This window comes from Petaurus breviceps, unplaced genomic scaffold, assembly GCF_028583685.1.
Source record: "Petaurus breviceps papuanus isolate PSGF00001 unplaced genomic scaffold, PetGlider_PUasm1.0 183, whole genome shotgun sequence".
Classification (NCBI taxonomy): domain Eukaryota; kingdom Metazoa; phylum Chordata; class Mammalia; order Diprotodontia; family Petauridae; genus Petaurus; species Petaurus breviceps.
This window is the reverse complement of record NW_027185791.1, coordinates 19,430,225-19,574,403: the sequence shown is the minus strand read 5'-3', so window position 1 is coordinate 19,574,403 and position 144,179 is coordinate 19,430,225. Positions and strand designations below refer to the sequence as shown.

Genomic DNA, 144,179 nt, shown 5'->3' with positions numbered 1-144,179 from the left:
CACTAACCACTGCTGGGTCATAGATCTAGTGTGACCTGAGGAGACGTGAACTTAGGAGTGGCAGTCCAAGACAAGGACTGGGCTATCAGCTGTGTACTGAGTAAGGAGAAAGATCAGAAGCAAGTGTCTGCTATGTGGCTCTGACCTCAGGAGGTGGAGTGAGGGTCTCAGATCCAATCCCTAGCCTGGCCTGAAGCCTGCAGCAGAATCACCAGGGCAGGAAGTTCAGGCAGACCAAAGGGGAGCCTTCACTTCTGTCACTCTGAACTTGCAATGCTTTCCAGCAGTCTGGCAGTGGGGGAGTCCAACAGTAGTGTGCTGTAGCTCCAACCAGGGCCATGCCCACAGTTGTGCTGCCCAGACCCAAACCCAGGTTAGGAACTTGTAGAAACCAGTGCTGAGCCGGTGCTCGATTTTACCCTGGGTCACACCGCTTTCCGGTCACTTGCAAGTCTCCAACACGAGACGGCCTCCTGTTCAAAAAACAGTGACTCCCTGTGTCCTGTACAAGATGAAACTCAAACCCGACATTTAAGACCTTCCGCAGTCTGGTTCTGCCCTACTTTCCGGTTTTATTTCATGCTACTTCCCTTCACAGCCCTCACCTTTCATGTTCCAGCCAAACTCTGCTGCTTCTGCTGCTTGGGTCCTGCACTCTGCCACCTCTGTACATTTATACAGGAAGTGTCCTCTGTACCTAGAATGTCTCTCTTTTCTTGTTGAAAACCTTCTTTCACTTCGGGATTACTTCCTCCGGAAAGCCTTCACTGGTTTCTTCTGGTGTAAGTAATATCTTCCTCAAGTTTGCTCAGACCACTTTGAATTTCTTACCTATTGCAATCTACTTTGTACAGTTTCTTATTCCTGTGCATGCTATATTCTTATGTTATAAGCGCTTTGAGGGCAGATTCTGAAGTTTTTCAATTCTGTATCTTCAGTGCCTAGCATAGTGAGTGCATTGCACAGAATGAGTGCTTGTTAAATTGAATCCTATATCAAAGAGCTTGGCAATGAACAAATCCAGTGTATAGTGAAGACAAAAGAAATAGAGCTCTTAGTGCAGGGCCCCTTCTGTTTGGGCCTGTAGGTTCTCATGGACCAAGATGAAGGCCTGACCCCTAAAAGGGGAGACCAGGATCAGTTTTCTCTCTCTCTCCATCTCTGTCTTTGTCTCTTCCTTTTCCTCCTCCTCCTTCTTTCCCTTTTTTTCTTTCCCTCCTTTCCTCCCTCTATACCCTGGAGTAACTTCATAGAAATCACTGAAACAAAGATTAGGTATGGCTCATGTCTGCCATCTTCCCAAAACTGGGTCAGCAAGGTCCTTTCTAGAAAAGGCAGATATTCGATATATGATGTGTGCTTTGTATAATGACAGTCATTTTATGTAAAATACAAAAGACTCAAAGATCAAACACAGAAAGAAATGAAGCACAGCCCATTATCTGCCTACCTTTCTCTTGCTGTCTAGCTCTATTCCTGTGTCTTCTGTGGGACCACAGAAGAGGTATTTAACATTCACCTTGGGCTTGAGCTGTCTGTGCAAGGTCTAGAGCTCCTGGCCAGTCAAGGCTTGGATTTCTTTGGTCCTTCATCTACGTGGTGTTCCTGGTGGTGGTCATTCTCTCCTTTGAGAAGAATGCTGTTAAGGAAATCTCCCATTGGTCAGCCAGTACCTGACTCAAAAGCTTAGGGATTCTTGAACTTGTATGGTAGACCCCCCAAGGCTCTAAACATCCAGTTCTCAGGATCATTAGTTGCTGACCTGTGCTTCAGAAAAGAAAGAAGCAGAAGAAAGCAGCCAAGGACATAAGGTTCAATCTCAAACCTGCTTCATCAAGCACATCTTCCTATGCTGTGTGCCTGTGCTATAAGCCACCCAATGTTGTATCATTGGGAGAGAAGGGAGAGAAGACCCATTTGCTTCTTGCTAAAAATTCAAGGAGAAGAAAGAATGCATAATGGGAGAGGGGTCCAAAGGAGAAGGGCAGAGTTTTTTCCATACCTCTGATAGCACAATTAAAGCCTCTCTCCCTAACTCACAACTGACAATCTCCAGAGATGTCCTACTTATTGGGGACTGACAAGCAATTCTCTATATCATCTCAGTAAGGGACATGTGCCTCAACAAGGAGCCAGATATTCCCATGCTACATAGAAAGTGTACCCAGCCTAGCAAATTAGGAGTTTTCTCCCTTTTTTACCCCTTCCATGGAAGCATAAGTAAGAGATAACTGACTGATATCCATTTCTCTGGGAATACTTATAACTTGTGATGAAGATAGGGAAAAATTCAAATCCACTGACTTCATGGAGTCCTTTCTATACAAAGCTCTATCCCCTGGAAATATCCTCCACATATTCAATTTTCCCAGTAGACATAGTTCTCTCAACCCTGTGTTAATTTGTTTAAGTGAAGAGGAGGTCGAATGGTGGGAGATCTGGATGATAGTAATAAAATTAGAATGTTCAGGGAGCTATAGCTAAAGTGTGTGTGTGTGTTTATATTTTGAAGTGGTAATGGAGAAGCAAGAGAAAATCTGATTAGGAAAATTAGAGCAGGATCTGGTTTGGAAGGAGTGCTGCAGATACAGGAAACTAGGCATCTGGTGGGAAGGCTCCTACAGTAATAGAATCAGGAAATTACCTAATGCATGAAGTAAAGCTATTAAAGAGAGATGTCTCATTACATTAGGACTGCAGTATCATCATGCATCCTGTAAATAATGGAGGCCCCAAAAAAGATTTCCTTTTTTCCATTCCAGAATTCAACTGGTGAGCCTTCTGAGAAGGATGCTCTGCAGCCTGGCAGGAATCTAGTGGCTGCTGGATATGCCCTCTATGGCAGTGCCACCATGTTAGTGCTGGCTATGTCATGTGGAGTCAACTGCTTTATGCTGGACCCGGTGAGAATTCCTGTGGGAAAGAAAAGAGGCAACACGTTAGCAGACAGATGTGGGGATGTTAAGGGAGGCTTAGGAGAATTGAGGGGGGGATAGAGAGAGATTCACGTGCTTGTTTTTTAAAGTAAAGAATGTTACACGAACTCTGAGAGGGATTCCCATTGAAGAATAGGACGTTGTCTTTTCATCCCAAAGTTCTTTAGATTTTAATGTCCTAGGGTTCTCCATCATGTTCTTCAAAAATTTACTTCTGCCACATCCTGTAGTTCCAGATGGAAGCAGGTAAACTCTTGGACTTCTCCCAGTGCCTTCTGTTAACACCAAGAGATTTGTTGGTTATAGAACACAAAGAAATGAAAAAATGCAGTGGAACATCTCCCTTGTGGAGAAAAACAGGATTTCTAGATTAGCAAAGGCAACTGCTAAAATAGCCTGCTTCTCCAAAAATTTAGAGGTTGGACTTGAGGTTCCCAAGGTACCGTGAAAAATTTTCACTGCTATGATTTTATCTTATAAATCATCTGTAGCCTATTAGATGAATTGTCTTACATTTAGTTATTTAGTAAAAAAAAAAACACAAAACATAAGATATTTCTAGAAATTTCTTTTCTCCTGACATAATTTTATATACACAGATCATATAAATATAAAACTGATGATCTAGTTTTATTGACCCAAATTCCCTCATATAGCATTAATGAAATAAATAATAGCAAGCATTTTATGTAGCATTGATGCACATTTTATTGAGGGACCGTAAATAATTGAAAAATGCTGAATTTAATAATTTTGACTTTGAGAGGTAAACAGCATCTAGGGTAAGGTTGTTCAAAAGTATCACAAATAAGAACACAATTGTGGGCTTACCATATTTTTCACTAAATCACAGAATTTGACAGTTACTAAGCATGTCAAAGTCAACCTAGACCAAACCCTACCTGGATAAGACTGATCGGGCTGGTCTCAGGGGTTTCCAAAGCCCCTTCCTCCTCCAAATCTACGGTCTTATGATCCTTCCTATGACACGGCATCCCGCTTTGGAGGACACCCAGAGAGGAGGAGCCTGCTGCTGATGCAGCCCATTCATTGTTCCTTGGATTCTTAGAAAGCTTCCTTACAGGATACCTCTATCTGCCTCTTTGCATCTTCTTCCTGCTGCTCCTGTTTCTGGGGCCAAGCAGAGTGTCCATAAAGTTTTGCACAACTGCATTTATACCCCTTCAAAATATGGGGGTGCAACATAGGCTTATACTACCATTTGAGACCTAGATAGCTGAGATTCACTTAGAAAAACAGTGACAGAGCCAGGATTCCAATCTAGTAAAGGACTAAACCCTTGGCCAAAGCATGTGCTTCTGAAGTAATTAATCCTGTTATTTAATTTATTGCAATTCAAGATTTACTTAGGGGGCGGCTAGGTGGCTCAGTGAGTAAAGCTCTGGCGCCCGGAATCAGGAGGACCCGAGTTCGGTTCCGGCCCCAGACACTTAACACCCACACCCAAACAAAAAAAAACTAGCCGTGTAACCTTGGGCAAGTTACTTAACTCCAGTTGACCTCCAAAAGGCAAAAAAAAAAAAAAAAGATTTACTTAGATTAAATAGATGGGCATTTCAAAATAGAGTCACTCCTAAGTTTATCAGATGAAGAAAAAAAATAAACCTATTCTTCTTTCCAGATTGCAGAAGGATGTCCAAAGGTGTAAGTTTTCCTGTATTCAGTTCTCCATTTACCCTTCTGAGGCCTAACAGCCGCTACGCCATTTCAAAAAGTTAATGTAGGGCTATTTTTTTTTGGGGGGGGGGGAGGCTGCTATTACTCAAGCTGATTAAAACTGTACTAAAGTAAATAACAAATGAGTGCCTGTGGCCTGTTTATTCCTATTCTGTGAGTACAGCGACTGTATTATCTAAACTTTGTATTTCCCCTAGCACTTAGTATAGGACCTTATACACCTCAAACACTTAATAAATATTTATTATTATAAAAGTCTTTTTAAAAATCAAACAGTCCCTGCCCTCACGTAACTTACACTCTCTAGGCTGAGACAATATTTGTGCATATAAATATATGCTTGAGCAAGTCACCATAGCAGCAACAATTTGCATTTTCTTATTGCTGTTACATTCAAAAACACTTTGACATTGGTTATCTCTGACTTGTATCACGGAGATGGAGTTTGCTACCTGAGCCCTTAGATGGTACAGTCAGATACTGTATCTAGCTTTGTGACTAAGCAGCTCCTCCAATGCACTCAGAAAGCATGACTTCTTGTCTGCATGTGGCTGTTTTGCATGATGAAATTTGTATTTTCTAAATATCAGCTTAGCTTGTCATGGACAACTCTCCTTTTCCATCCTTACGTGCTGTTTCCCACTGCTTACATGGGGTTGGGCGGCTCAGCCTGAGTCCCAGACTTTCCAGTGAGGATCGATTATTTATTTACGTGGGACGATAGTTAAGTGACCTCCATGACACATGGTAGGGTGAAGGTAGGGTGGGGGGAGGTGCTGGTTTTTGTGCCGGTGTGAGTTGTCTCAACACAAAAGCTAAAAACTGATTGGGCAGATCCTCAACCATCCGCTACCAAGAAGGCAGAGCAGAAATCTGCTCTAAAGAAAAGCTTGGCTTAATTCTCGTCCCAGAGCAAAATGGGAATGTGTGATCCTTTCCCCCAATCTCCTTGGAGTTACTTCACCACATAAGCAATACCCTCCCTCATGTACCACAGACCCTGCATTGTTTGTAGAGTCTTGTCACGTCATGACTGAGTGGTAACCTCAGGCTATCCATTAATATTTGCATATTTCAAGATTTCCCAATTCTTTTTTTTAAGGCTATTGGGGAATTCATTTTGGTTGAAAAGGATGTGAAGATAAAAAAGAAAGGTAATATCTACAGTCTTAATGAGGGCTACGCCAGGGACTTTGATCCTGCAATTGCAGAGTATGTCCAGAAGAAGAAATTTCCCCAGGTGAGAATATCCATGGACCACCTCTGTAATACCCACAAGTAAAATGTATCACAGAGGTAGAATACACCTCCCAGCTGAGTGTGAGTGAAAGCTTTCAAGCATGCTAACGTTGCCATTAGGCAAGTAAGCCATGTTTCTGTTAGGCAAGAATGAACCTTGATTACTTCAACAAGATGAATACCAAGTTGGTCCCAGGGAGATAAATTTTCTCTTGCAACATGGCTAATGTGGAAATGTTTTGTATGACTGCACATGTATAATCTTTATAAAATTGCTTGCCTTCTCATGAAGAGATTAGGGAAGAGAAGGAATGAGAAAATTTGGAACCCAAAATTAAAAAAAATGAATGTTAAAATTTTCTTTCTATATAATTGAGAAAAAAAACAAAATTAAAAATTTAAATGTTAAAAAGGATTTTATTATGGGGGCAGGGGGAGTATCATTCTAAGACAGGGATTCTTAATCTTTTTTGCATCATGCATCCCTTAGGCAATCCAGTGAAGCCTATGAACTCATTCTCAGAATAATGTTTTTAAATGCATAAAATAAAATACATGGAATTACAAAGGAAACCATTTTATTGAAACCTAATTATCAAATTTTTTTAAAAAGGAGAATTTAACAAACCTCTGGCTAAGAACCTCTAAGATGATAAGCACTTACAAGGGCAAAAAGAGACCAGGATATTTGCCTTATGTTAGTTCTGTTACAAAAACTATAGATATCTGTTCTTTCCTGATTTGCCTTGTAAAAAAAAAAAGATAGATTCACATATACACACATATAAAAGTGTGCATATATACGTATAGGTATGTGTATATGTGTGTATGTATACACACTTATATACATACAAGTATAGACACAAAACACACAGATATATGTGTGTATGTATACAAGGGTGTGTGTGTGTGCATATGTACCCCCCCACACACAGATACCCAATAATGGAAGTGGGATAACTACTCTGAGTGGGTCTTGATAGAGCCCACCACACTCCTTGAGTGCCTTTTGTTAATTAACCACAAGGAACGCTGTTGTGAAACTGTAACAAGGAGAAGCAGCCCCAAAGAGCGACGCATGTTGTTCTGGTCCTTGAAGGTCCAAAGGTTCAGTTCCTGGCACTGCCCTCAGAATTCTTATCCAGGGCCGGTGGGAGGCAGAAGTGAGGGGAAACAGGAAGATAAAAGCAGCTGCCTCCTGCAAGATTAATGAGTTAATTGGTCATAAAACACTTTCAGTTCAGGGACCTGTGAGCTCAGAGTACAAGGGTTATAAATTCACGTGGGCCACAGTGGAATTAAAGCCTCCAGGATCGTTTATTCTTGATGCCATCCCTCCCAAGCTGCTTCACTTAACAATACCTTCCCCCATCGCTCCCCATTCTTCCTCCTCTTACCCCCACCCTTTAAAATGATGCTGTGAACATGGTTTTAAGGGGAAAAATATCTGTCTTTTAAGCTTTTTTTTATAGGCTTGCAGGCATATATGAACACTGTTATTTGCCCCCCTGCTTTCAATCCCAATTACCAATTATCTTGAAATTGGCAGGATAACACAGCTCCTTATGGTGCAAGATATGTGGGCTCCATGGTGGCAGATGTGCACAGAACGCTGGTGTATGGAGGAATCTTTTTGTATCCAGCCAACAAGAAAAGCCCCAAAGGAAAGGTAAACATTCCTTCTTGAGGACTGGACCGAGGAAATGGGCTCAATTGCACACAGGGCAGTTTGAGTTAGGAAGGCTGCTTCCCCAGCTCCCTCTGCCCCCCCCCCCACCCAGGGGAGATGGCCTGCTCAGAGATATTAGGGTATGTTCTTTGGTTTAGAGGTAGTTATACTTGAAGAGGCCTCTAAGTGGTGCAGTGGATAGAGTAATGGGCCTGGAACCAGGAAAACCTGAGTTCAAATTCAGCTTTAGACACTTACTAGCTATGTGATGCTGGGGAAGTCACTTAACCCTGTTTGCCTCCATTTCCTCACCTGTAAAATGAACTGGAGAAGGAAATGGCAAAGCACTCCAGTATCTTTGCCAAGAAAAACCCTGAATGGTCATGAAACGTCAGACATGACTGAAACCACAAAACCTACTTGAAGTCAGAAGTTGGGGAGGGGGCTAGAGTGTGAAGTAAGTGACCTCTGGACATCTCTTCCATGTCTGTGATCCTGTGATCACAGTACAGAATTCCCAGTGTGGGAAACGCCTCCTGCCAATGCAGATTACCAAGTAGTTTATAATTTATACTCTTAGAGAATTGCCTGGGGGCTCTGATGGGTTAAGCAAGGTGTCAGAGGTCACACAGCAATTATTTATCAGAAGCAGTACTTGAACCCAGGTCCTCTTGACTCCAAGTCTGGGCATCTACACTATTCCACTTCCTATTTGATTGTTTTCAAATGATTTATAGAGATAGACACCTCATGAGCCTATTAGCCCTTGGGAAACACTTTTGCAAGGAAAAGTATGGATCTGTTGTGACACTTGTCTCTTAGATATCTCGAACTTACTGATTAGACTGGCTTAATCTGACATGACTCATGTTTGGGCTTTTCTCAGATACTGAATATGATTTCTTATATGGTCTAAGAAACATTGTTCTACCACTTTTTCTAAGTGTGGTAAAAGAAATTGTTTCCCTTTTAAAGTACTGTCCACTTTTCTTTGTCCCCATGGTCTTAAACTTAATCTGCATGATTAACATTTTCTCCAACATTTTCTCAAGTCTGGACAATAAATGAAACAATATATCAAGCCCTGACTTTGTAATTTGCTGATTTCATAGGTGTAAATACTCACACTGAAAATTTAACAACTGGCTCTCTCCAGGTGTGAGCCGGCTCCAGGATTCCCCTGGTTTTAAATACTAAACTGAGTAGGCTGTTGTTGTGCAAAGAACACTAGATTTGGGCCCAAGTTTAAATCTTGATTCTGCTGCTTTACCACCCGAATAACTGTAGAAACGATCCTCTGAGCTGCAGTTCCCTCATTTGTAAGATGAGAAGTTTGCATCTCTCAATACCTGCCCACCATACAAGCCTGCGACTGGATTGTTCTTGTCTTTTATTTTCTAGCTGAGACTCCTGTATGAGTGTAACCCAATGGCCTTTGTCATGGAGAAAGCTGGAGGACTGGCTACCACAGGAAATACAGCTGTGTTGGACATCATTCCCACTGACATCCATGAGAGAGCACCAGTCATTCTGGGGTCCCCTGATGATGTGAATGAATTCCTAGCAATTTATAAGAAGCATGCTGCCAAGTGAAGATCTCCTCTTCCCACACGAGCTGAGACACCAGAAAGAGCAGGACCAAAGATCATAGCGCACTCTGTGAACAGACAAACGTTCATGGCAGACCAACCCCACAGCCCTTTTTTATTTCCCACAATCCTTTTGATGTACCGATTCTACATGGTGCGTTGGCCACCCTAACCAAAAGGCACATTCTATAGCACCACAAATCGTAAAGATATCGTGAGAGGTAGGGAAGCCAAAAGAGCAAATAAAATTATTCTTCCTTAAAAAAAAGCTTCGTTGATTTGTGCTGAATCTTACACTTTTCTCCTCTCACATGTACTAGTTGTTTGTGTTGAGGACATCTGCCAGCACTTTTAAAATTTCAGTGCGTAAGGCCATGGTGTCTATTTCCATTTCTTCCTAGGTACTATAACTATAATTGGAAGGTAGATGCTAGTACATGTTTTTTTTATATTCAAGGAGAGAGTTTTCCAATAAACGTGTTTAACTGGATGACAGAAACAGAGCATGATTTCACTCAGTTTTTATTTTTCTTGATGAATTTTTGACTATTAAATTTTAAAAGCACGACATTCACTAATTTTAAATTACCATACCTAAAAGTGATGCTGTAATTAATGTAAACTTTAAAGAAAAAAAATGCAACCTAGATACAATCAAACATTTTTTTGATAAGCCTGTAATTGTTAACAATTACTACTTAACCAGGGCAGCTAGGCGGCGTAGGGGATAGAGCACTGGGCCTGGAGTCAGGAAGATTTTGCGTTCAAATCTAGCCTCAGACACTTCCTAGCTGTGTGTCCCTGGGCAAGTCCCAAAACTCTGTTTGCTTCAGTTTCCTCACCTGTAAACTGATTTGGAGAAGGAAATGGCAAACCACTCCAGTATCATTGCTAAGAAAACCTCAGAAGAGTTAGACACTTTCATGACAGACCAACAACTGAACAGCAGTAACAGAAACTACTTAATCCAACCAGAATTAGGTGGGTTTTATCTCTTTTGGGCACTGAATTTGGAGTCATGAGATGTAAGTTTGAATCCTGGCTCTGCTTAGTGCTTAAAAGCAACCTTGAAAGGGCACATTGTATAATATTTCTGGGTCTTAGTTTCCTCATTTATCAAATAAAGGTACTTGACTAGATGATCACTAAAGTTTCATTCAGCCCTAAATCCTATGTTCCCATGAACTGATAGTCTTTGATTGCTATTGATATTCGAGGTAAGCTCCTGGCATGTAAGTTACTGGTATGTGTTCCTGCTATCATTCTATTTCCTCTCTTTAGAGGATATGGGTATAAATAAACACACACACACAATATGGGGATAGGGATTGGACCTGTATTTTTTTAATTAATTAATTTTAAAAATTGATTTTAAAATTAATTAATTTTGATTTTCAACATTCACCCCTGTAAGATTTTGAGTTCCTAACTTTTTTTATTCCTCCCTTCTCCTCCTCCCTCCCCAAGACAACAAGCAATCTGATATAGGTTGTACATGTACAATCATATTAAACATATTTCCACATTAGTCATGCTCTGAAAGAATCAGAACAAAAGGGAAAAACACAAGAAAGAAAAAGAGAAAAGTCTGCTTCAATCTGCATTCAGACTCCACAGTTCTTCCTCTGGATGTGGACAGCATTTTCCATCATGAGTCTTTTGGAGCTGTCTTAGATCCTTCCATTACTTCGAAGAGCCAAGTCTCTCAAAGTTGATCATAACCCAATATTGCTGTTACTGTGTACAGTGTTCTCCTGGTTCTGCTCACTTCACTCAGCATCAGTTCACACGACTCTTTCTAGGTTTTTCTGAAGTCCCTCTGCTCATAATTTCTTATGGAACAATAGTATTCCATTACATAGATATACCACAACTTGTTCAGCCATTCCCCAATTGATGGGCATCCCCTCAGTTTCCAGTTCTTGGCCACCATAAAAAGAGCTGCTACAAATATTTTTGTACACGTGGGTCCTTTTCCCATTTTTATGATCTCTTTAGGATACAGACTTAGTACTGGTATTGCTGTGGACCTGTAGTTTTATTGGTATAAGGAACTCCAGGTTAGGGGACTCCCTCTACCAATGCCTTTTAGTACCTTCTCTACAACCCATAGTGACAGAGAACTTTCTAGAACACAGGTTCTATGACTTACCCAGGGTCACACAGCCAATGTGTCCAAGGTGTAACTTGAACCCAGGTCTTCTTGACTTCGAAGTTAGCTCTCAACCAACACCACATATCTACACATTTATATATACATGCACATAAGTACATCCGTATGCACCCAGTAATGTTCCTCTTCCATAAACTCTTAGAATGAGAAGGCCTTCCTCTCATCCAGTGTCCTCATCTTTAGAAGAGGAAGCTTAGGCTCATAGAGGTAGTGACTTTAGCAAGGTTACACAACTACCTGAGTGGCAGAACCAGCTCTGTATTCCCAGACTAGTCAATAATCTTTCTACCACTCCCTTTTGCTTTAAAATGGCAACTGGAACTCTGGGCAATTATTAAGTGCTCACTAGGGGGTGCAGTGGATGCAGTGCTGTGCCTAGAGTCAGGAAGACTCATCCTCCTGAGTTCAAGTCTGGCCTCAAACGCTTTGTGGCTGTATGACCCTGGGCAAGTCACTTAACCTGTTTGCCTCAGTTTCTTCAACTATAAAATGAGTTGGAAAAGGAAATGGCAAACCCCAAATGGAGACAAAGAATCAGACACCACTTACTGAACAACAACATGTGCAGGGCAGTCTTCTAAGTACTGAGCTCCTTAAGGGAAGGGCCTTTTGCCTCCTTTTGTGTCTCCAGTGTTTAACACAGTACCTGGAACACAGTAGGTGCTTAATAAATGTTTATTGATAGATTGATTGAAATACTGGTGATACTAAGATAGGAATGACATAGCCAAGGACCTCAAACAATTTACATTCTCTGGGTGTCTGAGATGTAACAAGTATAAATACAAAGATTAAGTTCCCCCCATTCTGGACTTGTGATTTAATCTGTCATCTTATGAAAATTCCCTGCGCTGACGAACACAGGCTTCACATCTGTCACTTAGGGAATAACCTGGGGAACGGAGAGGCTGGGAGTGGCCCATCGTCATGCAAGCTATGAGGGTCAGAGGGGGAACTTGAACTCAGGTTTTTCTGACTCTGAGGCTAATCCTGTACCCACTTGGCCACACTGACTATCATAAATGTAAGTAAAGTACAAATAAATCAGAAATGTGAAAGCATGAATAATAGGGGGTGGGAGCAGAGAGACAGGTGCTGGATGGAGGAGAGGGGTTTGTAAAGGCTTCAGGGCTATGAGGATCAAATGAGATGTGTGTGTGTGTGTGTGTGTGTGTGTGTGTATGAAGCTCTGTGCAAACCTTATAAAAATACACTACATATATACATATATAAATATGTATATATATGCACTATATAAATATGTACATATATATGTAAATGGTAACTATTATTAACTTGCTTACAGTTTAGAACAGGATCTCCCAAGTTTTGGGGAGAGGAAGCCTTTTTTTTCATCTCCTCAAATCTTTGCACTTATAACTGGTACTGCTATATCCCTCTAAAGTCCGTAAAGTGCTCTACATAATCCTCTCATTTGAGCCTCGGGACACACTGGTGAGGTAGGCACTATAGGCATTTTTTTTTTACAAATGAAGAAACTGAGGCTGGGGAGGGGTTAAGCAGGCTGCTCCTCCAGCCAGCGAGGGTCAGAGTTGGGGTTTGTTTGAGCACAAGAGTTTCTAACCCGAATCCCCTGTTCTGTCCATCCTAGTATGCTGTCTAGACCCCGTCCATTATTCTATGCTGCCCCCTAGTCACTGGAGAGGGAAAAGATCAGAGAAAGATGCTAGCGCTAGAGCTCCTGATCTGGGGAGGAGGGAGGGAGGGAGGGAGGCAGCTTCCAGCTGTGCTTTTCTGCCTGCTGAGAGTCACAGTAACCACAGGGGTGGGTGCAGGGGCCGGAGGGGGCAAGCAGACTAGGAAGAGGGGATAATGGCAATCCGCTTATGAACCTACCAGGCATGGCTTTCAGATTTCCTGATAAATACTGATCTACTGATTGAGAATTCTAAAGCTCTAAGAAATATTGTCTTAAGTACCAAGTATTAGGTAAGTAAATATACGTAAGTATCAGCCAGGACAGCTCATTGGAACAGTGGATATAGTGCCAGGCCGGGAAGACCTGAGTTCAAATCTGGCCTCAGACGCTTACCAGTTCTGTAACCCTGGGAAAGTCACTTCATCTCTATCTGCCTCAGTTTCCTCATCTGTAGAATAAGGATAATAATAGCACCTACCTCAAATGAGATAATTATAAAATGCCTGGCAGGTAGAAAGCACTGAATAAATACTGTTGTTGTTGCTATTATGATTATATACCAGGGGCAGGCAGGTGGTCCAGTAGATAGAACACTGGACCTGGAGTCGGGAAGACCTGAGTTCTGACCTCAGACACTTTCTAGCACGTGACTGTGGGCAAGTCACCGAACCCATCTGCCTGACTTTTCTCATCTGTAAAATGGGGATAATACTAGTGTCTACCTCCTGACAAGGTTGTTGTGAGGATAAAATGAGATCATTGTTGTAAAGCATTTAGCACAGGATCTGGCATGTCTTAGCTATTATCATTATTAATTATACTACAACCAAGGTCTATATATGCCTTTAATTGAAGTAGCTCAAAAAAAATGTAGGGACTATTTGTGCCTGACCTGTGGTCAAGCCTGCCAAGCTTGTGTAGGTCTGGACAACCACAGCTGGACACACTGCACCTTGAACCCAACGTGGTTCTGACATTTTGGATCTGACATTTTGGTCCTCTTTGAGCACGGACAACAACCAACCAACTGTATGTGGCTTTAAGAAAATAGGCAGGGCTTCCATTCACCCTTCTATGCACCTTCATCTGTGGCTGCCGAGCACTCCCCACATTTATTCATAGCCAGCAAGAACTTTGGCATTTGGTGAAAGGTCATCAGCTACAATTACAAGACTGTGTGGGTAACTCAAACTCCTAACATTTCAGAGTAGCTGCAAGGGGGTATGATTGAGGTGGCTGGCTGTCAACTGTAGACCAGATGGTGCTAGAAATAGCCAAGCCTCCCCAGGTTCTTTTACTAGCCTAGGTTACAATTCACCCTGGGATAGAAGTTTACTTGAATAGGATCTTGACAAGATTACACACTGCCCTTCTCCCATGATTTCAATATAATTCCATATTCATTGAATATCTGATGTCATCACTACCTGTCCCCCAAATCATAGGATATTAGATCAGGAAAAGACCCTAGAGAGATTAGGTAGGCCAACACTCTCATTGTACAAAAGAAGAAAATGAGATTCAGGTCACCCAGCAAACTAGTTACCTGGCCAGGAGGAGGCTACTCATTTTCAATCTAATATCCTTTTTTTCACTGTATGACACCCTAGTTTTAAGCACATACACACACATATGTGCAAACACACACATACACACAAGTTTTATTGATACCTTTTGTTTTTACACCAATCTCGACTGGTCTCTCGCTGACGTAAGGCAAATTGTCTCCCTCCTCACTAATCAATTTCACATCCCATTAGCTATGGCAGCTGTTCTAAACCTTCTCTTTTCCCCTCAAGCCTCCTGCTCTTACCTTTTCGGCTGAGGGCCTCTTCTCATACGTCACTGAAAAAAAGTGATGGCATTTGCTGCCTTCTCTTCATCTCACATATTCTCTGACATCACCCACTACTCTCTCCTCCTTTACCCCAGGCTCTGATGAAAGAGTGGTCTTTCTTGCCAAACTCATCCTTTCTACAGACCCTAAGTCCTATGCCCTCTGGTACTATCCACAAGAGTACCCCTACTATCATTCTCACTCTCCAATTTTCAGTCTCTCTCTATTTACTGCCCCTGCTGCATATAAAGTCAAGTCAAGCCAAACCAATTCAAGTTGAGAAACATTTATGAAGAGCCTATTATGGTCCAGGCACTGTAATAAGCAAAGAAAAGGCAAAAACTCCCCCCAAAACAAAAAAAAAACCAGTCTCTGCTCTCAAGGTGTTCAAAGTTTAATGGGGGTGACATGAAAACAGCTAGGCAGAGACAACCTACGTACAAGATAAATAGAAAATAATCACAGGCAGAAGGAATTAGCATTCAGGAGAACCAAGAAAGGTTTTTTGTAGAAAGTGGAATTGTGACTGAGACTTGAAGAAAACCAGGGAAGCCAGGAGACAGATAAGGATTGAGAGAATTCCTGACATAGAGAACAGTGAAAATGTTCAGAGTTGGGAGACTGAGTGTTTTGTTCAGGGAACAGGTAGGAGGTCAGGGTCACTAGATCACAGAGTGCCTGGTAGGGATTATAGTATAAGAAGACTTGAAAGGAAGAAAGGGACTAGCTATGTAGGGTATTAAAAACCAAAGAGAGGATTTTAATACTTAATCCTAGAGGTGACAGGGAATTACTGGGACTTATCGAATGGCACATGGGTGACATAGTCAGACTGTATTTTTAAAATGATCATTTTGACAGTTGAGTAGAGAATGGACGGGAGACGGGGCAGGGAGACCAAACAGCAGCCTATTGCAATCGTCTTTGCGTGCAGTAATGAGGGTCATTGGTGCCAGGGTATTGGTAGTATCAGAGAAGGGCATGGGTCATATAGTAGAGATGCTTCAAATGTAGGGCCTCGAGGACTTGTCAAATGATTGGATATGGCGGGGGGAGGGTGAGAGAGGGTGAGGAGTCAAGGACGGCACCTACGTTATGAGCCTTGGGTGATAGGGAGGATGATGATGCCCTTCCCAGTACTAAGGAAGTTGGAAGGGGAAGGCTTTGGCAGGGGCAAGACAACGAGTCCAGTTTTGGACATATAAGTTTAAGAGATCTCTGTGACATCATTCAATATTCCAGTGTTGGAGATGTGAGATTGGAGGTCACAAGGCAAATTAGGGCTGGACAAGAAGATCTTTGGATCACATGAATGCAGATGGTAATCAAATCCTAGGGAGCTGATGAGATCAAGTGAAATGGTATAGAGGGGCAAGAGAAGAGGACCCACAGCTAGTGGGAATGACCTGGATGAAGGGCCAGCAAAGGAGACTGAGAAGGAACAGTCAGATGTAGGGGGAGAACCAGAGGAGAGCAGTGTCACAAAAGCTTAGAGAGAAGAGAGTGTCAAGAAAAAAGAAGACGGCCAGTGTCAAAGGCTCTGGGGAGGTCAAGAAGGGAGAGGACTGAGAGAAGGGGGTTAGACTTGGCAATTAAGAGGTCATAGTGATTTTGGAGAGAGCGATTTCAGTTGAATGATGAGGCCAGAAACCAGATGGCAAAGAGTTAGAAAGAGATTGAGAAGAAAGGAAATGGACTCAGCAACTGTAGATGGCCTTCTCAAGGAGTTTAGTCATGAAAGGGGAGACAGACAAAGGGGGACAGCTATTGGGATTAGACAGATAAAAAACACCCAATCTCCCCTGTGCTTAAAAAAAATCCTCAGTAGAGCCCACTATCATCACAAGGGATCATCCTATATCTCTGCTTTTCAGCTAAACTCATTGAAAAAGAGATCTACACTCAATTGTTGGAGGAGATAGAGGAGGAAAGGTGATTTAATACTGGTATACAGTGTGCTGTAGCTGCCATTCTATAAAATCATTCGGAAACTATACCCTGAAAGTCACAAAACTATACACTGCTTTTGACCTAGTAATACCATTACTAGGTATGTACCCCATAAAGTTAAAAAGGGAAAGAACCTATACACACAAAAAATTTTGTTGTTCAGTCATGTCCAATGACTAATGACCCCATTTGGGGTTGTCTTGCCAAAGATAGTGGAATGGTTTGCTATTTCCTTGTCTAGCTCACTTTACAGATGAGGAAATTGAGGTAAACAGGGTTAAGTGAGTCTAGGGTCATACAGCTAGTAAGAGTCTGAGGCCTGATTTGAACCCATGAAGATATGTCTTCCTGATTCTAAGACCTGCTGCCCTGCCCCTTCCCACCTTACACTCCTCTGAAAAAAACACACCTTGAACCTTTTCTGTCTGAGTAACACAGAAATTCTCATGAAGACTTGGCCCAGATTTCCTGGCTAGCCAGGTAATGACTTTCCTCTAGTCTTATTAGTACAGAGTGATCTTGGAAGCACTCACTCCCTTTTCACCTAAGAAGCAGGCTCTTTCAGAAATCATCACCCTCTTGTTGGATGATACCTAAAATCTGAACTCAGGAATTATCAACCCAGGTAATCACCAAGATTGGTAATGTTCCTTTCTCAGGATCACTAGAAGATGAAATGAAAAGGCAAAGAAATCAGCTAGTAGCAGGAAGTCTAAGGACAATAGTTTCAGACTGTGGGAGAGCACCTGCTTCTCATTGCCATGTGCTTCTGCTGAAAGATGCCATTGCTGTTGGGGGCAGAAGAAAAAGATCCCCTTGCTTGATGTATTTCTCTCTAGGAGGTTAAAGGAAACGGGAGAAAGGGACAGCAGGGTCATGGAGCCATTTCTTTCTTTTATAGACCCCACAGTGAGCGAATCATTCCTGATTTCATCCCCTTAACTCTTAGTCACTAATAATCAGGAAACCAAAAAGAATTCCCCATCTTCTATCAGCAAGGGGCTCACTCCTGTGCCCATACACCCACACATGTCCAGCTCAGCACTGAATGGTTAAATAACTTGTCCATGATCACACATCCAGTAAGTATCAAAAGTGGAATCTAAAGAATCTTAAAGACTATCTGGGTAAAAGAACAAATCAGAAAAACAATAGATAATTTCATCAAAGAAAATGACAACAATGAGACACCATGCCAAAACTTTTGGGATGCAGCCAAACCAATCCTTAAGGAAAAATTTATATCACAAAACATTTTCATCAATAAAAGAGATAAAGAAGAGAGAATCAATTCTGCATGCAACTAAAAAAAAACTAGGAAAGGAAAAATCAAATAAAGAACTCAACTAAACACAAGAATAGAAATGCTGAAAATAAAGTGGAGATAAAACAAAACTGAAAAAAATAACCACAATCATTCAAGTACATGAAATTAAGCTTAAAAAAATTAAACAAACTCTTAATGCATTTTAATTTTAAAAACCAAGGAAAACAAAATTGCCAAAATAAAAAAATGGAAAAAGATAATTCCTAACAGATGAAGAGAATATAAAGGAATTTTAAGAAGTTATTTATCTTAATTTTATGTCAAGAAAACTGGACACTTAAACAAATGAGTATTTAAGAATGCTAATATTGCCAGCTTGGCAGAGAAAGAAATCAATTATTTAAATGACCCAATTTCAGAAAAACAAATTGAACAAAGAAAAAAATAGGACCAGATGGATTTACAAAAGTATTTTATCAAATGTTCAAAGAACAAATTATACTAATATTATATTTTGCTTATTTTTAAAAAAAAGAAGGGGAGGGGAAGAGAAGGGATCTTACCAAACTTCTTCTATTAGATAAATTATTGTAATAAGGAAGAAAAGAAACATTTATTAAGCATCTGCTATGTGCCATATTCTGTGCTAAGTGCTTTACAAATATTATCTCATCTGAGTCTCACAACAACCTTGGAAAGAAGGTGCTATTATTATTTCCATTTTATAGTTGAGGAAATAGAGGCAAAGAGAACTTAAGTGACTGTCATGTTAATAGGGTTTAAGATCTTCCCTGCCCATTAATAGGCCTCATGTGGAGCCCATTAAGGGAAGTTTGTTTAAGGGAGGCTTGCTTGTAGGAAAGCTTTCACACCTTTTGCTAATATCTAATTAAGTATGAGTCAAGAGGGTGGTGATGACTTCTGGCTCTGAGAGGTGTGTATATTCTCTGAGTTGGTATTTTACTTTGGGGCTTGTTTATGAGAAGGATCTTGTGATACCCTGGTCAAGATTCTGAGTGGCCACATGTTCCTAGCTCCCTGACTGCTCAAATGTAAAGCCTCTCCAGATCCAGGGATGTATGGAAAGTGTATAGTTGATTCAGGCAGTCAGAGCCCTGTCTGTTGGTCTTTATTTCTCTGCTTGTATTTTCTCTGAAGTTCAAGGTGCTGACTTTAACCCTGAACTACTGAATATGATTTAAAAAGATTGTTGGCCCCTTAAACAACTATCTTTCCTAGTAAAGCAGATCTAAGAACCTGTGCTAGCAGCAATCCTGGGTATACCAGTGTGATTGCCACTACAGTGACTTGCTCAGGATCACAAAGCTAGTAAGTGCCTGAGGCCAGATTTCAACTCAGGTCTTCCTAACTGCAGGTCCAAGACTATATTGATTCTGTCACCTAGTTTTCTCAAGTCAGAGAGAGACAAAATAGAGAAAAACTATTATAGACTAATGTAAAAATATTGGAGAAAATATTAGCAAAGAGGTTACAACAACATATATTTTTTAAAGTTGTACACTTTGACCATGCTGAATTTATACCAGGAATTCAGAGTTGGTTCAATGTGAGAAAAATTATAAATATAATAAATTATATTAATTACAAAATCACATGGTTATATTAATGGATGCATAAAAAGTTTTTGACAGAATAATAGTTGTATTAAAAACATTAGAAGCATAGAAGTAAATGTAATTTGATAAATAATATCTATCTAAAAACAAAAGCTAGCATTATCTATAATAGCAAAATGCTTGAGGATTTTCCGATAAGATCAGGAATAAAGCAAAAACATTCATTATCACCACTATTATTTTATATAATTCTAGAAATGCTTGTTGTTGCTTAGTCATTTTTCAGTTGTGTCCAACTCTTTGTGACCCCACTTGGGCTTTTTTGGCAAAGATATTAAAGTGGTTTGCCATTTCCTTTTCCAACTAATTTTACAGATGAAGAAGCTAAGGCAAACAGGGTTAAGTGACTTGCCCAGGATCACACAGCTAGAAAGTGTCTGAAGCTGGATTTGACCTCAGATCCTCCTGATTCCAGGGCTGGTACTCTCTATCTACTGCACCACATAGCTGTCCCAGAACAATTTATAAAATTACTAAAACATTGTAAAGAAAAACAACTTTAAAAGACTTAAGAACTATGATCAATAATTTCAAAACACTCATCATGAAGCATGTTTTCCACCCCTTGGCACAGGTGTGGTGGACTTATTTAGTTGTTTTAATCCCATCTAACTCCTCATGACCCTATTTGGGGTTTTCTTGGCAAAAATACTGGAGTGGTTTGTCATTTCCTTCTCCAGATCATTTCACAGGTGAGGAAACTGAGGCAAACAAGGTTAAGTGACTTGCCCAGGACTGCACGGCTAGTAAGAATTTGAGGCTAGATTTAAACCCAAGATGAGTCATCCTAATTCCAAACCCAGCACTCTGTCTATTGTGCCACCTAATGTGGTAGGGCAGAGGAGTGAAATGAGACATAAGTGCCCAGATACAATCAATATATTGATTTGTTTTAGTTGGCTATACTTTTTTTTTACTTTGGAGGGTTTTTATTTTGGAGAGAAGAGTTGTCAGAAGCAAATGTGGGGGTAGTGATAGTATAGAAAAAAAGGGAGAGGAAAGAGTATTAATTAACAATTAAAAATATACAAAAGAGAAGGAAGGGAGTTCATAAGGGGATTCCAACAAGCAGGTCAGTAATGGTACTGCTGCGTTAAATTTAATATGCATTTTTAAAAAACAAGCTGTAGGTAGTACAATCACATTTTCACATACAAATTTTTTGTTGTTCTTCATATGTGAAAGAAAGATCACTTATGTGGCTAGGTGGTGCAGTGAATAGAGCACCGGCCCTGGAGTCAGGAGTCCCTGAGTTCAACTCCGGCCTCAGACACTTAACACACAAACTAGCCGTGTGACCTTGGCCAAGTCACTTAACCCCAATTGCCCTCCAAAAAGCAAAAATAATAATAATAAAAAAATTCAGATCTCCATTTATTTGGGGCAGCCAGGTGGCACACTGAGTAAGAGCATTGGCCCTGGAGTTGGGAGCCCTGGGATCGGTTCCGGCCTCAGATACTTGGCACCCACACAAAATAACTGGCCGTGTAACCTTGAGCAAGTTACTTAACCCCAACTGCTTAAAAAAAAAAAAGATCACTTATATTGTCAAGTTCATAATAAAATAAATTAAAAACCAAGGAGAGCATATACAAGAGCAATCATTTGCAATGGACAAACGCTAGAAGCTTTCTCAGTATATGAAATGTAAAAAACAAAGATGCCCCTTCCCCTATTATCTTCCCAAATCTAGAAGTGCTGACCTCTAGGTCAAATAGGAAAAGGGCACAAAATTTGAATGTACTGGGGGGCCTGTTCAGGAAGACCCCTGATCGATTTTCTGAGAACACCTGGTTCATCTGATGATTTTACCAGGCACAGACAGACTGTCCTTTTCAGGTGTCTCTTCAATTTGCGAATACAATGAAAGGGAAGCTGCCCTGTAGTCTTTGGAATCCGATAAATGGGTCAAGTGGAAAAGCTAGATAAGAAAAAGATAGATTTCCACCTCTGCCCTTTGAGAGTCCAATGTCTTCTTCCAGCAAATCTACTCTAGAGGGCCTCCTAATCATGGGATGTCCTATGCAGTCTCAAAAGCATATTGCCAGAAGGCCCCTGATCCCTATATTAATTGCCCAGCGTTAGGCGGCATTGCTTTCTATCTAATCCAGGTTACAAGTTTATCCAGATGATTTCCAAACTCCAGAATCATCCCCTATGAGGAGCAGTGGGAACAGTGAGCATAAGCCCACAGACTGTAGACGGCATTATGAGGAAGAACTGCCCTCTCCTCATGGATACTCCTGAGAGTCCAGACTATGGGCCTGTACTGGTTACAAATCTATCAGAAGAGAAATACAGGCTTATGGCAGTTTGGAGATGATGGTACCCACTTCTTACTTATCTCAGGGAGAGAGAGAGAAAGTGAGTAGAAGCTGGTTTCTTGTGAAGAAGAAACAAACCCTGCTCCGTCTTTACTGAGAACTTGGATACAGGAGGGTAGTACTTACATTATCCACGAATGACTTTTGTAGCGGTTCTAAATCCATTTTATGGCCCTCGAAGAGATCATATCAACAAACCTGAGTATCACTTAGGACCCTGGGGGTCCTTACCATTGATTTACTATGGAACAATAAGCCCCATAATCATTGTGTGAACTAAAACTAAGGCACCTAATGTATTTCTTGACAATGCTAGTGAGTGGTGTAGCCTAGGACTTTCATTTTATATTTTTTCTTACTATTTATCTAGTTTAAATATAATTCATAGAAGTTGGAGGAAAAATATGAGTATTTTTATACAATATTTTCAGTCAATTGTAAATATATACTTGGGATGGGATAACTTATAGTAAACTTTTTAAATGTTTGGGGTGGCTAGGTGGTACAGTGAATAGAGCACTAGCCCTGGAGTCAGGAGGACTTGAGTTTAAATCCAGCCTCAGACACTTAACAAAAAAACTAGCTGTGGGACATTGGACAAGTCACTTAACCCCAATTGCCCTCAAAAAAATTTTTTTAATGTTTACAAATAAATACAGAAAACTCTCAGTAAAAAAAAAGTCACTCAGTGACTGTTTGGCTTCTTGTGCTTAACTCCATTATTGCTGCTACCACTGCTACTGTTACAGACACCAAGAAAACACACACAGGTGGTCCATCAGCCACCAACAACCATCCACACATGGAACCATCAATTACAGCAAATGGAGAAGCTGGGGATGCTGGGGATGAGTGGCAGTGTGTTTTCCAGGGATGTACATACCGGTAGTGAGGTTGCTGCTGGCATTGCCACAGCTCGCTCAGTGTTTGGGAGGCTCCTAAGGAAAGCGTGGGAGAGAAGAGGTATTAGACTGACTGCCAGACTGAAGGTCTGCAGGGCCGTTGTGCTGACCTCATTGCTGTACGCCTGTGAAACCTGGACAGTCCACCAGCGCCAGGCCAGGAAACTGAATCGCTTCCTTTTGAATTGTCTTAGGAAGACTCTGAAGATCACCTGGCAGGACAAGGCACCAGGCACTGAGGTCCTTACCTGAACTAAACTTCCAAGCATTCAGACTCTGCTTCAGAGAGTGCAGCCTAGATGGACTAGCCATGTTATTCAAATGCAAACTGTACACTTGCCAAAAAGACTCTTAGGGAGAACTCACACGGGGCCAGAACTCACGTGGTGGCCAGAAAAAGTGATATAAGGGCACTCTCAAGGTCTCTCTTAAGAACTTTGGAATTGATTGTGTGACGTGGGAGACACTGGCACAGGACCCCTCAGCATGATGTGCCCACATCAGAGAAGGTGCTGTTCTCTATCAGCAAAACAGAATTGAAATAGCTCAAAAGAAATACAAGATGTGTTAGATTTGGAGAATCTCCCCCAATGTTCACCCCGACTATTTGTATCAGTCACAGTCAGCTGATGTCATTTTGGCCCTCTTCAGGAACAAGGGACTGCAACCACCAACCAACCAATCCAAACACTCTTATTTGTCAACCTTTCCATTTTAAAGTGGGGATAATTATTTCCAATATTAGGTATATCTGAAAACACATTTACAGGCTGTTGGAAATAAGACACTGCTTTGGGACTCAGTTATATTATCTGTAAAATAAGGGTATTTGATTAGATAATCTTGAAGGGGCATATGAATATAATAATAATATTAATAACAATAACAATAATATTTGCATAGTGTCTGTTGGGTAATCTCAAGTTCTAGACTTTGAGTCAGGAAAATCTCAGCTGGAATCCTGCCTCAGACACTTCCTGATGCTGCTGTTCATTTTTTGTTCGTTTCTCCCCAGAGAACCAGACATCTCACTGTATGACCTTGGGCGAATCACTTCTCTTGTCGTCTCATTTTCCTCTTCCATAAAATGAGTATGATAATAGCCTCTGCATCAGATGGTTATTTTGAAGATCAAATGAAATAATACATGTAAAGCTCTTTGTAAACCTTAAAGTGCTTTATAAATGTTGCTGTTATTATTATTTGCAGATTTGGATCTTAAGGTAGAAATGCAAGGAATGCTTAGGAATGTGCTTGTTTTTTCTCCTTGAGTAGAAACCCTCCCCTCAATACTCACCGCCCAGGTGCCACCCCATGTTAATACATTTCAGCTTCTTTGGCAAGTGGTGGTAGGGGCCAGGTGAGATGAGGCTCACCTGGAGGGCACCGTGGGAGGAAGCACACCCTAGGACATCACAAGGGTTCTGGATTTGCTTAAAGGAAGGATGCTTCCTCCTGAAGAGTTATTCACAAATAGCGCAGCCTAGAGGGAGCCTGGAAGGGAAACACAGGTACCCATAACTTCACAGGCCCCCCCCCACCCAAGATAAAGCCTAATGATTGAAATAGAGACTAATTCACTGCCCGAAGGGCCAGGGGCAGGATTATCGTTTCCCAGACCCCACTGATCCCCTCAATACTCTTGTCCCTAGAGAGAATATCCTGCAAGGCAGCCCTTGAAGGGCACCCTGGTTACTCTCCATCTATGATTTCAACATTATCCTCCTCTCCCTACCCCCTACTGGGCTACAGTAGGTAGGAAAGTCTGAGATGCCTGGGGAGGTGGGCAAAGCTATGTGATATGGGAGGCAGAGGCATTCCCAGAGGGCCAGGCAGTCCCTGGGGACTGAAGACCATAGCCCTCCTGTGACTTGCCCTACCTGAAACGCCCCACCTTTTCTCAGGTAGACCTTGCCTCTTTAGCAGATACCTTCTAATCTTCTGGTCCTGGGGTAAGGCCCTAGTCATCCCTCACTCTGTGGTTTTGTTGAATGCTCACTGTTTAGGGACAGAGAGCGGAATGGCTTAAGGAGAGTAGCTTCATCAAGAGAGACTGGGCTCTTTTGGTTAACAGATGGGCTGGGGGAGAGTACATAGCAGGTATCGAATGTTGTATGTGCTGACAGCTGTAGTTACTGTCTCAACTGATGCTGTTGAACTGTTTTGATTGTTAGAAGCAAAGATTCATCGAGTGGGGGAGGGAGTGACAAAAGACATCAATAAAAACACATTTTTAGTGCAAGTGGCAGAGATTGGGGAGTCCCTGATCAAATCTAGGAGAGGAATTAACCTTATTACAGGCAACAGAGCAATGTTTGAAGGCGAGTGACAGTGCACAGGCAGCTCCCGATTATTGTCTGATGGGGTTATACCTCCTTGTGGCCTTATGAATGTAAGGCAGTCAGTTTTTTCATGTTCCAGGACTCCCTCTTCATCTTTCCCCTTGTACTTTCTTCCATATGTAGTGAAGGGGAGAGGGGATGGGAGGGTGTGTGTGGAAGAATGTCTCCCTTTTGCTCTGTTCTCTACCAGAGCAGCAGTGACAACATGTAGCAGAAAAACATGGCAATGTCCTTCCACATAGTCTGAGAGGGGAGTTCTAAGACGTAGGCACCTGAATCATGACATCCTATGAAAGAAGGAAGAATTTTGAATTCCCTAGGCAATGTCACCCTGGAATTGACTTTATCCCAGGGGTGGAAAACCTGTGACCTTTCGGCCACATGTGGACTTCTAGGTCCTTAAGTGCAGCCTTTTGACTAAATCCAAATTTTACAGAACAATTGTGCTTAAGAACCTAGAAGGTGGACTTTCATGTGGACTGAAGGCTGCAGGCTCCCTAACCCTGGTCTAGCCAGAGAATACAGTCCTCCTGGGCAGTATCAGTTTTGGTAGTTGCCTTGCAAATGACTCCAAGTTCCAATAGTTTCTGAGTTTGAAAGTAAAAGTATCGTACTTCAGAGAGATACAAAATACTCCTTAAAGAAAGAAGTGAACAATCCACATGGTTCCAGGGCAGTGCCCTAGTTGGGAAGCAAAGCCAGTGAGCTGCTTGGACATCGGGGTGCCAGTCTGATGGGTTGGGGTCTGTTTGTTTATCAAGCTCCAAAATACAGTTACCTTCTTGGGTAAATCTATCTAGTGCTTCACAAACTGTATGTCATGGGTTGTGAAAAATTTGGCAACAGTAAACAGTTTCTGAATATGCGACAACCAGAAATTCATTAAAAACGAAACATGTAATGAATACAAGGTGTTTCTGGAAGCACTTGGCCATGTTGCACCTGCAGCCTTGGTTCAGGACACGCAGCATGTGCACTTTGCTCTGGGCATGCTCTCAGGCCATGCAATGCCAAAATGCTGCCAACATGCGAAAAGGGGCTGTGAATAGAAAAAATTTAAGAAGCCCTGATCTAGACCACAGGGTGGATATTAAAATTCTTAGGGAGACTGTTAATAATAGCAATAAAAAGTTAGCATTTATATAGTACTTTAAGGTTTATAAAACACTTTATATCAGTTGATCCTAGGAACCTGAGAGGCAGGTGCTAAGGTTACCCCCATTTTACAGGTGAGAAAACTGAGACTACACGAGGCTTAAGTGGCTTGCATAGCTAATAAGTATCTGAGACAGGACTCAAACTCAGGTCTGTCCTGACTCCAAGTCCAACACTCTATCCAACTGTACTGCTTAGCGGTACTAGTAATGCCAAGTTCAGTTCCCTTATGGAGGAAGTTGATAGGTTATTTGCAGGCTTTATTTTTCTGTATTTGTTTATAGGCTCTTTTGAATCCTTTGAATGTTATACCTTCTTTATGGGGATGAATAAAGACTGCCCCATACTCGGTATGCATATTATACATTGACTGTAGCAGTTGAAGCAAAGAGCCCGAAGAGAGAAACTCTCTCCTTGATGGTGGTGGTTGGGAGGTGAGAAGGAAAGAGAGGGGCAGGGATAGAGATAGACACTGGATAGCAGCACACTTCCTAAACCTGCTTGTGTGGCTTGGAAGACATCCAGGATTAGATTCCAAAAGGCATTTCCCTGAGGGCTATTCCAAGGCATTTACATCACTTGGCTTCTCTTGAAAACGCTGGCATGGCCAGTACATGCTTCTCCTTAGCCTTAATACAGTCAACTGGGGGACTCAGCCCTTGAAAGAACAGAAAGATTTCTTGCCCTGAGACGAGAATCATTTGATTTCTCTTGGTTCAAAATGGCAGATAGAAGCCCCTTTGAAACAGATATGATCACCCTCACCAGATTTGTTATGGAGAAGGGTCGACAAGCTAAAGGGACAGGAGAGCTAACCCAGCTGCTGAACTCCATGCTGACAGCCATCAAAGCCATCTCTTCAGCTGTGAGGAAGGCTGGCCTTGCCCATCTGTGAGTACTAATGAGAAAAGAAGGCTGGGGTGGGGTTAGACTCTGACAAGACTATAAAATAAAGGGTCTCAAAGGGAGATTTTTTTTAAAGAAATGCTTCTTTAGGCACAAAATATAAATACTTAAAATTAGTTATTAGCAAATAAAGAAACCTTTTAAAAATATTAATGTACATTAAAGCTTTCAGTTGCACTGAGACTTTTGGGACGCCCTATCTTTTACAGCAGGGTATAGTAGTGGCCTCAAAGTAAGGAGTCCAAGTCACCCCTTATATACACTGTCTGTGTGATCCTGGCCAAGTACATTAATTTCTCCATGTTATGGCCATGCTGGCAACTCACTAAGACTACCTTGCAGAAGAGTCATCAATCTACATTGGTCGTGTGATTTTTCCTACTAGGAATTCCTTAAACTAGTGGTTCTCAAAGTGTGGTCCAGGACCCTTGGTAGAATGTTCCTGAGTCCTTTTCAAGGGGTCTGTGAGGTCAAAACTATTTTCATAATAATACAATGTCCTTTTACTTTCTAAAACAATAAATATCAATAAATACAGCCTATGAAAGTTCTTGTAAGAATATAAAAGAGTCCTGAGACCAAGAAGTTTGAGAACCACTGCCTTCCACAAATGAATCACAAGTCACTTCCCAAAAAAAGCCCAAACATATATGCAAATGGACTTTTCTGTGTACTGCATAAGAACTTATCTTTCAACAAGGTAATAGGAAAGTACATGTCAACAACTACTGACTGTTATTTTATCTCTAATGTAAATGTAGCAGCTGGAATTTTTTTTAAAGTGCATTTGCACAGGTCGATTTTCAGATGGATAAAATGGGCTATGTGGTAGACGTGACTACACGTTATCCTACACAAATATGGTGCCCGTCAGTACTCTCAAAGGTTAGTAGACTTAGAGCAAAAGGAGTTTATGAAGTGATTCACATATTAAGTTTTCAATATCTCCTTCTTCTGTTATTCTTTTTAACCTGCCTTGACTCATGCCTCAAACATATTTGTAACCTGTCCCATTTCCTTCTCCAATCTCTGTCCCTTTCTTATCTTTTTATTTTCTACTGCCATGTCAGAAAGTGGAGGGTATGTGTTGAAGGGTGTGAGTGGAGTGGGATGGAATTCAAAGAGAGCCACCAATAGATCTTCCTTCTTTCTTTCCATCCCTTCTACTTTAATGTCAAATGTGGACTGTAGCAAGTTATAAAACTATGGAATGACTTCAGCTCAGGTGTTTGATTAAAAGAAAGGATAATCTTGTGTTTTCTATTTTAATTTTCTGTGTATTAATACCAATGTGCCAGCCTATAAAAAGGATCCTACTTCTGAAAGATAGCCTTCCGTTATGAAAAGAGGTCACAGTTTGGGAATCAGGGAAGCTGTGTTGTTATTTTGGCTTTGACACTTGAGTTCTCATTAACCACTTGACCCTGAGGGAGTCATTTCACTTTTCAGGCTCAATTTCACATACCTAAACAATGGGAATAACAACAATTTGAAATGCCGAGTCCTAGAGTTTTAACGAGGAAAAAACCCTTCATAAGCCTTAAAGATGAGTGATCTTCCACATTTTCACCTTTTGCCTTGCTGATTGCTTCTCTTAATTTCATTATCATTCAGTAAGTATTTATTGGGGACCCCCTCTGTGTATGGTACCACATCAGGCGCTGTTCTTTGGGTCCCCACAAAGTGCTTCCTCTTATTTGCTTTGAAGGGCTTGGCGTGGAGTTTGTGAGTGAGAGTATTCAAGTGTAAACGGGGATCTCATCTGGAATGAAGGAAATCCGCTTGTGCTCAGTTACCCAGGATGCCATCCGACCAGCAGGTGGCAGGCATAAGCCATGGAATCCAGCCTTGGGCTTTCTCAACAGTTGTGTTTCTTTGTCCTCTGCTTTTCATGTCAGCATTACCTGCCTAGAGCAAGTCAGAATATTCTGGTTTAAAATAACTTCAGGTCGCCTTTGGTTTGTAGAGCCGGGTGGCCATCGGGAGGACCAGTCCAAGTCAGGCAGCAATTATTCATTGTTCAGGTTTTGACTGATCCTAGAGGAATGGATGTTGTCATTGTCGTGCATTTGTGTCTGACTCTTCGAGTCCCCGTTTGGGGTTTTCTCGGCAAAGATACTGGAGCAGTTTGCCATTTTCTTCTCCATCTCATTTTGCAAATGAGGAAAATGGGGCAAACAGTGACTTGCCCAGGGTCACATAGCTAGTAAGCGTCTGAGGTGAAATTTGAACTTGGGTCTTCCTGACTCCAGGCCCCAGGTCTCTATCCACTGCCACCACCTAGTGGCCCCTGGCATTTATTAGGCACCTAGCATGGGCCACACATTGTACTGTGTACTGGGGATGAAAAGAAAGGTAAGGAATGAACCAATGCTCTCCAAGAGCTTATTCGAATGGAGGAGGAAGCATCAACAGCGATGTACACACGATCTGTGGGTGGCTGGGAAGTAATCTCAGAAGGCAAGCCCTAGTAGAAGCAGGGAGATGGGACGAGAAGGGGACAGGAAGAGACAGGATCTGAGCTAAGTCCTGAAGGAAATGAGGAGGTGCAGAGGAGGAGGGAGAGCTGCTGCAGGCATGGGAACAGCCAGGGAAAGCTTATGGCATTGAGAGATGGAGTGCCATGTGTGAGAAGCAGCAAGGATTGCAGGCGTGTGGTAGGGAGAAAAGTATTAGAAGGCTAGAAGGGGAGAAAGGGGACATGTTGTTAAGGGTTTCTAGAATCAAACAGATGATTTCATAATTGATCCTACAATAATGGATGTTGTTATTCAGTTGTGTCTGACTCCTCAAGACCCCATTTAGGGTTTTCTTGGCAAAGATACTGAAGTGGTTTGTCATTTCCTTCTCCATTTTACAGATGAGAAAACTGAGGCAAGCAGGTTAAGTGACTTGTCCAGGGTCACACAGCTAGTAAGTGTCTGAGGTTGGATTGGCTGTGTGCACTCTATGCATTGTGCCTCCTAGCTACCCAGGATCATAAGTAGTCACTGACTTTCATCAAGGAGGGGAGTCAGACCTGACCTTTAGCAAGATCCCTTTGGCAGATGAGGGGAGGATGGACTGGGCTGGGAAGAGACCTGAGGTGGAGAGACCGACTAGAAATCTGTTATGAAAGTCCAAATGTTAGGTGATGAGGGTTAGGTGATGAGGCAACTATGTCAGAGGTAAGGAAATATATATGAATGATCTGGAAAAGGTAGAAACAATTGGAATTGGCAAGAGATTTTATATGTGGGGTGAGGGAGAATGAAGAGTTAAGGGCAACACCTAGGTTGTAAGCCTGGATGACTAAGAGGACAGTGGTGCCCTAAATAATAACAGGAAAGTTAGGCAAAGAGGAGGGATTGGATGGATGGGGGAGAGATAATGAGTGCTGCCATTTTGTAAAGGAAAACATTTTTGCAAGACTTAAGAACACTGGTCAATGCAATGAACAATCTCTGTTCTAAATTTAGAAGCCTGATGGGTAACCATACTCCCTATGTTTTGGCAGAGAGATGATGGACTGCAGGCACATAATGAGACATACATTTTCAGACAGAGCCAATGCGTGAATTTGGTTTGCTTGACTACACTTACTGTGATAACAGAGGGCTTCAGTTTGAAGGGTATATTGGATAAGTGGCTATTGATAATGATTTTAAGAAAAGAAGAAACATGTCAATGAAATATTAAAAATACAAAGAAGAGAGAAATTCAATAGACACAAGTAGGCAAGATAGCTTTGTTATTGTCATGTTAAATTTAATGTTCTCTTAAAGCAGGAAGTCTTAGCCTTTTTTGTATCATGGGCCCCTTTGGTGATCTGGTGAAGCCTATGCTTCTCAGGATAATATTTTAAAATGCATAAAATAAAATACATAGGATTAAGAAGGAAGCCAGTTGTATTGAAATACAGTTTTCAAAAGGCATCAATAAAATTAAATATATATATATATATATATACACAAAAATGTATCCTATTCTAGTGCCTTGATGCACTGAGGAGATCACCTGGGTTTTCAGAATCTTTTATTAAATTGTAAACTCAGATCACTGGAAAGATTTCCAGACGGTGTGCAGTCATGGTGGACTATGTCTGCTAAATTTGGAAAGGCTTTATCATCAGGTATACAACAAAGGAAGGAATTTTTTCCTCTATAAAAATTCATGAAGACTATGTTATCGTGGGGGTTTCAATCTGAATTGGTGCAAGCACTCCCCGCATGGAAGAAAGTACAGATCCTTGAAAAATTGAGGTATTTAAATGTTACATTAAAAAATGTGGACAGCTGACATAGGATCTGCCCGATGGAAAGAGAACTCGCTCTAGAAGGTTCCCAGTGTCCTGAGTGGACCTCCTGGAGCAGCAGCTCTCAATACGTGCTCTGAGGACCTCCTAAGGTTCCCCAGCTCCTTTAAGGGGGACTACAAGGGCAAAGCTATTTTCATAATCATACCAAGATGCTATTTGTTTATTAAAATACTTCCTCCCTTTTCTAAATATGTATCTATGTGAGGTCTAATTTCCTTCATATACTTCAACTAAAACAACAGATAGCAACAGATTTGATACAAAAGCAGACATAAAAATTTGAGTGTCTTCTATTATATCAGACATTAAAGAGATTTGTAAAAATTACATAAAACAGGGGTGGCTAGGTGTCTCAGTGAATAGAGCACTGGCCTTGGAGTCAGGAGAACCTGAGTTCAAATATGGCCTCAGACACTTAACACACACTAGTCGTGTGACTTTGGGCAAGTCACTTAACCCCAACAGCCCTGTCTTCCCCCCTCCAAAAAAAAATTACGTAAAACAATATTATTTATTACTAAATATTTTTACTTTAGAAAATATAGTGATTTTTCATAAAATGTGGTGTTTTGTTAACATGTAACGGGTTTATTATTATTTAAAATGAATTTTGTAGATCATGGAATCAGTACTAGAGGTGGAAGGCACCTCAGAGGTCAAGTCCAACCCCGTCATTTTACAGATGATGAACCAGAGGCCCAGATCTGCCGTGGGTGAGCCTGTGCAAACTGCTGTGGCCCTGTGTCTCCAAGAGCGAGCCTAGGTCACATATGCTTTACCTTTTGCACTGATGTCATCATTTGTCTGCTGTTCTTGGCATCAATTGTAAAATCAGTGAATTTCAAAGGAAATAATAATGGTATATAAAGTTACAGCAACTATCAGCCAATATATTTCTATCTACCAAAGAAGTGCTAATTACACATCAAAAACAGAATGCAGTTACATTTAATGTAATCCTTAATAAATATATCTTTTGTTATTGTTCAGTCATTTTTCAATCATGTCTGACACTTCATGACCCCATTCGGGGTTTTCTTGGCGAAGGTACAGGAGAGGTTTGACATTTCCTTCTTCAGCTCATTTTACAGATGAGGAAACTGAGGCAAACAGAGTTAAGTGATTTGCTCAGGGTTGCTGAGGTAAAATTTGAACTCAGGAGGATAAGTCTTCCTGACTCCAGGCCCATCACTCTATCCACTTTGCCATCTAGCTGCCCCATGAGATACACACACACACACACGTGTGTGTGTCAATTATTTACATGTAAATGAGTGTATTATATAAATGTGTATATATGAAATATGTGTCTCTCTTTTTTAAAAAAATTTTTTTTCTTTGTGTTTTAAATGGGGAAGGGTAGGGCAGTTGCAGCTAAGTGACTTGCCCAAGGTCACATGGCTAGTAAGTGTTAATGTGCCTGAGGCTGGATTTGAACTCAGGTCCTCCTGACTCCAAGTCCAGTGCTCTATTCACTGTGCCACCTAGCCACCCCATCTCTTTCTCTTTATACATACAAAAAGATGGATAGTTGGATACACTCATATATCTAATACCTGGACTGTAACTGGTCCCCCTTTCAAGGTTCTAGTGCTGCCCCTAAGGGGCAATAGGGTCTTTCAATGCTATCAACTTGAGCTCCCCATTCCAGGGTGTTCTTTCCAAAATCCCTAATATAACTGATGCCTGTTAACATCAATTAACTTTTGCAAAGATCTTTACTGGAAAAATTCAGCAAGAACCAAAGGTATAAACCCTCCTGAGCTGGGGCACATTGCCATCTTGGTCTCTAGGAGAGCTGACTCAAACTTAACACAATTGTTTTAAGCATTTCTACCACCAGTCCACTTCCAGGGGTAGCTATGGTGAGTCGCTGCCAAGGCTGAAGGATCCAATGTCTTGACTGCCAGGTCAATATGCTTCTGGAATAGATCCCACAGGTGTTCCTTGACGCTGTATTCCTCACTGGGCTTTACTGCATAAACCCGATTATGGATTTGAGTTCCTGCAACTCGGGTGGTTCTTCTGAACTTTTAAAACTCAGTCTTGCTTGGTCCATTCCATCTCCTACATTCATTTACCTAAGAGTAGAAAAAAATGAAACACAACAGAGCCAGAAAACCAACACTGTGTGTTCAAGGCTCCCTAGAAGCCTCAGTTGGGAGATGAGGGATGGAAACCTCTTTCTCCTCTCCAGAAGACTTGCCCATCATTCCCCCCCCCCCCCGCCATAATTGCCACCATGAAAATGGATCCTGACCTGGCTTGTTTGGTGCTTTCTGTATTCACACTCAGTTCTGGTTCAGCAGCCAGTCAAAAGGGTAAGTAGGTATGAAACAGTCGCAGAACACTCTGAGCCAAGAGCAGAGATCTCCATTGTGTTGTTGTTCAATGGTTCAGTCATGTCCCACTCTTCATGGCCCATGGATCATAGCACTCCAGGCCCTTCTATCCTCCTCCGTCTCTCAAAGTTCATCCAAGTTCATATTCATTGTTTCCATTCTCATATCTATTCTTCTCATCCTCTGTCATCCCCCTTTCCTTTTTCCTTCAAACTTTCCCAACATCAGGGTCTTTTCCAATGAGTCCTTTCATTATGTGACCAAAGTATTTAAGTTTCACCTTCAGTGTTTGACCTTCCAGTGAATAGCCTGAATTAATTTCTTGAAGTGTTGACTGATTGATCTCCCTTTTGTCCAAGGGAATCTCAAAAGTCTTCTCTAGCACCACAATTCAAAAGGTGATCTTACTTGTGTCTTGAGGAATCTGTCAACAGGCCAAGAAGCAACAGTTAAAATGAACATGGAACAGCCTATTGGTTTAAGATTGGAGGAGTATGACAAGATTGTATATTGTCACCTTATTTAACTTATATGCAGAGGACATCATGTAAAATGCTGCACTGGATGAATCAAAAGCTGGAATTAAGGCTGCCAGGAGAAAGATCCGCAATCTCATATATTCAGACCGCTACTGCATATACTCCTAGCAGCAGGTTCATCAAAACCACCACGTAGGCTGGCCACAGGTAGAAGCTATTGCACATACTCTCAGCCTGGACTCCCATTGGCTAGTTTCCCATTTACACAGGTAGCTATGTATGTCTATGTGTTTATATATTATACATATGTATGAATGTACATGGACATGTATGTATGTAACATATATAATTTTCCACCTGAACATTTCTGAATACTTTTGACTCTATGGACATTTACTTTGGAGGTATGTCTATATGGCCTCCTGTGCAGTTGCAACTTTATTGAATCAAATTTTTTTTTAATTAAGCTTTTTATAAATAAAGTTAAAACCTGGGGGTTTGTGGTACAAAAATTTTAATCATTCTGTAATTACAAGAGGTTAAATGGCCTACATCTACATGTTTTATAAAAAAAAGTTTTCTTTTAAAATATTTCTTTTTTTTCTTAATTTTCAGATAAAAAACTTTGTGCCAAAATTCTAAAAATTTTAAAATTTGACATTTTAGCGAAAAACAAAATGTAGCAAGTATTTTGTGAAAAGTCAATTCTAAAAAGGTTGCATTATAGGAGCATTGCAATTAGGAAAAGGTGCAATTGACTGGTATTTATTGCCATGTAGATTTTAAAAAATTTATTTATTTACTTTTAGTTTACAACATTCAGTTCCATAATCCCTTGAATTCCAAATTTTCTACCCCTCCCTCTCCTGCCCCTCCCCCCACAATCAGATATAGGTTCTACAAATACCTTCACATTAAATGTTAGCCAAGTTGTAAAGAAAAAATATAACCAATGAAATGAACCACGAGAAAGAAGGAACGAGACAAAACAAAACAAAAAGAGAGAGAGAGCAGGTAGTTTGCTTTAATCTGCATTCAGACTCTGCAGTTCTCTCTCTGGATGTGGACAGCTCTCTCCATCATGAGTCTTTTGGAGTTGTCTTCTAACCCTGCATTGCTGAGAGGAGCCTGGTATATCACAGTCAGTTGTCACAGACACAATGTGTCTGTAATTGTGTACAAAGTTCTCCTGGTTCTGTTCTTCTCACTCAGCATCAGTTCATATATGCCTCCCTAGGTAAATATGAAGTCCATCTGCTCCTCATTTCTTATAGCACAATAGTATTCCATTACATGCATATACCACATGTTCAGCCATTCCCCAATTGATGGGCACCCCCTTAATTTCCAATTCTTTGCCACCACAAGAAGAGCTGCTATAAATATTTTTGTACCTATGGATTCTTTTCCCGCTTGTTATGATCTCTTTGGGATACAGCCCACAATGTAGATTTTTTTTTTTTTAAGCAACCAGGGTTAAGTAACTTGCTCAAGGTTACATGGGCAATTATTTCTGGGTGTGGTGCTAAGTATCTGAGTCCGGATTTGATCTCCAGGTCATCCCGACACTGGGGCTGGTGCTCTTACTCACTGAGCCACCTGGCCACCCCTCACAATGTAGATTTTTAATAATATGATATATAATGTGTGATTTTGATTTAAATATTATGTTACTTAAATTTATACTTTAATACGTTCTTTCAAAGTAACTTTTTATTCTCCTAATTTCTATTCCATTTGCATACCACCTGGGGCACATTTGTTTTTTGTTTTTCTATATTAGTGGAAATGTCATGCAAAGATTTTTATCCCTTCTTTTATCTCCTCCCTTCCCTTTTCTCCTCTCCCTAGTTTTCTGCCCTTGCGAGGGGGTTCAAACTTTTCCTTTTTAATTCCAGCGGAGCCCAGAAAGATTAAACACCACAACAATAGGAAGCATCAGGGCCAGGATTTGAGCTGGAGACTAGTCCTGTGATTTCACGACGCTGCGCACTGAATCCTTGTATTACTTACGTGTTTCCCGTCTTCTTAGGTACGGGATTGCAGGAACTCTGAATGTGACCGGTGATGAAGTCAAGAAGTTAGATGTATTGTCCAACTCCCTGGTTATCAACATGCTCCAGTCTTCCTACAGTACCTGCGTCCTGGTCTCGGAAGAGAATAAAGAAGCCATCATCACGGACAAAGAGAAGAGGGTCTGTATGTGCCTTCTCCCAAGTCTTTCCCGGTCTGGCTTTGGGGGTGGTGTTGTCCAGTTGAACAGTAGATGGCGGCATTGCACCATCTTAGTGGTCTCTGCGTTGGCTGTCTCACGCTTTTAATTGGTGCTTTACCAATGAGTTCATGGTGTTGGGTAATTGGACAAACCATAGCTGGAGAACGACTCATCCAGGAATTAAGGGGGTGATTTACTGAAACTCATTACTCACTGAGTGGCAAAGGAACCAGTAAAGCAGGACTCTATATGCGCCTCTGTGGCCCTGCCATGGACAGGCATCTGGGGATACTGGGGCAGAGGAGCTGAGCTAGAGAGCCTGGCAGAGGGGGTGGGATACGGGCACACGTGGGAAAGTTGGGTTCCCTCTCCCCCTTCCCCGCAGAACACGCTGCAGGGAGGTGTTTCCCGAGGTCTGAGACTCTTTAGGGGGTGCAGGGGGAGGGGAGGGCTGTCACAGACCCTTCTGGCAGTCTGGTGAATCCTAGGGTCCCCTTCTCAGAATAACCACTTGTTGTGTGGATTCATAACTGGAGGAAATGCTGAGTGACAATCAGAGGCCACCGAAAGAGGGGTGCATTTTAAAAAATCATCCAAGTTCACAGACCCCCTATAAGGAAGCTTTTGGAGTCCGAAATTGATTCCTCATTTTTGTAAGCCAGAAAGTTTTCCTTAACAAAAAGCGATCGGAGGCAGATTTCCCCAGGTTGTAGATTCATTTTGCCTCGTTCTTTCCTCTTTCTTCCTCCGGCTTTTGGCCCTTTTACTGCGAGTTAAGCTTTGGCTTCTCCTTCTGCCCCAGCCGAGAGGGGCTAGGGTAAAGGAAGGAGGTGGTTAGCAGCGTGGATGGCGGTGTCCAGCTCAAAAAGGATCTCTAAACATCAGATCAGTGGGCTAAGTCTAAGATGAGATTTAACAGAGACAAATGCAAATCCCTACACTTGGATTAAAAAAAATAAGCTTTGAATGCACAAAATAGGAGAGGAGAGCAAAATAACCATTTGCATGAAAAAAAAAATGGGTTGGAGATGGCTGACTGCAGCCTCCATATGAATCTCTAGAAACTAGGGAGGAATTATCGTTTATTCATTTATTATGTGTCAGATGCTGTGCTAAGTGATTTAAAAATATTATCTCATTGGATCTTCACAACAGCCCTCTGAGGCAGGTGCTGGTGTCACGTGACACAAGGGTGATGTCATAGTTAAAGCTGATTCAACCTTAGGTTGTATTGTCCTGAAAATGGAAGGTGATGGTTCTACTGGCCCAGGCCAGTGTCCTGTGTATGGATACTTCATCTTGCCACAGCCTTGCAGAAGCATATCCCATTCCTGCTTAATGCTCTCACAGGACATTAGCTCTAGTTAAATTAACACCTTATGTCCGTGAATCACGATGCTTAGTCCTGGAGGCTGAATATGATACATGTGTATCTCCGTGCAAAAAATATACCAGGAAAAAGTTGTGTCCATTTGGCCAGCATTTTTGTAAAACCTGCTGTGTGCCAGGCACCATGATGAGTGTTGGGGATACAAGGAAAGTCAAAGGCCACCTCTGCTCTTGAAGAACTCGGTCTTTTAGGGGAGACGATACCCAAGCAATCACGAATGAACAAGGTATAGAAAGAATACATTGGGCGACAGTCTTAGATGGAAGGTACTAGGAGTTAGGAGGACGGTGAATAAAACTGTCGAAAAAATAAAAAGAATTACATGTCTCACCAGTTTATTTAGCTGTTCTGATAGATATTTAACAACTTTGGTTTATTAAAAATCTTGTTCTGCATTCCAAAGTTTTCTTTATGGAAAAATTGATGAATTTGTTTTATTTCTTCTATGCATATGCTTGGCAAACTCTAGAGTTAATTTCCTTTCACATTGAATGGGAGAACGTGAAGGTTTTCTGAAATCTAGGGGATGTGGAGACCAAAAAAGTTTGGGCGTCCCTGTTGAAGGGATCTTAACTCAGACACTAGTTGGACTAGGCCACCTCTAGGTGTTCCACAGCTCTGAGATTCTGCAACTTTTGTCAGCAAGACAACAGCAGATGGAAGGCATCATGGTGTAGCGGAAGGAAGGCCGGATCTGAGATTGGAGAGATCCAGGTTTTAGCTCCGCCTTTCTGCTCCGTGCCCCCAGACAAGTCACTTCCCCTTTTGAGGCCTCTATTACCATATCTGTAAGATGAAGAGGTTGGACTAGAGTGGGCTCTAAGGTTCTGCCTAATTATGTAGCTGTATGGTTCTGAGAAATATCAGAGAGAAATCTCTGATCTTTAAATGGGCTTCTAGCTTTGACACACTGTGCTATGTCATGCTGTACCACGATATTCTGTTACATATTGGGAAGATCACTGGACAAAGAACCAAGAGACCTGAGTTCTAGCTCTTCCTTTACCATTTACTTGACGTGTGACCTTGGGCAAGTCATTTAATTTCTTTGGGCTTCAGTTTTCTCTTCTGTCAAATAAGGGATTCTGAATTAAGGATCTCTCAACGTTCCTTCTAGATCTAAGACCCTGACTCCTGTCCATATTAGAAGGATGGTCTCCGTATAAGTTGTAGAGTAGATACAGCTTTTCTTTGGCAACCTCTTCCTACAGTCTGCCCCTCCTCCTTCACATACACTTCCCTTGACTCGTTTCAGCTATCCTGTGGAGGGACTACTTATCTATTCTTGACCCAATGCTGCTACCCCACCTTTCAGGCTCCCAGTTGATCAGGGTTCTCCTCTAGGGAATTCTACTCTGGTTGATCTACCTCAAGCAAAGGGTCCCACACTCCCATAGCAATGGGTTCAGTTGCTGCTGTGTTCTATTCTTCCATTGAAAACCACCTTCCAGTAACTCATCCCTAAGTCCAAGTTTCTTAAGCCTTCCCGGGTAAGAGTTAAGTAATCTGAAAAAAACCAAAAATCTTCTCATCTATGGTAGCCTCCTAATGAGAAAGAACTAGACCTTAGGTGCTTACACATGTATTTGATAATCATGGCATAACACTTTTAGGCATAACACTCCCACCTCTTTTTGTCTGACCCAAAAGAGTGACTCTGAGGGTAGGAGGAGAAAGAATGGTGCAACCGTGCCCTGGTGGGGGTAGATATTTTGATGCAGGAAGGGCCTTGCCCCTTTGTGGGCAGCCACCTACACTGCTTATAGGTAGGGCTGGCCCTGGGTACCAAGATTCAAATACACCAGCTCCACACCCTCGTTATGTAACTGAATATCTTTGATAATGAAATTCTTTTGATTTAAGTCATTTTTTGGAAGGAAGATTGTCTGGCAGAATTAAAACCAGGTGCAAGTTCAGCAGGCAGATTTCTGTTCTCCTCACATAGGAATCCCCTCTAAAATCTCCTCACCGGGGTTAAAACAGGAATTGAGTGAACAGAGATGTTGAAGAGGAGATTTTTATGTGGGTAGGTAGACTCAGTGACCTATGGGATCCTTTCCAGTCCTAATAGTCTATGATGTTACTATAGACGTCAGCGATGTAGTGTTTTAATTGTTTTGTGTGTGTAAGTATATGCTTAATTGGATGTTATTATGTCTACTCATTCAGGGTAAATATGTGGTCTGCTTTGATCCACTAGATGGCTCCTCCAACATTGACTGTTTGGCATCCATAGGAACTATATTTGCCATCTACAGAAAGGTAGGTATCTCTCTGTTCTTAGATCTTTGAGATCTAGTAGGAAACATCTGTGACTACTTGTTAGGAGACCTAGATTCTTCTTCCAGATCAGTACTTTCCAAGTGGAAATTGTCTCATTTGAAGAAAAAAAAAAAGACTGGATTGAAATTCAGTATTTTAATACTTGATTTTAGTGGCTCTCATAGTTAAAAAAAAAAAAAAGGTACCTCTCAAAGATGCCTAACTCCAAATGGAAGAAATGAACTTGCTATGTCATGATGCTCATTATTCCTCAATTATGCAATTAAATTTTAGTTAGACAATAAGCCTCTCTCTCTCCATGTCAATCTGTTGTTCTTGCAAAGGAATTAGAATGTGTTATGTTTTTAGAAAATGGTTTCAAAACCCACTGAAACACTTTGTTTCTGTTTCCAAGTTTTCCATGTGCGCAGATAAGAGTCTTTATAGATAGTAGCAGCATTTTGGGCAAAAAAAAAATGCTTAGTTTTATAAAATGTGTTGCTCAAGGCTTCCTACTATCATTAGCTAATATTTCAATGCACAATAAATCTGTATTTCCAACAGTCCTGATAATTCTGAATTTTTTGATGGACTTCTTGTTAGATTGGGTTCTATTATTACTTTTATTTGGTTATATGATAGAAGAGGAACTCATATTAGAAGGGTCAGTTCTGTTCCTTTCTAGATTGCCTGTACTCACTTTTTTAGTACTGTCTTCGATCTGTGGTTGTTATGTAAAATCTCTAAAATCCAGTTGTCTATTTTGTTAATAGTTTACATAATCCATAAATCCACTTAACCTGGTACAAGAAAAATATGAGTCCTAATATGCTTAATGTAGTAATGTAGTGGGCCATGATTCACCCCTCTGCAGCAAGGAGCTCCCACTTGAGTCCCACTTGTTTATGGAACGTGCTCTGTGACTTTCTGATATAGAAACTGAGTGATGGAGCCACAGCAATCCAGATAGTAAATTAAATAGCTTAATTCCATTCCCTTCTATAGCCAAACAGGGACTTATGAAAAAGAAAATGTAAAAAGAAAATAATTTTCAAAAACATAATGCTTCCAAATTTCGGTCATAGGATTCAAGTAAAATTCCTAGAAAATGTAATTGTCTAAGTATCAAGTAATTATAGGAACCTAGCTATCTCCAGCCTTCCCACATTTTGCTAGAGAATCAGCAAGATCCACCCCCCACCTCCAAAATAAAAATATAAATCAAAACAAAGTGTTGTCCTAATACAAAAGTGACCAAAGTTCAAGCAATAATTTTTAAAAATGGAGTCTAGCAATGACTGTAACACAAAAATGTGTATGTGAGGCCAACTCCATTTTTGTAAGAAGGGAAATGGAGAAAGGGAGCCTGGAGAAGGAGCTGTCTACCCTAAGGCAAAAGGAGAATAATGCTGAGGGGAAGGGACTTTGAGGAGCTCACCCTCGGGGTGTGGCTTTTAAAAAGGATCTGCACCCATAGCATCCCTCTCCTGGGAACTTTGTTTTTTCTATATCTAGAAGCATCTGCCCCAGCCACCATAGCTAGCGCTTGACTGTGATTCTGGCCATTGCAGCCGCTGCTGCATGAAAAGCCCCTGCTTTTCATGGATCTGTGAAAGATCAGAGCTCGCTGTAGATGTCAGAGCCTTTGTATCTATTGCTTATAATTGTTGCCAAAGAACTGGTAGCTCCCATCACTGCTTTGCTCTTTTAATCCCCATAGTAATTATTCATATAATGTTAATTTAATTTATCATGAATTACTAATGTTAATTGTCAGTTTCTTTGGAGAAAACATTCTGTCTTGGCCACTGCCATGTCAGACTGGGATGTCCTAGACTCATTGCTATCGTCACCACTAAGGTGTGTATTTTCGTTAGACACACAGTACCTCTGAATGGGATGAAACTCGACAACATGTCCTGTCTGTGATGGGATCCCCCTTCATGAACTTCAAAGAGATTTGTTAATGTTTTTTGGGAGAGGGAGGATTCCGTGTCTTTGTCAGCTACATTTCCTTTCAAACCTCTGACAAATAGCTTCCTCACCTTGGGCATGAGTACCAGGGTGGACAGAGTCCTTCTTGGTCATGCTTTAGCTTCATTGTGTAGCTTGCCTAAGGAATGCCATAAGGCAGCCCTGGAACACTGGCCTTCTCCACACTGGAGCAGGTCTTGGCGCTGAATCATTAGGATCCCCTGCACTACATAAGTCATCAGCATCCTGAAGGGCCTTCCCTAAGCTAGACCTGCCCATTTTTATGTTGAAGTCACTGATAAACACTTTGCCCACTGGTGAGGATTTCCTCTGTCCAGCCTTGGCTTTCTTATTACATTCATAATTTTGTCTTCCTACTTGCATATAGTTAAATTTCAAGGGTTGTACTAAGGTATTTCAGGCAGTCAGGCAGGCAGTCAGCAATCATTTATTAAATGCCTACTATGTACCAAGCACTAGGAATAGAACATAAGGTAAAAAAAAAAATCCAGGCTCTGCTTTCAAGAAGCTCATAGTCTAATGGGTAAACAGCATGCAAACAACTATGTATAAGCAAGCTATATACAGGATAAACTGGAGGCAATCTTAGAGAAAAGGGTTTTCTCTAAGGGGAATTGGGAAATGCTCCTTGTAGAAGGTGGTGTTTTAGCTGAGACTTGAAGGAAGCTAGGGAAGGCAGGAGACGAGATGCAGAGGAGAGAATTCCAGGTATGAGGGCAGCCAGCAAAATGCCCAAAGTTAGAGGGAAGAGGATAGAACCTACTATGTGCCCATCACCGTGCTAGGTTCTTTTTTTACAAATATTATTTCATTTGATCCTGTGGTAAGGGCTATTGTTGTCTCCATTTTATAGTTTAAGGGACGAGAATCTTGTGCAAAGAATAGCAAGGAGGCTGGAAAATATAGGAGGGGGTTAGGTTTCCAAAGGCTTTGGATGACAGAGAATTTTATATTTGATCCTGCAAGTGACAGATAGCTCCTTAAGTTTATTGAATTGGGTGTGGAGGGTGGGCAGGAGACGTGATCAAACTTGTGCTTTGGGCAGATCAGTTTGACCACTGAGTAGATGGTGACCTGGATTGCAGACAGACCTGAGGGGGATAGATATAACAAAAGATTGTTGCAGAAGTCTAGGTTTAAGGTGATTTCTTTATCCTTATTCTAACTGGGACTTAGTAAAACAAGAACATCCCAAGTAAACTTGGTGGGGCGTGGGGGTGGGGCAGCAAAGTGGAAGGCAGCTGCTAGATGTGCATGAAGACCAAGAGAAATGGTTGGAATGGGTAGCGCCCCAGGAAGCAGTGGAGGCAAGACGGAGACAGAGCAGAAAAGTCATCATCTAAGCCGGAGTAGAGTGGAAGAGATGAGATCCCCAGTACAGACTCTGGCATCCTTAGGAATGCATGGAAGGACCCTATTTCCTGCACTCACTCAGAGGGAAAGACCCAAGGCTGGTGAACCCTCACTTCCTTCTCTCTTCCTCTTGCTTTCTTTCTGGGAGAGCTGTGACTATAGGCAAGAATGAGTCAGCTGCTTTCAAAATGGAGCTGGCATGAGACACATGGCAGATCAGGCATTTTCCTTTTCCTCTGTCTTTGGGAACATGGGTTGGAAGGAAAACAAGGCTTTTGGAGGGACAGAATAGAAAGAAGGAAAGATGGAGGAAGGAATACGACCACCCTTGTAAAGGTGGGACTGAAGGAAGGGGAGACAGCCCTCCTACCAACAAGACAACTCTCCTTCTTCCCATTGCTACACCATACTACTTCAAATCTGTCAAACGAGGTAATTCGTACCTAGCCTACTGACCTTACATGGATTATGCTCTATGCAAGAGTCTTGACAAGTAATAAAACATTACATAAATTCAAGGAGCAAATTCTGTTATTTTACTTTAAGTATTGTCTTACAGGACAGAATTTAACCCATTTACAAACTGTGTTATAACTGTGCTGTCTTTCATAATTTTTAGAATATATATGCAATTTAATTTTAAAAATATTTTTAATCCACTTCCATTGCTGTAAGTTTTCTCTATAATTTTCTGCCAAATAGGGAGAATATCTGAAAGCTGAAAGGTACATGGACAATAGAGTATGTCAAATTAAATAACAGTAAGTTATGATGGAATAGTTAGGTTATGATTTATGTAAAATTTAATTTAGGGGGAACTTTTAAAATGATACCAGGCCACATTTACTGTGAGCTAGCTGAGGGTTGGGGCAGTCGGGGGGCACCGTAAATAGTGTGCTGGGCCTGATGTTGGGAACTTTGCTCTTTTTCCTGAATTCAAATCTGTCTGTGTGACACTCCAGCTGTGTGACCCTGGGCAAATTACTTAACACTGTTTGCCTCAGTTCCTCATCTAGAAAATGAGTTGGAGAAGGAAATGGCAAACCATACTGGTATCTTTGCCAGGAAAACCTCAGAAGGGGTTACAAAGAGTTGGACACAATTGAAATGACTGAACAACAAGCTGAGGGTTTTAATAAGCTACTGCGTCCTCGATCGGCACTTGCTTACGGATCTGACGCGCTGCTGTGTATATTTTTACCAATAGTTAAGAGCCCTTAACCAAATGGACAAATGGAGTAATCCTTCAGATGGAAATACTCCAGTGCAAAAAGGGAGAGGCTTGTCATTACATTAGAACAAAAATTTGATTTCATACAGGCAATCACAATATCACAAAACTTATGTGAAAACCAGATTTATTACAAGAGAAATGAAGGTACATGTGGGACCTGAAGAGTTCACAATGCATACAGAAGTTTGCACATTGACGATGCAGGACAAAGGAAGGAGGAGATACCAGGAAGGGACATAGCATGGGAGGGGGAAAGGGGCAGTAAAAGTGGGGAAAGGGAAGAACCATACAGAAGGAGAGGAGCAAGGTGAATGGCAAAAGCTGCATTCTTCTCCCTTGGGAACTGCTAGATCGGGGTGGGGACCCTACAGCCTCAAATTCCCTCAATAAAAGAATTTGTTCTGTAAAACCTGGACTTAGTCAGAAGGCTGCACCCAAGGACCTAGAAGGTCACATGATCCTCAAGGTCGCAGGCTCCCCACCCCCCATCCCGTGTTAGACTTGAAGATAGGATAGTCTGCATATTTTCAGGACCCCAGCTGCATGAGCAGTTTCCCAGCCTGAAACAGATTGGCTGGAGCTTGTCTTGCCTCTCAAGGACATGGAGGGAATCCAGCTTAAGGTTCAAACAATAAATGATGTTAGCTCAGAGTGGGGGACATTTTGTCCTCGACACATTCAGGGCCTCCAGCGTGCTCTGGGTCCAGTGTTTCTTGAAAATATGGTGACTCAAAAAGACATGTTCAGGGAACCCCTTAATACACTCAAAGTTGACCTCTGGGTACACTGATAACCACAGAGAGCACACTGGGTAGAACAGTACCATGGATGCTATCTGGGACAGTCCCAATTACAAAGTGAAATGAAACTATTAACCGAGCCCAATACCTGCCATAGTAATAATGACCAAAATTAGGGACTAATTCAAATGGGGAAAAATCAAACAACAAGGAAATAATCAAGAGAACTTAGTATACAGATACAAAAAATCAAAGCCATCATAGACATTGGGTCTCTCCTCAGCTTAGTAGACCTTTTCTAGATTCACTCAATCAACACAATTCATCCTGGATCTCAGATGTACTGTGCAGTGTTCTGGGTTGTGGCACAGCTTTCCTTGGGGCAGCCTGGAAAATATCGACCCTCAAGGGCCCCCCCCCCCATTGGCTTTTCCATTTTGGTTCCAAGTTATTTGTAGAAGCTCCTCAGATGCTCCTGCTAGAAGCCCTTACAAAGCAGTGTTAACGTGAGTTGTCACCGACTCTCAGAATTCGCTTCTCCATTGGCCAGTTCATATTGTGAAAACCAGCTCAAAACCTGCGGTTCTGATCTACTCAATAACAAAGCTAAAAGGGAGAACACCAAAGTAGGAACCCAGAGTTCACCTGAAACTTTAGAGAGTTTGAACAGCAAATACCTCGTGCTGTTTCTAACTTAATCTAAGCCCTGTACCAGACATAAACACTGTTCACAACAAGCTAAAGGCTTACTGATACATTGATATATGTAATACATCCAAATACAAACTAAGCATTTTAAATACCTCAGAAGGCAGAACTCTCAAAACTTTCTAACCTACAAACATATTTATTTGATCTTGTTAGTTCCTTAAAATTCTTACTCAAATATTTTTAATTTCATAATATTTACCAAATTATTAATTATTTTAGAACTCCAAGTTAAATATCATTCGATTTAAATTAATTCAGATCCAAGTCAAATATCCAATATTCCCCCATTTGGGAGGAACAGGGACAGATAAGGATTTTAATCCTCATAGAAAAACATAGGTCACAGTGATGAGGGATGGCTATTGGGTTCAGCAGGAACTCTGATCTTATCTAAGACCAGAGCCTGCGATTCAGTCTGGAAAGAATTCAGCTCATCCTTCCTTGGAGTCAGAGTTGAAAAAATTTATTATTCGCTTTACAGAGGGCAAGGATCCTTAGGGGACCTGCAAGTGAAAGGGGCACTGGCTTTTACTTTTAAAAGGTAGGGCTGCCATTGTCAGGGCTGACCTCAGGATGGATGTAAGGGATTTCAGTGCATAGATAAAAGTTAGTGCTGACTGAGAGGAGCTTGTGACTTCAGTGCATAGATAAAAGTTTGAGGAGTTTAATTTGGGGATAAATTTGGGCCAGACAGGAGGAGACATGAGGAGATTAAGCAAGAACAAACGAGTCACAAGTTGTTGCTTAGGCAGAGTGTGGATAGGGGGAAGGGGCAGAGTTTGAGTCTGGGAAAGGGATTTTACAGACTGGTTTTACAAATTGATGTTACAAAGTTTTACAGACTGATGTTACAAATATAGATCCCAAGCACCCCATCATTACTGATGTTACAAATTGAGTTTACAAATAGATTTTACAAACATAGATCCCAAGCAACCCATCAATAGGATACTTTTACAAGATGACCCATGATACATGAATGAAGTCCCAGAAAGTCACCATGCTAACTTCAATTATAGAAAATTGGGATGACCCTCAAGTAATCAAATTCAAAACAGTGCATATCAAATTAGTAGTTTATAACAATACATGTTTGTACTGTAGGCCATGCATTGCAAACAAGTGTTATTTCCACATGAATAATAAATGAATACAATTGACTTTTTCATTGTTGTAACACAAAATATTCCATAAGTTACTCCCCTCCAACAAAAGTGATCACATTAAAATTTCCTTCTTCAAACCAAACCAAAGATATTTCTGATTCAGTTTTAATAGTTAATAGAATAAGATCTTGGTGCCACAAACAGCTGTATCAATACCCCATTTTTCTTATGTCATTTAGAAACATTTCAGGACTATACGCATACATACATAGATACATACATACGGTAAGAGGCAGATGACTAGGCCAAATATTAATTTACAAATTTCTTTAGGATGTAGAAAGGACCAAAATTGTAGACTGAGTTGTTCAGATTGTACACATATGCATTTCGTTTTAGTAGCTCAGATATACCCCAGCCTTAGTCCATGGGAAAATGAAATAACATCGTGTTTGCATCTCTGTTTCACAAACTTCTTTTCTTCATCTAATTATTCCCATGTTATTCAGAAATTATGAGCTATCTCAGAGATTTAATCTTATATATGATTATGTAAAAATTACCAGGCAGATGACGAGCCTGAGTATTAATTTACCTAGTTGTTTGGGATATAGAATGACTACACATTCAGACTGAAAACAGCAACATCTTAAGTACTTACATTGTGCTCATGTTTTCTACTGACTACTTGGTCAGATTATAGAAATTTGCTATAAAAGCCAAAGCAATAAATTATTATGATAGCATCAAACTGATCCTTGATGACTCAACACATGTATGGCAGGAGAAAGCATCCATAGCTCTGTTTGATTTCAGGTGAGAGTAATAGTTAACAACCAATCATGCAGTAAGCAATTCCACCTCATAGCCAGACTCAGGAATAGCCAGGTGGGAAACATTCCTGTTCAAAAGGAAGTAATACAATGGGGAGACTGAGCCAGAAAGATCCTGCCTTAGGCTACACCAAAGTTGTCCTCTAGGCTTTTCCCCAGAGGTAGACCTCTACCTGTAATAGCTCAGGATCACATTCCCATTGAGTAGTGTATAGCATTTCTCTCAAATGGTCATTATTGACTTAATGATCCATCAGACAACTATACCTGAATTCAAAACTCAAAGCACTATCAGTTACATTCTGAAGAATTTTACCTCAAACGGCAAGTTTCACCAGTCACACACAGCATAGGGTTGGATATCGTTATTTTTCCTCTCATGGGGTTGCAACGAACAATAAAAGTTCACCAGGACTCATACATAAAAATTTTTACTTAATATTCTTTACTTTTCTTTTCCTCTTTTTAAGTTTAAACTCATCTTGATATAAATATCGATCATTAGAAATCATTTCTAAATCATACACAAACTTGCAAATTCTCAGTAAGCCAATTTCATTATTTAGGAACTCCACAACCCAAACAGCTTATTGTTCAGGGATGATGATCTTTTCCACACAGATGGTTTACCAGGAACCTTGCAAATTTACAAAATAAGGGCAATTGACAAAGATCCAGAGAAGGAGCTGAGCCTGATACCCCTGCCTGCCCAGCCTATCTGCCCTCAGTGCTGCTGTGGGCTGCGCTGCTTGACCCCCCCCCCCCATGCAATGTAGAATAGACTAATCCCGTTGCACACCCTCATACCCCAAGGTGGACTGCTTTTAGTAATTTAGTAAATAGAACCAATCCAGACAAAACTCTCACCTCATTTCCTTCCTTTAACACTGAATGTCACAACTGTGGACTTAATCACATGATTGCAATCAAAAACATATTCCTCTTAGCAGAGCAGGAATTCAGACAAATGCTTCAAGTTTATTTAAGGCACTGAAAGAAAATCTAAATGAAGTGGATGGTGAAGAAATTTTTTATTACAGGCATTGGCTGGTTCGATCACTTTGAAAATCAAACTGAATTGCATAATATCAAAATTACCAGAGAGGTGACCAGGGCAGAGAAGGAGGAAACAGCTAAATAGCCTCACATCTATTTTCAAATATTTTCATTGTATACATCCATTGGTTTGGAACCAATGGCCATATTTTATATATAATTTTAGCTTTAAATAGTATGAATTTGAATAATGTGACAACTTTAGATGAATTCATTGTTTGAACTAATCAGGACCTAACAATACAATACATGATTTTCTGTTAGAATGGAAAAGGATTAATTAAATGACTCAGCAGCAAAGTCAGGCTAGAAACTTCTAGTTTCAATTTTTCTCTTATTGACCAAGATTTTTATGTACTGGCTTACATGAAGGGATTCTGACTTTTTAGTTTGTTGCTTGCCAAAGTCCTGTTTATAATAGTCTCTAATGCTAAGTCATCCCAGACAGAGCATTTAATCCCCAGACATCAAATTGAAAAATGCTTTGTTTTTCAATTAAGTTCAATTCAATAAAACATTAAGTATCTACTATGTTCAGGACATTCTGTTATTAGTGTTTGGAATTGTTTTTAGAAGTCCCTAACTTTATGAAACAATCAATCTACTGATAATATAAAATGTACCCAAGCAAATAAAATAAAGCACACATAAAATAATTTCCAAAATAAGAGTCATAACTGGGAAGCGTTGAGGGTGGGGTACATAGGATTAAGAAGCTGGTACTGGAGTTAGATTTTGAAGAATGCTAGAAACTCCATGAGGCGAGAAGGCAGTGCATTCCAGACACAAGGGCCATTATGGAAAGATGAAAGAATGAGAGATGATACATGGTGAATGATGAATAGCTGACAAACCAGTCTGATTGGACTGGAAAGTATGCAAGGCAGGTGGGAATCACACTGGCAGGTATTCTGTGCACTGGGAATATAAGAAAGGCAAAGAACAGCAAAACAAAACTCGGTCCTTGCTCTTAAACAGCTCACAGCCTAACAGGGAAGCCAACATGCAAACATCCATGTCCAAACAAGATACAGACAGAACAAATTGGAGTCGTCTCGGAAAGAAGGCACTAAAATTAAGAACCAGGAAAGGCTTCTTGTGGAAGAAAGACCAGGGATAGGGAACATGTAGCCTCAAGGCCCCACGTGGCCTTCTAGGTCCTTGGATTCAGCCTTTTGACTGAGTCCAAGTTTTATAGAACAAACATTTTCATTAAGGGGATTTGTTCTGTGAAATTTGGATTCAGTCAAAGGGCTACACTTGAGGACACAGAAGACCACATGTGGCCTCGAGGCTGCAGGTTCTCAAACCCTGAGAAAGACCTTTAGCTGAGACTTGGAGGAAGTCAGGAAGCAGAGATGAGGAGGGAGAAAGTTCTAGGTCCATGTGAGGAAAAATATTCAGCTGGAATAAGGAGTATCTTGTGTAAGAAAGAGCGAGGAGACCAATTTCACTAAATCTCAGATAATGGAAGGGAGTAAGGTATAAGAAGATTGGAAGGATAAGAAGGGGCCAAGTTATGAAAGACTTTAAAAGGGGAGAGAGTGGAAGCAGGAGTCTATTGCAAAAGTCCAGGTAAGAGGTGATGAGGAACTCAACCAGAGTACAGGATGTGTGGTCAGAAAGAAGGAGATAGATGTCAGAGGCACGGTAGAGGTAAAATTGTCAAGGGTTGGCAACTGATGTGGTTTAAATTAAGGTAAACTGAGGCACAATGTTGTAAGCATTTAATTTATTGGTAAGGCTAGCAGTTACCAATGAAAGAGGTCTTTAGTTCTCAGCAAGTCAAAAGACCCTAAACGAGGACAGACAGATCATTTTTACAGACAAAAGGAAAAGCATCCAAAAACTAGAAGGCAGCATCATTGATGGAGAAAACAATATGATTGCTCAAAAAGTCTGAAGACTATGGTAAACGGGAGTAGCCTGACTTTGCCTCTGAGTGATTTAATCATTTTCCATTACAATAGAAAATCACATATTTGTACATTTAGATCCTGATTAGTTCAAATAATGGATTCTGTTGAAGTTGTCAATACATAGCCAATACATAGAAATCTTGGTCAATAAGGAAAAAAAAAGGAATCCAGAAGTTTCTAGCCTGACTTTGCCTCTGAATGATTTAATCATTTTCCATTACAATAGAAAATCACATATTTGTACATTTAGATCCTGATTAGTTCAAATCATGAGTTCTGTTGAAGTTGTTCCTATGGAAAGCGTATTGGTGGTATCTACCTGCGTGGCTAGTTAGTGTCACAGGAACGACAGACCAAACTTTTTGAAGGACAGCCAGTGTTGCAGGAATAACAGACCAGACTCCCTGACATTCACCTGTATCCTTCAAGCTTGACAGATTTCCTCAGCATAAGAATAGAACGATAATTTACAGGAAAGCTGAACTTCCAAACTTACCTCAGAGACAAATGAGATGTGCCTTCAGTCGTTATACAAAATGACCTCAGTGATACAAAATGAAATCAGTTTTAGAATAGAATCAATTTGATTTTCTTAATTTTCAGATATAAGGATTGAGGAAGAAGGAAGTGTCATGGATAACTCCAAGGTTATGAACCTGAGTCACTGAAGGGATGGTGGTACCCCCAACAGAAATTGGGTCCTTTGGAGGAAGGATAGGTTTGGGGAGAAATACATTAAGTTCTGTTTTTTTTTTTTTCGTACAAAACTCTTTTCTGGCATTCAATCAAAGACATATATACATGGCTTCTCAATGGGACTCTGAGTGTTGTCTTGTGAAATGTTTTGCAAACATGTATTAAGTGCTTACTTGTTGAGAGAACTATACAAGGAGAAGTGGGAGAGGTGGAGAAACAGACAGGTCCCTTCCTGGGAGGGTCTTAGAGAGACTAATTAAGTTACTTACACTCAAGCTCTTAGTACAACTTATATTCTGAACTATGATACAAAATGATGTTTGATAGGCACACGAGAAAAGTAGGAAGTTTTCTGAGTTGGTGGTGGAAGGTCTGGGGTCCCCATTGGGGAAAAGCATAAAATACAGTAATAAGTGAAAAGTCACAAAATCTTCAAGTCTGTGAAAGGTAGAAGCCTGAACATGGTGACCTGTTTACAATCATAACTTAGACACTGAATTATATTTTAGACACTGAGTCATAACTTAAGATACTATGACCTATGAAAGCCAAAACAAGAATATCTTGACTTGTATGTGACTGGACACGGTCAATATACAAACTTCTGTTTGGGCATAACTTTGGCTTACCTCCCAAGCTCGTCACTAAGCAGAAAACAAGAAATATCCACCAATCAGTAGTGATACCCTCTCTAGCTCCTCCTTCCTGTGTCTTTTTTCTATAATTACCAAGGGGATTTGGGGGGTTCTTAGCAGAGATCCACTGAACGGTCAGGCTGCTGCCCCAGACTGAAGATTGTCTCTATTTGTAAGTATTCATAACGATTGATTAAACGACTACCTAGAATCAAACTAGAACTCCATGGCCTCTTTCTCTGGTATTAAAAGAACTCCACCACGGTTATGGGGGAGGTAAGGGTTCCCCAGCCAGGGAAATTCCGGACTTTACAGAAGATAAAGCCATTATTGGCAGTGGTAATGGATAGAATGTAGGACATGCAGTCAGAAAGGTCTGGGTTTCAAATCCTCCTCAGCCACTCTCTGGTTATGTGTCATTAGAATTCACTACTTCTTTCTCAGTTTCAGTTTCCTCATTTGTGATATATGTAGCTCTCTTATGTTCTCTCAGTCCCTAAATCCATGATCCTGTACTTGGGGAAATGAGAGGAGGCTCCATTAAAAGGGGTAACATTCTTATTGGGTCCCCTAGAGGAGACAGAGAGAAGAGCGAAGCATGCCTAGGAAAGCGATCTCAAGGCTAAACCTCTGCCCATCGTGTCCTTCAGAGGAGAGGGGCCAAACTCAAATCAAAATGGGGCCACTGAACCCTACCTAAAGATTCCTGCCGGTGCCACATTGACTTAGAAAAGATGTGTCAAACACGTGTGGCCCCAGCACTACCGGCAATCAACGTCACTCCCAGCCTGAATCAGATTACAAGGTAATTGGGAAATATTTGAGAAAAATAAACAAAAATACAAGAAAACATAGATAATATCACATTTTCAAACTAAGGTGATCTGTGGCCCATGGGCATCCTTGCTTACTTCTATTTGAGATTAACACCACTAACTCAGATAAGCCATGTATTAATATTACCTGTCTTCTATCTGATTTTTATTTATTGTGTTATATATTTCCCAATTACGTTTTAGTTTGGCTGAGGTGAGTGTTGTTGCAGGACCATTTGGCTCCTCTGCTTTAAAGACGCCTTCAGACTCCCTCTATTATGTACTCATCAGCTCCACATTCTCCTCTCTCTTTCCTTGACCCTTTTGTTTCAAGATTTCAAACGTTGTTCCCCGTGAAAACTTTGTCTTCAAGAGATACACAAAAAATAGCACTTGAGGTAGCCACAAGAAGGAGGAGACGAGAATGATCTCAAAGGGGCAGGAGACTTGTGGTCTGATGGGATAAGAATCCCTAGAGCTTTCTGGGAAAGGACTCCGCTGCAAAGGTCTGTTAATAAGTGATATTCCAGACTGAAGTCATCTCAAGATGCGTCTCAAGAAGACTTCGTTTATTGTTTTATTTTTTTTCCATTTCATATTCATTTATTGGATGTTTCTAGGCTAACAGACTTCCTTGGGGAAAGGTTGTTTGTGTTCTATTTAAAATAAGACATAACCCACATGTTACTCTCTTCTTTTTCCTAGACCACAAATGACAAGCCTTCAGAAAAGGATGCCCTTCAGCCAGGACGCAATATTGTGGCCGCTGGCTATGCCCTCTATGGTAGTGCTACCCTGGTAGCCCTTTCCACTGGACAAGGAGTGGACCTCTTCATGCTGGACCCTGTGGGTGTCATTTTATCCATGTCTCACACGCTTTTTGTGTGCGGGTCAGAGCTATAATCAGGGTGGGGCAGAAGCATCAGGATAAGTAACTCAGAGGGTGCTGAAAGCACCTTTTTTGGTTTGCTTCCTCTCCAGCCTGTGACCAAGATTATGGCCAGGCTTATTTACCCATCATCTTGTTTCCCCAGTCTACCTTCCCTGTCTCCCCTGCCAATCTCTGGATCTAGACATGGTGATATTTTCTCTACTCCCTTCCCTATGGAGTCCTGCCTGTCTAGGGTCTCATCTACTGGTGCCTGTAGCTTTCTTGTTCAGTTCCACTCCCAGCAGTGGTAGGCCTGTCTTGTCTGCTGGGGATGCTTGTGAATTTGTTGTCCTGCTCATCTCTGTCTCTGGCAGTTTTAATGTATTTCTCAACACCTCCCCCCCACCCCTAATTCCACATAACCAGGCCCCTCAGACCCTCTCATCCCCCAGTCACACTTTCAATAAGATAGAAACCTTGAAGTATCCCAGGGAAAACTTTCCCCACACCAATTTCCCCCTGTCTTTGTCTCGGGTGAAAATTTTGCAAGTTCAACCCAATAGACATTTATTGAGCACTTACTATGAGACAAGCATGGTGCAAGATTCTGTGGATATTGCCCTTGTTCTGGAGATACAAACACAAAAACATGAGATAGTCCCTCCCCTCGAGGAGTTTATATGAGGAAAGTAACATGTACATAGATATATCAGTACCAAAAATCTAGAAAATAAATGCAGAGTGATTTTCAGTAGTAGGAGCAAACAGAGGAATTGGTGAAGGTCTCTTGTGGGATGTGGCACTTAAGCTGAACCATACAGGATCTGAGAGGAGAAGGCAAAAAGGGAGAATGTTCAAGGTATGAGGAAGAAAGGCCTCAAGATGGTGAGTGTTATGCTCAGGAAACACCTAGCAGGTCAGTCTGACTAGAATGTAGATGATGTGAAGGAATATGGGATGCACTTTGGAAAGAAAGGTTGGAGTCAGATTGTGAAGTGCTGTAAATGCTAAGTGGGAGACATCCAGTCAATATTTACCAAAATTAACTTTGACTGTTCATTGGAAGGACAAGTATTGAAGCTGAAGCTTTGGCCACATAATGAGAAGATGGTCTTTGGGAAAGACCAAGGTCAGCACCAGGATGTTGGGAAAGACTGAAGGCAAAAGAAAAGGGGGTGGCAGTGGACGGGTTGGTTAGATAGTGTCGTGGAAGCAAAAGCAACGAATGTGAACATGGACAGATTTTGAGAGAGTGGAGGATAGAAGGGCCTGGCATTCTGTGGTCCATGAGGTCACAGAGAATTGGACGTGACTAAACAACTAAACGAGGAGACCCTGTATTGTATCCTAAAGAAAATGGGGAGCCATTGAAGATTCTTGAAATGTAGAGTGCTCCAGGAATATTGGTTTGGCAGCTCTAGGCAGATTAGATTAGAGGCGAATAAGACTGGATTCAGAGAAGCCAGCTAGAAAGTGTTTGCAGTAGTCTAGGAGAGGAATGGGGAACCTGCAGCCTCAAGGCCCACTTAAGTTTGGAGTCAGTCAAAGGGCCACACTTGAGGACCTAAAGGGCCACATATGGCATTGAGGCCACAGGTGCCCCACCCCTGGTCTAGACAAAGCTGATGAGGACTTGAATCAGGTTGGTTGTGGTGTTAATGAAAAGATGTGAGAGATATTGAGGAGGAAGAATCAGTAAAACTTGGCAGCTAATTGGCTATGGAAGGAGGTGAGAATGCAGATCTGAGGATGAGCCAACCACCTTTAGTTTTTTAGTCCCTTTTAGTCGTGTCAGACTCTTGGTGACCTCTTTTGGAGTTTTCTTGGCAAAGATACTGGTGTTTTGTCATTTCCTTCTCCAGCTCATTTTATAGATGAGGAAATTGAGGCAGGCAGGGTGAAGTGACTTGCCCAGGGTCACAGAGCTAGTAAGTGTCAGACTGGATTTGAAACCCAGGTCTTCCTGACTGCAGGCTCAGCACTCTCTCCACTCAGCTGCCTACTATGTTCCAGTCACTGTGCTAAGGCCTGAGAATACAAAGAAAGAAAATAAAAATCCAGTCCCTGCATGGTGCTTACAGTTAAATGAGAGAGTGAAGTTGAAAACAACTATGTGCAAACAAGATATAGACAGGATAAGTTGAAAATAATCTTAGGGGAAAAATGTTAGCACTAAGAGAGATGGGAAAAGACTTGCTGTAGAAGGTAGGATTTTAGATGAGTCTTGAAGGGAGCCAGGAAATCCAGGGGGCATAGGTGGGGAGGGAGAGTCATCCAGGCTTGGGGGACAGAATGAAGTGGATGCAGAAGCCAAGATGGCGGAGTAACAGGAACAAATAGAACCAAGCTCTATCCTTATCCAGGATATTTTTATGTTACCATGATAAAGTAATAATTTTGTCCTTACCTGAAACATCTTTAGGAAGGGTTGAGAAAAATTCAAAGAAGATCTTTTGTCAAGATCCATATATAAGCTGGGGAAACCCAATAGTCATCAACTAATATAGGCTCTTTAATATGCACCAAAAAACTCATTTATAGCTTGCCAAAAGGTACATAATTATGAATTTTTGCCAAGGTACACTACCCTAGTCCACTGAGGGGGTACCAAGCTTTGCTCTAGGAACCCGGGAACCATTTAGCATTTGTATCCCTTTCCTCACCACCTTGTGACATCGCCCGTACAGACATTATTATCCGTATTTTATAGGCAAGACTCAGAGAGGTTGGGATTCACTTGCCTGAGGAAGCAGAGTTAATGAGCAGTAGAGGGAGGGACTAAAACCCATTGAGTCTAGTCCTCCTTCTCAACAGCACTTCTTTTCTGCCCAGAAGATAATCTGGAAACTCAAATGTGCAACTATCCAAGTGCTATGAAAATGCATCATCAAGTTAGAACTCCCTGTAAGAAAAACAATTCAGAACACCCACACTCCTGTTAAAAAAAATCTGCCAGAAACCTTGAGAGAGTCAGAGGAATGAACGTAGACAACTCCCTTCTCATACACAGGAGTCTATGTGATGAGTAACCAGTCAATAGATAAGCTATATATGATTCATGGGACATGTGAGTGGGGAGGGGAGGCATGTGACCCGATATCCTTTCAACTTTGTGAGCTGCTTCATGTACTGAATGCAGGTGGACACTGCCAGCTAGGCAGTGTCTTTGCTATGAACTATCTTATGTAGGCCTAAAACAGACATTTTTGCCCCTGAAACTGATTTATTAAATAGGCAATAAATGGCAGTTTGTGTTACAAAATAGCTCAAGCTGCAGGATCAGGGGAGTGGGGGAAGAAAGGGAAGGTAAAAATTCCGAACAGACATTTCTTTTCAGGTTACAAGACAGGAATCCATAGTCTTGATTCTAAATATTTTTTAAAGTGCTAAACGGTGCATATAGAGGTTTCTTTTAAGACAAAGAAAAAGAAAGAAATCCAATGACAAAAGAGTTCATTCATATTTACTATAAATTATTCCTTAACAACAAGTACCTTTGAAACTAAAAGTAAACAAACAAATGAAAAAAAAAACAAATACCTTTTGTAGGAGGTCCACAAAAAGTTTTCACAGAGAAGCCACACTTCCACAAGATGATCAGATTACAAAGACCTGAGTTTTGTTTCTGCATCTGTCACTCGGTGGATGAAGAAATCATCTTCAGTATGTTCAATGGCTTCCAAAATTCAGAAGCTCTGTTAAAGACCCATTTTCTGACTGTCTTATTGGATTCTGTTTCTTAGTGTCTCTTCTTCCTTTTTAGGCTCTTGGTGAGTTCATCCTGGTGGATAAAGATGTCAGAATTAAAAAGAAAGGGAAAATCTACAGCCTCAATGAAGGCTATGCCAAGTACTTTGATCCTGCCACCACTGAATATGTGCAGAAAAAGAAATTTCCTGAGGTGAGAAGGCCCTGACACGACAGCTAGAAGTCTGTAGTTTTGCAGGGAGGTCTGGGGGAGCCTTGGTTAAAGAGCTCTGTCAGATGAGTGAAATTCGGCATCGCTGTATACACTGCACATTGGGTCGGTTATCTTTGGTATCATAGTTACGTATTCTGCCTTCTTAAGCAAGAAAAAAAGTTGTTCTCATTAAAATGAGCCTGTTAAGTTATTAACTTCCCACTGCAAAAATGGTCCTAGGTATTGAACAGATACTAGGAGGTTGGAGGAGAGGATGGTGATCGTTTCAAAGTTATCTTTGCATAGATCCACCTGGAGTAGGCACGTGTGTACCCACAGGATTTGGAGCTGAGGTGCAAGTTGGAAGAGAACCCAGAGAGGGACAGGTACCCAGAACACATACCCAGTTTTACCCAGTATAACTATCATGCCAAGATCGTAAGAGTGAGGCTAGTCATAGATTAAAGGGAGGAAGCCATGTACGTCTGATTATCGATGGTGGTTCTGAGAGATACAGACAGAGCTGCTGGACAGCACTGGAACCACACAGATTCCTTAGGGATGGGGGACAGGCACCAGGTATGGACGCTGTGGCCACAGGGATTTGGGTTCCATTTTCAAGATAGGAATTTAATAAGTGGTGAAATTGACGAGCAATATTAACCGAAGCTTTGGGGAGAGAAATGGCCATTGGGACCCATTGTCAGGTGCTCAGGTATGAGTTCTTCCTGTGTTATTCCTGATTATTTTCTTGAATAAGCCTGTCTTTTGTTTAATGCTTTTGTTAGCCTAAGTGCTGAGAGGCTGCAGAGAGCCCTTTGAGAGACAAGAGACAGATTCTGATGGTCTGAGGGGAGACCAGAGGTGGAAGCATGAGCCATTGAGATTATTATTAGAGAAAGGCTCCTGAGATTGGACCAGCTTCTTTGTGCCAGAGATCAGGGTCTAATATATGGCTTATATCTGGGGGGGGCTTATCCTGGATATCAATCAACTTAATCAATTAAGGGCCTACTATGTGCCAGGCTGTGCTAAGTGCTGGAGTGTTCTAGGCTTCTGGCACAATCTATAACCTCTCAATGAGCAGTTAACCAGTCAAGAAACATTTCTTAAGTCCTTGCTATGTGCCGGTCACTATACTAATCTCTAAGTATATAAAGAAAGGTAAAACTAGCTCCTGACCTCAAGGAGTTCAAACCCTAATGGAGGAGACAACATGTAAACACAACTCGGTCCTGATTTTTACCACTAACACATTACTCAAATCCACACTGCATATTTCCATTACTTCCATCTGTCTGGAGCCAATTACAGTGTTTTACATAATCATTACTTCATATGCTGTAAATTTTAATATATATAACTAGACCACTTTACAGGATTCATGATTTTCACTAATGAGACCTAGCTATAACGAGGTACATACAAGATAGATCTCAGAGGGGAAAGCTGAGGGGACTGGAAATACTTCCTTATAGATGATGTTTGAACTGAGTCTTGAAGGAAGCCAGAGAAACTAGGAGGCAGAGGGGAGGAAGGACAGCATTCCAGGCATGGGGACCAGCGAGTTGCAAAGATTCAGTGGGATTTTCCATAAAGGTGGGAAATGGATAGTTGGGTGTGAGGAATTGCAAAGAGGTTAGTATATAGCTGGATCATAGAATTCATGGTGGGAAGTAAAGGGTAGAGGGATTAAGAAAGGTGAGAGGCTTCAGAAAGGACTGGCCACTGAGGCACTCAGGGAATGACCGCCCTCTGATGTTCTCTCTCACATCTGGCCTGGGCTGTCAGGGGGATGGGGAAGGGGAAGGACAGAGTGTGGAAGGGATTGTTGCAGGGGCTCCCACTTCCTCACACTGTTGTGGCTGTGTGCCCTTCCTGGTTCACTGACCAAGCCCCTCTGACTTGGCCTGAGTCCCTGGCCCCTCTCTCCTGCCTCCATGATGCCATGGCAATGAAGGCAAAACTAAGCTTGGCTTATGTCTTTGCCTCTTTTGTTTGCTGTTTCATGGTCATAGGCAGGCAAGTATCCTGAGGTGATCATATCTAAGATTGGGAGCAACCTTAGATTTTGAGAGAAGTGTGGAGGTCCTGGGACCAATGAGAAGAGTGGTCATTTACTCAGATTAGAAGTAATATATGTATTTTTAAAAAAAGAAGCAATATATGAAGCAATAGTTAGAATTAAATATGAAGTCCTCAGTCTGGCATCTGAAGCTCTTCATGGCCTGACCTCAGTTTCCTCTGTTATTAAATGGGAACAATAATAGTAGCTATCTCCGAGGACTGTTGTGACGGTCAAATGAGATAATATTTGTAAAATGCTTTGCAAACCTTAAAGCTCAAATAAATGCTGGCTATTACTACTATTCTTACTAATTATATTCCAGTCATTTCCATACAGAAAACCTGAGGTTTTTACTTCTGTGCTTTATGAAGGTGCTAAGCCTCTGTAGACTGAATAAGGCTGCCCATATCAGGGTTATGTTTGGACTAGAATGTGAACTCCTTGCAAACAGGAATTGTTTCATTCTTTATATTTGTACATTCAGAGTCCAACACAATACTCGGCATGCAAGTACTCAATAGGTGCCTGTTAATGGATTGGATTTCCCAATGAGGATGTGTGTCAGGAAGAAGGTGGACTCTGGTTCCGGTACATCCACATCTAGAAAATCTTTCTGTGATCTCACTGAATCAGACCAACTCTAGCCTATTCAATGACTCATGAATTTAGAGACAGAAAGTAACTTAGTGGCCATCAAGTCCAACCCCATCACTTTACAGATGGGGAAACTGAAATATAGAGAGGTTAAGTGACTTACCTAGGGTCACACAGCTAGTATCTGAGGTAGAGTGTTTGGATCGAGATTTTCCTAACTCTGAGCTTAGTACCCTATCCTCTATAGCAGTCAATGAACAATGATCAGTTCTGCTGAGGAAAAACTGGTATGGGCATATGGGTCACCTGGTGATCTTATCAGCTCCCGAGCATTTAATGATCATCTCCAAGCAGATGACTCTCAGATCTCTCTCTATATGACCCTAGTCTCTCCTAAGGCACAGTTCTACATCACAAACTTCCTGTTAAATAATTTCCACTGGATGTCACATTGTTGTTGATGTTCGGTCATTTTTGTTGTGTCCAATTCTTTGTGACCCCTTCTGGGGGTTTTCCGGCAAAGGTACTGGAGAGTCACTCCCTTCTCCAGCTCATTTTGCAGAAGAGAAAACTGAGGCAAACAGGGTTAAGTGATCTGCCCAGGGTCACACAGTGTCTGAGGCCAGATTTGAACTCAGGAAGATGCATTTTCCTCATTCCCAGTCCAGTGCTCTATCCACTGTGCCACCTAGCTGCTCAAGAAAACTCCAGATGAGGTCACAAAGGGTTGGACATTTCAACTTTGGAGGTACCAAGAATAGAGGCCACCTACAGAACCTGGACCCTTTGGGACTAGAGACAAGTCTATTTAATCTAGGCATTCCCTTTCCCTATGATTGGTGACACAAGCTGGGGAGCCTGAAGACCAAAGCTCTTACCCAGAGAATGGGAAAGGACAAAAGGTTCAGAAGGGACAAGAGATCAGAGCATCCATATCTAGACCACGTGGCCATTGGCCAAGCTGAGGTAAAACACTCAGGGGTGATAAGTGGGGGCAGCGGGCATTTAGCCCAGAGGTGCTTGCTGGTGTAGTGCCTTCTATCGCCTTTAGGGACTGAGAGCCCACAGCATTTATGAGATATACTATACTTAATTCTATTGGGTAATGTTGTACAATACGTGCCTTCATGTGATCTGTGATTCTGGTGTGTGCTGCCAGTGACTCAGTTGTGTGTGGCCCATTGGTGTTGAATAATGCATGCCTGTGGGAAATCTATATATAATTGTACTTTGCACATAACATTAATATGAATGTTTTATAATGTTTATAAATCTGCATCTGCAGACTATAGGTATATAACCAAGGTGGTATGCAGAAATTGCTATTTTTTTAACTAAGGGGAGAATATTACCAACAAGATAATATGAGTTCAGGCAAACCTTCTCCCTCCTGCATGAGATGGATGGTAAGGTCAAGGTCACATATAGAAGGCCAGCTTTGGGGATGTTACTCATGAGACACAAGGGTGACTAATGAAGACTGCTGGTGCCATTCTGAGAAAGTTCAGGAATGAGGCCAACTGTGACCCAGAAAGAGGAAGCCATGCTGCTGCTGTGCTGAGAACAGCAAACTAGAATACAGGACCTACTGCTGTTTGTTTGGATCACGTAGACTTGGCAGGGGCCGTGGGGCACTGGGCCACGTCTACAATGGGTGCTCTCCGTTCGGTTACCTTTTTTCACCTTTTGCAGGACTGAACTACCTTTCCCATTCTCCTCAGCCTTCTGAAGGTAACTGACAATGGCTCAGTGGTCTTATTTCCCAGTTCTTATCCTAGGCTGTAACACACCAGGGCTCAGTGGTGGAATGTTGTGTTTGAGGTCAGTACACTGTATTGCAGAGTACATGGAGGGCAGGAAGGTGTAAGAGGACTTGGAAAGGTAGAAATGGGCCAGGTTATGAAGGGCTTCAAAAACTAAACACAGAACTTTATATTCATCCTCAGGAATAATAGGGAACTGGGCCGGCCAGGTAGCACAGGGGGTAAGAGCACCGGCTCCAGTGTTGAGAAGACCTGGAGATCCAATCCCAGGCTCAGACACTTAGCACCCACCCAGAAACACCTGGCCGTGTAACCTTGAGCAAGTTACTTAACCCCAATTGCTTAGGGGCAGCCAGGTGGCTCAGCGAGTAAGAGCGCCGGCTCCAGTATCGGGATGACCTGGATCAAATCCGGGCTCGGATACTCAGCACCACACCCAGAAATAATAACTGGCCGTGTAACCTTGGGCAAGTTGCTTAACCCTGATTGCTTAAAAAAAAAAAAAGGAATAATAGGGAACCACTGGAGTTTATTGAATAGCAGCTTGGTAATACTACTTTAACCTTCGTCCCCTTTCGCCAGTTTTTTTTTAATTTTTCTTTTTTTGCTTTTTGGAGGGGGGAGGTAGACCAATTGGGGTTAAGTGACTTGCCCAAGGTCACACGACTAGTTTTGTATTAAGTGTCTGAGGCCAGATTTGAACTCAGGTCCTCCTGACTCCAGGGCCAGTGCTCTACTCACTGTGCCATCTAGCCACTCCACACTCTGAGTCTTTTGCCTATGAGAAGGTAAGTAGCATGTTTTATCATTAGTTGTCTGTAATAGTATTGGTAATTATGCAGATCAGTGTTTGTAAGTATTTCAAAATTGTATGACTTTGCAGTATCGTTTTCTTCATATGAAGTGTTCTCTTGGGTCTGCTCATTTTACTCTGCCACAGTTAATCTAGGTTTTTTCAAATTTCTCTGAAATCATTGGCTTCATCTTTTCTTATAGCACAATAGTATTCCATCATATTTATATACATTAATTTGCTTGGCCATTCCCCAGTTAATGAACACCCTCTTGGTTCCAGTTTTTTGCCACTGCAAAATAAGTTATAAACATTTTTGTATATTCTTAGACTTTGTTTTGCTTAGAACTACTACTTCCCTTCATCTATATTCCCTCTTGTTCTCCCTTCTCTGCTCTCCCCTTTTCCTGTTTCCTTGAGTGAAATGTATTTCTATGCCCAAATGTGTATATATGTGTAGTCTTCCTTTGAGGAGTCCAGATCAAGGTGAGATTAAAATGCTGCCTCCTCCTCCTGACCTTTGCTTTCTGTTTGTATAGACTTCTACTTCTGTCCATCAGTTATGTGAGATAACTTCCCCTAATCTTCCTCTTTCTTCTCAGCCCCCTGCCCAATGGATTAGTCTTCCCCTCTCTTTCTATTCTTCTCTTAAGATCATTAAGACATAACTGAACCAATCCCACACTAGTCAGTCTCCTCCCTCTATGACCCCTTAATGATAATAGTGTTCAGAGGGGACACATGTGTCAACTCCCTATCCTTTAGTTACTCGTGGTTATTTGTTTATGTTTACCTTTTATGTTTGTCTTGACTCCTATGTTTGCAGTTCAAAGTTTTTGCGTAGCTCTGATGTTTTCATCATGAATACTTGGAAGTCGTCTGTTTCACATACAATTGATTATGCTCAGTTTTGCTAGGTAAGTTATTCGTGATTGTGAGCCTATATATCATTTGCCTTCTGGAATATTGTATTCCAAGATCTCTACCCTTTGCTAAATCCTGTGTGATCCTTCCTGCGGTTCCTTGGTGCTTGCCTCCTTTGGACTTTCGGGAAGTTGCTGCTTCTGTCAGCCACTGTCAGTGAGATGCAAAACCCTGCTGGGTCATAGTGACAGCACTGCTAGCTTTCCTTTGGTCACTGGTTCTTGCCCTGGTTACTCCTCTGCAGAGTTCAAATTAGTCTAGAAGTTGGAATGCCACTCCTGGGCACAGGTTCCCTCTTCATTCAGCTCATCCTAGATCTGTGACATGGAACTGAGTGTTGAGTGACAAAGCTGACTGTCGACACCTGTTCTTGCATCCTGAACATGGTTGAAATGCTCTGGAATGGATCTGGGATCTCTTTTTACCCTAGTGCACAGCCTCAGTCCTTTTTCAGTTCCTGGGGGCTGGAATTCTACCATGGACAGACACTATCTTAGTATCCACAGACCTTTCTGTCTCTCCATGTATATCTGATCTGGAAAAATGACCCAATGTGAAAAAGACCTATATGCAAAAAAAATATAGCAGTTCTTTTTGTGGTGACCAAGAATTGGAAATTGAGGGGATGCCCATCAATTGGGGAATTGTGGTATATAATTGTGATGGAATACTATGGAACATTAAGAAATGATGAGCAGACTGACTTTGGAAAGACTTGCATGAACTGATGCTGAGTGAAGTCAGCAGAACCAGGAGAATGTTATACACAGTAACAGCAGCATTATATGATGATCAACAGTGAATGACCTAACTTTTCTTAGCAATGCAAAGCTCTAAGACAATTCTGAAAGATTCACGATGGAAAATGCCATTTACATCCAGAGAAAGAACTATGGAGTCTGAATGCAGATCAAAGCAGACGATTTTTCCTTTTTTTTTTTTTTTTTTTGTTTCTCATGATTTTTCCCTTTGGTTCTAATTCTTCTTTGCAACATGGTTAATGTGGAAATATGTTTAATATGATTGTATGTGTATGGCCTATATCAGATTGTACCATCTTGGGGAGGGGAAGGGGAAGGAGGGAGAAAATTTAAAGCTCAGAATCTTATAAAAGCGAATGTTGAAAGCTAAAAATAGAGAAAGAAAAAAGAAAAGAAAAAAATGACCCATTGTGACTTTTCCTTAGATTTTTTTCCTCATAAGGATTTAGTCTGGTGCATTTTCTTGATCTGTTCAGAAGTTTTTTGTTTGTTTGGGGGAGGTGAGGATGGATATTACTATACTTTCTGCTGGTCCATCATCCTGGTTTTCATATACAAACATTTTTTTTAAAGGCATTAATATTAACTCTTAATAGGATTTTCTGTCCTATGAACTTCTCGGTTTCTTTACGATTAGTCTTCCTTCATTATAATAACTCTATAGTGCCTAATAAATAATTTCTCTCTCCTTTTCCTTTTCATTCATTGATAAGATTTGTAAGATTGTGGGCAAATTCAATCTTAACAGCCCGTATTAGGCTCATTCCAATATTTTAAATCATGGTTGAAAAATCAAAATCTCATTCTCAAATACCATTTCTCTAATGTTCTTTCCACTTTTCTCTTTTTCTTTTGTCTTGTGCCCTTAAATGCAGAGTAATGAAAAAAACACCACCCATGACCACAGAGATCTTTACTTTCTTGCCCAAGATTCTGTCTTTAGCAATGTTCTCCTCTTCCTTCTTTCTCAATCCTGCTTTATCTAAGGCAGTGTGACAATAGGGTCATGGGAACAAATGGGCCTGGCACGTGAGGAACTGTTCTTCGTGTATAAATAAACACGTTGTGTGACCTCATTCCTTTATTTAGTGAGCTATTTGAGGAAGTTCTTACTGAAGAACTGAGCTGTGTGTGGCCTATAGTCTAGCAGCAGCACCATTTTTATATAAGAAAGAGTAGCACATTCTTGGCAATTAAAAGACACTTTGCCTTAGAGAAAACTACATAATGAGGAGTTTCTTCAAATTTCAAAAAGGAGAAACTAGGTGGGAATACTCCTTTTATAAACTATGGAAGTTCAAGGCTTGTATGTCCCAGACTCCGCACTAAGGAGTAGTGTGTGTATGTGTGTATGTATGTGTTTGTGTGTGTGTGTGTCTGTGTGTTGTAGGTACTTCATACACAGAGTGGGAGAAGGCAAGCAGGCCTTGAGGAGGAAAATTTGAGGGTGAATAGGCTGTATTGATGGTAGACTATCCTCGAGCACAGAAATGTCAGGCACCGAGGGAAGTTCTAGGATGACCAGTAAAAGAACAGAAAGTTGGGGTGGCTGGGTGGCACAGTGAAGAGAGCACTGGCCCTGAAGTCAGGAGGAACTGAGTTCAAATTTGACCTCAGACACTTAACACTTACTAACCATGTGATTTTAGGCAAGTCACTTAACCCCAATTGCCCTGCCTTCCCCCTTCCAAAAAGATAAAAGAAAAAGAATGAACAGAAAGTCAGGGAAAGGGCTGGTTATGGATCCCATTCTATCTTGGACTGCTATAATTATTATGACATTTATCAGAATATCGAATCAAAGTCCAGTCCTTTGAAGCTTCCATCCATCGCTCCTTGTTTTCTTCTCTCTCTTGAAATCCCTGGTTTCCTACAAGATTCAGCTCAATAACTGCTTTCTATATGGAGATCCTGATGCTGCCAACTGCCCCCTAAACTGCCATTGGTGCATTTTGTTTCTGTTATGTGTAGCAGAGATGGGGGTGGGGTGGGGGGGGTGGGGGGTGGGGTTGGGGGTGGAGATGAATAAACAGGTTTGTTCAACCACTCCTAACTCCTCCCCACCCCCCAGAAAAAAAAATTGTGTTGTTTAAGTGGGTTTCTGTTCCTGTACTCCTGATGAATCAGCCCAGAAAACCAGGTAACAGGAATCAAATGCTATAGTAATTTTCATAACAAAAAGCTAATGAGCCAGTCTACTTAGATTCAGGTTCACATTCTGTGTCCTTTTGTAGGATAACAAGACCACCTGCAAACACAGGATGGTCCTGAGACCATAGGCAAGTCACTTAACCTGTTTAAACCTAACTTTCTTCATCCACCATATCCAGATAATAATACTGCAGTACCTCTCTCACAGGGTTGTATTCCAGGACTCATGAGCTATAAATCACTCCGAAACCTTTAAAGCATAATATATGTGTGCTTTGACTATTAATATTAATGAACCATATTAACAATTAACATATTAATTTTGTCATAGTAATTTATTCAACAGATTTTTTAAAACAAAAATAATAAATAGTACCTGGCATATATATATATATATATATATATACATATATATACATATATATATATATATATGTGTGTGTGTGTGTGTGCTTTAAGGTCTGTAAAACATTTTATAAATATTATTTCATTTTAAATACCTACTATGTGCAAAGCACATGTGCCAGGCACTGGGAATGTAAATTCAAAAGAGCTGTCCTCAAAGACCTTATGATTTAACAGGGTGAGGATAATAAAATATGTGAGTAACTATGATTTGAGGGGGAATGTAAAAAGAGCTCAAAGTATTATGAAAGAATTGAAAAAGGTGATATCTCTGTCATTTAGGGGCAGGTGGGGAATGTTGCTCTAAAGTCCAACTTTCAGACCTATGTGGGAAAATATAAAGAAAGGGAATCTCAACACAACTTCCTTGTCACCAGGCACTGGGCTCCATCTCCACACTCTTCCTCCCTCCCATTAATTTTTATAAGAATTCTGTTTGCCTGGGTCCTGGTATGTCTCACTAGATGGGGGAAACCGGTGGCCTTGAGGCCAAACGTGGCCTCGAAGCACAGGTTACTCATCTCTGTTTAGACTGTCCTCAGTTTTCTCAGGGATATAAGATGGTACGATGGCACAACAGTAGATTTGGTGGCCAGAGACCTGAAGGCTCTGCCTCTTCTTTAAATTCAATTTTATTTTATTGTTCGTTCCAAATTCTCTTCTTCCCTTCATCCCGTCACTCACTGTTTGAGAAGGCAAGAAGCTCTGCCTCTCTCTGTGTGGCCTTGTCCAGGTCACTTTACTCTTCTTGGTCTCACTTTCTCCGAAAATCTGTAAAATGACAGCACTGGAGAAAATGATCACTTGGGTCCATTCCCAGCTCTAAAGCCTCTGATCATAAGGGGGAAAAATGCTTTATGTAATTTTCCTTTTTGTTTGTCACAAGATAGGCTGTGAGCAGGGATTATTTGGTCAGGAGTTTGAAAAATTCTCATTTCCAGCTTATTTTCCAATCCTGATAAGAGAAGCAAAGGACAAGGTCAAGAACTACTCATATGGTCAGGCTAAAAACAATCATTAATTTGCACACCCAAGTGTGTGGCCTATGCTTGGTAAAGATCAGCACTTCCCTCATTCATCACATGTCCAGTTAGCTGCATCTGGGCTTTGATCCAGTATCAAACTCTATTGCCAAAATATCAATCTTTGTGCTAATGGAAGTCTGACACTGAAAAAAAAAATCAGTCAACGAATAAATGTCTCTTGAGCCCCTGCAATCATGTAGTGTGCTGTGCAACACATTGGAGATAATGTGGCTCAATGGAAAGAGGATGGACTCGGAGCTAGAAGGTCTGGCTTAAATCTGGGTTCTGCTGCCCAAGTCATTTCATCCTAATAAATCCTCAGGTTTCTCAACTCTAAAACGGCAGATTTGGAATGGGACTCTAAGGTTCCTTTAAACTTGATTTCGTCCATCCATGTTTATCAAGCATCTATTATGTGCTAGACACTGTGCTAAGCACTGGGGATGCAAATGTGAAAAAAGAAAGAAAGACACTTCTTTCTCTCAAGGATCTTACAATTTAATGTTGTTCAGTCATGTCCGACTCTTCATGAGCCCATTTGGGGTTTTCTTGGCAAAGATCCTGGAGTGGTTTGCCCTTTCCTTCTGCAGCTCATTTTACAGATGAGAAAACTGAGGCAAACAGGGTAAGTGACTTGCCCAAGGTTATACCAGTAACACAAAGCTAGTAAATGTCGGAGGCTAGTTTTGAGCTCAGGAAGGTCAGTATCTTTCTGACTCCAGGTCCAGCACACTATCCACTGTGCCACACAGTTACCCTAAAATTTAAGAGGGGAAGACAAAACCCAAAGGAAAGCTGGAAAGAGAAGGAAAGAATCTATCTGATTCTGGGGGTATGAGGGAGAAATCCTAAGGAGTGCAACCAGAGAGGGAAATAAAGAGATGACTGGCTTGGGTGCCCCTCCACTCAGCTCTCCACCTCTGCTCTCCAATCAGAGGGGCCCAGGGAGCAAAGGGTGGGATGGGGTGGGATTTCTAGGGCTGGTGTGATCTTGCAGAATTAAGAGGTTCCTGGAGCATGATGGATGAATCAAATCTATGATTCTCTGCCCTGAGTGAAGAGAAGTGTAAGATAAAGTGTCTGGCCCTGAGAATTTCTTTGCCAAACAGTATGTTAAATGTCGATCTTGGTAGAAACAATTAGTGCTGTTTGAGCTTGGAGGAGGGAAAGATCATTGTGAACTGCAGACTTTTCACTGTCCCAAATAAACTGTAGGATGAGATATAGTTAACTGCAAGAAGAAAGGAAGAATTAACTTTTCCTGATGGGGAAGGCCCCAATCAGCAGCAATATAATAAAGAAAGTTAAGACTGGGAGTTAAGAGACCTGGGTTCTAGTTCTGGATCTGCCGTCGCTTAGCCTTTTGGTGTCTCCTTAGTTCAAGAGTATGACAGATAACAAGGTTGCTAAGGTTTTCAAAATCTTGCAAATAGACACTTATCTTGCATGTAAAAAAAATGATTTATATCGCATAAGTATTAAAGAATGTAGTCATCTCTTTGATGGCCTGTAAAACTCCTTAGGGAAAGGCTGGTTTAAGCCTAGTAGGGCTGGCATGTGTTTCTGAATTATTGGATGGAATCGGCAATGTACAGAAGGTTTATGAATTCCCAAAAGCAAAAATAGTCCATATGTCTTCTTGCTGCTAGGAAACCATACCCTTTCCAATAAATAATTACAAATCTCAAAGTCCCCAAATCCATGGCAAGAAGTGCTCTGAATTGGGTTCCTTTAAAAGGGAGAGTTCCTTTAAAAGATCTGTGGCATATTTTATAAATATAAATTTTATTCATCTGGCGTAAAGTATAAGAACAGTCTTTTAGAGTTGTGGTCGTTGAAAGATGAAATGACTGAGGAAGCAAAGGTTTGAGCCTCTAAGATATCAATTTATTATGCATTGCATGCCAATTGCCCAACTTTCAGGGCCGGTAGCCTTCCTCAGCTTTGGCACTGGACTCCAAATGATGGGGTACCTGGGGTCTAGATCAATTTGTGAAACCAACTTGTAAAACCAGTCTGTTCAGTTGTAACTGCAATTTGTCCTTTCCCACCCTTGAGCTCTGCCCCTTCTCCCCATCCCATACTTCACCTAGGCGACACCCTGTGACCCCTTTGTTCTTACTTAATCTCTTCATTTCTTCTGGGCCTGGCCCACACCCTCCTCTGTCCTTGCCTTTTGTCTCCTTGGCCTGGCCCAAATCTTATCTAAACTGTCTATTCACATGCTCCTCCTGGTCAGCTCTGACCTTTGTCTATGCACTGAGGCCCCTCCCGTCTGGTCAGCCCTGACAATGGAAGCCCTACCCTTTAAAGGTAAAAGCTTGTACCCCTCTCACTTGCAGGTCCCCTAAAGGACTCTTGCCCGCTTCTCATGGAAGTGTAACAATAAACTTCTACAACTCTCACTCCGATTAAGCCTGAGACCTTGAATTCTTTCCAGATGATATTGTAGGTTTTCTGGTCTTAGATGAGATCAGAATTCCTGCTGAACCTATTGGGATCCCGTCCCCCATCACAAATGCAGGGGAAGGATATCAATTTATTATGCACTGCATGCCAACTGCCCAACATTCAGGGCCGGTAGTCTTCCTCAGCTTTGGCACTGGACTCCACATGCAGGGGAAGATAGATTTTTATACATTAAAAAGCAATTAATCAAATAAGAGCAGGTAATTAAGAGGAAACAAGACAACGTCAGGTGATCTGATTTCTAATTGGAGCAAAGATCAGGGACTTTCTAAGTTGGGAGAAGGAAAGTGAATGGTTGCAATTCCCTGAATTCAGAAAAATATGTATTCGGCTCCCCCAAGTGTCTATGAACAATCAAAGGAACATGGAAACGATAATTGATTGATCAGCATGGGCCCAGTTTTCAGATAAGACCTATGGGTTGAGATATATGACTGTGAAAACTCCTTCGGTCAGTCTTAGGATCTGAGTGACTTTCTGGTCAGCATAACCTATGTTATTAGTTCTTGCTGTTGAATCATGCCCACCTCTCTGTGACCCCATTTGGGGTTTTCTTGACAAAGACACTGGAGATTTACCATTTTTTTCTCCAGCTTATTTTACTGAGACTATGAGGAAATATAATATATTATATAATACAAAATAATGAGGAAACTGAGACTAACAGGGTTAAGTGACTTGCCCAGGGTCACATAGTAAGTGTCTGAGGCCAGGTTTGAACTCAGATCTTCCTGACTCCAGGCCCATCCCTCTATCCACTGCACCATCCAGCTGCCCTATAGGTCCTTAGTTAAGGGTCTATAAACAGCAGATAGAGGTGAGCCAACTTCCCAGCCACACAGGACTAAGTTCAAACAAGGCAGTAAGATTTTCTCCCAATTGAATAGTTTTGTCCCAAGACAGAAATTGTGCTAAACCCATAACTGAATAGGAAGGGAACTGAGCTAGCTCCAGAATTGAGTCACAAGATGGAAGCAGCATGCTTCACTCCATTCCCCCACCTCTTGCTTTCCCTATCCCCTCAATTCCCGCGGTTATAAGAATATTGAGAGAACTGAAGGAATTCACAAGGGAAATGGGAAGCTCTCCAGAGGGAAAATCGGAAGACAAACAGAAATAATCTAATAAGGAAGAAAGGGGAAAACTGGCCCCCTCTTCCTCAACGCCCCCCAAAACCAACCTGATGTGATGGCACAGAGAGTTCGTGAGCCAACTTGGATTTAAAAACCAGACACAGGCTCGAAGATGGAGTGAAGGCAGGTACCTAACTGAGGGTAAAGACGAGTATCCGGGAAGCTTTTCAGGATCACTAAGGCAGGAAACGCAGAAGCGGCTGTGAATGTGAAGAAACAGCTCAGGTAACAAAAAGGCTTTCGAAGCCCTGGTGCGGGCAGGAGGAAAGCATTGAAATAGGCAAAGGCCTGTTCAGTATCTACTCCCATTCTCTGGTAACAGTCTGTGCACTTGGGCAGGATTATGTGGGTGCGGTGCTTCTGAATTAGAAACACCAAGACAAAACTGAAACGAGTGTTTGTGTCCTGAGCGGATTCAGTATATGCATGAGAAAATAAATGCAAAGTCACATACAAAATCAAACTGTGAAAGAGCTAACCGGGAAGGTCAGGAAAAACCGGATTGTGGCACCTTGGAGTATGAGGAGAGAGAGGCAGGGAGAGGAGGAAGAAATGCATTCTGGATTTTGGTCACCAAGTGTACAAAGGTATGGAGGTGACAGAGGAAAATTCACATATGCGTGCCAGTCTTATTGGAGCTGAAAGCGCGCAAAGTGAGGTAATATAAAATTAAGACTAGAATGGAAGGTGGGAGCTATGTTGCAGAGGGTTTTACATACCAGAGTGAAGAGTTTGTCTCTTATCCTAGAGGCAATAGGGAGCCACTGAAAATGTTTAAGTAAAGCAATGAGAAGATTGGATCTGTATTTTGGGGTATCAATTTGGCAACTTGTTAGGAGGATGGATTAGAGAGGGGAAAGATTTGAGGCAGAAAAACGAATTATGAGGCTATTGTGCAGGGAAGAGGTTATAAAAGCCTGAACTAGAATAGAGGCCATGTGAGTAATTAGAAGAGATGTCATATAAGTAGAACGCCTTCTTAGGAGGGTAGTGAATAATGTATTTTTTTAATTGTTGTACAGTTGTTTCAGACTCTTTGTGATCCCATTTGTTTTTTTTTGTGTGTGCAAAGATACTAAAGTGGTTGGCCATTTCCTTCTCCAGCTCATTTTTACAGATGAAGAAACTGAGGCAAACAGGGTTAAGTGACTTGCCCAGGGACACACAACTAGGAAGTGTCTGAGGCCATATTTGAATTCACAAAGATGAGTCTTCCTGACTGGAGGCCTGCAGTCTATCCTGAGCCTTCTAACTGCCCATGAAAAGGAAGCATAATTAATTAACCTTTATCTTGTTTCTTTTTTTTTTTCTGCCAAGGTAAACAATCTTCATATGGTAAGGGAAAGGATTAAAACAAAACCAGTTTGCAAAGAGCTGAAGCCTAGGATAGACAGTATAAGAGAGCACCTCAATTCCCTCAGTGAGTTCAAGTCATCAGATCTTTATGAATTATATCTCCCAGGATACTCAGAGAAAGAATGGGTGTAATGGTTGAGGTGTGTTCACTGATCTTTGAAATAAGGGGCATTTTCAAAGCAATTAGTGATTAAATCTGTACTAAGACTTGTGGGACACTGTGTATTGTGGAGAGTCGGAGTGGCTCAGCAAGAATAGAGGTGGGTCCATATGTTGTCCAGATTTCCAAAAAAGGAAAAGGAGTAAAATTGTCCAGCTAAAGGCCTCTGGATTTGACTTTTGGAGATTATTATGAAAAGATTTGTTTATAAGCATTTAGAAAGAGAAGTACAGATCACTGAAAGCCAGCATGGATTCATTAAAAACAGACTACTAATTATATTCCCTTCACTGACAGAATTATATCTAGGCTGTTAGATCAGGATAATGCCATACCCACAGCATATCTAGATTTTAGCAAAACATCTGGCATTGTCATGCAAACTTTGTAGCAAAGATGGAAAATGTGGGCTAGATAACAGTACAGTTAGGTGAATTTTGAACTGGTTGAATATCCAGATTCAAAGAATCAACCTGGAGGAAGGTCTCCAGTGGAAGGTTTAGGGTTCTGTCATTGGTCTTAGTTCAACATTTTTATCAATGACTCGGATGAAAGTATAGAGGCTATGCTTTACACATTTTCCAATTATGTGAAACTGAAATGAGGACTATGTGATACATTGACTAGGCTGTTGACCTTGAAGTCATAAAGACCTGAGCTAAAAGTCTGATCTCTGATGCATATGGATTCTGTGACACTGAGCAAGCCGTTGGCAACCTTCTAATAATGTAGTGGTCACCAGTCTACATTGATGGAGAAAGCTTCCTCATTGGGAGTGCTCAATAGACTGAAATCACATGTCCAGATCCACAACAAAATAAAGCTGAAAAGGATAGTTAACATGATTAGATGATTAGAATCAGGATCCAAAACTATCTTCACAATCTAGATCAATGGACTGAATCCAATAAAATTAACTCTATTAAAGGTTTTCCAGTTGTATCTGATGACCTCATTTGGGGTTTTCTTGGCAAAGACACAGGAGTGGTGTGCCATTTCCTTTTCCAGTTCGTTATACAGATGAGGAGACTGAGGCAAACAAGGTTAAGTGACTGGTCTAGGGTCATACAGAAAGTATCTGTAGCCAGATTTGAACTCAGGAAGAAGAGTTTTCCTGACTCCAGGTCTGGCACTCAGTCCCCTATGCCATCTAGCCTCCCACATAAAGACCTCCATTTACATTAAAAAAAAAAAAATCAGCTTCCCAAGTTTAAGATGGTGGAGAACTGGCTAGATAACATGAAAATGTGAAAAATGCCTTTCATTATTGTTATCAGTTCTAATTGTCTGATAGGCACGAATGTGTGTTCATTCCAGTTAACTGATTCTACTCTATTCAATTCAATCAACATTTACTAAATACCTACTACACTGAAGACTTTGAACTGCTATTTCTAGAATAATGAGACAGAGCCATTTTTGCTGAAGTAGCTGTAACAGTGGGTGTAGATCAGAAGGCCTAGGTTCTAGTTTGAACTGTATAATATCAAAATGTAACAACACCTCCACAGAATTTACTACATCAGCAGCTTTTCCTATCCCTCCTACTCAGACTTCTCACCATTAAAAAACAAAACAAAAGAAAAAATTCCTATTCAGCAATTTCACTAAATAGGAACTACTGACTTCTTTCCTCTAGTAACTGTAAATACCAGTTTCTTCTTTTGTCTAATAAAAGAAAAAGAGGTTGGAAACATTTGGGGGAAATCAGCTTATCATTTCATTTTCAGCCTGATGTCATGGGTACCAGAGGTCTGCACAATTTCGATAAACAGCTGAAACCGTGGGTTCCTGGCTGAGCAGACTTGAAACTACTCCCATCTTTCCCCTCCATTTTTTTTCTGATTGGTTGGTTAGCAAGCTGCTTCCTTCATAACTGCACAGAATATTTAAAATCCACTCTTTTTTTTTTTTTTGTTACAGCAGTTTGGTTGACCTTGAGCATATTGTACTTTGGACAGTGTCAAGGACAAGACATTGATACTGATTTTTCTTACTAAGACATAACAGTGCTGCGAGAAGGAAAGGGGGCTTGATTTAAGCTTGAGGGTACAGTTTTGTGAAGTTTTTCCTAAAGCAAGACTCAGAATATAGACCCCTGTGGAGAGATGGAGGGGTTAACGAAAGCTGCCCTCTCAGAACTCCTAAGTTTCTGTACTGGGAGGGATCAAGTCTTGGCACCTACAGTGTAGCGGAAATAGTCTGGAGAAGTCTAAGATGGGTGGAGGGAAGTCCCACATAAATATGCAAGCAGCTTTTCTGTAATAGCCAAGAACTTGAAGGAAATTGAGTACCTATTGATTGGTAAATGGCTAAATAAATTGTGGCCTGTAAATGTAATTTAATATTATTACATCACAATGTGCGGGATAACTATATATAGGTGATTGTGTATTTCAAGGTAATGTAAGAGCTATTGGATATTAATACAATTGATTGGATTAACGATTGAGACCAAATTAGAGGTGTTTTTAGTTTGGGGAAAGGAATGGTAGTGTGAGAGGTAGCAAAGGGTTAAGTTTCTACAGAACTGCAAGAATTGCTGAAACAAGACTACTGATACAAAGTACCAGACAGTAGCCTTGGGAAGAAGTTGGGTTCCCAGTTCCCAGAGAACTCCTAGATAATACTACAAATGAAATAATGTCGAATAAAAGGAGCTGGCAGCAGCAGGTGGATTTGACCAATCAAAAAGCAGACAGCGGCCTTGGAAAACTCAGGCCCAGATAAGGACACATCTAGGTTGGACTGAAGGGGGTTCAGTATTCTGGGGTTGTTACTGCGCTTGCATAGTGGACCTCATGTATTATATATGTTATCTCACACAATTAGAGCCTCATTAGTAATAATTATGGTATGGATTGAGATTGCTTTGAGCCAATTGGTTGGCATTAATAAGAAGATTGTGAGCTTGTCTTACCAAGCAGTGGTAAGGTGGAACAGTTTAGAGGATGTGGAATTCCCATGTTAGGGTTTTATAATCGTGCCTTTGCCTTCTGTAGGGTGCTTCCCCCTTCTGGCCCTTTGTCAGATTGGGGGTGCCTTTTCTCGAGAAATCATAATAAACTCTTTTCTACTTTCTACCTTAAGAAACCTCTGAATTTAATTTGGGCAAGGGTCTTTACTGTCCCAAACATTAACAAAGTGAATACTGAAATGTCAAATAAATTTTAGAAGACAGACTTAATCAGAAGAATAATTTGCATAATGGGCACAGTGACTTCAACATTAAAAAAACTTTTAGAACTCTGATCAATGCCTGACTCTGAGAACTGACAGTGGGCTGGCTCTAAGCACAGAATGAGAGTTTTCATGACATTTTCAGGTAAGGGAGAGTTTGGAGGGGAACTAACAGTGCTTTTTAAAAAAGCACATACATAAAACTTCCCTTCTTTTTTCCTTCTTCCTTCTGCTTTCTTTCTCCTTTTCTTCTTCTTCTTCTTCTTCTTCTTCTTCTTCTTCTTCTTCTTCTTCTTCTTCTTCTTCTTCTTCTTCTTCTCTTCCTTTGTCTCCTTCCTTTGTCTCCTTCTTCTCCTTCTCCTCCTCCTCCTCCTTCTTCTTCTCCTTCACTTAACCCTGTTTGCCTCAGTTTCCTCATCCATAAAATGAGTCTGGGAAGGAAATGACAAACTACTGCAGTATCTTTGCCAAGAAAACCCCAAATGAAGTTGCAAAGAGTTGGACTCCACTGAAAAAATGACCAGACTACCACAAACATAATTCAAACCTACCTCCCTTAAGATCAGTGTTTTTCCTGACTAAGCACTTTCCTGGCCTTTCATATGTCTATACAGATAACCATTCTCTTGATGGGCAAGTCACTTAACTTTGGACTTCAGTGTCTTCATCTGTAAACTAATGGGGTTAGGGTAGATGACCCCTAAGGTCACTTCTAGCTTTAACTCTATTAGAGGTATCCCATTCACCATTTCTAGAAACAAAAACAACTAAACTCTTCATCTGTTCACTAAAACAAACCGACATCATAAAACATGCGCCAGCTCAGGAAATCTTGACTTTTCAAACTTATGTGGTTCTCTCCAGGCCTGGGAATATTCATTTCTCAGCATCATTCTTTGGTCACCTGGGCTTGAAAAGAAAAACAAAACAGGAAGGCCAGCCAGGGTCTTGAGGTCTGGGCTCAAGCTGGCCTAGACAAGCATAGAATCTCTTTGCTATGTCCTTATAACCCCCATGGTCACTGAGGGTGAGGGGGGAAAGTCCAAGGAGAATGTGCCAGAATGTCAGTTGAAATGCTCAGGAGTATAGGTGGAACTTTTGTATGGCACTTCTAGCCTACTGAGGCAAGGTTTTTTGTGGCTCAGCTGCCAATTATCTTTGGTACAGCTCTGCAGTCAGACTACCAAGGCATCAACAAATTGCAGCTGACTGCCTTTATCAAGGTCCAGAGCATATGTTTTACCAGGAGGTGAGATCGACTATATGTTAACCTCAATGAGAAATGTTGTGCTGCAGCCTTTGCTGTGTTTAAGGTACTTCTAAGCCTTTTCTAAATACAAAACAAAGGACTGATGATCGAAAAAGCTTTCCAGGGTTTCTGGATAGTGAAAAGAAAATACAAATGGGCAGCAGAATAGGAAAAAATATCAATTGTAAAGTGAGGCAGCTAGGCAGCACAGTAGAAGACATAGCTGTGTGATCTTAGGCAAGTCACTTAACTTCTGTCTGACTCAATTTCCTCAAATGTAAAATGGTGATAATAATAGTACCTATCACCCAGGGTTGTTGTAAGAAGCAAATGAAATAATACTTTTAAGTGCTTTGCACAGTAGACATTGTAGACATTTAAGGTACAAGAACCTTTTTTAAAGTTTTATTGATGACTTTAAAAAAAATCACTGTAATTTCCTCTAGTATCCCTCTTTCTCTCCTAAGAGGGGTTATCACCATGACAAATTTGTTATTGAGTCATTTCAGTCATACCCAACTCTCCAAGACTCCATTTGGGGTTTTCTTGGCAAAGATGCTGGAGTGGTTTGCCATTTCCTTCTCCAGCTTATTTTACAGATGAACTGAGACAAGCAGAGTTAAGTGACTTATCCAGGGTTACAAAGCTAGTAAGTATCTGAAGTCAAATTTGAACTCAGGTCCTCCCAACTTCAGGGCTGGTACTCTATCCACTGTGCCCACCTAGCTGCCCCATATATAATAAATAGTATTTTTTAAAGACAACAAGAAAAAGAAAAAAATCTGCAAATCGATCAACATATTGAAAAAGACAGAAAATATGTGCCATGTATGTACAACACTTGTGGACTTATCTGCAAGGGGGTTGAGGGTGGGAGTATCTTCTCCTCTCCTTTCTTTATGCCACGCTCACTTTGATCTGTGTGTGTGATTGCTCTTCCCAGTTACATTGTTGTAGTTGTTGAGCGTGTTTTCTTCCCTCTCTTTACTTTCCTCTGCATCCGTTCCTGTCGATCTCTCCATGCTTCCATGCTTTTCTGTGCTCATCATGTTTGTCACTTCATACAGCACACCCATGGACCACAATTTGTTTAGCCATTTCCCAATTGATGGGCTTCTACTTGTTTCCAATTCTTCGTTAATCACTAAAAGTGCTGCTATATATACTTTGGAGTATATAGGGATCTTTTGTTCTCATCAATGGCTTCCTTTGGGCATTAGACCAGTAACTGAGTCTCTAGTACAAAGGGTATGAAAAGTTCAGTCACTATTTACATAGTGGCAAATTGATGGGCATAGACTTTGTTTTCAATTCTTTGCTTTCACAAAAAGTGCTACGACAAATATTTTGGTATGTATGGGGATTTCTTCTTATCAGTGGCCTCCTTTGAGTGTACATCTAGTAATGGAATTTCTACATCAAAGAGTTTGGAAATTGAGTTACTTGCATAATTCTGAATAGCTTTACAAAATGGTTATGCTAAATCAGTTCCACCAACAATGCGTCAGTGTACTCATCCTTCCACACCCCCTCCAACATTGACTATTACCACTTTTTTTCATCTTCACCAGTTTCCAGGGTGTGAGATAAAGTCTCAGGGATTTTTGATTTTCATTCCTTTCATTATTGGTAAAACAGATTTTTAACAATATTATATTATTAACTGTCGTTAGGCATATTTTCCTCTCAACATCCATGTACTCTTATTTCATGACAGACAGAAGTCAAGGTTTCCATTGTTCCAATGCTGCAAAGTCAACCTATTTGTTTACATTCCCTTGCAAAGAAATTTTAGTCATTGTCCAGTTGAATTGAAGTTCAAACAAAAATTTTTATTATTCTCAGAGGCCTGAGAAAATCTGGGAACAAGATCAAGCCAAGGCATAGATGCTAGGACTTTCTAAGCTGTCTGAAAAAAATGTTATCCTTTTTTTTTTTTTTTTGGCTTTTTGGAGGGCGATTGGGGTTAAGCAACTTGCCCATGGTCACATGGCTAGTTTTTGTGTTGTGTCTGAGGCTGGATTTGTACTCAGATCCTCCTGACTCTAGGGCCAGTGCTCTATTCACTGCGCCACCTAGCTGCCCCAAAAATGTTCTCTTTCAACAGTTGTTCTGAATTAAGTACAAATACTGTACAAAAATTATACAGGCATGAATATGTTTGACTTTCTTTTCTACATAGGGTTCACTTTGACATGGCAACAGATTGCTACCAGAGCTGGGAAGCTGTCATTTAGTTATTATGTTTTTTAAAGCAATTGGGGTTAAGTAACTTGCTCAAGGTTACACGGCCAGTTATTATTTCTGGGTGTGGTGCTGAGTATCTGAGCCCGGATTTGATCCAGGTCATCCCGACACTGGAGCCGGTGCTCTTACTCGCTGAGCCACCTGGCTGCCCCCTGTCATGTAGTTATTAACCTTTTTTTGGGCCATGGACCCCTTGGCTGGCCAATCTGGTGAAGTCTATGAACCCCTTTTCAGAATGAGCTTTTTAAGTGCATAAAGTAAACTTTATATAAGACTACAGAGGAAATCAATTGTGTCAAGACACTATTTTCAAAATATTTTTTAAAATAAGTCTGTAGGCCCCAGGTTAAGAATTTCAGCAAGATGTCCCCTTCTTGTTGATCTATAATTTGTTTACACAAACAGAGCAAACAAGGATAGAGACATTTCCATGCAAGTTTATATACTGACAGATACCTAGGCATTGAGGGAATTGTTCAAGGGAGGGGCAGGTACTGTGAATGACATAGCAGCTTTTTTAAAACCAGCAATTATGCAACCAGAGTGTGGATAATATATCATTAATGATGCAAAAGGCAAAGTGAAAAGCAATCTCCCTACCCTAAAAGAGCTTACATTCTTTTTTTTTAAAAAGCAATCGGGGTTAAGTAACTTGCTCAAGGTTACACGGCCAGTTATTTCTGTGTGTGTTGCTGAGTATCTGAGCCTGGATTAGATCCAGGTCATCCCGACACTGGAGCCGGTGCTCTTACTCACTGAGCCACCTGGCCACCCCAAGAGCTTACCATCTGCTAAAAATGGCTATCATTGACATTCCTTGATAGGGAAGTAAGATGCCCCGACTACTTTTATGCCCATCTCATGGTTTTATTTACTTTGTTTCACACCAATTCATTTCAGTTCAATTTGTTTCAATTGTAGTAAGAACGCTTGAAATCAGAAGGCCTCATTTCAAATCTGGGCTCTGCCCCTTTGAGTCTCAGTTTCCTCATCTGTAAAATGGAGATAGTGATACCTGTGCTGTCTCCCTCACAGAGCTGTAGTGAGCATATACTGACATAATGTATGTAAAAGGGCTTTAAGAATCATAAAGTACCAGATAATGAATATAAATAAATATAAACTATTATTATATAGTTTATATATTATATACCATATTACGCTATCATGTGTTACTATGTAGATGAATATAAGCTATTATTATTAAATAGTCTGGAAGTATGGGGAAGAAGGCAGAATGGAGAGAAAGAAGTCTTGCCCTTAGGAAAGCTAAGACTTAACTCCGTTTGAGATCTGAGTTTTCCCTAAGCAAGGCTTGGCGTCTGTTAATTGCCCGGCCCACTAGTAACAGCACTTTTTCTTTCTGCATCTTTTAGGATGGCAGTGCTCCCTATGGGGCCAGGTATGTGGGATCCATGGTCGCTGATGTTCACCGTACCCTGGTCTATGGAGGGATCTTCATGTACCCAGCGAATCAGAAGAGCCCCAAAGGGAAGGTAAACCCTTTTCAGCTTTCCCCTGCTTTTGGTAACTCCAGTGTTTGTGTCTCTACCAGAGAACAATCAGAGGGAAATAAAAATAGGGAAAACTCAATAGTGAATGCCAAGATTCTGGAGAAAAAACAAGTGGGGAAGGCAGAGGTGTCTGGTGCCTAGAATGCCTTCCTCACCTACTCACATATAGCTTAAGAAATCTTTCTTACAACCTTGAGCAAGTTACTTAACCCCCATTGCTTTAAAAAAAATTTTTTTCTTACGATTCAAAGTTCAACTCAAATATTTCTTTGCGAGGGAAACAAGTTTCCTCTTCCACTGACCCCTGCCAGTCTGAAATGATATTTCCTTCCCTCTGACTTTGCTAAGCATTTCCCCTCCCTCTTTAGTTAAGGCTTAACTGCATGCACTGGGCATTTTTGTAGGTAGCACATGGGGTATTGTTGAGTAATTCAGTTACGTCCAACTCTTTGTGACCCTGTGGATCATAGCACGTCAATACTATTCATGGAATTTTCTTGGCAAAGATATTAGAGTGGTTTGCCATTTCCTTCTCCAGTAGATTAAGGCAAGGAGAGGTTAAGTGACTTGCCCAGGGTCATACAGCTAGTCAGTCTGAGGCCAGATTTAAATTCATGTCTTGCTGCTTCTAGGCCCAGCCCTCTATCCACTGAACCACCTAGCTGACTCAGCACTTGTGTTTCTTCCACCTTGTCATGGATCCCCCTAGACAAGCTTCTTTAGGTTCAAAGTACTCTAAGGGGCTCAAAATCATAAATCAGTAACTGCACCAATGCTTTTGGCTATTAAGTAAATATATTCAGCAGAATAACATAACATAAGGAGGCAGTAATAGGACATTTCCTTTATAAAACTGGGGCACGGTCTCCCACAAATACTCACCAGGAAATGCACACACATAGAGGGAATGTGTTGGGGGCACATGTATGGAGGAGTAACTCACTCCTTCCGATACCTTTCAGGGATGTTGTGGTGCTTCTCAGGGACCTTCCCCCACCGCTCTCACGCGGCATCCAGACTTTGACACGTGTGTAGTCTCTGTCAGGTGTTTTCTCCTGCTGGTCTCACAAGATTACGCCAGGCAGTGCTTTGAGGGCAGATTACCATCTAGCCACATTTTCTGATCTTGTGTGATTGTTGTCTGTGTTCTCCCTTAGGTCTTCTATGATCTAGTTAGCAAGAGGGAGGCCTTCCCCTAGGTCTTTTTCTATTTCATGGATACCAGTGCAACACTGAAAAGATGTCTGTTTTTTGGCTGTTTTACTCTTATTACGTGATTACTTATCTTCTTTTCATAGACTGTATTCTATATGTCACTTTTGGGGCATAAATAATTATTAGGCATATGTAGCAGTCTACTTATGCTCACTCTGAATCTCTCTGTCCCCCTTTGGGCCATTTCTAACATTCATTCTCTGCTCACCACAATTTCTGAATTATACAAAATTATTCCATCAACATTTTTTAATTGTGAAGGGTTTTTTCCTACATTTCTTTCAATTCAATCAGTCAGTAAAATATTAATTGTCTGCTATGTGCCAAGCATTGTGCCAGATATTGGGCGTGCAAATGGGCATGGCCTCAGACAAACCGAAACCTGGGAAATAATTTAGAAAGAACAAGATCCCCCACTGTATCCTGGGCCGTTTCAACCTTTGCCTTGGCACTGGACTTTGATGATTGGAGGAGAGAGTGAGGCTGATGACTTTGCACAGCTCTGTCCCTCTCATGTACAATTTATGCACAAGTCAAGACATCACCCTCATGATGTCATCAGCCTTGAAGGATGAACTACGATAGCTTGGTCAGTTCCGTGAGTACTAATTTTCCTTCCAGGTAATGCTCCACTGGGCACAAGTCTGTGAAGCTTCTCTAAGCTTCCAGCTTCTGGCCTAAACTGGAGCGCTTAGCTAAGGTAAGGTGAGAGAGTACACTTTGCCACCCGACTCATAGCTCAACATCCAGAATCTTAAATTGTAGACATTATAAAGGCAAGGCCTTCACAACTCAGCCATTGGGCGGTGGGAAAACCTTCAGAAACTTTTCTCACCTATGAGGTCAATCTCTTAGTTCTTAGAGCCTTGGATATAATAGGTATTTCCTTTCGAAAAGCAGATTCATCCACTCCAACTTGATGCCCTTTGGAACATAGACCAGCCAAGCAGCCATCTAAGCAATGCCTACAGGCCCTAAGTCTACACTTCCTTTTCACCAGTGGCAGAGTCTATCTAAAGTCTCCTTCTGACTTAGGATCAGACAATGATCATAACTCCCTACCTAATGTCTAATTACTAAACTGCACCCATTTAACATGGTTTTTTCCCTTAGATTTCTCTTTTAACAAGCATCAAGGACCCTCTTCCTCTGAGCATTTCTGGTTTGTTTTCTAAACTCCAAGATTCCTTTTGGTCAGCCATGAAAATGAATTGGGACCCGGCTGGGAGAGGGAGTAGGGAATGCAAATAAAACTGCTTAGAATGAACTTCTTCAGGGCAGGTATCTCTGTCTACTTCAGTCCTTTATCCCAGATTTAATAACATTTCTATAGCACTTACTAAGTGCCAGGCACTGTGTTAATCACTGTAACAATTATTATCTCATTTAATCCTCACAACAATCCTGGGAAGCAAATGCTATTATTATCCCCATTTTACAGATGAGAAAACTGAGGCAAATAGGTTAAGTGACTTACCCAGGGTCACAAAGCTCTTAAGTGTCCCAGGTCAGATTTGAATTCACAAAGATGAGCCTTCCTGACTCCAGGTCTGGCACGCTCTCCACTGTACCACCTAGCTGCCTCTGCTTTCTACCTTTAATCCGTGAATGTGTCTCTCCTCGAATCTTTTTGGGCTTTGAGCCTACAATTTTAAGATAACTTTACCATGATATTAAATCAGGCTGAATGAGGAGAAAGGTATCACCTACAGAGTCACAATAAAGAGAAGACCATGAAAACAAAGAAGTCAGTTTTTCAGATCAGTTATTCCTCACAAGGGTCCCTCTTCTTTCACAGAAGATGATTATTTTGGTCAACCTGTGCTATGATTTCCTGCATGATGATCTTATTGCATTGGTCATGATGACATTTTACTTACATGAGAGGGGAATTATCCTCATTAGTCAGGCCTTAGGCCCTGAACAGGAGCGTTTATCTCCAGGGGAGCTTGGTCCTCACCTCTCCTTCCTATTCAGGTGGCAGATGTGCCAAAAGGCATGAAGAGCAGAAGTCCTGACTGCTGTCATTTCCTCCCAGGCTGATTGGCTACTGGTCTAGTGGGGACTCTATAGACATTGAGATGAGTGCCAGTTGGCAGTTCCATCTCTCCCTGGGGGCCCAATTTCTGGCAGTTCTCATAAAAATGTTAGAGAGACAAAGTGGGTGGGACAATCCCAATTCTACCACGTGTTGTAAGAAAGAGTGGGGTTTCCAAGTCCTTTTGTCATGTGTATGGGTATGTCTCCCTGCAGCTCCGGCTCCTTTATGAGTGCAACCCAATGGCCTTCATCATAGAACAGGCAGGGGGGGTAGCTACCACAGGAACCCAGCCAGTACTGGAAGTGAAGCCAGAAGCCATCCACCAGAGAGTCCCTCTCATTCTTGGGTCTCCAGATGATGTGCAGGACTATTTGGCTTGTGTTCAGAAACATCAGCAAAGTGGCCAAGATGGACGCTAACTCTGCTTTGTTTCCTCTTCCGTTCTCAAATGCTATAAATTATCCAGTGTCCAGCACTCCCTGTCCTGAATGAATATTGTTTGGAGAAGATAACAAGGGTAACTTGATATGTACCTTGGAACAGAGAGGTTAAAAATGAGCTCCTGAAGCCAGGTCGTGAAACAATGTCTCAGTGGAAGGTGGTTTAAAACAAAATAAAACACGATGGCTTTGTCTTGATTTCTGTCCTATCAGGGAAATAAAGAGTCTTGGGATGCTACATTTGCTAACACACATACACGCATGCGTGCGACAACAGCTGGCAGCTATTCACATGCTGACAGGCATGAGAGTGTCCTTAGATTTCACTACTATTGATTTTGAAATTTGAATCTGACCTACTCTTTGGTGGCTGAATTTTTTTCTTTTTCATGTAATATACAAGTATGTGTATATGTATATATGTGTGCGAATATACACATGTATATATGTATACACACATGTATTTTAAATAGTCAATGCTTTTTCTTGGAAAACATTTTTGTCCTTTCTTCTAGAAAGTTTTGCTTTTCAGTGGCTCAGGACAAGTTCTGAAGTCTCTGATGTGATTTTTTTTGAGGGGCAGCTGGGTGGTCCAGGGATAGGGCACCAGACCTGGAGTCAGATCTGACTTCAGCCACTTACTAGCTGCATGATCTTGGGAAAGTCACTTAATTCGGTTTGCCCTAGTTTTCTCATCTGTAAAATGAGCTAGACAAGGAAATGGCAAACTGTTCTAGGATCTTTGCCAAGAAAATCTCAAATGGGGTCATGGAAAGTCGAACAAGACTGAAAAACAACTGAACAATAAACAACATGCTTTGGCCTTGAGTGACCAATAAAACCTTGCCTGAATGGCAGAGTTGGTCAGTCATTTAAAAACTATTGCTTCTTTTTTTGCTGCTTCTTGGCCTTTCTTATTTATATTTTGTATGAGAGACTTGGACAACATGTCCACATGTTACAGTGTAAAAGAGTTTAAAACCAGAGGCAAATGATCCTTGTTCATTATCCTCACCCTCAGAAACAGCCTGAGCAAAACTTTTGAAACACCTTGCACCCCAATACCTTGGGCCGCCCCTGAACCTCAGCAGTGGGACCCTGGGCAAGTCAATTAACTTCTCTGGGTTCCACTTTCCTCATCTGTAAAATGAGGGTTTAGACTGGACACCCTCTAAGATCCATTTTAGCCCTGCACCTGTGATCCAATGAATTGATCAAGATGACCTTTCATTCAAGTTTTGAGCACTCATGGGCCTAAAGAGAGGAAGCTGTTGCTCTCTGGTTTGCTGGAACAGGATTTCACAGGAGTTCGAGCTTCAAATGCATAGAAATCATCTGGACCTCAGAGTGGAGACAGAGCTGGTAGGGGCTTTGAAAACCATCTAATCCAACCCCATCCTTTTGCAAAGTAGAAAACTGAGGCCCAGGGAAGGGAAGCACTTGCCTGCAGTTACAAAGGCAGTAAGTGACAGAGACAGGATTTTGCAGTATTATTTTTCAATCCAACCTCAGCATTTCAAAGAGGAGAAAACTAAGGCCCAGAGGCAAAATACCTTCCCCCAAATCACACAGATAAAAAGCAGAGAAAGAATTTTTAACTCAGGCCCTCCAACTCCAAATCCAGGAATTTTTCCCATATAACATTCATTTTTTTTTATTAACAAAAACCTGCCATTCTCTCCCTAAAAAAAACAAACCCTGTCACAAAAATATACAATCAAGCAAAACAAATTGCTGCATTGACCATATTCCCCCAAAACATGTCTCAATCTGTACTCTATCAGGAGGTGAGTGGCACACATGCTTTCTTATGACTCCTTTGGAATGATGGTTGGTCATTTTGTCAAGTGAGTTCCCAAGTTTTTCAGAGTTGTTTGTCTTTACAATCTTGTTGTTATGGTATATTGTTGCCTGGTTCTACTTACTTCACTCTTTATCAATTCGTGTAAGTCATTTCAGGTTTCTCTGAAACCATTCCCTTCATTATTTCTTATAGCACAATACTATTACATCACACTTAGAAGGTAAGTAGGTGGCCGAATGGATAGCACAGTAAGACCTGAATTCAAATTTGGTCTTATACACTGCTATTTAACCCTGGGTAAATCATTTAACGTATTTGCTTCAGTTTCCTCAACTGTAAAATAGTACTTTCTCCCAGGACTGCTGTGAGTATCAAATGAGATAATATTTATGAAGCATCTGTAACACAGTAGGCACTATATAAATGCTAGCTGTTATTTTTATATTCATATACTGGCACTTGTTCAGTCATTCCTCAGATAATGAGTTCAGTTTCTAATATGTTGCCACCACAAAAAGACCGGCTATAATATTTTTGTACATTTGTACAATGGTTCTTTTTGTCTGATTTCCTAACAGTGGTATCACTGGGTCCAAAAGTATGTGCAGTTTAACAACTTCTTGAGCACAGTAAGATGATGGCACAGTTCTACAAAACTGTTTCCCCAGAGTTCCTCCAGTATTTGAAATTTTCCCTTTTTTGTCAGCTTTGCCAATCTGATGAGTGGGAGGTACAACTTCACAGTTATTTTAATTTGCATCTGTCTAATTTTTAGTGATTTAGAGCATTTTATATGGTCATTGATCACTTTGTATTTCTTCCTCTGAACATCATTTGATTTGTTTAATAACTTTCTTCCGAAGACCTCAGAAATTTCCACATCTATAATCTCTTCACCTCCATTATTTCATTTTTAGAACAATATCTCAGAAGGGGGGAAAAGGATCACTATCATTTTCTTCATTTTGTAAACTGAGAAAACTGACGTAAAGAACGCTTGAGTCAAGTCCCTTTACAATAACACCCAAGGTCCCAGGGAGCTTGTGAGGAATGACATTTCCCAAGTAATTATACTATGCTGTTTCTCTCTTGTTAATCATATGACTTCTTTCTTGGAAGGCTTGATAATCTGTTCACAAACCATCTTCTTGGAAGTTAAACTGAAACCACATGACAACATCCTGTGACACAGTCACATTGCAAAAGCTACCTGGAAAAAACAGCGTAGAACCCAAATCGGGGTATACGAGAGAACTCATTGCAAATATTTCTTTGATGTGGTGGCTTGTATTTATGTCCATATTTTTAGTGTTAAAAAGATCATTGGTATTTCTTTAAGTTTCTGAGAAGTTGAACAAGTTGCCTAAATTTATGCAGCTGCAGAATTTTTCAAGTAGTTGAGTTGTTGTCATAACCAATTCTAATCCATTGGCTTGCCACCCTACTTCCTTCACAAATACCATATTCTTTCTATACCTGGTAAGAAAAAAAAAAGGCATTGGAGGGGAGGCGGAGGGTATTTAATTTCATTAAAGGAGATACTATTAGTGTGGAAGAAGGTACCAGTGTTAGAAAACAGGTTGTAACGTGCCTCTTGTGAATCAGCTAAGATGTTTATGTGTTTTGGTTTGCATGTGGCCTCTTAATGGCATCAATGCCTCTGGCTGCCATGTGCTTATTTCCGTCTTAGGCCTGCACTCAATCATTCCTCAGTGTTCTCTTTTGCTGGTGGGAGTTGGAATCATCAGGAGGGTGGGTGAGAATTTAAACTTCTAGATACCACATCCCCTGCTTTTCCCAATTCTGACAGCACTCTATAGATTCCTGAGTCTCCAAAGGAAATGGTTCCCTGCATCTGAAAGAAAAAGACAAGAAATGCTGTCTACCATTATAAAGCCATGACTTGCACTTCAAACTTCTTTTTCCCTAATGTTCCTGGTCTTTTTCAGTGTGGACTTAATCTAGTTTAAAAATACATATATCAACTGCCTACTATGGGCAGGCATTGGGCTTTATTGTGGGGATGAAAATGACAAAGTGATTGCCCTCAGTTTGCAGCGCCCAGATAAGTATAGTACAGGGCAGAGTAAGACAGGAGACAAAGATCCAGGCAAAGTGTCCTAGGAAAATCCGAAGTGAGAGAGAATAATTTTAGTTGGAGGTTAGGGGAAGAATCAGGGAAAGCTCCTGGGATCTGAACCAAATCCTGAAATGGATTCTGAAAGATAAAGCCCTGGTGTAGGCTACGGATTTATGTGACAAACTAGGATTTCAGAGGGAAGAAGAGATTCTAGAGATGAGTAAGTCAGCTGAGAGGAGTCAGCTGGGGGGGGGTGCAGTGGATGGTGTGCTGGGTCTGGAGACCCTGGGCAAGTCACTTAACCTTGTTTGCTTCAGCTCCTCATGTATAAAATAAGCCAGAGAAGGTAATGGCAAACCACTGCAGCATCCCTGCCAAGGTCCCCAAATAGGACCGCAAAGAGTCAGAAACATTGAACAATAAAAGGTCTGATTCTTATTTTTCCAGAAGAGGGGTTGTAAGGGTTATGGGATTTAAAGATCTTTCATACCCCATTGGACTTGCTGACGTAGCAGGAAGGGGCGGAGCAAGAGGAAGCGGAAGCCAAACTAGAGTTCCTGCGGTGGCTGGCGGTGGTGGCGACGGCGGCAGCAGCAGCAGAGGCAGCGGCAGCGCAAAGCCCTTTTTGAGTTAGCCAGAATTTCTGCTAAGGACTCCTGCTGAGGACTGCCAGGGGCCGGAGCTGCTGGGAGTGCGCTTCCCGGACGCTGGGTGGTTGCTGTGAGTGGGGAGAGGAGGACCTTTGCCTGAGGTAGCCTGTTCTGTTTTAAAGGCTTGAAAATGTGGGTGCTTTCTACTTTATCTACCTGTGCCAATATCATAACTACTCTGATGGCTTTCACTTTCTGGTTTGGGGACTCAGTCTTTTGGTATCTTAATAAATTTTCTAGTTTATTTCCCCATATGGCAAGCATGATGTATTTTGTGATGGATAATTATATCAGCATATTTGTAATCTCCATAGGCATTGTGAATATGGCATTGCTGATACATTTGGCGACCAGGATGGGATCACAAAATGTCAGGCCTCTATTTGGAAGCAGTGGGGCTTTAGAGGGAGAAATGGCTATTCCAGGATGGGAGGATTTGCCTTATTCCTCTCTAGCCAGAGAATGGGCTAAAAGCACAGGGCCCTGTGAAAACTGGGAACCAAGGCTAAAAGAGGGAGAACCTGGAGATTTGGAAAGATGTTTGAAAGCAATACCCATAGAACCAGGCAAAGAACTGGCAGGAATGTGCAGGAGAGGCTGGGTGCTGCTAACAAGTTATCGCCTTATGTGTAAAAGTAGGGATAAGCTGCTGAAGGAAAGAGCTCAGATGGCTAGGGAGTCAGCTGGTTTGCCTGAGGATTCTTCTGTGTCACAGCACTCAGAAGAGCAAACTGGAGGGACTCATGTGGTCCAGGAGCAAGCTACTGTTCATGTAGCTAAAAGGAAGCAAAAAACTAGCAGAACGAATGTGCATGCAGCTTTTGTATAGGCTGGGCAGAGTTGCCCTGACAGCTTCCAGGAGAATGTGTGTGAGGACAATGGAGCAAGGTTAGATGAGGAGTCTTCTAATGTAGAAGCTCTCCCCATACGAAGAAGAAGACAGGAGAACCACCGAGGCAAAACAGAGTCCAGGGAGATAATTGAGGATTTCACTCAACAGGAGATCACTGATATATTGAGTAGATTTACCCAAAGAATGGGGGAGTCTTTAGTGTCTTGGATAGTAAGAATCACTGATGAAGGCGCCGGAGGAATAACACTGGACAGTGAGGACTGCTTAAAATTCATAAGTATCAGTCAGAATCCTTTTGTACACCAGGCTTTTAGGGATCACCATATGCAAGGAGGAAATAACAAAACTAATCTTCTAGCTTTAGCTGCAGAGGGTTGCAAAAAGCAATATCCTACTGAATCTATGTGGCCTAGGGGAGACAGACCCTGGTACTCACTTAGAGACTGTATGAGAATGCTAAAGGAGGAGGTAATGAAAACTGCTATCCTGATTGGAGATGCAAATGCATATTATGATACCCCCCTAGGAGTTCCTCATAGAAATATCATAGTGAAGACGGCTCCTCCTGCATATAAGCACCTAATTCTGACTCTATTAATTGGAGAAATAGGGCATCCTCTTTCAGAGGTGCTGGATAAGATTTCACAATTAAGCGATTTAGGGGAATGGGAAAAAGACAAATTGCCTCGAGAGAGAAGAGTAAACAGCCAGAGGTTTTGTAGCAGCAAGCACCCCAAGCACATCCTCAGGGTTTGCTGCCCATACAGGTTCTTGGATCTGCTTTGTTAAAGGAAAGCAACTCAAAATGGGTTAACAAGCTTACTTTAATCAGTCAGACATATATCGTTTACCTTGTTCAGGGGAAAAAGGTCAGCACCCCAAACTTCAAAATATACAGACAGAATTATCAAGACATTAACAGATCAAGTAGACAGCTTTCCAAACTGTCCAACCATTACATCCATACCCAGTCAACATCTGGGTTTCCACATCTGGGTTTTTCAAAGCCGGGGGACTCTCAACAACGGCTTCCCAGAATTCAGATCAAATCACAGAACACTTCTCAAAGTGAGTCCCAAAACAAAGCTACACATCAGGGCTTATATAGCCTTCTCCTGGCTCAGAGAATGTAACAACCTTATTGACTCACTGGCCAATCAAGAAGTATCTACTGAAAAACAAGCCTCCCTCCCCAGGCTTCAGGTGCATTTTAGCCTAGGGGCAGGGAAGATCTTCCAAATTTGCATTCCCATTACAGGGGTATCAGTCAGAGTTTCTTCCAAGTCAAACAGCTGCAGAATTGGAACTAAAAGCCCCATTTCTTGTCTTCTTGTCCATCAGGCAGAAGAATTCACTAAGGGCAGTTTGTAGAAAATTAGAAGATGCGGCTTTCCGTGTGTCTGGGAATCAGCATGCATGGTAAACTCATTATTTACAGGGTTTTTTTTAAGGTGTATGTGTTGGGGGTGGGTGGGGGAATGATTAACACTGCCACGTCTTCTTCAACGTGATACTATGGAAAGAGCATTTGATTTGAAGTCACAGGTCCTGGGTTCTAATCCTGACTGAACTAGTTTTTACCTGGATGACCTCTGGGATTTCACTTACAAATCTTGATGTATCATTTTTGTTATTTTTGAAGTGAAGAGATGGACTAGATGACCTCTAAAGTCCTTCCCAACCTAGGGTTTATGATCAACCGGGTTTAGTCCTACCTCAGTAACTAATTTGATTATGTCACGGTGGCTGACTCAGGTAATCACCCTGGAGCCTTCAGTTTCCTAATTTGTAAAACGTGGGGGTTTGGAATATGTGACTTTTTATGTCCCTTTCCAGGCCTAAATTTCTGTAATTCTCTGCAGATAAAAAAAATCAATCAAGGTAAACAACAGTCCTGTTGCCCAAGTGGAGTGCTTGAGTGCTAGTCCATTAAGCCTGGATTCTGCGTTTCAGACTCTGAACACTTGTCACATCTCGTAAGCACATGCTGGCCTGACGGCGTGCATTCCTCTGCCAACTGGCAGGCCCTGAGCATCATGTTTCTGCTTTGGTGCTTAGTTTGTTTCTTGCAGATGAATAGATGAAACCTGAAACTTTTAGCATGAAGCATGAAGGCAGCCCACTCCAGTGTTTCTAGAATGAAGAAGAGGGGGAAAAAAAGGGCCCACCTTCCAGGGACCCATGTGACTTTATTGAGATGTGGCTGTCATTTTTTAAAAAATGGTTTTCCCCTTCCTGGCATCCCAAATCTTCCCTGGGAGAATTCAGCTGAAGCCTGTCCCTGAAGTAAGTTATCTTTTGGGGTTGGGTATTTCTCCTCAGACTCATGATCTGGTGCAGGCAAGACTAAGAAGAAAGGTCCCTTCCTCCAGAGACTGGTAAAGGAAATCCAGACCCAAAGTTGTGTTGTCTATTCAAACATGCTCTTACCATCTAAAGTTGGACTCTACCCCCAGTCAGACACATCAAGTCCAGCTTCTTCTTGCTGTTTTGTTTTGTTTTAAACAGTGGGAGGGAGGGTCGCAGCAAAAAAGGGGTGAAGAGAGTAGAAGTAGGTTCTGACAAAGTCGGGTGGCTTCAGTGGGGCCAGGTGAGCAAAATCTTTTAGAGAAATGACGGGCAGCCAGCTCTGGCAAGCGCCTCTGGGCTGCCTTAGTTGGGACTCTGGGAGAAGGCCATGTCTTTCTGGTTCAGAGAACTGTAAATCAGTCACCAGGGAAACAATCACCTCCCACATGTCACTGAGCCCAACTCTGGTTTGAAGGGTTATGTGCCCACTGGAGGCAAAGTCTCCTCAGTTTAGTGCCTAACCTCATTCTGCACTTTCAGCTTTGGGACATTGGAAGATAAAAAGGACACCACAGCTCTCCCTCCAGTGACCCCAGGGTTTGACTTGGTTACTAAAGCTAAGGGTTTTAGAATTGAAAGCTGAAAGGGGCCAGTGAGATCAGCGGGGCTAGTCTCCTCATTTTGTAGAGGAGTAACCCAGGGCCCAGAGAGATAACCCGACTTGTCTGAGGTCCCATAGGCTGTAAGAAGCAGAGCAGAAACTTGAACGTGGATCACTTAAAAACACAAACAAACCTAACCCCACCCCCCAAAACTCCTCCATATCCACTGTCTGCCTTCTTCAGCTCTGCAAAGTTGTTCATCATCACAGCCACCTTTTTTTCTTTAGGAACAAGGGTTTTCTGACTCACCAGCTCGATTTGCCCAATCTGTATTATCCTGACTCTTTCTCTCCTTTCTGCCTTCTAGATAATGTCAATATAAATATTTGCAGTCAGTAGGTCAGTCAGTCAGCCACCTAGTCAAGGACTTTCTGAATGCCCAAAGGAAAGCAAAGCACAATCCAAGGCAGCCTTGGGTGGTGAGAGATCTGCCCTGATTGGTCAGGGTTCCAACTTTGAAAGATGTCATACTTTCAGTGGGGAGACCAGATAAACAACTGTCGACAATACTGGATTGTGCAGATGAATGTAATTTTTATTCAGTGGTAAGTAGTGGAGTGACATGGTCAAAGTGACAGGTGTGGCAAGTTATCCTGGTGTGGTAGGTAAAGCAGTTTGTAGAAGGCAGAGGCAGCCAAGTGGTAGTGATAGAACATCCGGGTGCAAAATAACAAGATCCTGGGCAAGAAATTCATTAGCAAAAATGGCTGTTTTCATAGTATCCTCCTAAGACATTTTAAAAATTTAATTTATTTTTAATTTATGGAATAAAACAAGCATTCTATAACAGTGCAATTAAAAAGATGATTGCACATGAAACTGCAAATCTACTATGCACAACTTACTATTCCTTTATTTTTTCTTTTGTACTTTTCCCATTTGCTAGTATTTTATTTTTTCCAATTGCCTGTAAACATAGTTTTTAACATGCACTTTTATAAGATTTTGATTTCCAAATTTTTTTCTCCCTCCCCAAGACAACAAGCAATCTGATATAGGCTACATATGTACAATCATGTTAAACATATTGTGAAGGAAGAATCAGAACAAAGGGAAAAAAACACAAGAAAAGAAAAAAAAAGGAGAAAACAATATGCTTTGATCTGCATTCAGATTCCATAGCTCTTTCTCTGGGTGTGGATAGCATCTTTCATCATGAATCTTTTGGAGTTGTCGTCTTAGATCCTTGTATTGCTGAGAAGGGCTAAGTTTATCAAAGTTGGTCATTGCACCATGTTGCTGATACTGTGTACTATGTTCTGGCTTTGCTCACTTCACTCAGCATCAGTTCATAAAAAGCCATTCCAAGTTTTTCTAAAGTCTGCTTGCTGGGGCGGCCAGGTAGCACAGCGAGTAAGAGCACCGGCTCCAGTGTTGAGAAGACCTGGAGATCAAATCCCGGGCTCAGACACTTAGCACCCACTCAGAAACACCTGGCCATGTAACCTTGAGCAAGTTACTTAACCCCAATTGCTTAGGGGCGGCCAGGTGACTCAGCGAGTAAGAGCACCGGCTCCAGTGTCGGGATGACCTGGATCAAATATGGGCTCAGATACTCAGCACCACACCCAGAAATAACTGGTCGTGTAACCTTGAGCAAGTTACTTAACCCCGATTGCTTTAAAAAAAAATAATAAAGTCTGCCTGCTCTTCATTTCTTATAGCAGAGAAATGTTCCATTACATTCATATGCCACAACTTGTTCAGCCATTCCCCAATTGATAGACATTCCCTCAATTTCCAATTCTTCGCCACCACAAAAAGAACTGCTGTAAATATTTTTTGTATACGTAGGTCCTTTTCCTTTTCCTATGATCTGTTTGGGATATAGACCTAGAAGTGGTATTGCTGGACCAAAGGGCATGCACAGTTTTACAGCCCTTTGGACATATTTCCAAATTGCTCTCTGGAATGATTAGATCAACTCACAATTCTATCAACAATGCATTAGGGCTCCAATTTTCCTACATCTCCAACATTTATCATTTTTCTTTTTTTGTCATACTAGCCAATTGAATAGGTGTGAAGAATTCTCTTCAAATATACAACAAAATTATCATGTAAGTTTCTTTTTTTCCTTTTTTTCTTCCCTCCCTCCTCCCCCACTCCCTGCCCTACATTGGATACAAATAGGTATATACATGTAAATTTATTCTGTACATACTTGTATCTTATCAGTTCTTTCTCTTGAAACAGATAAAATTGAAGTTGCAATTACTTCCTCTATATTTACTCCTAAAGGGAAAACAAATCAATCTGGACATCCCAGTGGATTAGAATGAGCCCAGTGCATTCTTGATTCTTCCTCTCTCTATGCTTAGGAAGTTTGATTATCATTTACTAATTATATTATGACATGAAGTATTTAGTCTAACCCATTCGACTAGAGTTTAAGTACCTACTATATTCCAGCTACTGGGAAATAAAGGATGCAGGCCTTGATCTCAAGTAATTTACAATATTACGGGGGAAAGGACAAGTACACAAAAAACTTTGATAGATCACGTGAGGTAAGAGCAAAGAAGTTCAGGTAAAATGTTATGAGTAATTTGAGAAGGGAGAGATCACTTTCCCCTGGGAGATGGTGAAGACGAAGGCTCAGGAAGACTTCACTGGGGAGCTAGCAACTCTGTTGAGTCTTTATAAAAGTGAAAGACTTCAGGAGAAAAGGATTGGGCACAGGATGGGGAAAATCAGTTCTAAGTATGAGAGCTGGGATTGTGGGACAAGCCTGACTCAGGCTGATAACCTGGCAGTGTAGGTCTAGTATTTGAATGAAGTAAGGAGTAAGAATGAAGAAGAAGTAAGGTCATCCAAGCTAGGTCAGGGGTGGAGAACCTGTGGCCTCAAGGCCATATGTGGCCCTCTAGGTCCTCAAGTGTAACCCTAAAGGGGCCCACGTGTGGCCTCAAGGACAGAGGTCCCCACCTTGAACTAGGTAGTACAGTGAATAAAGCATGGGGCTTGGGTTAGGAAGACTCATCTTCCTGAGATCCAATCTGGCTTCAGACACTTACTGTGTGACCTTGGCCAAATCACTTTACCCTTTTTGCCTCGGTTTCCTTATCTGTAAGATGATCCGGAGAAGTAGCAAACTACTCTAGTATCTTTGCCGAGGAAACCTGATAGAGTCGGATGTGACTGAAATGACTGAAGAACCGCAACAAGGTCATTCAGGTAGGTGGTGCAGTGGACAGAGCACCAGGCCCGGAGTCAGGAAGATCTGAGTTCAAATCTGATCTCAGACACTTACTAGCTATGTGACCCTGGGTGAGTCACTTGACCCCTATTTGCCTCAGTTTCCTCATCTGTAAAATGGGGACACCGGAGAAGGAAATGGCCAACCACTCCAAGTATCTTTGCCAAGAAAATCCCAAGGACAAAGTTTATGGGGTCATGTAGAGTCTGACACAACTGAATAAAACAGCAAAGTCATTCAACAGTTAACAAAAAGAGGTTGACTTGGCAGAAACACAGGAAGGATATTCAGTAAGAACGTCATACTGATTCATCCTAAGATTACTTCCTGTTGTTGGTAACACTGTCAGTCTAGGCCAGAAGCCTCGTGGTCCTTTGTCAGGGGACCAGGAAGCCACTGATGTGAGCCAGGCCGCAAGGAAAGGTTCAATACCTCTTGAGGAAAAGACCTAGCCTCACCTGCATGGGGTTAAGCCCTTAGGAAAAGCTAGCCCAGCCTTCTGTAATGGGAATGTACATTTTAAAGAACTTCCCTGCCCCTAGGCTAAAGTGCACCTGGAGCCTGGGGTGGGAGGCTTGTTTTTCAGTAGATACTTCTTGATTGGCCAGTGAGTCAATAAGGTTGTTACATTCTCTGAGCCAGGACAAGGCTATATAAACCCTGATTTGAGGCTTTGTTTTGGGGCTCACTTTGAGAAGTGTTCTGCGATTTGATCAGATGAAACTCTGGAAAGCCGTTGTCCAGAGCCCCCCCAGCTTTGAAACCCAGATGTTGTTTGGTATGGATGTAACGGTTAGACAGTTTGGAAATCTGTCTACTTGATCTATTTTTGTCTTGATAATTCTGTATGTATACTTTGAAGTTCGGGGTGCTGACCTTTTTCCCCTGAACTAGGTAAACGATACATGTTTGACTGATCAAAGTAAGCTTGTTAACCCATTTTGAGTTGCTTTCCTTAATCAAAGCAGATCCAAGAACCTGTGGTGGCAGCCCACCCTGGGGATGCTGGGGTGCTTGCTGCTACACCTTCACAGGAGGAAATGTCAAAACAGAGAAGCTTGAAAGGGATTAGTAAGAGAAGAGTTGATGGGTAGATTGGTATCAGATTATGAAATGTATTGAATTCCAATCAGGAATTTATCTGATAAGCAAAGTGACAATATTGAAGGTTTTTAAATAGAATCTGACACGATCATAGTTGTGTGTTAAGAAGGCTAGTCACGGTGGCTAGGTCAGGAGGACCTGAGTTCAGTTCTGGACTCAGACACTTAAAAAAACCCGCACACAAAAACTAGCCATGTGACCTTGGGCAAGTTACTTAACCCCAATTCCCCTCCAAAAGGCAAAAAAAAAAAAAAAAAAAAAAGGTAGATTGGAGAAGAGTTAGGGGAAACACCAAAACCAGTTTGAAGGCTGTTACAATTTTCTCCCTGAGAAGGGCCCAAAATAAGGTAGCTCCAGACAGAGATATAAAGAGGGAAGTGAAACAGCACCTGCCCTCAGGGAGCTTATATTCACACACTCAGCCACACATCTATCTACCTGTCTTTTATCTATAAAACAGAGAACCGTGTATACGTTGTTGGTCAGTCATTCTTCAGTTGTGTCCAGCTCTTTGTGACCCTGTCTGGGGTTTGCTTGGTTTGCCTTTCCTTCTCCGGCTTGTTTTTACAGATAAGAACCGAGGCAAACAGGGGTAAGTGACTTGCCCAGGGTCACACAGCTAGGAAGTGTCTGAGGCCAGATTTGAAGTCACCAAGATGAATCTTCCTGATGCCAGACCCTGCCATTATCTACGGTACCACCAAGTTGCCCTGTCTGTATACATACACATACTTATAGGCATATATGTAGTGCCTTTTCTAAGCTTTTCCTTTCACTAGAACTCACAGGTTTAGTCTCTAGAGGGACAATTACCTTAGAGTTCAAGGTATTCAGTGAGTCTAAAATCCTAACCATAACTCATGAACCCTCACTAGTATGTTTATTTTTAATTGTCAGCCAGCTGACACTCAAGGCAAAGGCATTTACTGTGAAGGTTATTATTTATCATTCATTATATTGTTCAGAAAACTTATTAATTATTATTTGTTTAAATCCAACTTCATGTGGCTAGAGATTGTTTGAACCCAGAATGTTGCCCTAACCTCACTAACTTTCCAGGAATGCCAGAGATGGCTACAAGGAATTGTACGTTCCCCTAGGTCCTGGATCGACCCTTAATATTCTTGTTTTGGGGTCACCATATCCAGGTCCTGTTTTGGGTCCACCCAAGTTGTGTTTTGGATCTCACTGTTTTGGCTTCACCCGAATTTTATCGAACATTCATATTTACTAATATCCATCTCAGTCTACCTTGCTTTCAAATGGTCTTCTCAGTAAAATTGCGTGTGTCTGTGTGGTTCATGAGGGGAGTTCCCCTGTCTAAATCCTATATAATAATATAAAGGGCTTCCGGAGCCTGGACGGGAGGGAGCCATGCCAAATGGCCTAATACATTTCTTTCTAAAACCATTTCAGATTTTTGGGGTTGTTCTTATGAACAGCATCTAAGATGATATTCTCTTTATAAACCCATGGCACTCTCCCACTATTACCCACCAGTACTTAGATAGAGATGTGCTAGTAGCAGGGAGAACACGTAGAGAACATACGTGGGCAAGGCGACGTGAACCTCTATGACGGCAATGTCATTTCCCTTTTTCCAGTATCATTTCCCTTTTCGTGGTGTCTTCATGCTGCTCCTGCCAGGTGAAGCATCTCTAAAGGGCCCTCTCTACGGCTGGGACCTGAATCCGTTCTTTCCACAGCCCAGCTCCCAGCCAGCCAGGGCTGGCTTTCTTCTTGGCTCACAGAGCCATCTTCTGCCTCATGTATTCGGTTCACTCCCTCCCCACTCCGCTAAAAGATGCCATAAGCCAATTGGAGGAGGTGGAGAAAAGAGAAATTCCCTTTCTCCTGAGTCAAGGAATAATTCTTTTTTAAGCGTTGGGTTCTTCTTCCACAAGTGGTCTCCTCTGCTGCTAGGGCTAATGCTTCTCAGGGCCTATCTGCTACCTTGATTGTCTCTTTACATAGCAAGCTGATTTTGGTTTTTAAAGGGCCACCAGGAACAAAGTCAATCCTTGGTCATTTAATGGCTAGCTAACTGCCTTCTAATTCAATTAATTTTGATCAGAGAATTCCTTTACACCTAATAAAGGGAAAACTGTATATATGTCTGTATTTTGAGACTTCTCTGTTACCTATCCCTTATCTTCTGTGAATTCACCAACTGAACCAAGTGGAAATAATTAGGGGAAATCTTTATTAACTCCACTCCTCACGGTATATACAAAATAAATACAAGGTAATTTTGCAGAGAGGAAGAGTCTGGGAGCTGGGGCATGAAGAAAGAATTCATAAATAAGAAGGTATTCCTTAGTCTGAGTCCTGAAGGGTGCTAGAGATTTTAAGAGGTGGATTTGAGGAGGGAATGAATTCCAGGAATTGAGGTCAGTCAATGCAAAGTCACAGAGATGGCAGATGAAGTGTTGTGTATGAAGTAAGAAGACCAGTTTGGCTGGAGCTTAGGGTGTTTAAAGGGGAATAAGGTGTAATAAACCTGAAAAAGTAGGTTGGGGCCAAGTTGTGAAGAACTTTAAAAGCCAAATACTGGGAGTGACATGGTCAGACATGCACTTTAGGAAAATCCCTAAGGCCTAAGTATGCAAGATGGATTAGACTGGGGAAAAGAGTTGAGGAAATAAGACCAATTAGAAGACTATTATAATAGTGAGTCAAAAGATCACAAGGTTTTAACTAGGTTGTTGGCTGTGTGAGTAGAGAGAAAGGGGATCAATTGGAGGGCCATTTTGGAGGCAGAAACAAGAATTTAATAGGGATAAATATAACTTCCAGTACTTAGGCTCACAAAACTAAATGTGCAAGTACAGAATAGAAAGACATGTCCAGACAATAATCCTGTGCATAAAGAGGACACGAATCCAACCTGCCATTTGGCAGCCCGTAGAAGCAGATGTCATCTTAGGCTGCAATAACAAAGCATAGCACCCTCGTCAGACCATATCCAGGAGACTGGGGTGTCGTGTTCTGTTCTGAGTATCACATTTAAAGGGGATATTGACAAACTGTCGGATGACCAGGAAAGTGAGGAAACCCCAGATAACAGCACCCAGCCGAGTCACACACATTGTCAGACACACAGTAACCTCATTGGTTGGTTTTGCTCAATTGCTTTTCTGTGTATGAAGGGAAAGCACTGAGGTGGGTGGGGAAGAAGGTATGTCTGGGAATGATTGTGATGTAAAAGCAAAAGCGTCCATCAAGCTTTAAAGAAGCACTAAGATCATTGGAGGTAATTAGGGATGTTTTACCTGGAGAAGAATTCAGTGCCCCTTACCTCGTTTCATAGACCCCCGGTCTTCAAAATGCAGCTCAAACACCATCTTTTACATAAAGTTGTTCCTGATCACCTCAACTGATCTTACCCTTCTTCTCTAATACACACTTTGTATTTATTTTCTCCATATTTATTCCATCTATACTTACATAAGGGCGGCTCGGTGGCACAATGGATGGAATGCTGAGCCTGAGGTCAGAAAGACCCACCTTCGTGAGTTCAAATCTGGCCTCAGAAATTTACTAGTTGTGTGACCCTGGGCAAGTCACTTAACCCCCTTTGCCTCAGTTTCCTCATCTGCAAAATGAACTTGAAAAAGAAATGGCAAACCACTGCAGTATCTTTGCCAAGAAAACCCCAAATGGGCTCACAAAGAGGCAGACATGACTGAACAGCAACAATAACGTTGCTGTCGTCAGCATTTAAATGTAAGCTCCTTGTGAACTGAGATTGTTTCCTTCTTTGTGTTTGTGTCCCTGAGGCCGCCTATGCCTGGCACATAGCAGATGCTAAATAAATTCTTGATTGATGTATGTGTTGGGTATGTGTTGGATGGAAACACTGTCACGGGAGGGATCAGACTAAGTCCACTTCATCCCGTGAGACAAAACGAATTGTAGCCAATGGCAGTTTCAGAGAAGCAGATTCCAATTTAACATAAGCAAAAGCATTTGCTTCCGAGCCACCCTTGTAGAACAGACTACTTCCAGAGTCAGCGTTCCCTGGAGAATTCCTTCCTAGGGTGACTGTACAAGAGGCTTCCTCACACAGGAGCCTGTAGAAAGGTTGTGTACCAGGATGCCAGCAGAACTGGAGAGGCTTGAGGAAGCTGACCTCTCCACACCGTCCCCATCCCCTCTCTTCTCCCTTGCCTTGCCTGACCCAGGACTGTTATGAACAGAAAACAGTGGTAAAAACCTGATTTGTTCAATTGTGTTCAACTCTTCATGACCTCTTTTGGGGTTTTCTTGGCAAATATATTGAAGTGGTTTGCCATTTCCTTCTCCAACTCATTTTACAGACGAGGAAACTGAGGCAAATGGGGTTAAGTGACTTGTCCAGAAGGTAAGTCTCCCTGACTCCAGGTCTGACTCTCTATCCACTGTATCACCTAACTGCCCAAGAGGACCTGAGTTAGTCTGTATTAACTTTACATCAGGTAAATTTATCTGGCTGTGGGCCCTTTGTTTTTTTTTTTTTTTTTTTTTGCTTTTTGGAGGGGGGAAGGCAGGGCAATTGGGGTTAAGTGACTTGCCCAAGGTCACACGGCTAGTAAGTGTTAAGTGTCTGAGGTCACATTTGAACTCAGGTCCTCCTGACTTCAGGGCCAGTGCTCTATTCACTGTACCACCTAGTGGCCCCAGCTGTGGACCCTTTGCATAAGAAGCTCTCTGGGGTCCCAGGAAACCTCTTTTCTGATTGTTTTAACCTCCTTTATTATAGCTTTTATCCTCTGGACTGCTTTTGCTGGCTTGTTTTTTTGTATATTTCTGATACACACACACACACACACACACACACACATATATATAGTATATAAGGTGTTATTTGTATATTATTTATTCAGTGATTTTTTTTTGTTTCAATCCTCGGACTTTGAGTGATAGCTTATAGCAGATACGGTATAGCCCTCAGAAAACAGACAATAGAGATAGAGCTCAAATAAAATCATGAGGATATCCCACCATATATTATATATATATATATATATATATATATATATATACATATATATATATATATATATATGAAACATGGGAGGAACAAGAGAGGCCGAAAGGAGCCATCAGAAACATAGGCATTGACCATGCCGGGCCAGGCCGGAGAAGCTAATGGAGGCATCAGACCCCGGGGAAAGGTTCAGAAAGGATGCTCCAATGGAGCTGTGATCTCCTTGCTTTGGGACTTCTTGCATTTCCCATCCCTTGTGGCTCTTGTTCATGCCCTCAGGACATTGAACACAGGAATGTGTGCGCCCAATACGCTGAAGGCCTTCCTCACTTTCTCCAGACAATGTAAAAGTCCTAACAAAGCACTCTGACTGTTTGCCGATCTCACCATTGCCCCATGTGTGATGTTCATTTTTAATTCTTTGAAGATTGTTGTGTATTTGAAGATTGTAGCCATGTGGCAACACCAGTAGAATGTTGGTATTAAAAAGATGGTTCCCCCACCCCACCCCCACCTTGGGAAACTTGCTGCAAAGACAAGCTTTGTAGTTTATATAAGTCAGTCCCAACTTTCATAGGGAATCAGGGAATCAGAGAATCCCCGTCCTCTCCACGCCCCCCACCCTCCCTAATATATGGGATCTCTGCCATCACAGGGGCGATCACTTCTGGCAGGCATTTGCCTCCTGTGTTCTATTTCTCACCTGATCAGAGAATTATTGAATAGTGTTATTTCTTCTTTTTTGTCATTCCAAGAGCCTTGGGTGATTTTGATGAATAGATGGGAGACATGTTGTTGGAAAAGAGATTTTCAGGGCAACAGTTTTCTCCGCTGAGTCATGTTTTTTTCATAATTAACAAATACTAAGCAAAACGGAATCTTGTTATATCTGACTCTTTGTCGACCCAATTTGGGGTTTTCTTGGCAAAGATGCTGGAGTGGTTTGATATTTCCTTTTCCAGTGGATTAAGGCAAAGAGAAGTTAAGTGACTTGCCCAGGGTCACATAGCTAGGAAGTGTCTGAGACCACATTTGAACCCAGGTCTTCCTGACCTGACTGGCACTCTCTCTATCCACTGCACTGTCTAGTTGCCACTAGACCTTTCAGTCAGTTGTGAGATGGTAAAGATGTGGTCTGTTATTGACTGTCACTTGCAAAGTCTGATTGTTTCCTCATTGCGGGTGCTCTGTATTTGTGAATATACATTTTGCATAGGATAGAGAATGGTAATATAAGTAGATAATTGCCGATATTTTCTTGGTTCTCTTTTTTTTAGTATTCATACTATCGAAGCTTGTTTCCATGTCTTTCACATGTTTTCTTCCTTTGAAACCTTGCATGCCGATCCTTTACCATCCTTATAATCATGTGTCTCAGGCACAGTTCTCTGCATGTGCTTGGTCTGATCCAGCTGTTTTCCCCTTCTTTGTCCTCTATAATACATTCCTCCCTACCCTATCAGCACAACCAGAACCAAGATATTAGAGTCCAGGTATGGTGGTGCCACTTACCCTGATGGCAAAAACAGCAATCTTTTTCATTTTTCTTTTATTTGTTTTCTTTTCCTTTCTATTGTTAAAGCTCTTAGGATAATTTTATTTAGGTAGCTCTTTTGACAAGCTTAAAAACAAATTGGTTTTGTCCTCTATTTCTTCTTTCCCCTTTATGTAATAATTTCTAGAATAAAACAAGCATTTCTACAACATAGTGCAATAAAAAATGATTGTATATGAAACTGAAAACTACTATGCACAAATTGCTATTTCCTACAAATACACAACAAAATTATACTGTAAATTTCTTTTTTTCTCTTTTTTTTCTTCCTCCCCTACCCTTCCCTGCAGATGGATGCAATTAGGCACAAATAGGTATGATATATACATATAGTCTTAGCTTTGCTTTGATAATTTGGTAGTCTGGACGCAGGCAGGTGATTCAAGAATAAATTCAATATTACTAGTCTTTTCTTACATGTTAAAATATAATCTACTTCACTTTTTTGTGATGTTATTTGCCACTAGTTATAACTAAGGCACACCAATTGCTTTCTTACAGAAAATGTTTATTTATTATATAAACCTGTGAGACTTTTGTGCAGTCCACAACTATTTAGCCTCTCTCGGTCCTTTTTCCTGTGACATACTTTCTCGTATATTTCCCGTCATCCTCACCTTTCCCCACCTTCAAACTGAGGTTACTGAGTATGAGCATATGCTTTAAAGATGAATGTTTATTGATTTTATTGTATTTTGATGTCACCTACATTTATTCCTATTCCCCTCCTAGAGAACCATCCTTAATGTTGTTGTTTCGTTGTTTGGGGTTTTCTTGGCAGAGACAGTGCAGTGCTTTGCCATTTCCTTCTCCAGCTCATTTTACAGATGAGGAAACTGAGGCAAACAGGGCTAAGTGACTTGCCCAGGGTCACACAGCTAGGAAGTGTCTGAGGCCAGATTGTAACTCATGAAGATGAGTCTTCCTCATTCCAAGCCCGGCACTATCATCCACCGAACCACCTAGCTTCTCCACTTTAATGCTAGAGAATTGATACTGGTGGCTCAGTAGATGGGATTCTGGGCTTGGAGTAAGGAAAACCTGAGTCCAGGGACCAACTTCACAGGGTTTTTTTTTAAGATCAAACGAAGTAATATTTGTAAAGTGCTTAGGACAGTGCCTCGTACACAGTAGGTGCTATATAAATGCTCACCCCCTTCCCTTCACTCTCTCCCCACCCCTCACTCCACAGTCCAGAAGCTTCACTGAAATGCTGCTTCTCTTCGTCACCTGAGTCTTGCTTACTCATGATCCAGCAGCCTGTGTACAAAGACTCCCAAATCATGGTTTTTGTACCTATGCAATTTAGGGGCTTATAAGACTTATTCATTTTTTAAAAATTCTCAAATCATAGTATACTTATGACAACTCAGAATCCCCTTGACCAGTGTAAACCCTAGCTTTTTAAATTTTTAAATTTTTTATTTTATTTTTTTTAATGAGCAATCGGGGTTAAGTAACTTGCTCAAGGTTACACGGCCAGTTATTTCTGGGTGTGGTGCTGAGTATCTGAGCCCGGATTTGATCCCCAGGTCATCCTGACACTGGAGCCAGTGCTCTTACACGCTGAGCCACCTGGCCACCCCTAACCCTAGCTTTTTTTAGACTAAGGTACAAGTCTCTCTCATGTCTAGTTCAGTTTATTACAAAATATTTAGTGACTTCCTTCCTTGCTATTGTTCTGGATACAGTTAATGAAGAGATATGAGCCATAGAGCTCTTATGACCATAAGCAATGCATATTTATGAGACAAAATAAAGAATTAGAAATAACTTAAAGAAATAAATCAGGTAACAAGTGTTTGCCCATTACAGACATAGGGGAAACAGGGAGGAAAATGAAACATTCACTGTCCTTTTGCTGATTTCAAGAAGTGACCAGCAGTGGCATCAGTCCATGCCAGATAACATTCTCTTCTGTGAAGTGTGAGTAGTCTAAGCCACGCGGAAGGAAAGAACCCTAGACTTATCAACACCCTCCAGTATTAGTCTCTCACTTGCTTCTCTCCAGACCCGATTTCAACTTCACACTCAACTTACTTAGTTCAGCTTTCTTTCAGTAAAGTCTTGCCAGCCTTATTCCAGACAAGAGGAAATTACACTGTTACTTCCCAGATGTCCATGTAGTCATGTTCTGGAATGTTTGCTGTTGAGACATTCTCTGTCTGCAAAGGAGCCGTCTGCCTCAAAGCCTGGTGGTATTTCTCCCCGGGGTTTGGAATTTAGCAGTTCCCTGCAAAATCACCCTGTGGTACACTTGGAATCTGGAATTAATATACCACAGCCTCAAACAGAACAAGGGTAATTTACCTTGTGTTCCTGATCTATGGAATCAGCATCTATTCAGAGCAAATATATGTGTGTACGTGTGTACGTGTGTGTATATTACATGTAGCAGACATAGCACAATGCAAAGCATCATCTGATAGGCTGCTTCAGTGACTAAAAGTAAATTACATATAGGATATAATACATCTGCAAATCACAGTGGTACATGCATATCCATATAATACTAGGAAATATGTATAACCTCAAGCAAAATTAAAGGAAGAATAATGTCAGTTGATCTATAAAATAAAATATGCAGAAATAATAAGGTATATGAAAATCACTAATAGCAGAACTATGTATAGCCAATAGACTAATGTAGCTACAATACAGATAAAATACTAACATAAAAGCAAATAAATATAAACCAAAAAAAAGAAAAAGAAGCACACTTAATATATGCAATAATTTCATTTGCATAAATTAACATACCCGATTACATTCAAGGTACACACACAATGGGTAAACATTAGCAACATCATCTGATTGCATGTATAACCATTTCTCCAGTTTCCCTTTGTATATCATTGTCCAGTCATTGGTCAAATAATCCTAAATATTCTGTTACCTGTTGACCTGTCTTCCCCTGTGCCTGAGCTAGTTGATGATATAGACTGATCATAATCATCATCAAAACTATAGTCCCTCCTATCACCACCATGAAGTCTCCCCTTGGGTCATCCCTTTTCCCCCTTTCCTCAGATAAATGGATTTCCCATGAGGTTAGATCTCAGTGGTGGACGTTGAACAGTCTCATGACTTCCCTCCTTTAATAGACCCTCTCCAGCCACAGATACTCTCCCTTCCCTTTTAACTTTACCATCCCAGTGTCTTACTCCAGATTCACCCACCCCTTCCACTGTACTCTCTGAAAAACCTGCTTGATAGACAACATACTGGCTTCCATCTTCAAACTTTGTCTTTCTCACTCCTTTTGCCTTTTGCACTGAATTTACCCCTGGCTCCCCTCTGAGGAAACTGCCTCCTTGACCTGGTGACATGTTCAGTCACACCCTCTGACTCACTGGTGGTGGTGAAAAAATTGGAATATCTTGGTGCCGCATTGCTGTTTCTAGAATCTCCCTCTACCACTCCCACTTAGCATCCTCTCCTTTGAATCCATGTCACCCACTCCTATTCTAGATGGCCACTATCTATTGACCTTCTGGGATATTCTTTGTCCTTCTTCACTGGGTTTCTGCCTGGCTCCTGGCTCACAATATTTCTACCTCAGCTCCTGCTCTCACAATAGGGACTTCAACATACATAGTGATGCTCCCTCAAATACCCTGACCTCCTAATTCCTGAATCTACTCAATTCTTAACACGTAGAAAGAGTATGTGCATGTTTTCTCTCTTATTAGGATATGAGAGTTTTAAGGCTAGGGATTGTGTTTTCATCTTTCTCCCTATCCCCAACACTTAGTACGGTGGATGACACATAGTAATCGCTTAATAAATGTTTGTTGACTAACTACTTAAACCTGAACTTGCAGTGGAATGAGGCTAGTTAGCAGTGTTACTGCTAGGTAGGTTGTGTTCGTACCACTGAGTCTCTAGAACTGACATCAGAAAAGATTGTGCTTCTAGGTTCTGTCCACTTCCACCATTGGAAATGATTGCTGGATCAGAGTCTTTGAATGACTGGTAGGAAACATCTTCCAAACCCAGAGCCTGCTGACCTGAGTGTCTGTTACTGGACATACCTGATCATCAGGGAGTCCAAATAACTCTCCTATTGGAAATAAAGCGTTCAAGTGAATTGTCTTTTCAGGGCTCCTGCCAGTCTTTGGGACTATCTTGCATACTAGCAAGGTGTCTAGACTCATCAAACCTAGTTTTAGGACAGTTTCACATATACTAACTTTACATCTCTCAATGTCATCTTCTGTGTCCCATAGACACCAAGATTTCTCAGCAAAATTGTCAACTGTTGAAAAGTCTTGACAACAAACTTGGACATGATACTACTGTGTAATTCTTTCAGTATTCTTGACTGAAGTTGTAGCAAACTGCTACTATTCTTTTAACTTTTCTCTCAGCTTACCAATGAACTGGTTGTGAGCGTGTGTGATTTCTCCTTCTTAAATGATTTCTAGGCAGGCATGTTTCATATGCAAATCATAATTTAGGGAACAAAGCCAACAGCATCACTCCTGGTGAGATCTTACACAAGTACTAAGAAAGCCATATGTTGGCTCCACTGAGATTTTGTTCTTGCCTCAGTGTCCCTAATGTTTATTCTCGTGCAGTTGAAATGTTCAAGCGATGCGTCTCCTTGATTCCCTCTCTATCTTTATGCTAGCCAACTCAAACATCTCTTTCAGTAGTGTGCTTGGGCTAGTCTCTGCTTTGGTGTGAATGGATCCTGGCAAGAAGGATTTCTACACTGAGAAACATATCTCCAACAATACTTTAGCAATCATGAAAGAACTCTGCTGGGTGTGATAATGAACCATTAATCCAAAAGAATGAAGGTAAAGCATGCCACTTACATGCTAACAGAGGGGAAAAAACATGCCTTTTCAGACATGACCCATGTAGGAATTTGTTTCATGAGACTATGCAGCTATGTATTGAAGGTTTTATTTTTTGTATTTGTTCTCTTGTTTGCTCAGTGGTGACATGGAGAGGTAAGAAGGACAAGATTAATTTTTTTAAAAAACAAAGAAGAAAAAGAAACCAAAGTGATGTTAAAAAATGAAAAATGTCAATATCTTTGATTTGTAGGTGAACATAAAACGAAGCACAAAGGTAAAAAAAAAACCAACTAGGAACTTACCCCTTAGGCTGGTCATATGTTTCTGCTGCAAATCATCACTATTTCTCCAGAGAAGGAGAAAGGAGAATTCTCTCTCCTCACCCTGCCTCCCAGAGCTTTTCCTGTACCCCAGTCTAAAGGTGCAAGAGAGCAAAAGCATAGTGAACAGAGGCCATGTCATTTCACAGCTCCTTTTTTGCTCTTTCAACAGTATTCTGTTCCCTGTTGCCCCCTTCCACCTCCGACTGTCAGCTGCCAGGAATTTTGGAGGCATCCCTGGTCTCAGGGAACCAATAGAACGGCTCCCTGCACACTCTTATCAAGGTACCTTCACGAGAGGTGCTCTTACAACAAAGATCTATGCCATCTAACCTCCCTGGACTGATTAGGGAACTCATCAGATTGATGAGGGCTCCTCTACTAGCTGGCTCTGCCCCCACTACTGATTACTTCTTATACCTCTGATCATTGATAAAAACCCCTTGTGGTCTGAGAGCCTTGAAATATTGCAAATACATTGTTGCCGAGTCAGTAGTGTCTGATTGTCCATGCTCCCCTTTGGACTAATGATTTAATTCAATTGAATAAGCATTTATTAAGTACCTTCCAAATACCAAAGATTGTTCCGGGTGTGGGGATCCAGAGACAAAAGTCCCAGTCCTTAATGAGCTTACATTCCTAATTGTCTGGGGGTGAGGGTTAGGGGGAGGGAAGAGGGAGATGTAATATGCTCACAGATAAGCAAATAGAAAATACATGCAAAATAAATGCAAAGTAATTTTAGGGGTGCAATTGAGGGTATCATTAAATCCTCTTGTAGGAGACTGTTCTTGAGCTGAACGGTGAAGGGAGCTAACAATTCTGAGAGGTGGAGATAAGAAAGGAAAATGTTTCAAACATGAAGTCTAGCCTTTGCAAAGATCTAGAGATGGGATGCATCTGGGGAACAAGTGGGAAAGTATGGACCAGAACCTTAGTGTGTGAGGGAGAGTACAGTGAAATGGGTCTGAAATGACAGATTGAGCCAGACCCTGTTGGGCTCATCAAAGGAACTTGTATTTTATCCTAGAAGCAATGCAGAGTTGTTGAAGACCTTCAATGAAATGGTGAGACCTGCATTTTAGGCATCAGTCAACATGAATTTCTTAAGAACCTACTATGTGCCAGCTAAGTGTAGTAGTGAATAGAGTGCCAAACCTGCCGTCAGCAAGAGCTGAGTCCAAATCTGGCCTCGGACACTTACTAACTGTGTGACCCCAGAAAGTCACTCAACCTTGTTTGCCTCAGTTTCCTCATCTGTAAGATGATCTGGAGAAGGACATGGCAAACCACTGCAGTGTCTTTGCCAAGAAGACCCCAAATGTGGCCACAAAGAGTCAGACACAACTAAAACTCCTAGACAACAACAACCTAATATGCGCTAGAACTGTACAAAGACAAAAGTGAAGGTTCCTGCCCTCAAAAGACGTGTATTCCCTTGAGGGAAACAATGCTGCATGTATATGACATGAGGGGAGCAGGGGTGATAAACAGCAGCCTCCCCTGGTCTGCTCTGGCTGACCTGATGCATCTACTACTTCTAGGGAAAAAGGCGCCTCAGTTTGGGATGAGGCAGCAAATCCAGGGAGGTCTCTCCTTGTGACCGAACAGGATGAGAGTGCTGTAGCCCTTAAAAAGGAGAGACAGCTTCTAGCTTCATCTTTTCCTTCCTCTCTAGAATTTGCTTTCACTCTCTAGCCTTCTGACATAGAAGGTGCAGTGAATAGAGCACCGACCCTGGAGTCAGGAGTCAAATTCGGCCTTAAGATACTTGACATGTACTAGCTGTGTGACCTTGAGCAAGTCACTTAACCCCGATTGCCTTGCCTTCCCCCCTCCAAAAAAAATAAAAAGAGCAAACCCTAGAGTCAGGAAGACCTGAATTCACAAACTACCTCTGACATGAACTGGCTGTTTGATCCTGGACAAGTCACAGGCTCTCAGAGGTCAGGAGCATTTCCATGACTATACTTTGAAGAGAAAGAGCTGACTTATATTGGTAGAAGCCAGTTTCTGTTCCAATGAAATCAAAGGTCCAGTCCCTATCCCTACTATGTTGTTCAAGTATATATAAAGTTAAAAAACAAAGTGACTGAAATAATTAAATGGTTTCATGGTTAGTTAAAAAAAAAAGGGGTGGGGCTAGTGCCCTGCTGCCTAACCCTGACAAGCATGGCATCTGCAAGAACGTGGCAGCTGAAGGAGGGGGCACATCCAGGTGAGTTGAGCTTGGGTCTTGGGGCCCTGCCTGCCTTTTATGTTTTGTGTATTCATTTCCTGAATTGACCCTGAGGTGGTCGATCCCCAGGTCAGAGGCAGACTGTGATAGCTGACTTATACCAGGAGGAGTTTCCACATCAGAGAAGATGCCAGCACCAGGAGGAGAGGAGCCCAGCCCTTGCCAGAGAAGTGTCCCAGAGGGAATGATTCTGTGAGGGCAGATCTGAGGTAAACGGTCAAAGACCAATTCAGCAGCTGGCAAATGGCTTCAGGTACAAGTCTTAGCGTCCTAGAAGAGTATCATGGTCATCATGTCACAGCTGCAGCTTGTCTCAAGTTTTCGGAAGCATGCTAGCGGGCCTAGTGTGCGGTTACCGTTGCTTTTGTCCTATGCTTGATCTAACATTAGAAATTGAGAACCTTTCTACTCTTCCCTTTTGGAGAGTCCCTAAACATGAACCACAGTTCAGCTACAAATAATTCTCCCTGGGGTGGAATTGTACAGGAACAAGAAGACGAAAGAGTCTTTCATTGGAGGTCAAGGTCCCCTAGTTTTAAACTCAGCCCGTGTATGTGGGTACAAAGTTGAGAAGAAAGTCTTAATGAAGAGGGAGAAGGGCTATGACTCATCCCACATGGACCTATCACCAGTTATTTATTATTATACACAAATATAAGTAGATACAATATATATAAATGTGTAATTACTAAATTAGTATACATATATGTATAATTAGCTAGTTAATGTAATTAGTGTATAGTTATGGTGTGTAATTATAAATATATACACATTTATGCACATGTTTATAATTAGTTGTTTAAGATAATTAGTGTATATGTAATTAGTTAATTAGAAGGGAGACACTAGCAGCTGGGGGAGGGGGAATCAGGAAAGACCTCGGGTAGCATGTAATACTTGCTCTGAACTTTGAAGAAAACTAGGCATTCTAGTGGGGAGAAGTGAGGAGAAAGTGCATCCAGGCTTGCTGGACAAGACTATTCAGAGGCACGGAGGAAGGAGATGGAATATTGTATGTAAAGGGTAGCAAGTAGACTGGTTTGGGCAGAGTATGGTGCACATGAGGGCAATAGGAAGCTATTGGAGCTTAATGAATAGGGAAGTAATATGGTCAGATCTGCATTCAAGGAATATTATTTTGATAGCTGTGTGGAGGATTTATTGGAGAGGGTAGGGAATGGAGGCTATTGCAGTAGTCTGGGTGAGAGGGATGGAAGGTCTGAACTGGGCTGATGGCCCTGGGAGTCCAGAGAAGGGGAGGGAGATCAGATATTTTGTTGAGATGGAACTGATAAGACTCCACAGTCAATAAACATTTAATAAGCTCTAGTGATACAAAAAGAGGCTAAAGAGAGTCCTGCCCTCAAGGAGCTCACAATCTAATGTTTTATAATATGTAGGAGGAGGGGTGAAGGAGGGTGTGAAGGAAAGTGATACTTCCAGGTGTAAACCTGGGTTGTGGGAAGGATGGCAGCACCCTCAACAGAAATAGGGAAGTTAGGAAGAGTGAAAACTGTTTTCCAAACAGATAGAAAATTAATGTTTATCTTGTTTTAACTTAAAGCAAGAGAAAATAGTGGGGGCTTGCATCAGTCTGTTGTTATTCCTTTATCTAGAACAGATTTATGCTCATTTATGTCAACCATGGGGGAAAAGTCCCATCACGACTATAGTAGTTCAGATGAGATTTCCTATTACCAGAAATGAAGAATCTGAAGACAAAATAATTTTCCTGGATTGTCATGAGATATAACAGGAGACATAAATCTCTTTTACTGATTTATTTATACTTTACTGAGCTCTGCTCCACATCAATGCCCATTTTGTCCCTGGGATAATAAAAAAAAATATATATATATATATATGTATATATATAAAAACATTAGTATATAATCATATCATATAAATATAAAAATATATGTATAAAAGATATAGAAATGTGTGCCTATATGTATGTGTATGTGTATATATATACATATATACTCAATTATGTATCCTCATCAGTTAAGAGTTTTCTCCTCCCCTTCCTTTTGCAGTAGGACTGAGTAGGACCTGTGGTATTAATAGGCACAGATGGGGTGAGATCTGTATTCTAGATCTCATATTATCTTTCCCCCATCACTTTCTGAACTGGAACCTACTTTCTTACTGCCTAGGGCATCATCATTCTTCCAGTCATTTAGGCAGGGACATAGTCAACTTTTCTCTCTCCCACACCTTGCATATCTAATCAGTTGCCAAATCTCATCATTTCTGCCTCCAAACATCTCAGCATCTGTCCTTTGCTCTTCATACACAGCCAACACCCTCACTTAGGCTTATTAGCCCTTCCCTGGACTGTGGCCATAACTCCCTAATTGTTTTCCCTTCCTCAAGTCTCTCTGTTACAGTCTAGCTTCAACATGATTGCCAGTGACTTTCCTAAAGTACAGTTCTGAACATATTAGTATCTTTTTCAATAAACCCACAAATGTAGACTTTTGTATCAGATATTATTTAGACTTTACCTTATCCTTTAAAATTTCTGTCTAAAAATTAGAATACTGTATAGAAGCAGTTTGGTGCCACAGTGGAGAGAGAGATGGATCTGGAGTCAAAATAATCCAAATTCAAGTATTAGCCCCAGGTACCCACTGGCTGTGTGACCCTGGGCAAGGCATTTAACTTCTGTCTGCTTCAGTTTCCTCATATGTAAAACGGAAACATTGGATACATACCTCCTAGCATTTTTGTGAGGATAAAATGAGATCATAAAACTCTTTGCAAACCTTTAAAGTGCTTTACAAACATTGTTATCAGTAAGTAAATATGGATGTGTATGAAGTAGCTAGATGGCCCAATGGTTAGAGCCCTGGGCCTAGCATCAGGTAGACCTGAGTTAAAACTTGGCCCCAGACATTTACTTGCTGTGTGACCCTGGGCAAGTCACTTAACCTATTTGCCTTAATCCACTAGAGAAGAAAATAGCAAATTACTCCAGTATCTTTGTCAAGAAAACCCCACAGGCAGTATGGTCCATGGGGTCACAAAGATGCTTCTGAATGACTGAGCAGCAACATATACATATATGCAACTATGTATGTAAATATAAATCTGTACATCAATGTATGTGCATGCACATCTACATCTGTACATATGTGTGTGTGAAATGTTCATGGTCAAAACTTTTACTGATAGGGATCCACATTCAATCAAATGGGACAAAACAAGTGGGTCTTTTAATGCTTTAACTCTGCTTTAGATAAGCTCATTAATAAATAAAGACCTTGTACTTAAAGCCGATATTTGAATATAAGCCTTATACTTAAACTGGGTTAAATGTACATGCACATCTGGGATATGTCCACAGTTACTGGGGAAAACCTGGATGATGATGCAACAAGGGAGATTGAGAAGGGGCAATCAGAGAGTGTCAGCAACAGCTGAGAGAAGAATAAGGGGAGAGAGAGAATGAGAGAGAGAGAGAGACAGAGAGAGAGAGAGAGAGAGAAAGAAGAGAGAGATGAGAGTGAGAGAGAGGAAAGAGACAGATAGAGAATGAGAGAGAGAAGAGAGAGGGGGAATGAGAGAGACAGAGAGGAGAGAGGCAGAATGAAAGAGAGACAGAGACAGAGAGAAAAAGAGAAAGGAGAGAAGACAGAGAATGAGACAGAGAGAGAAGAGATGAATAAGTGAGAGAGAGGAGAGAGACAAATAGAGAATGAGAGATGAGAGAAAAGAGAGAGACTGGAGAGAGGCAGAGAATGAGAGACAGACAGAGAAGAGAGAGAGAAGAGAGAAAGAAGAGGGAGAGAAAAGAGAGGGAGAGGGAGAGAAAGAGAGAGAGAATGAGATAAGAGAGACAGGGAGAGAGAAATGTCACAAAAACATAGAGGGAAGAGATTATCAAGGAGAAATAGGTAAATATGAGTTACGGTTATAAAATGAGAATTTTCTTACTCTCACAGAATATATGCACACATACATGAATGTATGTGTGTATATATGTATACTTACATGTATGCATACATGTACACACATATGGAAAATACTGTTGTTACTGTGCTCAACATTTTTGGAATTGATTTCAGAGCTAATTTACCAGTCACATGCAACCATCAGTTTTGTTAATTTAGTTCTAGAAAAGTTTCCTTTTCCTCCTTTCTTTTCTCTTTCTAATTTAGTCACCTCACTCTACCTCCTTTCTCTCTCTCTGTTACTATCAATGTCGTTCGGTTGTGCCCGACTCTTCATGACCCCATTTGGGGTTTCCTGGGCAAAGATGCTGGAATGGTTTGCTATTCCCTTCCCCAGCTCATTTTACGGATGAGGAAGCTGAGTCAAACAGTGTTAAGTGACTTGCCCAGAGTAACATAGCTGCTAAGTATCTGAGTCCTCCTGAATTCAGGCTCCATGCTCTATCCACTGTACCAGCCAACTGCCCTGCTACTGTTAAGAAATTCTAGTTAAAAGCTCCAGGACTCCCCCTCCCCAAAAAAGGGGGGGTTGGAGCAGAGAAACCTTGATAAAAGAAACTCCTCTAAGAAACAGAGAGGCGTGTGGGAGAGGGAGGGCTAGAGAGGGGAGTGCTTGAAGGTTTGCGAAGGTCTTCATCTCACAACAACACTGGGGGTAGGTATCATTGTTGCGTGCTAAGGTGTGCTGGGAACCCTGAAATTCAAGGGGAAAAGTCCTGGGTCCTGCCTCAAAAGAATTCAACTCAAGCCTTCTTTCAAAGACAAGGTTTATTAAAATGCCAGTCAGAGTGGGTGAGGTTCCTAGTGAGTCTGGGCTATTGGCCAGATTTGAAGAATGTGAGCAATTTGGTAGAGGAGACCGACCTTTTTTATAGGGTGGCCAATACTTTGGGGTGACTGGGAGGTAACAGAGAAGGGGTCTAGAAGGAATCAAGGGTGGGAAGTGACCTGGGGCAATCCAGACAAGGAACTGAAGATTGGGGCCAGGTCAAAGCCTCCAAGCCTCTTGACAGTTGGAAGGATTATACTCAAATGAGCCTCAGGCAAACATCAGCGCCTGCCCCGAGGAAGAGTTCAAGGAAAGTTAGGTTCGGGGAGAGAGGAGGGAGAAGGAGGGTTTCCAGGGCCTAAACCCTATCACCAATTGTCCCTTTATACTGAGTCTGAGGGAGGATATATGACTTAGCCAAGCCCACAAAACTAGTGTCTTGAGGCAGGATTCTAATTCAAGTCTTTTGATCCTTAAATTCACTGCATTATCTACTGTTCAACCTACCTGCAGGGAAGATTGTTTGCAGAACACACCTTGTAACAGCCTGGATAATAGAGGTTCATTTTTATGCCGCTTACCTATTAAAAAGGATATATCTTGCTAAGCAATAACTAGAAACCAATTAAGCTGAAGACTTTTAAAGATTTCCTTAAAAGCTATATTTGTAATGTCAAAATATGCTCCTATGAACTTGAGAGAATTATTTCGATAGGGTTAATTCGTTTCCACAGTATGTGGATTAAGGCCAGTGTTATTTAGCTAATAGAGACTTGGCCTCAGAAAACAAAACAAAATTACTGTTAGAAAATGTAATCTCCGTGAGGGCAGGGATTGCTTTTCATTTATGCTTTTGTCTCAAAAATTCCAAGCACTTTTGTGAATCTTTTGTGAAGTCTTTGACCAAGAAAATAAAATTCCACACTCATACTTTTCCTTCAATTATCTGCAAACATTTTTAATTAGGTCTCTGGGAAGCAGTCATGCATCCCTGTTTTGAAGAGTAGCTTAAGTGACTTGCCCCATATTTTCAAAGTGAATCACAATTCATTTAGGGAGTGAGAGGAAAGTAATTAAAATTTTGACTATAGGAATTAGAAACATGACTATTTGACAATTTAGGGTCTGAACTGTAATGTTGTCTATTAAAATTGTTTCCTGTGGTGGATTGTGTGATGTACTTTGGAGTCAAAACACACTACCCCTTCCAAAAAAAAAAGACAGAAAGGTTATGACTTCCCAAGTCACCCGCCCACACAGCAAGTTATCAGAGGCAGGATTTTGATCCAGATTGTTTTGACATTACAAATATAGCTTTTAAGGAAATCTTTAAAACCCTGAGGACACTTGGGGTGCTTGCTGCTACAAGGTAGTACACACCCATTGAAAGGAAAGCCACTGCCAAGACAGGGAGTGACTTGCTAAGGAAGCTCTACCCTTGTGAAGAGAGGAGAAATGAGTTCCTAAGGTTTTAAAAGAAAAAGTTGATTGATAACTCCTCTAATCTTGCTCACCCATATTGCCTGGTGGTTATGTCATTATAAACTCAATCAATAAGCATTTAGTAAGCACCTACTATATGCAGAGTACTGAGGACTCATAAAAAGGCCCTGCCCTCTGTAGCAGCAAGCACCCCAAGCACGTCCTCAGGGTTTGCTGCTACCACAGGTTCTTGGATCTGCTTTGTTAAAGGAAAGCAACTCAAAATGGGTTAACAAGCTTACTTTAATCAGACATATATTGTTTACCTTGTTCAGGGGAAAAAGGTCAGCACCCGAACTTCAAAAGCATACAGGCATAATTATCAAGACAGAAACATCAAGTAGACAGATTTCCAAACTGTCCAACCATTACATCCATACCCAGTCAACATCTGGGTTTCCACATCTGGGTTTTTCAAAGCCGGGGGACTCTCAACAACGGCTTCCCACAATACAGATCAAATCACAGAACACTTCTCAAAGTGAGTCCCAAAAGAAAGCTACACATCAGGGCTTATATAGCCTTCTCCTGGCTCAGAGAATGTAACAACCTTTTGGACCCACTGGCCAATCAAAAAGTGTCTACTGAAAAACAAGCCTCCCACCCCAGGCTTCAGGTGCACTTTAGCCTAGGGGCAGGGAAGATCTTCCAAATTTGCATTCCCATTACATTCGGCCCCAAGATCTTTCATGCCCATAGCATAGACAATTTACTTTTGAATTAGCATTAAACATCTCTCAGGTCACATTTTCAAAGAAAGAATTAAACTTACCAAAGCGGCCACTGGGCCTTAAACAAACACAAAGTACATAGCATTATTACTTCAATTGAAAACAAGAGTTCAAATAAAGTTCTCTGGGGGGGGGAGGGGTATCCTTCCCCTCACACAGCTCCAGCCCCTGCCTCCAAGCACAGAGAGGGGGCTGGGCAACAAAACCAACGAGGTGGGGTCCCTGGGGATCCAAGGCGCTTCATCCCACCCACCATAGTCACAAGTCCATCCTCCCCCTGGGTCCCAAACTGTGGGATGCAGCCAGGAAACACATTCAGTGCCCCTGCTTTGCTGCTCAGTTCTTATCTTTTCCAGTGGCTGAATTCCGAACTCCTGGGCTCCTTCTCCTCCCACAGGCAGCAGCCGCTCCTGGCTTCTGCCCAGGTCCCGATGCAGGCAGCTCACCATTCCCGCTCTCAGCTCAGCGAAGTCCGCATGCAGGCCATTCTTCTCTCCTGCTCCACAGAGTCACAGCTACCACAACTGGGAAACAAACAATTATCCCAGTCCCCATACTTTCCTTTTACTCTGTAGATCCTGTTTGTGATGCCATTTTGTAGCAGCAAGCACCCCAAGCGTCCTCAGGGTTTGCAGCTACCACAGGTTCTTGGATCTGCTTTGTTAAAGGAAAGCAACTCAAAATGGGTTAACAAGCTTACTTTAATCAGTCAGACATATATCGTTTACCTTGTTCAGGGGAAAAAGGTCAGCACCCCGAACTTCAAAGCATACAGGCAGAATTATCAAGACAGAAACAGATCAAGTAGACAGATTTCCAAACTGTCCAACCATTACATCCATACCCAGTCAACATCTAGGTTTCCACATCTGGGTTTTTCAAACCCAGGGGAACTCTCAACAACGGCTTCCCAGAATTCAGATCAAATCACAGAACACTTCTCAAAGTGAGTCCCAACACAAAGCTACACATCTGGGCTTATATAGCCTTCTCCTGGCTCAGAGAATGTAACAACCTTTTGGACCCACTGGCCAATCAAAAAGTATTTACTGAAAAACAAGCCTCCCTCCCCAGGCTTCAGGTGCACTTTAGCCTAGGGGCAGGGAAGATCTTCCAAATTTGCATTCCCATTACACCCTCAAGGAGCTTCCATTCTAACAGGTGAGACAACATGCATGATCAGCAGAGAGAAGGCACTAGAATTAGAAGGATTAGAGAAGGCTTTCTGTAGAAGGTGGGATTTGACCCAGAACAAGAAGGAAGCCAGAGAAGCCAGGAGGTAAGAGATGAGGAGGGAGAGAATTCCAGACATATGGGACAGCCAGTGAAAATACCTGGAGTCTAGAGATAGATTGTCTTGTTCAGGGAAGAGCAAGTGGGACCCTCACTGAATCAAAGAGTATGGAGGGGTCAGGTTGTAAAGTGTAAGAAGACCAGAAAGGCAGAGGTGGGCTAGGTAACAAGTAGCTTGGAGTGCCAAATGATGTTTGATTCTGGAGGTGGCCAGTGGGGAATGGCATGGCCAAACCTGCTGTTTTAGCAGCTGAATGGAAGATATACTGAACAGAGGAGAGACTTATATCAGGCAGACCAAGCAACAGGGTATTGTAATTGTCCACACATGAAGAGAAGCGGATCTGTACCAAGATGGTGGCAAATTCCCTCTTTGTCTCTTCCTTTTAGAATTCCTACTTTCATTCAAATACTACCTCCTTCACAGGGCCTTCTTGGTCCCTCCAGTCAGGAGCATCTTTTTCTTCTTGAAATTGTTTAATTATTTAATTTTTTTACCTGTGAACATGTTGTATCTCCCAGTAGAACTTAAGCTTCCTGAGGGCAAAGACTATTTTGTTTTTGTCTTTGTATTCTTAGCACTTGGTTCAGTTACTAACACATTGGAGACTCTTATGCGGGATTGAATTAAGTCAAAATTGTCTTATCTAATATAGAATATTAGATTAATGTCAGATAGTAATCTCTAATATTAGATGTTAAATGTTAGTACTATTTAATATATCTATTAATATCTGGTATTAGATATCAGTATCTATTAACATCTAATTGATTGTAAGCTCCATTAAGGGAGGGATTATGTCTTTCCAAAGAGTACCATTGATAATGCCTTACACATAATAGTAACGCACAGACACTCCAAAATATCTATTGAACAGTATTGAATTGCATGAATCTGCATGTAGTGGGGGCTAAATATTTATTGACTGACCATCAGGAATGTAAACTCTGAATCAATTTTATGCTATTTAGTCCAGCCTTCTAAAATAGATTAATTCCTATGCCTTCTTCTCCTTCTTAGGAAGGAGGTAAGCAATTAAAAAATTGAAGAAAAAGAGGTTCATGGAATCCTCTGTATTTTCCTCCATGATCAAATCCCTAAATTCTTATCATTCTATCTTTGTGGTCACTGACCATCCCAGACCAATCATGTATAAATGTGACTATGCAATATTATACAATAGAAAGAGCACTGGCTTGGGAGGCAGAAGACCTGAGTTCAAATCCCACGTCTGCTTCTTACCTTTCTAAGTGACTTTGGAAAAAGTCATGCTACTTTAATGGGTCTCAGTACCCTCCTTTGTAAAATGGCAGATTGAATAAGATGAGGAATTTTAACCTTCTGTGTATCACAGACAGACTCTTTGGCATGCTGATGAAACCTACAGACCTTTTTTCTAAATAATTTTTTTTAACATGCCTAAAATAAAATAATAAGAATTATTTAAAAATATATAATATACAGATACATATATACATGTGTATATACATGTAAATACAAGTCCATTTTAAGAACCCTAGGACTAGATTACCTCTAAAGTTTTTCTAACTAAACCTGAGGATACCAGCAAGACAGCATAGAACTAACAAGATTATGTGGTTAGCATCAGGAAAAATGTAAAAGCATTGCAATGGGGTTTAAGAAATCAAGCAGGAAATAGGGGCAGCTAGGTGGCACAGTGAATAGAGCACTGATCCTGGAGTCAGGAGGACCTGAATTCAAATCTGGTCTCAGACACTTGACACATACTAGATGTATGACCTTGGGCAAGTCACTTGTTCTCAATTACCTTGACTTCTCCCCTCAAAAAAAAAAAAAGAAATCAAGCAGGATGTCACTTCAATCACAAGATGTAAGACTGGGCTTTCTCAATCCTATACTCTAGGGTAGGGGAAAAATTCAGGTGACTAGCAATGAGAAGTGATTGTATTTGTAGACTGAAGTTAAGTGTTAGATGGGGCTGAATATTGGGGCAGCTGGATTGTTCAGTGGATAGAGCACCCTGGATCTGGAGTTAGGAAGGCTCATTTTCCTGAGTTCAAATCCAACTTCAGACACTAGCTGTGTGACCCTGGGCAAGTCATTTAACCCTGTTTGCCTCAGTTTCCTTATCTGCAAAATGAGCTGGAGAGGAAATGGCAAACTACTCCAGTACCTTTGCCAAGAAAACTCCAAATGGGGTCACACACAACTTAATATTAACAACAATTGGTTGCAGAAGAAAAATTATTTTTCTCTTGCAAGTCAAGGTACCATTTAGTAGCTGGCCCTGGAGTCAGGAGGACCTGAGTTCAAATCCAACCTTAGACACTTGACATTTACTAGCCACGAGACCCTGGGCAAACCTCTTAACTCTGATTCACACACACACACACACACACACACACACACACACACACACACACACACTAATTACTTGGGGAAGGGAGTGCTTGTTGGTCCTTAACTGGCTGAATTAGGCGGCCTCTTGATATCATCTTGACAATAACATCAGAGATATAATCTAAATCTATGATCATGAAATAATAGTTTAAAACTGGAAGGTACCTTGGAGGCCAGTCATTTGGCAGATAAGGAAAATGAGGCTCAGAGAGAAGTGTCTTACTCATGGTGATTCAAACGTGTGGACAAAAGGTGAATTTACCAAGAGCAAATGTCCCGTGAAATACAGTTTTCACTCTAATACTTCTGCTATTATAATTATAAGCATATACTCATTCAAAAACACATTTATTTGCTCACAACCATTGGAAAGACCTGTTCTTTGACTTCACATTTGAAAAAGATAGAAGAAGACTTCTGGATTGTTCACACACAACAAATAGATGTGGTCTTTAAAAATGTTGTTTTTGTCTCAATGCTTAAAATGTTGGTACAAAACACGGGAGATAACAATGACAATTTACTTAAAGAGTAAATATGAGTAGCTGCTTTCCTGATTTCTGTAAGAGGCTTTTCCCTCCCTCACTAACTTACCAGACATGATAATATAGACAACATCTCTACAGCCAGATGACTCCCTCCTAATTACTTGCTTAGTCATCTCTATGTCACTGACTCAAATTGAAAGGACAATTGAAAGGAAATAATACCCTAAGATCATGGCTTTAGAGATGGAAGGACCCTTAGTGGCCATCTGGTCCAACCCTTTCATTTTACAGATAAGGAAAGTGAGACCCAGAAAGGTGTAGTATTAATGGAATATGGAGCTCTTCCCCATCCATTAGTAGGCCTATGTGATCACCTGTGTTCAATTGAATGCCTTGCTGCTTTGAACTCAGTTCACAGCTGTGATACATCCTGAGTCACCTTAGAGCCCATTGGAGGAGGAATTTGCCCAAGAGGAACTTGCCTACGGGGAGGCTTGCTTGCAGGAAGGCTTTCACACCTTTAGGTAGTAAGCTAATTAGGCACTGAGTCACCAGGGTTGTGATGCCTTCTGGCTCTGAGCCTATTAGTTGAAAACTATATATACTGGGAGGTTGGGATTTTACTTTGGGGGTTCGCTTATGAGAAAGACCTTTTGATTCCCTGGACTGGACTCTGAGTAGCCATTTGTTAAGAGCCACCTCCTTCCCCCCCAACTCAGATATCTGTGCTCCCCCATCTGGTGGTGTATGTATGTGGTTGTATTATTTTGTTCAGACAGTTGGAGTCTTGTCTATTGAATCTCTGTGCTAATTTCTCAGCTTGTATTTTCTACTTATCTGTAAGTAAAGTGAGATTGTTGACTCCTTTAAAAGTTGTTTTTCCTTTGAAAAAGCAGACCAAAGAACCTGTGCTAGCAGGCCATCCTGGGTGTGGCAAGGTGCTTGCTATTACAAAAGGCTGAATGGTTTCCCCAAGGTCATAAAAGGGGGCAAGTGTCAAAGCCAAGGTTTGAACAGAAACCAAGTTGCCCACCCACAAAACTAAGATAGTGAATGATTTAAATGTCTTACATTTGTTGTTGTCTAGTTATGTCCAACTCTTTGTGACACTTTGTTTGGGGTTCTCTTGGCAAAGATAATGGAGTGGTTTGCCATTTCCTTCTCCAGCTCATTTTCCAGATGAGGAAACTGAGGCAAACAGGGTTAAGTGACTAGTCCAGGGTAGCACAGCTAGTGTCTCAGGTCAGATTTGAATTTAGGTCTTCCTGACTTGACTCTGGACCCAGCACTGTGCCACCTAGGTGTTCATCACGCTGCCTACCCACAAAACTAAAATAGTACAGATGATTTAAATGTCTTAAACTTAGAGATCCTTATTTTAAGTGAAACAAAGGATATTATGTTTTATAACCAGATTTTCATGAAATTACATTAGCATTACTTATCATCATAGAAATGAGGGGAAAAGGATGAGTAGATCATATAATGAGGAGGAAAGATTATCATATGCATATATATGCACACGTATATGAATATTTAAGCATATGAAGTCCTTATTTCAGCATCGTTCCTTTTAGACGTTCATAGAAACTAGCTTAGAAACTTAATGTGGTGAGTGGGCTTCTGTGAACCCAACTCTTAGCAATGCCTCTCTGAGTGAAACAGAGCCCAGTTGTGTAGGAATTCTCTCACGGAAATCGATATCTGTCTGGCAAGACGGCCAAGCCCAGCCCCCGAATCTTCTCCTCAAAATAGCAAGAAATACTTTGAGAAAGAAAAAGAACAGCGACAAAAGGAGCAGGGAAATCTTTATAAATCATTTGTAGCAGAAAACCCGGCAGAATCCATCTGGCATTTTGAGGTTCGCAGAGAGCTTTACGAATGTTATCTCATGCAATCCTCACAACAGTATCGGGACACAGGCACTGTTATCCCAGTTTTATAGATGAGGAAACTGAGGCAGACAGAGGTTAAGTGACTTGACCCAAAGCTAGTATCAGGTCAAAATTGAACTCAGATCTTCCTGACCTCAGTAAAAAAAAAACAAAAAAAAACTCCCCATTCATTGCGGCAATACTTCAGAAATGGAGTTAGGGTTCAAGTCAAAATCTCTGGCATAAAATAATTGTGCAACAAAAACAATTAGATCCTGAGAAATGAGAATAGATTACTCAATCAACAAGTATTTATTAAGTGCTTTCTAGGAGGCAGGCACCTCCCAGCAGAGGAAATACCCCTACTGTCAGACCACCTTTTTTTTTTTTTTTTTTTAAAGCAGTAGGGGTTAAGTAACTTGCTCAAGGTTACACGGCCAGTTATTTCTGGGTGTGGTGCTGAGTATCTGAGCCCGGATTCGATCTCCAGCTCTTCTCAACACTGGAGCCGGTGCTCTTACTCGCTGTGCTACCTAGCCGCCCCTGTCAGACCACCTTTCAACCAGGCCAGACCACTCCCAGCATTGGGCTCTCTAGGCAGGAGAATCTGTCTGCATGAAACCCCAGAGCAGAATACGATGCAGCTTCCACACCTTTGGTGAAATCACTTTTGGCTTGGGTTGGGGTTTGACCAGAATAAACATAACAAAATGCACTCTCGTTATCAGTAAAGTCCTTCTGAAGAAGGGGGAGGGGCTGAGAGGGCGTATGGACTAAGATGGGTGAGTTAGCACACACACCCTTGCTCACTGAGGACCTCAATAGAGGCTTAGTACAAAGAGTCCATACAACTGATAATAAGTCCAAGATACTTAGCGCTGAGTCTCCAAGATACTGATTACAGAAAAATCATTTTTCACAATACATATTTCCAGCTTTGGCTAATATCACAAGTAAGCTCCTGTGATAACAAACACTGCAGTAGCGTCCCTCCCCTCCAGGACCTTATATTCTAATGGGGGAGTATACAATGGTGTTTTGGTGTGAGAAGTCCCAAAGCACAGGCTCTAGAAAAGCCCTTTTCCCTGGTAAGGGTTGAGTTGTTTTGATTATAAAAGCAAGCAGAAGGAAGGGAGTAAAGGGAGGGGTGGGGTGGGGGTAAGAGGGAGAGAAAGGCTGAACTCTCCTGGAGTATTGGAGCCAAGTCAACCAGTCAGCCAATCAACATTTACTAAGCTAGAGCTTAGGATTCACTAGACCCAGGGACTTAGCTGATCCTAGGTATGGGCTTGTATTTGTCCAATAATTAGACAACAGCTGGACAAACTATGGTATGTAAATGTAATGAACTATTGTTCCATAAGGAAGGAAAGTATAAAGAATTTGGCAAATCATGCTAAGACTTGAGGCAGACAGAAGAAAATGGAGCCAAGGGAACAATCATGTAGGTTGTTAGGGTGTCTGTGGGGTGTCAAGGTGTCCTTGGCATTGAAACAAAATACACTGAAATTAAAGAAATCCTAGGAAGTCAATCATCAGGAGAATCCCAGGGGTAGAAAGTTTAACTGCCCATTAATAGACTTGGGGATCCAATCAAGTTTTTTTTAAGTCCAGAACCTTCACGTTACTATTAGTAAATCTCAAAAGATTTAATTATAAACACAAAATTATCCATTATAGATTGAGCAACTTAGCATATTCTGTGTGTTTGTATGTGTGTGTGTATGTGCCCTCGTGCTTATTAAAAGAATGCTCAGTATCGATGTTTTCAGGGAAACTTGGTGCCAAGGAGTTTCTTCTAACAGTATGGTTACTGTCTATGACATCCATCTCCAGGTCTGGGATGTCCCACGTAATAGAGCCCTTGTTACCTTTATGACCCATCCTGTATTTATTATCTTGAACTTTCTTGAACCTAAGTATATCATCATTTGCTCCTTAATGGGAATAATGAGCTTATTATCAGTTGTATGGATTCTTTGTACTAAACCTCTATTGAGGTCCCCAGTAATCAAGGGTGTGTTAACTCACCCATACTAGTCCATATTCCCTCTCAGCCTTAAATCTTTGCAGAATTTATAGTTCAAATCTACTCACATTTGGGAGATTTTCCACCTCTTTAAATATTGTAAAAACTCCCATTCTATCATAGTATGTTGATTTTTTTCCATCAGATGTCTCTGGCTCTTTTTATATCTTTTTGAATAAAATAGCAAGTACTGGATTTTGTGAAGCAGTAATAGTAAAAAAAATAGCATTTAGATGGGTTGGCTAAAGCACATTACAAATATAAAGTGATCATCACATTAACCCCGGGAATTAGATGCTATCCCCATTTTACAGGTGACTAAATGGAGGCAGAGTTAAGTGATTTGCTCAGTCACATAATTAATAAGCATCTGAGGCAGGATCTGAAATCTTCCTGACTAGAACTCAACTACCTAGCGGCCTCTAACAGTGCAACATTTTGTTTTGAAAATCCTTGCTGCATAATGTATGTTTTGTTTAAATATAACCTGGGATTCTCATTTGAAAGGAGCTGTTCTTATCTTACTGTTACAAGTGAACAGATGAAACACAGGATCACAAGATGATGGATTTAGAGCCAGAAGGGACATTGAGAGCTCATGGAATCCTCTCCATTGCCCTCCTTTTGGAGATGAAGGCAGATGCAAGGTCCCAGGAGATGTTGTTACTCCTCTAATGCCCCAGCTCTAGGACGTGGGATGGAGGTGGGTTGTGGTCCATGAGGATTCCTTGGCTTAGATACTGAAGTGATTTACCATTTCCTTCTCCAGAAGATTAAGGCAAAGAGAGGTCCAGTGACTTGCCCAGCATCACACAGCTAGGAAGTGTCTGAAGTGGATTTGAATTCAGTTCCTTCTGACTCCAGACCGTGTTCTATCCACTGAACCACCCAGGTTGTCTCATACCCCCAGGATCATGCAGCTAATGTCTGAGGCCACATTTGAACTCAGGTCTCCCTGAGTCCAGGCCTAACCCTCTTATCACAGTCCCACTTCACTACCTCGTACATGGCAGAGCCAAGATGAAGACCCAGGTCACCTCGACTCTAAATCCTGAATTATCCAGTTCCCCCACAGTATTTCTGCCCATTCTGAGACAGAAGTAGAGACAATTAGTTGGAAGTCCTAGGATCACAGGCTTAGAGCTCAGGACCTCAGAAGTCGTCTGCAGTCCAGTCCCTTCATCACATTCCAGATGAGGAGACCTGAAGCCCAGAGCTTTAGTTGCTTGACCAGTCAGTGTCCTTAGTGCACAGCAGAGGCTGCCCTGAAGGGCCCAGTGCCTCTGATCCCACCTGGAGCCTTCTCTCACCCAAGGCCTGTCCTGTCACACAAGTCACTTTGGGCAGCGGCTCTGCTGAGCCCAATGAGATTCCTCATCTGTAAAACAAACACATTGGAGCTGATCATTCCTAGGACTCTTTGAGCCCTAAAGCTGATGATGCTTTGTTTGCCCTTCCCCTCCTTATGTAGGAATGCTCTCTATCCCGCCAAGTACTATCACTTAGCTTGGGATGGTGACTGACGGTTGGGCCTGAAGTTGAGAAAACCCAAGCTCAAGTCCTACAATGGACCCTTTGTTAGTGTGGTGATGGTAGTAATTTCCTTAACCCTTCTTGGCCTCAGTTTCTCTCTGTAAAATGCGAATAATGGCACCTACCTTACAGGGTGTTAGGTCATTTCAGTCCAGTCCTACTCTCTTGTGACCCCGTTTTGAGTTTTCTTGGCAAAGATATTGTAGTGCTGTAAGGGTTATGGGATTTAAAGATCTTCCATGCCCCATTGGACTTGCTGACGTAGCAGGAAGGGGTGGGGCAAGAGGAAGCGGAAGCCAAACTAGAGTTCCTGCGGTGGCTAGCAGTGGCGGCAGCGGCGGCGGCAGCAGCAGCAGCAGCAGCAGCGGCAGCGCGAAGCCCTTTTGGAGTCAGCCAGAATTCCTGCTAAGGACTCCTGCTGAGCACTGCCGGGGGCCGGAGCTGCTGGGAGCGCGCTTCCAGGACGCTGGGTGCTTGCTGTGCGTGGGGAGAGGAGGACCTTTGCCTGAGGTAGCCTGTTCTGTTTTAAAGGCTTGAGAATGTGGGTGCTGTCTACTTTATCTGCCTGTGCCAATGTCATAACTACTCTGATGGCTTTCACTTTCTGGTTTTGGGACTCAGTCTTGCTTTGCCATTTCTTTCTCCAGTTAATTTTGCAGATGAGGAACTGAGGCAAACAGGGTTAAGTGACTTGCTCAGGGTCACATAGCTAGTAAGTGTCTGAGGCTGGATTAGAATTCAGGTCCTTCTGACTAGACCCAGTGTTCTATGTACTACACCACCTCGCTGCCCCTCAAAGGGTGGTAAGGACTAAAGGAGTTAACATTGTGTCCTGTCTCACCTGGGTGTACTACCCTCTGGGGTTTCTGGCTCCCATGCTCCTGAGTCACCTTCCCCGGGCACTCTTTCCATCCCCCTTTCACCTTATTTTTGTCTTGTCTTCCCTAATTAAGATTGTAAGCTCCTCTAAGGCAGGGCCTGTCTTTTTTCTTATTTGTACCCCCACCACTTAGCCTGAAATATAGTAGATACTTTGGTAACCTTTTAAAGTACTACTAAAGAAATGTGAACCATGTGGCCATCTAAGATTCATAACAACTATAAAATAAAAATTGTCACTTTACTCAAAGGCTTTTAAGTTGGTGATAGAAAAGAGGCAAAAATAATCATGTTTAATAGCAGCTTTCATGATAATATTGTGATTAGGTCATCTTGAAAAGCTTTGTACTTAAAGATGGCTCCTGTCAGCTCTGTCACTACTGGCCTAGACATCTATTCCTACATTTAGATCAGAAACAGATTTGAGAGTCAGAGAACAAGCCTGTACCTTGATTACCAATGGCTCCTGAAAACTGGCACATAATTTCCTATGTTTTGCTTTGCAAGGGACTGAAGTAATGTCAAAGCCACACCCAGACCTATGATTTGCACTTCAGTCAGTCTATTGTAAGAGGTAGGGAACAAAATGTTGGATTCCATCCTACAAACCATCTGTAGCCACCTGACTCCCTGGGAGTCAGTCTAGGACCAAAGGCTAGAAGCCTAACTTTCTTCTCTCCTGCTATAAAAATTGAACACATTGAAGGAAATCAGCTCTCCCAAAAGTGAATCAAGGTTTATTTAAAAAGGTAAAGCTTTATACATACAATTTTAAAATGAAAATTTACGTCTTTGAATTAAGCAATATTACAAGCTATTTATAACAAAGTAGTGTTTATATCTCACAAATTGTAAAAATGTCAAAGAAACTCAAATTACAACTTGGATCCTTGGTGATTCAAGTGTTTGATCCCAAACGATACAGGCCAAGTCCCATCTCTCTGTGAAGTCGTCCTTCAAGCACATCATACTTGAGGATAGCTAGCTGCTGTTGCTATTCCACAGTGGTTTTTCTGGTCTCTGGACATTAAAACGTAGCCACTTTGGCCCCAACCTTCACCCCAGCTGAAAAGAAAGTTAAGTTTCAGAGCACCATTCAAAAACACATTTTACTTCATCACGGGAACACATAATGTGTCAGATCTTTCAGGAAGCAATGAAAATACTCGCTGGTGACAACTTTTGTTGTCCTGTAGTTCATTAGTTGTGGCCAACTCTTTTAGGTTTTCTTAGGAAGGAGGGTCATACAGCCAGAAGTGTCTGAAGTCCTATTTGAACATAGGTCCCCCTAACTCCAGGGCCCGTTCTCTCTATCTCCTGGGCCACCCAGCTGCCCTATCCTGACAAGCACTCACTCAACAAGCACTTTCAGGTTTTCCAAGAGAAGTGCTTTTCCCACAGACAGCACTTTGTGAGTCAGTCTGACAATAACTGTATTAGAACAGTCTGACAAACTGGGCAACAGGAAACCTTTCGTATGATCAAGTCATCGATCATCAATGGTCATGGAAACTATGAGGAACCACAGGGGTTCCTCAGTCTAGTCTGGATCCTAAAGCCCACGACCATCCCTTCTCCATTTCACAGGATCTCAGGAACTTCACCCTTCTTCCTCCTCCCCCTTTCTTCAAAAGGAAACAACCACGAACTGGCAAGAAGCAGGTCAGGGACATTTTGGGCAAGATATTGGTTTACCTGTTCTTGACGATCCAGTATTTCTTTCCGTTTTTTTCGGCACCGTAGCCCACAACCAGCACGCCATGATCTAGCTGTTGACTACTGCACTCCGGTTCATAATAAATACCTAGGATATTCAAGTGAAATATGAACTTGAGAAATACTATCCAGTGAACGGCAATAATACGGGTGAGTGCATAGTTAAACAGAAATAATGAAGGACAAACCAGACTGATAGAACTGGAAGGACGGATGTCCGGCATCAACAGCAACAGAGATGGGCCCCACGGTTGCCACAGCCTTTTTAAGAGCATTTTCCTGCCCTGACGGGATGTCCACATATCCAGTGACATTAGCACCAGAGCATTCCTGTTTATACCGACAATCACTATCCTTTTAAAATGAAACAGATAAAAAGTTGCGTTTACTATTATCAGTGACATTGTACAGATGAATTTAAAATTGCTGGTCATGAAATGAGTAAATCTCTGGGCAATGTTCTCCCATCAGTTTGTCAGATGAAGAGCTCAAGAAGAGAGCTGGATGAGGGTGGGTAAAGGGCTATTTGAAAGTCACATTGAAAGAAGGCAGCAGAGTGTAAACCAGAGGGCTGCTAACAGTCCTACACATCACTCCTGAGTCAATATGCATCCCCCCATGGATTCTAATATATGGCTCAGTGGCCCCCAAACTCAACAAATTCATTAACGATCAATAAGAGCTTACTAGTTGTAGTACAGCCCAATGAGACCAAGGTTCGAATCTAGCTCTCCACTTTCAAGCTCTGTGATCATGAGACTGAGGAGGAGAGGTTATCAGAAAATCAGGACAACAGCTCCCCAGACAGGGCTGTTGGAGGATCAGATGAGATTAAGTGAATGACATGCTTTGTAAACTTTTCGGAATGATACAAATGTCAGCACTTTTATGCAATCCGTTTCAATTGTCATTGAATTCCCTGCTCCTAAGGAGGCACTTGTGGGAACTAGGGGTCAGGTGGAAGGGATAGAGTACAAAGGCCAGAATGGATTTAAGGTCAGGGAACCTGGGTTCCAATCCAGACTTTGCCATTTCTTATGTTTTGATCTTGAACAAGACATTGTAAAATGATGTCTGACCGAATGATCTATAAAGTGTCTACGACAACACCAGCCTATATACTTCCTAAGATCTCCTCTCAGAGGGTGATTGTACAAATAGTGAAGACAACTCATTTTAAGTGTTAATGTATTTTGGATTTGGTTGTAGATTTTGTTTGGTTAGGAATGTGGGGATTGAAGCCCTCAGTCTTTGCAGGTCTCCTCAAATCCCATCCCACAAACTGAGACTCTCCTTTCAAATACAGCTAAGCCAAAGTGATGGGGAATCCAATAACTATATTTACCTTTCCTTCATAGGGATACGATTCTTCTGTATCAATGCCTCCATTTTTCTTCACATATTCAAAGGCATTATCCATTAAACCACCATTACAGCCTTCATTGCCAGCATCCCTAGAGCAGTCGACCAAATTCTGTTCACTAAGTGAAACAAGTTTGCCCGTCTTATGGAACCACTGGCCTTCCAAGGAACCAGTTGCACTAAATGCCCAACAAGAACCGCACTGACCCTGAAAAAGTCAAAAGGAAGCACTAGTTAGTTTTATAAGACAATCTTTGTTATCTTTATAAGAAAGATCTAAACAGTTTTAAATATGGAAGGGAACTTAGTCACAGATCTGGGATGAAGTATCATTATTTATGAGACTGTTTTAGCAATCATAAACTTCACTCAGTTTTATGGAGTTATCTATGGATCAAGCTTAAGCAACTTTCATACCTGATTCTTAACAGGAGTTACATAGCCTTCTTTTCTCCAGTCTACAGATTGAGGGACCGTTACAAAGAGAGGTTCACGAAACAGAGTTCCTTTTGCCTTCCTTTGAAATCTGTTTTGTCTAAAGCCATTCATCACTTGTCTGAATTCTTCATTGGTCTAAAACAAAAAGAAAGGTGACTATAAGTAAGTATTTTGGGAGCAAAAGATAACTGACTACTCAGCATTAACGTCAGGTTGTGACAGCACACCCACCATATCTCCAAACTTGTTCATTTTCATCTGGAAACCATGTTTGCCAGCACTGTACTCCTGATTGTGCATTTCAATCATTCTCAGATTCTTCTCCCATGTTGCTCTTCTCCAGTTATCTTCACTCTGGAAGCAAGTACAAAATGTAAGGTTCAATAAGCTTCTGCTTATGTTATTGCATATTCAAGTGAAACTATCCTCAGACCAAATGCACCGACAGTAATTCGTTTAGCACCCAGCTGGGATGGAGACCACATCTGAGAAGGGTTTCCAAGCTCTGATGCTGCAGACATCCCCACCCTCTGAACGAACATCTGTGGGATAAGTAGCAAACTTGAGCAAATGAAGCCCCTGTCTGGATAACTGCTGGCTTCTGGGACAAGGCCATTTCATTAATCTACTTTGGACTCGTGCTCAACACAGGTGGGGAAAAAAAAGTAGTTTAAAAGTTACCATTCCATAGGTCCTTCTGTGTTGTGACTTCCATTCATTCCATTTAGTATCTAAAGTCCGGTCAAATTGTGGAATAGCAGCTGCTATTCCTAAGCAGAGAGAAGCTAAACACAGATAGAAATTCATGTTCCAAACCTTAAGGGGAGAAAACAAAGAAAGAGACATAACGTGTGTGTGCTTAAAAATCAAGACAAACAAAAAATCCAAGCTCTCGTTTCTTTGGGAAATAAACACAATCATCCCAGCGGAAAAACAAAATCCATTTCACCAAATATTCATACGTTATCTGGTTATGTGTTAGCATTGTGCGTCTGTAGAATGAAGGTAGATACAAGAGATTAATGCTGATTCAGACCTTTTCAGGGAATTTAGACATGGGTAGCACCTTGGAAAGAGTGCTAGATGCATATTTAGGAAAAGCTCAAATCCTGCCTCAGACACTAGGAGTAGCTGTGGGGCTGTAGGCAAGTCACTTAACCTCGGACATCCCTAGCCTCAGTTTCATTATCTGTAAAATGTAGATAATAACAGGACCTACCTCAAAGGGTTACTGTGAGGATAAAATGAGATGATATTTGTAAAGCACTTTGTAAACCTTAAAGCACTAGCTATTTTTCTTTCTTATTGTTGTTAACCACTCAGAACCTGAGGTACCACACTCCCTGTCAACCTACAAGGTTTGTCTGTAATACAATCACACTAATAATCTCCTACTCAGCCTTCTCTCATGGTTCCAACCTCCCCCAACTAAAGGCAGCTGTGATGAAACTACTACCAAGCAGCAGCCATTGGGAAAATGGTGGGAAGGGAAGGGGTTTGTAGCTGGAGCAGAGACTAGTAAAAGTTCCCACAGGAGGAGGTAGGAGACTAAGGGATATGCAGATTTTATTATATTGTCTTTCTCCTCCAACCCCTCAATGTCAAGGATAGCACCTTCTTTCCAAAGTTCTCAACCTCAGTCTCAGTATCTCCTTCACCCCAGCTACCCAACCAGTGCCAAAGAGTCTCTCCCACCTGTTTTCACAACAGCCTAGTTCCTAACCAACTTTCCAAAGGGCTTTTGCAAGAGGCTACTAACTGATCTCCCCACCCAGAGTCTTTCTCCAGCCACCTATCCTCACACAGCAGCCCAAATCATTCTAGAGTGACCATTTTGCTCTTATCTTCTCCAGTATTTGTACTGCCCCTAGGATCATATTATTTCATTTTTATCTGATGCTTTAAAAAACTTTTATTTCTATTTATTAGCACAGTTGAAGGTATGTAATTTAAAGAAATAAAAGTACATATATTGGGGGAGTGCTCCCAATTTTTTTCTTCATGGCGGTGGGGTTTGGGTGGTCCTACGAAAGGTCTGCAGATTACTGCTTCATTGAGGGCAGGGGCTGTCTTGATTCTTACAAAATAAATGTTTTTCTTAAAGCCACTACAACATTTCTAAGTCTCTAAAGCTAATCACCAAATGCGGGCTCTCCAGAACTTCTCAGGAGATGACCCAGCACCATTCTAGCGCAGAGGAGAGCTAGGTTTGATATCAAGGTGATTGAGTTCAAGCCTGACTACCATATGGGCATATATGGACATGTCACTTCACCTCAGGGCCTCAGTTTCCCTAATGTCCATTCCAACTCTAAATCTATGATCTCATGGAATCTAAAGGTAAGGCTTTACAGTCGGCTGTTTTTAGAGGCAGTGGGAGAGGAGAAAAGCCTTTTCTACAGCCCCGGGAGATGGCCGCCTCCAGACTTTCAGATCCTATCAGACTTAGACCCAAAGCCCCTGCAAGCCCAGTCCATCTTTTACAAATACAAGGACTCCAGGCACCTAAAACTCCTGCAACCCAAAACAACTTCATGCCGGCCTCTCTAACAAGCTCCACCTCTCCAAGCTGGGAAAGGAAGTCACGTGGAGGAGCCCATGTGAGCCTGGACCCCCAACAGCACCAGCCAGGCAGAAAGGACTTGCCCCGAGGCCGGGGGCCAGCCCCCCCCGCCCAAGCACCACCCCCCACGGCCCAGCTCCGGGCCCCCAGCTGGGCATTGTAAGGGGTCTTCTAAGCGGGGCTCGGGAGCAGCGCTTTGGCGTCTTCTCTGGAGCAGAACCGAACACAGACACAGACACAGACACAAGCAATGACCCAAGCAAGTGCATTTACCCTTCCCCTGCCTCACCCCCTCACCCCCACCCCAGGGACGTCTGCAGAGTTTGCAACCAGAGGAATCCAGAAACGCTCCAGGTCACGGGGAGGAAGAAATCCGGGAAAGGGAGGGAGGACAGCCCCGATCAGATCCGGGAAGGAGTCCCAGCTCATCCCGAAGCCGGCCCCTCCTCACCCCCAGATCCAGCGCAAAGCTGACCCTCCTCCTCCTCAACACCTCCTCTCCCGCAGAGTGAAGGCCAAAAACACGCCCCGGGCTGCGCTCCCGGCGCCTCCGTAATCGGAGGATAATCCGAGGAAGGCGAGCCTTCTTTGGCGATCTTGGAGGTTTGCACAGGGCTTTCCAGATGCCCCCCCCGCCCCTCCCCATCGGGGCTTCCCGGGAAGCAGAGCCCGTACACTGGCCCGGACATCGCCCCCGCCCCACGCCGCGCTCCGGCAGAGCCCACAACCTCAGGCGTTCCCTTCCCGGCCGTCCCCAGGAGCCTGGGCACTCTGCCTTCCGAGCCCCCGCCTCGGACCCGGAGCTGCGGCTCCCCCAGCCCTCACCTGAGCGGCTCAGCAGCGGCGGGACCCGGGGAGAGCAGGACCTCTAAGGAACGGGAGGGTCCTGGCGGGAGAGAGCTCAGCTCTGGCTCCGCTGGCTCCCTTTTTATGCTCATATCTCGGGCTAAGCCGGCCCGTTCCCACCTCTCCTCCTGGCCATTGGCTGGGCCGCGATAAGGGGTGGGCCGCCGGTGGCTCGTGATGCTTCCGTGTCTCCGCCCGTCGGGTGGACACGCAAATGGCTCGGGGGAAGGTGAGGGAGGGCTTTGGGGATCCGGGGGGCCGCTTTATTTTCCTTTGCTTATAGGAGGCCGAAAAGGGTCGGGCTTCTCCTAAAGGGTCTCCGTTTGGCTCCGGGTTCCAGTTGGGAAGTGGGTGGGAGGGAGGAAGAAATAGCCTTGTCACTCTGCATGACGGAGACCAGGGACTTGGCAGAAGTGACCCAGATAAACCACTTGTATAGTCACGAATTCATTGATTTCAATATTTAGGGAATCATAGAATTAACCGGAAGGTAACTTCGCTGGGGTGGGGAATAATGGCTATGGGCAGAAAAATATAGTATGAAGTGTAACCAAACTGACCCCTTTGTGAAGTTGGGGTTAGGTTGTGAGGTTGGGTCAGAGGCAAGCTTCCTTGTAGAGATGGCATTGGAATTGAGCCCAGTGGGAGAGAGGGTGTCAATTGGCCATGTGGTGGGCACAACTTCTAGGCATAAGAAATGTGGGTAAGAGCTTGGAGGTGGGAAAGCCACACTTTTGTCCTGGGAGCTGTCTTCTCCAGGAGATCTCTCTTCTCTCACTAATCTTCACTTGCTCCCTGTCTGTTGGCTGCTTCCCCTCGTGACCACAAAAGTGCCTGTGTCTCCCTTAGCCTCAAAATACCTACACATGATTCCTGCTAGCTCATTCTCTATCTCTCCTCCCTTTTGTGACTAAACTCTTTGAGAGTTTAGTTCTTAATTCCAAGAAGCCTGGCACTAGACCTCATCATCCAACTGAAACTGTTCTCTCCAAAGTTGCCAGTGATCTCTCAGTCTTGCCAAATCTCAGTCATAATCCTTCTTGACCTCCCTCTGTAGCCTTTGACACTCACTCTCCCTCTTCTCCCTGATACTTCTTCCCAGGGTTTCTTGCCGCACTGCTCTCTTGGGGTCCTCCTCACTCTCACACTTCTCCTTGTCAGTCTCCTTTGCTGGATCTTCCTGTACTTGTTGCCCCGTGAGGGTCCCCCAAGGCTCTGTCCTAACTCCTTTTTTTTTTTCCTCTTTATTGTTTCATCTGCAGATCTCATCAGCTCCCATGCTTTCAGTTATAATCTCTCTCCAGCTGTCTGGCAGCTCAGCTTGTCAAGCTCAAAACCTAGGTGTCATCCATCCCCTACTCCTCCCTCTCACCTCCCATAGCCAATCAGTTGTCAAATCCTGTCAGTTCTGCCTTCATAACATTTCGTACATATTCCCCCTTCTCTCTTCTGACACTGCCACCATGCTGGTGAAGGTCTTCATCACCTCAAGCTTAGACTATTGCAATTGGCTGATAGTTGTTCTCTCTGTCTCAAGTCTTTCACCACTCCAGTCCATCCTGGATTCAAGCTATCAGACTGATTTTGCTAAAATGTAGGTCTGACCATCTCGCCTCATTATTTGGCAATAAATCCTCTATCTTTTATAACTTTTCATAACCTGGCCCCTTCCTGCCTTTCCAGGCTTCTTATACCTGACTCCCTCCACATACTCTGTGAACTAGTTACAGTAGCATCCTTTGTGTTTCTTGAGCTCAACACACCATCTCCCAGCTCTTTGCATTTTCACTGCCTGTCTTCCATGCCCCAAACTCTCTTCTTCCTCATCTCTGATTCTCAGGTTCTTTCAAAAGTCAGCTCAAGTCCCACTTTCTGTTAGACGCCTTCCCCTGTCTTCCCTAACCTTAGTTCTTCCTCAGGGGATTTGAGGGGGGATGATAGAATGGAGTGTAGATTGGGGAAGATGGTAGTCAAAAACAAACACTTTTGAAAAGGGACAGGGTCAAAGAAGAAAATAGAATAAATGGGGGGCAGGATAGGATAGAGGGAAATATAGTTAGTCTTTCACAATATGACTGCTATGGAAATGTTTTGCATAACGACACATGTATAACCTATATTGAATTGCTTGTCTTCCAAGTGGAGGTGGGTGAAGAGGGAAGAAGGGAGAGAATCTGGAACTCAGAATTTTAAAAACAAATGTTAAAAAATTGTTTTTACATGCAATCGGGAAATGAGATGTATAGGCAATGGGATATAGAAATTCATCTTGCCCTACAAGAAAGGAAAGGGAGGGATGGAGGGGATATAAGAGAGGGCAGATTGGGGGAAGGGGTATTCAGTATGCTTGCCATCTTGGGGTGGGGTGTAGGGAAGAGATGGAGAGAAAATCTGGAACTCAAAATTTTGTGGAAATGAATGTTGAAAACTAAAAATAAATAAATAAATTCTGGAAAAAAAAAAAACCAAACAGTTCTTCCTCCAAGTGATTATCTCCAATTTATCCTGACTATACCTTGTTGGGCGCTAGGTGGCGTAGTGGATTGAGCACTGAGCCTGGAGTTGGAAGGACTCATCTTTGTGAATTCAAATCTAACCCCAGATATTTACTAGCTGTGTGACCCTGGGCAAGTCACTTAACTCAGTTTCCTCATCTGTAAAATGAACTGGAGAAGGAAATGGCAAACCATTCCAGTATCTTTGCTAAGAAAATCCCAAATGAGTTCACAATGAGTTGGACATGACTGAAATGACTCAACAAGGCAAGGCAAGATCTCTTGTTTGTACCTGGAATGTTATCTCTCCCATTAGACAGTGACCTCCTTGAGAGTAGACACTCATTTTTCCTTTCTTTTCATTTCCAGTGCTTATCATGGTGTTTAGCCTGTTGTAAATGCTTAAGAATTGCTCATTGGGGACTCCTTTACTGAACTCCAAGAGCTAAATCAACAGAGGAACTTTGCATGTGACAGCTCCCTCCACTGAAGCAATCACACCTCAGGACCAAAAACAAACCAGCAAGCAAACCTCTGTGCCCTAGAGAGAGCTTTGAACTGGGTAGTGCTTTCCTTTCTATGTTATAGGAATAACATCTGGAGGTGCCCCGTCCAGGCGAGGTTAGGTTTTCCTTAAAAGGTATTGAAATGTCCTTGGTACCTACATGGTGAGGGCATAGAATCCTGTTCTATAAATATCTAGGTGGCACAGTGGATAAAGCCCTGGACTTAAAGTCAGGAAGACTTGAATTCACATCCTCCCTTAGATGCTTTCTAGTTGTGTGATCCGGCAAAGTTACTTAATCTTTGTTTGCTCAGTTTCCTCACCTGTAAAATGGGGGCTTATAATAACCTCTACCTCCTAGGGTAGTTGTGAGGATCAAATGAAATAATATGTGTCAGTGCCTGGCACATGGTTGGTTGCTGTCCTTTGTTATGGAAGAGGACCAAAATGACATCACTATGCTAGAGTCAAGTTTACAATATGTCCGACTGTGACTGATCAGTCCAATATAAGCTCAGAATGTTGTACCACAGGTCAGGCACAAATAGTCCATGTGAACATTTGGGGTGGATTCTCCAAATTTGTGCGTCCTGTGTTTCCTTTGAGCTGTTGAAATTCTGCTTTGCACATAGAGCACAGTGCCTTCTCTGGTTGGGCACGCTACGCTGAGCCATCCTGTGCCAGTGTCTCCCATGTCGAAAATCAATTCCAAAGTTTTAAGAGAGACCTTGAGAATGTCTTTGTAGTACTTCTTGTGACCACCATTTGCATACTTGCTCTGTGTGAGTTCTTCTTAAAACAATCTTTTTGGCAAGTATGTTTTAGATTGGAATAGAATGGCCAGCTGATCCAAGATGCCTTGTCTGAAGCAGAGTTTGAATACTTGGCAGTTTAGAGTGAGAACCTGGGTGTCTGGTACCTTATCTTGCCAGGTGATCTTCAGAATCTCCCTAAGACAATTTAGATGGAAGCAATTCAGTTTCCTGGCACGGGGCTGGTAGACTGTCCACGTTTCACAGGAATGCAACAATGAGGTCAGCACAGTGCCTCTGTAGACCTTCAGTTTGGTAGTCGGTCTAATGCCTCTTCTCTCCCATATTTTCTTTGGAGCCTCCCCAACACTAATATAGCTCTGGCAATGTGTGAGTCAGCCTCAGTATCAATGTGTACATCCCTGGGAAGTGTACTGTCAAGGTAAATGAACTTATCTACAGCATTCAGAACTTCTCCATTTGCTCTAAACGATGGTCCCGTGTATGGAGGGTGCGGTGGTGCCTGATGGAGCACCAGTGTTTTCTTGCTGTTAATTGTTAGACCCCAATTAGCACGAGCAGCGGAGAACTGATCCACGCCTTGCTGCATCTCAGCTTCAGAGTGCACGATCATCAGCAAACGGAGAGTCATGCAGCAACGTCCCCCCACTTTGGTCTTGGTACTTGTAGCCTTTCCAAGTTGGAGAATTTAGCATCAGTGCAGTAGCTGACCTTGATGTGGAAAGCATTTGACAACATGGCTGAAAAGGTCATGCTAAAATACTTGTTCTCTCCCTCCCCTCATTAGTTATATACAAAAGCCCAGTGAAGGGGACGACAAAGATGGAATCGTTTTGCTTATCGAGCTCGACACAGGCTTCTCACCTGCATGACTCTTCAGAAAAGTCAGAGGTTATGAGGTCCCACCCTAATAAATCAATGTCGTATCCATGATGAATATTCTTTACCTGCTCTTCTTAAGTAAACCTTTTGTAAAATGTTAGGTGATCTGTGAATGATTCATTTCCTGAACCACCAGATTGGCTGGAGAACATTTGGCTCAAATTGGATGGATTGCTTTGGACTGAACTCATCATGGTTGAAGTGGGGGAAAGGCAATGTGGAGGAAGTAGGTGCCCAGGTGATTGGGTGACCTAATGCCTTTCATTGCCTCAAGCAATAGAGCTTTGTCATGCTTATGACTGAGTACCAGAAGGGGCCCTGCAGTGAACCAGGGGGAATAGAAAATAATCTCTCTGTAGGTACTTATTCACTAGAGAGGGATGTAGATGGGCTCTGAGTCTTTGAGAACCATGCACTAGAAAATTGCAGTGAAAGACTAGACATTTTCCCTGATCCCCTACACCTCTCCAACTTCTCCAGAACAGAAATTATGTGACAATGATAAAGAACCTTCAGCTGTCTCCATAATTTAGGATACTTTAAAGCCAAGCACAAGCAACTCTCCTGAGGACTGCTGCTACAAATAACTTTAAGCTTCTGATCACATAGTATAGTGAACTTTCTATTTATTCAAAAGTAAACTAAAACAAAACATTCACAGAAACCAAAGTACAACATTCACAACACAAAATAACAACTTATTACTAAGGTGGCCACATAGTCTCTCTCTCTCTCTCTCTCTCTCTCTCTCTCTCTCTTTCTCTCTCTCTCTTTTTTGCCTTTTGGAGGGCAATTGGGGTTAAGGAACTTGCCCAAGGTTACAAGGCTAGTTTTTTTTTGTGTGGGTGTTAAGTGTCTGAGGCGAATGGAAATGGGTCCTCCTGACTCTGGGCACAGCACAGTGCTTTACTCACTGTACTACCTAGCCGCCCTACATAGTCTTAAACAAAAGATATCACTTAGTAAGTCACAATCTCAATCAATATAAAGTACCCATCTAAAGACTTCTTTCATTTTACTTGGAGACTGGCTTCTATAATCCTTAACTCAATCTTCCTTAAGGGGTACAAAGTACAAAGTTCTCCCACCTCTAGGTCACATTGTCTAAATCTCAGTCAGCACTAAGTACCCAAGTAAAAGTCCTTTCATCTTGACTAGAGGCTGACTTCCAAACTCCATGGCTCCTGTTATGGATCCCTCTCCATCTTGAGGCTCATGGTGACCAGTCCACCTTAAGCCTTTTGCAGTTTCTTTTTCTGGGAAGACAAAACTTAACAGAGTTACAACAATATTCACACATATTGCCGGCACTATCATCAATTCACTTTCTGACTGGGAAATCAACACAGACCAACAGACAGGGCTTCTGTCTGAGAAATCAAACACAAATTATCAATAAAGTCCCAGGACCTCTGAAAACATCAGTAAAACCCTCCTTTAGGACTTCTGTAAACAGACAGCAGTAAAGTACTCTTTCAGGGCTTCTGAACCAGCAGTAAGGTCCAGGGCTTTTGTAACAGCAGCAACATCCTCTGTCGGCAGACAGGTCTGACAAAGTAACATCAACACAGATAGAACAGACAGAGTGCCAACACCATGGCCATCCTTCCTCTGAGTTCTGCTCAGTCCCAGTTCATGCTCAAGCTTTTATATCCTCTGCTCCTTTCTGTTCTACCCTTCCTCTTATGCCCTTCCTGTTTTGGTTCTTCCCACTGTGGGCTTCACAGGTTCTGTTTCTAGCAAAGACTTGATTTAATTACAAGCAAAGCTCAAAGACACTTGAATAATTGAAGCAAGGAGCTAAATACCATTTTGCTTGCCTAGAATCCAGACCAACAAAGAAACCCTGAGCTCATTTATCACCCCTCTCCCAATTGTCTTGCTACTGATCCATATTAGTTCCTCACAAAACCCAGACACTCACCCTATCTTCTCTCTCTCTCTCTTTCCTGGGCCATGGAGATCCAGGTGCTGGCTAGGAAAGCTAGCTCTGGCCTGGAGAGATAACCAGTGAACTTCTACAGAGATAATAGAAGGTCACTGGGGCCACATAGCCAATACTGGGTATTGGGTAGTGTGGTAGCATTCTGCAGGAAAGCCAGGAAAAGAGGGAAAGGGACACACATCTAGGCTTGAAATAGAGCTCAATAATACTTTCACTTCTGGAAGACAAGATGGTGGATTTAGAAGTAAATCTCTCTCATTCTCTCTTATTGACTTCTGAAAGCCCAGAAAATATCATCCCAGGAAAAACCCTAGAACAGCTAAGCCAGGATAAAAGCAGGGTGCAACAGTCTTTTAGCCCAGGTAGGCTGGGGGATTAATAGGAAAGGTCCTTCTCTCTCTGGGGGATAGGAGGCGCCACAGTAAGCCAGTGACAAGACCTCCCTCAGCAAACCAGGGGAAGATCCTGAGCCTCAGGGTGGTGGAACAGGCAAGCACCAACACCAGAACCCTCTGAGTACCTCAGTACAGACAGGGGAGCCAATAGACGCGAGCTCTGAAAACCACCCTGTGCACCTGTGGACAGATGTCCTGCAGCAGCGAATGTCCCCTGTGCTTCTGCACATCTCCAGGAAGCACAATTTCAGATGTCCTCCTGCAGCTAAACCTTCCAGTGCTTTAAATAAGCCTGAGTGAAGAGGTGTCCTCTGGGGTGACTCCCCACCCCCACGAGAGCTACAGTGTTTCAGACCCCAGCTCAGCACCAGGTAAGCTGCCAGACCCCTACAGCTGCCAGCACCTGAGGCCCCAGAGCACAAAGCCAGAGGTCCTGAGCTTCCAGCACAAGAAGTTTAGGTCGTTGCTGTCTATACTCCAGGAGGAGAGTTCAACTTCAGAAGCCAGGAAATAGGCAAACACCATGAGCAAAAAGCAGAAATAGAAAATGACCATAGTTTTTTATTATGGGGATAGGGAATATCAAAACACAAATTCAGAAGAGCAGAATGTTAATACACCCACATCTGAAACCTCAAAGGGGAGTATGAACTGGTGTCAAGCCCAAAAAGCCTTCTTGGAAGAGCTC

At 41.8% G+C, this 144,179-nt stretch overlaps 3 protein-coding genes across 4 annotated transcripts in view; 2 read left to right on the top strand and 1 right to left on the bottom strand.

Annotated features, from left to right (window-relative positions):
• LOC138161147 (fructose-1,6-bisphosphatase 1) overlaps nucleotides 1–9,634 on the top strand; it is a 37,691-nt gene extending 28,057 nt beyond the window's left edge. Inside the window, exons 4-7 of the mRNA XM_069087986.1 lie at nucleotides 2,763–2,903; nucleotides 5,737–5,874; nucleotides 7,423–7,542; nucleotides 8,944–9,634. Of these exons, the coding sequence (XP_068944087.1) occupies nucleotides 2,763–2,903; nucleotides 5,737–5,874; nucleotides 7,423–7,542; nucleotides 8,944–9,135 (591 nt within the window). The 3' untranslated portion in view covers nucleotides 9,136–9,634. The remainder of the gene's footprint in view (nucleotides 1–2,762; nucleotides 2,904–5,736; nucleotides 5,875–7,422; nucleotides 7,543–8,943) is intronic.
• A 17,289-nt stretch (nucleotides 9,635–26,923) lies between these two features.
• Nucleotides 26,924–89,998, top strand: LOC138161146 (fructose-1,6-bisphosphatase isozyme 2). Of its 2 annotated transcripts, none has more exons than XM_069087985.1 (7): nucleotides 26,924–27,269; nucleotides 36,435–36,597; nucleotides 40,177–40,269; nucleotides 54,068–54,208; nucleotides 57,997–58,134; nucleotides 81,789–81,908; nucleotides 89,954–89,998. In XM_069087985.1, the coding sequence occupies exons 1-7, from the start codon at nucleotides 27,100–27,102 to the stop codon at nucleotides 89,981–89,983; spliced, it is 855 nt and encodes a 284-aa protein (XP_068944086.1). In that variant the 5' UTR covers nucleotides 26,924–27,099; the 3' UTR covers nucleotides 89,984–89,998. The 2 variants fall into 2 exon arrangements, with proteins under 2 accessions (XP_068944086.1, XP_068944085.1); XM_069087984.1 differs by lacking the exon at nucleotides 89,954–89,998 and adding an exon at nucleotides 85,395–85,820 and having other exon boundaries at nucleotides 26,925–27,269.
• A 40,290-nt stretch (nucleotides 89,999–130,288) lies between these two features.
• Nucleotides 130,289–136,610, bottom strand: LOC138161145 (procathepsin L-like). The gene is made up of 8 exons (XM_069087983.1): nucleotides 136,476–136,610; nucleotides 133,769–133,903; nucleotides 133,319–133,441; nucleotides 133,067–133,222; nucleotides 132,633–132,857; nucleotides 131,476–131,641; nucleotides 131,267–131,375; nucleotides 130,289–130,636 (listed from the first exon to the last, which is right to left on the bottom strand). Exons 2-8 carry the CDS (start codon nucleotides 133,892–133,894, stop codon nucleotides 130,537–130,539), a joined length of 1,005 nt encoding a protein of 334 aa, XP_068944084.1. The 5' UTR covers nucleotides 133,895–133,903; nucleotides 136,476–136,610; the 3' UTR covers nucleotides 130,289–130,536.
• Nucleotides 136,611–144,179: the final 7,569 nt, after the last annotated feature.

Coding starts and splice junctions, on each gene's coding strand:
- LOC138161146 (XM_069087984.1), top strand. CDS start 27,100: ATGGCAGATAGAAGCCCCTTTGAAACAGATATGATCACCCTCACCAGA. Junction 36,598..40,176: donor TCACGGACAAAGAGAAGAGG/GTCTGTATGTGC, acceptor CTACTCATTCAG/GGTAAATATGTGGTCTGCTT. Junction 58,135..81,788: donor AGAAAAAGAAATTTCCTGAG/GTGAGAAGGCCC, acceptor TGCATCTTTTAG/GATGGCAGTGCTCCCTATGG.
- LOC138161145 (XM_069087983.1), bottom strand. CDS start 133,894: ATGAATTTCTATCTGTGTTTAGCTTCTCTCTGCTTAGGAATAGCAGCT. Junction 133,442..133,768: donor ACAGAAGGACCTATGGAATG/GTAACTTTTAAA, acceptor ACTTGCTTCCAG/AGTGAAGATAACTGGAGAAG. Junction 131,376..131,475: donor CTTCCAGTTCTATCAGTCTG/GTTTGTCCTTCA, acceptor TGAATATCCTAG/GTATTTATTATGAACCGGAG.